The 144,179-nt window shown below is 42.0% G+C and overlaps 2 protein-coding genes across 4 annotated transcripts; both read left to right on the forward strand.

Moving 5' to 3' along the window:
* Window positions 1-24,156: 24,156 nt before the first annotated feature.
* Window positions 24,157-113,557, forward strand: LOC308116196 (uncharacterized protein). Of its 2 annotated transcripts, XM_080474230.1 has the most exons (5): window positions 24,157-24,765; window positions 62,686-63,004; window positions 95,026-95,099; window positions 109,272-109,357; window positions 112,774-113,557. In XM_080474230.1, exons 2-5 carry the CDS (start codon window positions 62,923-62,925, stop codon window positions 112,775-112,777), a joined length of 246 nt encoding a protein of 81 aa, XP_080330356.1. In that variant the 5' UTR covers window positions 24,157-24,765; window positions 62,686-62,922; the 3' UTR covers window positions 112,778-113,557. The 2 variants fall into 2 exon arrangements, with proteins under 2 accessions (XP_080330356.1, XP_080330355.1); XM_080474229.1 differs by lacking the exon at window positions 109,272-109,357 and having other exon boundaries at window positions 24,182-24,765.
* Window positions 66,342-68,682, forward strand: sox2 (SRY-box transcription factor 2; the record flags this gene model as incomplete). Of its 2 annotated transcripts, XM_080473801.1 has the most annotated exons (2): window positions 66,342-67,703; window positions 67,927-68,682. In XM_080473801.1, exons 1-2 carry the CDS (start codon window positions 66,745-66,747, stop codon window positions 67,934-67,936), a joined length of 969 nt encoding a protein of 322 aa, XP_080329927.1. In that variant the 5' UTR covers window positions 66,342-66,744. The 2 variants fall into 2 exon arrangements, with proteins under 2 accessions (XP_080329927.1, XP_080329926.1); XM_080473800.1 differs by lacking the exon at window positions 67,927-68,682 and having other exon boundaries at window positions 66,635-67,707.
* Window positions 113,558-144,179: the final 30,622 nt, after the last annotated feature.

Below are 144,179 nucleotides of genomic sequence, written 5' to 3' on the forward strand. Positions count from 1 at the left end.
CATCCCTCAGTTACGCACCATGCTAAGGCCCTGTTTACACAACGACGTTCCAAGTGACAACACCTCATCATGTGTTGTGTTTACATGACAGCAGCAGATGGGCGCTGTTGTTTGTTTTCGTGATGAAATCACACATGCATGCACACAGAGAGCAATACGGTATCAATGTCAACCCAATCGAGAGCACCCGACATTCGTATGGACAGATGACGCATTAGATGCCATTAGGGCTGAATCTCAACTAACAAACTACCAATACGGACTAAAAAACAAGAATACGCCCTGGGAGTCGCGTCACTCTAAAGCCTGCCATGTTTGTTACACGCGCATAAGCAAAAGAACTGTGCTGCGGAGATGTGCACGTGCAGTCGCAGCGCAGCGCTGCGTAGCCTCCGGCCGGCCCTGCGTGGAGGAAGGTTGTGTAAACGGACCCACAAATGCTACAAAAGCTTTGTGGTTTTCACGGTGGGATTTTAAACTATCCCATGCGTGCACAGTTGGTGACGCGGTAACTTCAGTATCTGGATAAGGGCTTCCCCACACGGCGTGATTCTCGGCCGTCGGAGATGAATGAAAATTTGGATCGTGGGAGAATTGGGAGTAAAATCTGTGGTCGCGCCGTGTGCACGGAATTGGTGCTCGTAAGCCTGCGATCAATTCTAGACAATGTGAGACATTTGGGACGATCGTAGCTGCTTTTGTTTGTTTGGTTTGCATGGAGTTGGTTTTTTGGGGGGAATGAAAGACCACGACAGTAGATGCTCACGTAAAATGATGCTATCAAGTACTTACTTTAAGCTCCCGTTGCAACAATACCATCCAGGTTGTCTCCTCTCCCTTATTTACATTCTTGTCATGTAGAGTGTGAGAGGCTGTGACTACTAAGATCGCACAGTGTGGGGAAGACTTAAGAAAAGGATGTGACATACAATCCATTATTTCAGTCCTGTGTGAAAATGTGGTGTTGCTTTAGTATTAAACTGTGTCATGTGACGTTTCAAATCACACCCCTGTCGCCCACTCGCTGATTTTAAAGGGCGTCATTTAAACCGATTCGATCCAGGTATCAGAGGTGCTTCGTCACATTTGTACCCTCTGGCAGAAAAGATTTCATCATCATGAATCATGAATGAGCGAAGCTGCCATCACATCGTTGTCGGTCGTCCTCACGGAGTGAAACCCTCTAAATCTATTAGAGGGTTTGACCTCGCTGACCTCACCAACCTCTGTCTCTTTATTCGCCTACCAGTAAATAAGAAATGTGTTGCCTCTTCCTTTATTTCTGTTTTGCTTTGGTTATCTCTGTTTCCTCACCACCCGCCTGTCTCCCTCCCTGTCTTCCCCTCTCCTTCCATCTCTGGTATATATCTCTCTATAAGTCCTCCTCTCGTTGCAACAGCTGCTTGATGTTTGTGACAGGCCCCGCGATAGCGCTGACAGGCTGCAGACGGTTATCAGGGATGCCGCCGCGAGACAATCCGTCTGGCTAAATTGAAAATTGCAAATGAAAATCCTGCTCAGCACGTTTTTAAATTCATCAGCCATTATGTCAGATGACCTTTTTGGGCGTCAGGCTCCGCTGATAAAACTCCGAATGACAACACTCGGCTCTGATCCAATTTTCTACACCCGTCCCCCCCGTCCTCCATTTCTCCTCGTCCTCCTCCTACTCTCCGTCACCGTTCGACCCAGTGCCAGTGAAAATGATAGGCTTTCACGAGAGCCTCCATTGTGCTGTAGATGAAGAGGTTTTGTTTGGAGGAGATGGCTCTGCAGTGTGTGTGTGTGTGTGTGTGTGTGTGTGTGTGTGTGTGTGTGTGTGTGTGTGTGTGTGTGTGTGTGTGTGTGTGTGTGTGTGTGTGTGTGTGTGTGTGTGTGTGTGTGTGTGTGTGTGTGTGTGTGTGTGTGTGTGTGTGTGTGTGTGTGTGTGTGTGTGTGTGTGTGTGTGTTGAAGGGAGTGTGAGGGCTGTGTGAGTTTGGGGGCACTAAGCATGGCCTGGCCTGGCCTTGTCTTGGTCTCGCTGTTGTTGTCCAATCACAGTGAGGATCAGAGGCCGGCAGCGGGCGGCACGAGGACAGAGGGAAAGGTCGAAGGCTATAATAGACACTAAGAGTAGATGTCACTCTAAATGGCTTTTCCGGGGAGGGTCAATGTGTGCCAATATTGACTCGTGTGTGTGTGTGTTTGTGTGTCTGCGTGCGTGTGTGTGTATCATCTTTGGGGGAAAAAAAGCAAAGAAAAGAAGGAACAGAGCTGATCCTCTCAGTCTATCAGAAGCTCCATCCATCTGTAATTGAATTCTCTCTCTCCCTCTCCCATTGTTGTTGTCTTTGTCTCTGGGGATCGGATGGTCAGGGATTTTTTTTCACCCCCTGTCTCATGTGGAGCTGTGTAGCAGCATCTTTGTCCTACCTGGCTGATTCTTCACACAAAATGGTTCTTACCATTTTGAAATTTTAAAGAGTTTTGGCATTTCCCAATAGTTTTTCCCCTCCGTAAAGGCTATGGATAAACTCTAATGCACTGCGATGCACTGACATGAATAGCATAGCCGCGTTGATTATGAGTTGTAGTATTTATTACCTCCCATAAATATGTGGTAGTTACACCCTGCTGTAACTACTGAATCCAGGAGTCAGATTTATAGACCTCTCTAGGGACTATAAGTGATTATGACAAACAATATAGAGGACATGAAGGCTCGTCAAGGGTCTTGTTAAGGAGCATACTGGAAACAAAGACTTACGAAGTGACGTGAAAGTCCAGATGAAACTTGGTAAAACACAGTAAAGCATTTTGTTGTGGTTTCAGGGATAGAGTGACAGTTGCTGTCACTGACCAGTAGATGACATGCAACGATATCCCACTCAGTCCAAACATCGACTCCCCCGTCATGCGTATTTAGTATTTAAGTTTTGCACAGATTAGCAGTTTGAATACTTTGAAATTTGGCAAGAAATCTCATAAGTTTTTCATTTTCAACTTTCCCAGAAGAATATCCATGTGTTTCTTTGTTGGACCACCACTTCATAATGGATGATTTTGATGCATGAACTCTAAAAGATTGCGTTTACCCTCTTGACTTATTTGTGTGATTATATCTCAAAAGACGAATAAGATGTTGCACGTTACACCGACACCATTTCATGACATAAATCTGGCTCTTTTAGATTTTTATTAAAGCATCACGTCAAAATGTGAGCCAATTGTTGTTGCAAATCTATCTACCAAAAAACAATCTGTGTCGACATTGATAATGAGTAGTTAAGGTTAACGATATATTGGGTAAATTAAATGGAGTGAAGTCATTTCTCTAGTGGGATTTAAAAAGTAATGCTTTATTTAAGGTAGCATACACACTGTTTGGAATCAAGCCTTGTACTTCCAAAATTACTGTCAGATTTTTTTGGACATAACTGAAGCTGTTTTCAGTGACACGTGTTCAGCAAATCATCTAAAATAGTTTCAAATAGTTTAATATGGTTCATTCATTTGGGGTTGGCCTTCAAGATAAGGATTACATGTAAATGGTTATGCATGTGAAATATAATAGTTTTGCCTTCTGTTGCATATTCAAAGGATGAATGTGCATGATTTTGATTGTGTGGGTGCATGCAAATTGCACTCATCAGCATGTGTGCGCATGCTTGCATATGCACGGAAATCATATGCGGTGGCTCTTTCTCTGTCTAGAAGTGTGTCTCAGCATCTGTGTGCGAGTGTGAGTGCGTGTGCAGCTGTCCCAGGTGTGCGTTATTAATCAGTTATCAGGGCAGTTTATTTGCTGGGTGACAAGTTGCAATTTTCCCCCCTGATTCAGGGCCTCTTTGTCAGGTGGGAATTACACTGAGAGCAAATGACAAAACACTTCACCTCTCAGCTTCATTCCCTCGCTTCTTCTCGCTCCCTCTGGATTTCGTTTGCTCTCTTTTTTTTTTTTCTTCTCCCCCCTCTCTCTTCTCTGACTCTCCTCCCTCCCGGTATTGGCATCCTTAAATGTTTCCTTCCCTCAACACTTTCCAAATGTTCACCTTCATCTCTTTTATCTCCCTCCTTCCTCTTTTTGACGTCCCCTCATCCATCCCCTCTTCTTTGGCTATATTTATTTTTCCTCCCATCAACAACATCATTCTTGGGCCTTGGAGTAAAAAAGGCGGACTGTATAATTAATCACACAGCTTGGTCTAATTAGAGATGAATACGCGCTGTCCCCCTAGACACACACACACACACACACACACACACACACACACACACACACACACACACACACACACACACACACACACACACACACACACACACACACACACACACACACACACACCTCTCTCAGCTTCCTGGTCCTAATAGCAGTATATGCTGTATTAACGGCAAATGGTGCAATCCCCGTGAGAGCCCCTCTTGCCTTGATGAATCTGATGAATGTGACAATAATTAGTGAAGACAGATGAGAGTTAAATTACCACTGACAATGTAATGTTATCCTGTCTGCAATGAGAGAGAGAGAGAGAGAGAGAGAGAGAGAGAGAGAGAGAGAGAGAGAGAGAGAGAGAGAGAGAGAGAGAGAGAGAGAGAGAGAGAGAGAGAGAGAGAGAGAGAGAGAGAGAGAGAGAGAGAGAGAGAGAGAGAGAGAGAGAGAGAGAGAGAGAGAGAGAGAGAGAGAGAGAGAGAGAGAGAGACACAGAACATAGTAAGTTTCATGCAAATTATTATTTTCATGCAAATTATGATGCATTGATTTGGTTTAATGGAAACTCCGGGGGAAGATTTAGTAATTTCCTTCAACAGCACGGGAAAGTTTTCGCTTGTGTTCTAAATAGCTGCTACACACTGACGCAATCAGACATGAGAAAGTGGCGCACCGACCTCTTTAGGCCCTCGTGTAAACATGCAGTCCGCTGGTGGATATCTCATCTGGATGAAACAGTGATGCATGCTGACTTCAGTGTGCATTATGAACCATTCACAGTCAAGTGTGAATGCAAACTGGATCGTTTGTGCAGTTTATTAAGGATAAATTATTGGTAGAGATTTTTTTTGAAGTTGAAAGTAAGGCCTATAGGGCCGTCTCTGCCTTGCCGGGTTGGGGGGGGCGGTGGGTGGGCCTGTTCCCGGGGGTGTGGTGGGACTCGCCACCGGGGTTGGGGGGGCTCTCGGCCCGCTCGGCCCGGGGGCCCTGCTCCGGCCTTTTCTCGGTTTGGCGGCTTGGGTCGGGGCCTGGGGCCCTGTGCCCTTTGTCCTTCTCTTGTGGGCCCCTCTTGCCTGGGGGGGATTCCTCTCTGCATTCTCCGTCGGGTGCTTTTTGGGCGGGGGCGGGGCTCTCTGGGGTGGTTCGCTGGGGTCTCCCCGGGCCTGGGGGGCTTCTGTCTGCCGGGGTGGCGGGGTCCGGGCGCGGTGGCCTCGGACCCCGGGGTGTCACCACGGGTCCCCCCACAACAGTTCCGGCCACACCCAGTGGACAAGCCACACGCACTCACACACACATACACGCACACACACACACACTTTCACTCCTCACGAAAGGTGCTTCTGAAGTTGCTTGTTGTCTGTCATCATTTGCTCAAACTTTAAAAATCATGTTCCTCTTTTGTTGTTGCCTCTTTGTTATTTCATGTTCCTGCTTCACGTTACTGTCTAGATAGAGCTGCTCAGGCTGGTTTAATCTAGGAAATCATCTTACTGTTTAGATAGAGCTGCTCAGGCTGGTTAATCTAGAAAATCATCTTACTGTCTAGATAGAGCTGCTCAGGCTGGTTCAATCTAATAACAGTTGGAAAGTATTTGGATGAGTGTGATTATTGCAAATAATATATGTAGCACAACAAGGACATTGTATGTTATCCCCTTCCCCCCTCCCCCCTCCCCCCTCCCCCCTCCCCCCTCCCCCCTCGACTTTCTTCTCTCTCTTCTCTCTCTCTTTGTGCGTTCCCCCCCGGTCGTGTACGGCAGCCATGCCAACTTCTGACGGAGAAGGCAACAGGAGGAGACTCCAGGTCTCTCCCTGTTGCAAGACCAAAAACTGTTCTGACTCCGAAGGCTCTCAATCACATCATATTGTTGGCCCAAGCTGCCGAACAGGACAAGGGCAAAAAAAAAAAAAGATAAAAAAAAAAAAAAAAGAAAGTAAGGCCTATAACTTGGACAACTGGCCTTTTTTTTTTCTTTCTTTTTTTACATTTAAGATGTTTTTGTTAATAGTATGAACGCTTACGTTTGCATTTATGCCCTAAAATGAAAAAAAAAAAAAATTCTTGTCTTTCATGCTTTGCAAATGAATTGCAAAATGTTCAAGGACTTGTCACTTTCAATTGAATGTAGAAAGACGTAATGCCGGATATTTTTCAGGCAAGTCAAGGTGTCATGTGACACACCTCCGCAGGCACGTCGGATGTGGTGTTTTCTGTTAGCCTCGCTTGCCAAGTTAGCCTCTCTGTTAGTTTTGAACTTGCACCTACACGGTTGGAGTGTGAGCGGCGAGGAGCCGGGCCGATTGCAGGTGTGTTCTGAAGGATCCAATCACACTCTGATTGCAGCGACTACTGCATGCATTTTGCACTTGCATGTGTTTTTCCTTGTCTGCAGATTGCATATTCATAACAAGTGCAAAAGGGCTGACTTGTGCTTTCTCATTGAAAATCAGTTGTATTTGCTATTTATTTACTATATGTTGTTTATATGCAATATACTTGACATAAACCAACACGGAGTGCAAATATATATGTGTATATGTATAAAATGAAGAAATATTTGGTTACTTTTACATATTATTTGAGATAATAGAGACAATGTATAGGCAAGTCTCTAAAAATGTGTAATTTTAATATTTTTATAGAAGGAACTGTGCTCCCAAACTGAAATGACCAATCAACTCTAGTCAACCAACTCAGTCAGTCACATCTTTTCCATGTTCGGTAGTTGCACCTCGAGCTCAACTGGCACCCGAAGTTAAGATAATAGTTCCCCACAAACTCTTAAGTTCTGTCACTGTCTGTAAATACTTACTGAAGAAGACAAGAGACAAGTCGTCCACAGAGCAAGTGCTATAGATATAAAATGTAGAAGTGGAAGCGGCAAGGCCTCAGGACTAATTAACACTCTGAGGAAGGGTCGTGTGATGGATATGAGGGAAATTGTTTTCGTCGGAGGCAGTGGGGAGCTATCGGGGTAATAAAGTTAATTAGCAGAACAAACAAGGGGATAGAGAGAGAGAGGGATGGAGAGGAGGAGAAAGACAGAGATAGATTTGATGATGATAAACGGAAGCAGATCTGACACCAGAGGGAAACAGTGAAATCAATTATTCTTATTTTCTCTCCTCGGTGGGGAGAAACACAGAGGCCACTGTAGAGCTCAACTGAATGGAACCAAAACTCCTCCTCCTCCTCCTCCTCCTCCTCTCCGCTTATCTTCACCTCATTTACGCTCCACGCTGCGTGTCCCCATGTGATCAGCTCTCTGTGTCGGATTTGTACATTTCACACTTTTATAATCAAAGTGATGAGCATTTTGTTCGTCTATGTGTTTGTTTGGCCAACCGGAGTTTAAATCGGAGGCTGTCGTACATCAGCTGGAACTTTCCCACTGTTATAATTATTAAATTCTGCTTTCATTAATGGCTTTCAAGATGAGCAGGAAGTCATGAGCTTGGCATCATTGTTGAAATCTCACATCACACAACTGTCATTCGGCTGATCCCTTCAGGCCTCCTTAAAACACATAGTGTGAACGGCATGTTTGACTTGGCACAAGCTTGATACACATATTGGATTTGGACCACGACCTTTCAGTCACTCGTCTTGTTGGATTTGCTTCATATTTTCAATGACTATTAATGGACTTGATAGTCGACACAATTTCCACTTCTTCTTTAGCTTCTTTAAAAAGAGAATCAGTAACCAGAAAAAATAAAGAAATGAATAAAATGAAAAATGATTGATTGTTCTACAATGCAGTGTTGTGTTTAGGACTATTTCCTCATAGAGAAAATATCATGTGTGATTTGGGGCTCGTGGGTCTTTCTTTGAGGAGTTTGCTTGTTCTCCTTGAGCGAGTTTGTGTGGGTTTTTTTAATCTTGGTTTTCTCCGGTGCACGAAAACCTGCAACCCTGGACATCTCGTCCACGACAAATCTTTTCAGCGTTATTGAGTTGAAGGATTTCAAAGTAAGATCTAACACTGATCTGATTTTACACATTATGTCAACATTTGTTTTGCGAATTTTGACTTCTGGGTGTTTCTATGCGGCTTCCGACTGAGAGTCTTATTGTATATGTTTAAAAACGGTATGTCATTCATTTGAGCCAAATATCATCACTCTGAATTCCATCATGTTTTAAAATCTTGATAGATCACGCAGTGGAAATGGTTTAGGACGAGTTGGACTCAGCAGTCAGCAGGTATTTTACGCCAATACGAACTGTCCTCATTTCAACATTTTACGAAACAAATCTCATCTTCCATGTCGAAGATGCTTTCACCGACCTAACACTAGCCTGAGTTGCACTGTGCCTGTTAGAGTCTTTGTGCCTTTGGTGGTTGTTGGATAGTTTCTGATGTTAGAGCAGCACTGTAATGTGGTTTACCATTAAATTGGTCATAATTTCATTCTTGCATGCACGGAATTGTGCAAGTGACTCTGCAACTTTGCAGGACCGCTTCAAAATTGCACAGTGCTAACATGCTCAATTAGACCTTTGGTTTTATGATGCGGTTTTCCAGCTGCATTGAAGCTTTTTGTCGCCTTGATTACAACTTCAGTCGCAGTGGATGTGTGTGTGTGTTTTTTAATCTATGAGAAAAGACGCAAATACTGTGCATGCGCCCACAATGCTGCATAATTTTCAGCGGCCAAACCATTCAAAGCTTTGCATCTTTGAATCGTTTGGATTTCAATGTCTCTTCCCATGGCAACCGAGCAGCGTCTGACGGGCCGTCACCACGGCGACGTGTGACAGGTCAGGTAATGGAACCTGTGTCACTGACATCACACGCACAGGAAACACTTCATTATGGGGTAGCTGTGCGCACGTGTGTGTGTGAGAGAGAGAGCAGAGGAAAAAGAAAACACTGTGAGCATGCTTCCTCTGTCATGTCTCATTTCCAAGATGCTGTAATTCAGTAATTGTACAAGGGTGTGTGTGTGTGTGTGTGTGTGTGTGTGTGTGTGTGTGTGTGTGTGTGTGTGTGTGTGTGTGTGTGTGTGTGTGTGTGTGTGTGTGTGTGTGTGTGTGTGTGTGTGTGTGTGTGTGTGTGTGTGTGTGTGTGTGTGTGTGTGTGTGTGTGTGTGTGTACAAGCCACGGCAGGTACCATTGATAAAGCCTCGGATATTCTGTATCTGTGTGGATGATTCTCCACAGCAGCTCGAGGATGAGACAGAGATGGTAGGTTCCTATGACCTTATTGTCCTTATTTTAAGCATTTAAACTTGTTTGCTGTACTTTACATATATCCAATACTTTTGAGCTATTTAAGAGAAAATTATCTTTGGCCCAGATCTCCCGAAATGCTTCTAACAAAAGTTAGTTTCTCCAGAACATTACAGTGAAGCTGAGCGCTGACAATTACCCCCCACTCTCACAAACATATAAAAGCAATAACCAATAATGTTGTTGCACCAAACTAAACTTGGTCTTACATTTAGGTTAAACGCTGCTCTACCAGGATCCAGATGAGCACATTCTAACAGCATAAAAAAGTGCTTCATCTTGTTATATGACAAACAATCACACTTCCCTTTGTCTGGAAAGGCAATAATGAACTCAAACATTATAAAACTGACTGATATTTGTTTCAGAATCCTGCCTTTGTTCTGCATTAAACTCTTTGAATGTGACAGAGCAGGGGTCATTGTGCGTGCAACATCATTTGAAACTCATTACATCAAGCCAAATGACATTACATTCGAGTGGAGCGCTCCTATCTGCAAAAAGGCTGTGAAAAGAAGTTCCTTTATGTTATTCACCAAAGTGGGTGGAAACTATTTTGCATTACGACGTCACTGTGCTGGAAGACAAACACGAGTCACGCCTGAACAGTCGCTTCTCCACAAAACAGACAAAAATGATCTCATTGTCCGTGCATGAACTGCAGCTATTGCCTGTATGGTGCGTCATGTTTATGCAGGTTACACGTTTTGTTTTCTTAAGCCATGCGCTCTGATTTTAGAGCTACTATTTTTTTAGTAATTTTGCAGTGGGAATGGAGTTGATGCTGTGAAGCCCGTTAAATCAATCCGAGGTGAACTGACACATTTGTTATTATTTTCATAAAATGCAGTGAGCTTATCACTATTAAAATAGAACACAGTCATAACATTCCTTGACTTACTTTTGTAAGGCAATAGGTTAAACAAAGCTAACTTTTTTTTTCTGGATTTATGTTTTTGGGGGATTTTCCTTTTTTGTGTGAAATATAGGTAAGACATGGGCAGTTGTCTGCAAAAATCACAAATTATTTTAACTATTTAATGGGGCAAAGATTTTTCTCTGCTGAGGCAACTCTTTACTACTGTGAATTTATCCACTTCTATTAGTACTTTTATGGACATTTTTATTAGACAAAATTTGCACAAATTCTGTGTGCAGCATTCATTCATACATTTTCCAGGAAACATCTTTGTGTTACATTTATGTGCAGACTATGGATACATTAAATGGAAATGTCATAAATTATAATTATATTATATGAAATTTAGTGGTGCGTCAGAAAGGAAAATGACTTTAACCTTTAACCACACTCATGCACTAAAACTACCAGGTTAGATTTGACTGTTCATCAAGTTTTATATCTTATATATACAACTTTTTTATCTAGCCGGCGACCATCAATCAAAATCCAGCTATATGTGCTGTCATTTTATTTCCTCTTTTGACGCTGTCATAATCATTTTGGCCACTAAGGGGCACCATCTACACTTGTGGGAGCTATAACATTCCAGGTAACAAATATTCAACACGTTGATGGTTTGAAGTTTTCATTGCTCATTTCATTGTTAAATGTGTCATTATTATTATAGACACAAGTTGAACAGAATGTATTCCATTATTCCGAGGGCAGCAAATATTCTTTCTGGGGCCAGGAATAGTTATACCTCCAATACGCCATAATTGTAGATCACACTAAAGATCTCAAAGCCTATATAACACACATAAAGACGTAGCAGTACGGAGACTCTCACAACCAAAACCAGAACAAATTTAGACACCCATTATCCTAATGGGCATCCTTTCTTTTCCCTCAGATTGCCTCTAACTAGAAGTTAAATGCAGGAGGACACACCCACTCTCACCAACATGCAAACAGAGTCACCTCCAAAATGAAAGAATTCCAGTTTCCCAAGTCTGCTAGAGTTTAGAAAGTAATATCCTAATATCCTTTTCTTTCACATGTGCAAATCTAATGTTAAAAGCCTGTAAGGATACAAACACTTCTCGAGTGTCGCAGACCCCAGGGTGGGCAATATTGATATCGGATATCAGTGGATTTATTTGTAATTCACTTCACCATTTTTCTCATTGTTTTCAGTTCAGACAGCTGCTCCAGAAACACTGAGAATATGATGCAAATGGCTCAATGGAAAGAAGCAAAATGGACATAGAAACATAATTTGAGTGACAGGTGTTCTTTGGGAACACACACAGCTGTGAAAGCTCGAGGTGCCTTCCTGTGCTAAAAGCCTCCTGGAGTGGCGCCGCGAACCATCCTGGTGAACCACTCTCAGGTCCTTTAAAAAATACACTTTCTTATCAGGGATGTTTTCTTTTTTTAAGAACCAGTCGTTTTTGAAAGGTCTTCCTTTTTTTCGGGTGTGTTTTAGGGAAATGTATGTATAATATATATTGTCAGTTTTGGGTTTGTTTGGTTTGGGTTGCCAGGTTGCCTGGTCTGGGTGCGTTTGATTCGGCTGTCAGGCAGTGCCTTTGGACTGATGTTCTGTTAGGGACCATCACCTGGGACCTGTGATAGCTTATCAAAGTCTGAGCAGCCCTTCTGCTGCAGTGACACACACACACACACACACACACACACACACACACACACACACACACACACACACACACACACACACACACACGCACACGTGCACACGTACGCATGCACACACACCTTTCACCTACGACTGGAGGAGGGTGTGTTTGGTGTGTATGCCCTGTGTGTCTTTGTGGGGCTGCATTTGTGTGTTTCTCCGGTCGTCAGGGGAGCCGCGGCTGGAAGGACAGTTTGAAGTCTCGCTTGGCATCATGGGATACGGCTGTCACCTGACGATGCTGCCACCACGGAGATAACCTTCAGGGTGACAGCCGAGACAAAGACGCACACGCACTCAGAAGAATGTATACAGGCAAACGTACTCACACATACACACACATGCGGTAGGCACATACATGGATGACTTAGCACACACACGCGCGCGCACACACACACACACACACACACACACACCACAGACTTCGCCTGCTGAGCTAAACACGGTGGGATTGACCCTAATTAGTGTGAATCAATATGTTGATTGATAGTTTTCACTTCAATGAAATTGTTCGACCTCCAACAAAAGCAGGTCGGAGCAACATCTCTGAATTCTTGACAGGAGAAAAGTAACACAACGACAAGAATATTTGCATCACCGTAAACTGTATTTGAGGACAATCCAAGAAAAAGAAACTGTTCCGTTGTGTCATGAGCTTCATTCATCATGTACTGGGAGGCCGTTTAAGAAAATCCCCTCATGTCCCTGTCTGCTGTCACATGTTCATTTCATGGACTTTATCAGGTTTTCTTCTGTCCGGTGGAACAGTGGTTTGCATAATCGCTGCACAAGAACGATGCTGCTGGTTGAAAACTACTGGCTGACAGGGGTTTAATTGTGGATGTCATCTCAAAGTTGAGAATGTTCATCTCCGAGTGCTCCAGCCTATGATCGATATGCTTTTTAGATTAATTGGTGAGTTCAAATTGTCCGTAATAGTAATAATGTACTCGCGTGATTGTCTATAAGTGCCCCGGATTTAATGGACTCGCGGATTTGTCGGGGGAATACCCAACGTTGTCTGAATGGTAAGCTGCTTTAGGATGCAGCTCCTTCCAACCAATCAAAGATGATCATGATACGCAATGACCAACAGCTGCTCTGTTGATCGATGGCTGCCAATGGATGAAAACTAATATAATAAACAAAAATAATGGCATATTCATGACTAGTCATATGCAACAGTGTACACAACAGAGGTATTATCAGAACGACAGAATCTGAGTGTTTCAGGGTTACATGACCTTCAAACTTGAAGTCACAATATAACAAATACAAGACTATTTAACTGGGGACAGCTTCAGGTGGTTATATCAATGAGATACCTATTACCTCCAAATTTCTGGAAATCATAAAAGATGTTGGTGTGTTTGCACAGAAACTAAATCATAAATGTGATAGCTGCTGAATTTAGAGTTGGACTCTCACCACATTTCAGATGAGTAAGTTAAACAAATAGATATGGAAGTTCTGTTTACAGTGTTACCGCTGCTACGAATCAGTTTAGTATATTTAGAAAATGTGAATGTTTTACCAGGTGTTAGTGTCGTGTGTGTTTTATTCGCCGCTCTATTTAACAGTGAAGGTAGTTCGAATTTTAAACGTGGTAATCTTTGACTAACACACACGACACCTACTCATAGTGCATTGTCCCGAGGGCAGCAAACTCCGGGGGTTTAGGAAGGCCTGTCGTTTGCCTGCGGAGCTGCACTGTTATGCAGACGCAACCCAACGATCATCTTCTCCGTCCAGCAGGCCACCTTTGTCTCAAGCCCCCGCCCCTAATATGCACATCCGTGTGTGTGTGTGTGTGTGTGTGTGTGTGTGTGTGTGTGTGTGTGTGTGTGTGTGTGTGTGTGTGTGTGTGTGTGTGTGTGTGTGTGTGTGTGTGTGTGTGTGTGTGTGTGTGTGTGTGTGTGTGTGTGTGTGTGTGTGTGTGTGTGTGTGTGTGTGTGTGTGTGTGTGAGAATCCCTCCCAGCATTTCCTGTCTTATAGGGCTCAGGCGGCGTTAGCTCGGGGTTCGCTGCTGCAGCTTTGGCACCTGCTGTCACTGCCACAGTCTCACTCACTGGTCCAGACACAATGCCTTCAGCTTAGAGATGAAGATTAGTGTTAGTAATGTGTGTTAAGAGCATTAGCTCGGGCCTGGGTGGTTAATAGATTGTTAGAAAGTAGGCGATAATAACCAGGAATGGACTTTAATTGAACAAAGTTGGTAGAACCAAACAAATCACCCACAATGACCAAATCAAACTCAGGTATTTGACAAAGTTTTGATAAGTTTATCTACGTAACACACGTGCAAAACACGTATTTTCAATGTAATGGTCTGAGCCAGTGAAACAGCAGAGGAAAGTGCACTTTATCGGCTTAATCTTAAATCCGGAAGCCGACATCCTCAACAGACTCAGCTGAGATTTTGATGACTGCTGTTTTCCTTTTCAATGTCTGGATGCGTATTTTCTCAAACGTGCTGCTTCATCAGATTGTTAAATGGTGTTTGTGTATGGATGTGACATCGTTCATTGGAAAAGACCCTTAAGTAGTTCACATTCATGATTGAATTCGAGGGATTTTAAACTACAGATAAATCGTCATATATTTACATTTCATATGACTACACGATAAGCCTGAGATGACTCATGTTAAGATTTATGTGGCGTATAAAAAGTGATTATTTTAGCGTCCTGATTTGGCTGTGGAAGAATGAAAATGTGCTGTTGGGTGGACAAATGGGATGACAGAGTTGAGCGGTGGGTAGCGCTTGATTCCAGGCTCGGAGTCTTAATATGTGGAGAGTGCATGTCCTTATTGAGTATGTGTAGATTTTCTTAGCATTTACCCACAATCAAAAGACACATTTTATGTCAAATGTGTTTCTAAATTTGATTTATTTTTTTTGAGTGTGTGTGTGAATGTCTAGTGTGTACACTGCAATTTAGCAGTAAGCTGGGACAGGCTCTGGCACCTTTGACCTGAACTCTGATGAATTGGTGAGATGGATAAATAAATGAATAAAATTTGACAGAACGAGAGAATCCTCAAACATGCATGATAAGATCGAATGGTTGAAAATGACTTTAATCCGGGCCGCCTTTGTTCCGGGTGTGTAGTGATTTGCAGTCTCACGTCTTAGCAGCTATTTACCTGATTGAAGTCTGGGTTGGCATGGGAGCCTTGGTGTGTGTGTTTGCATGTTCTCCTTGTGCGTGAGTGGATTTGAGCCTGCGACTTCAGCCACAAATGTGCATTTGAGGTTCGGTGGTGACACAAAAGTCACTTTTTCCACTACGTGAGCAGTCCCAAAAGCGCTATCACATATACACAGGTGGCTGCTATGTGAGATGCTAAATCCATCAAAAAGGAGCCATTTGGCATTCGGTGTCTTGCTCAAGGACACTTCGAGATGTGGAGTTTCACAAATAGTGTTAATAACCAAGGAATTACCAAACCTGTGTACTCCTATCTCCAAGCGAAAGCCTCTGGTGTTTTTCATAATTAGAATCAAATCCAGGATGCAACTTCCATAGGCGTCATTACCTCATTTGTTTTCATAGTGAGAGAATGTCTTGTCTTTGAGAGGATTATTTTATAAAAGTTTATATGCAATGCATTGTTCTGGGAATCAGTGGGAGCTGCTGCTGTAAGTTGTCTTTTATGTGCACAAGATGAGATTACAAACAAGCAGGTGAAATGTGCTTGTTCATGCCTTAACTTCAAAACAAATAACTGTACTGTGTATCTGAATGAATTCACATAATTCATACAAATTAATTTTAATTGGCAACTGCTTGGAAAGTTAAGTTGCTATATGATGTTAAAAGTCCAAAATGAATCACTCATTCTCCATCCGTCCGTCTCCTATACCCACAAACAGGTCACCAGTCCATCACAGGGTTAAGAGAGTAGAAATCGACAAACCTAAAACCCATTTAAGGCCTGTCCACACGAGGACGCCATTTCATGTACGCGCATTGTTATTTTAAAATGCCGGCTTGGCTTTGAGGTGAGGATGGGCAAAGACGCACATTGGTGGAAAACGAGGCCGTGACCCTGTCCATGATGTCACTAAATAAAGACAACAATGGCGGACCACATGCTCCAGGTCAAGCTGCAGAACCTACTGACGCTAGTAGGTTTAATAAGGCGACATGTTGGATTTCTCAAGTACTAGGAGGAGCAGGAGTCTTCTCCATGTCGTCTTCTGCATTTTTTGTGCATTTGTTGAGTCATGGCACCCCCTAAAGGCATGGCATATGTACTGCATCGTGCCTAGCTGTGTTCATAGCGACGTGTGGATGGAAAGAACGCCGGGCGGGAAAAAAGATTGTTTTGGCTCGTGTGGACAGGGACCAGGAGAAAACCTGCACAGAGGCTGGAGGAACATGCAGACTCCACAAAGAAATACACTCGTTAGAATCCACTGTTTCCTGTTCAGAAATGTGTAGCTTTAGATACAGAGTCCATATTATGACTTTGTTGTCAATGTAAGCTTGATTAACTGATGAGAAACAAACTTTATGGTGTGTTGAATCTAAAATCTTCACAACTGTTCTATTGACTATTTTTTTAACTATTGACAATCACTAACTATTTTTGTTGTATTTGAAAACACCAACGTAGACTGAAGCCTTCTGGTTTTACTCTGAATCCTCATCACATCGCTGCTGCACTGACTGGCAGCCATCCTTCTCCAATTAGAAACATTGTGATTGTTGGTGTTGGACTGCACACACGCACACACAGGCAACACGCACACCTCTCAGTAGGTGACAGCAGCAAGCCAGGTAATGATGGCTATTTCAGTTTCTCCACTCCTGATGTTCACTGGCAACTTCACACTGAGACAGATTATCTCCTCGACTCTCCCCCCGTCTCCTCTCCTCCCACTATGTCGCCTTGTTTGGGAGCGACGCAAATAGGAAGTGAGCCGGATACTCTCCTGTTGAGTGTCAGTGGCGTGCCACTCACACTCGCCCCGAGGATCGTCACATGTGGATCAGCAAGCACACCCACACATACGTGTATATAAACACACCTGTGCAGAGAGTCATATGTTGAGCGACAGAGGAAAAGACCGACTCAGGCGGTGGCGGAGCGGAGCACAGAGACAACTGCACCAGAAAATCTGGAAGAAAAGATTTGGTGAAAAATAAACAATTGAAGATGATTAAAGCACAATAAACCAGCCAGTTAATACAAAAGTGACGATTTCCAGCACAATAACAGGGAGAAACATATACAAATATTTTTCACTTCACAAAAAACACATAAGACGTCATTGTTTTAAAATGAAATATAAAGTTAGGAGAAATTAGAGAAGGAAAATTACCATGTATCGGGACATGTTTATTTGTTTCATAATAGTCTTTGGTGCTGATGTGAGTACTCTCATCGCTATATTAAAGTGACTGATTCTGCACACACAACAAATTGTATTTCCTCAAACGAAGGAAATGAAAGAGGGTTTCTGTGTGTCCTCCTGCACCACGAAGCATCTCGGTGTGTAAAAGACACAAGACTAATCACTCTCATTGTGGCCTATTTCCATGGTAACTCTGCAACGGGCGGTAATTTAGCCTCACTAGCTAACGACACAGAGCACGCCATTATCTTAGCGCCAGGCTAGGGCCCCCCTTTTTAAAGATTCACACCATGAATAAACAATTACAGAACAGATTGCTGGCCTAAGAGGGAGAGAGAGGGAGAGAGAGAGAGGCCAGTATGTGGTCACCACTGTTTGTCCGTCCATACATCTTTCCACTCTTTGCACAAAGGCAACATCAAGATAGACTAATGTAGCCATCTCCGAAGAGGAGAAAATGTACACTGCGTGGTTAATGTCGCAGATTGCTCAAACCTCACCATTCATTTGAATGTGTTGCTGCAAATTTCAACTTCGTACCTCACAATCCTGCATTTCATTGAGCCGCATTGAGCCGGCAGCACGTCTGCAGCGGCTCTCATTGAAATGAATGAGGCAGCCACAGTTATGCGGTGTTAAAGTGTGGTTATTTTCACGGTTTTACAAAGCACGTCACTTACACGGAAGGCATTTCTTCTTCTTTTTTATTTTTTTTTCTTGCATCCCATTTCAACATTTCATGCTGTTTTTTTGTGACAACGGCCCCGACCTTCCTCTAACCCTGACTGAGAAGTTTTTGTACCTAAAAAGCCGGAGTATGCTTGAAACAAACTTAACTGTGGAAACAGTTTTCTGACCACATCTGAGTGCAACAACAAATTATTCACAAATGTGGTGAATGGTGGAAAGTATTGAAAAGGGTCTCTTCAAAAGCTTTTTAGATGGAGGTAGATTATCTCACACGCCTGCCGAAATCGAATATCTTTCTTTTCACTTCATGTTTTTGAGTGAAATTGACTATCCAGGCTGAGTTTAGCTGGTAAACGAATCAAATCTCACAGATGCGTATTGGATTTCCTAGAAATAAACAGCTGCCTCAGTGCAATCGGGTGCAACTTTTACATAAAAAAATTACCAGTTAGACAGCAGATCACTCTGAATCATGTGATAGGATTTGGGCGATTTCACCTCCGAGAAAGGATAATTGTTCGAAAAGTACAATGCGAAACCCAAATGTTCTTGATTAATGTGCCTATTCAATTATTCATTCATGTATTTATTGAGTTAGTGAGCTATCAAGGATTCCATATAGAAATATTTAACTTTGGGAAACAATTGTCTCAAATTGTTACAAGACTAATTTGAGACCACCTCATGTTGGTCTTGTAACATCATCAAACTGTCAAATTCAGAATCCGTGCATACCTTTTGGGGGCATGAACAAACATTTACTCACAAGAATATTAACTGAGAAAAACACTTATGAGTCAGAGATGCAACTTACCTGAGTTACCTGCGTATATCTGTGCAGGCTGAAGGACAACTCGTCCACAAAACTGCAACCCCGGACAACTCGTCCACGACTATTTTAAATAATAAATGAATCAAATGAATGAATAAAATAAATCAAATAAAGAAATGATCATCATTCATTGGTTATAATCTTGTTTTGATATGAGAAAATGCTGAAGAACAAGATAAAGTAAATTTTGAAAGGTTAAAAAAGAAAGCTGGAGTTTTTTTTTTTTTTTTTGCCTCGAACGACTATTATTTCAAGATAGTTCAAGAGATCCTTGACACATTTAGAGTTGTTTGTGAAGTCCCAAAATGGGGTTGTAATAAAAAAAGCTATTGTTTGAAATTCCTATTATAATGGATATAGTCATAGCTTTGTGTATGGCGTTTGCATTTTGTCTGTAAGTGCTTATGAAAAATGCAGTTTTACCAAGTGTCTCAATTTGTAAATCAACCCTAACCAATTCATAAAAACAAGCCCATCACCACTCATTTCCGCTCATTTCCAAACCGCAGTTGCCTAAATCGATCACACCAAAGTCGATATGTTGACAAACAAACCGGAATTTGTAGCCTTCAAACTGCGTTTATGTTTTGCTAAACCAAGGGCTTCTGGGGTATCAAAGATGGTGCTGCGGCAGCTCAAGTAACCAGAGTTTCTCAAAGAAAGTGTATTCAAGCCACGAGAATAGTCGTAAATGTTGTGAAACTGATCGGTCATCATTTTTCCAGTGCAAATCGAGATCTCGCGAGCAAACGGGATCTTGAGACACAATGCCTCAGGAAATTTGGGGAGTTTCCATGATCACAAGATGTCAACAAACCTGGGGATGTTTCACGAGATTTAGGCCCAGTCCACATGATCCAAAAGGATCTTTTTTCTCCCCGGCGTTCTCCCCCCCAAAACATTCCTTCCACACGTCACTATGAACACGGCTCAACTCGAGGCTTAAAGACATGCAGTACATATGTCAGGCCTTTAGGGGCGCTGTGACTCACCAAATACACCACTCAGAAGACGACACAGAGCACATATAAATTTAGAAGTAGACTCCTCATAGACTTTTATATAGGTTATACAGGTCTATGCTCCTGTTCCTGCTTCGGCTCGCGTCGGGATGATTGGCCCAAAACAGTGCGTTTACGTGAGCCGGCATGCTCATGTGGACGGCCCCTTAAATGCTGAAAATACGTGTTTGGAGTGTAATGACAAATTTCCTTCAGGAATTGTTTTGACAACGTATTACAGATCTACATCAACATTAAAAACTGGGTCCTAAATTTTTCATTTTTCCCGTGTGGATTCTGGTGGAGTGACTTTAAAGGGCTTTTTGTCACTTTCTGTAAATCATAAGATGCTGGAGCTGATCTCAGATGAATGTACAAATGTGGAAAAGTTTGTCTCTTATCAAAAAGCTCTCCATGTCTCATCTCAGTTCTTCTGCAACATTATTCCCAAAATAAAAATATACAATACACACACCTTTGTTGCATTTTCAATAAGTGTGACTATAAATGATCAAGAGTCGAGGTAACATATCACAAATACTTTAAGTAATGTTTTAGACACTTAAACTAAGTTCTGTTATGTATTCATACTTATACTCTGGTAGGTAGCTACAGGTTAGTATTTTTACTGAATATCAATATGAGTATGTATTAAATGCCATAAAGCCTGTATCCAATATGTTTGTTCTTTAAACAGTCATTTCCTGCTTTTTTATCATCATTGGGTAACAAAAGGGCTTTAATGTAATTCATGTAAACGTTATTGTTTGTATGAGAAATGTGCTTTGATAACATAATAATATGTCTGCCCATGTAGTTTAACAGTACCTAATAATTTGGTTGGTTTTTAACAAAAGTGCATTTAACAACAGTATTTACACTATGAGTTGTGTATGATTTGATTAGTGTACCAGTAGTAGTAATCTGTCCACCTCTGCTTATGAGTCACTAACATGTGAATCAGCACTGACAAGAAATGAGCAGAGGTGCAACAACGTGAGGCGGCAGTCCTCCTGTGTCGTGCAGCTTAAGGGACGGAACTTTGGTCTTAAAGCATGAAAGTATGGCATTGTTTGTGTTTACAGTTCACACGCCGCCAGTTTCAGCTCAGAAACCCACCCTGAGATCACTGGTCCTGCACGCATTGTAGTGTGTGTGTGTGTGTGTGTGTGTGTGTGTGTGTGTGTGTGTGTGTGTGTGTGTGTGTGTGTGTGTGTGTGTGTGTGTGTGTGTGTGTGTGTGTGTGTGTGTGTGTGTGTGTGTGTGTGTGTGTGTGTGTGTGTGTGTGTGTGTGTGTGTGTGTGTGTGTGAGTGTGTTTCTCCCTCTCTCCCTCACTGTCAGGCCTTTTGTGTGTCTCCTTCTAAAGAAGCTGTCAAGCCACGCTGTTTAAGGGCTCACTGGAGGGACAAAAAGCATACTTTGTTTTGTTTTGTTTGCCTGCCGTAGTGTTCGACTGAATGAGGGAGTGGAGGGCGAGAGAGAGGGGAGAGAGAGGGAGAGGTAAAGAGAGGCGAGAGAGAGCGGGGGGGGGGGGGGGTAACATGTAATTTACTGTTTGCCCAACTCTACTGTACATTGCTTTAGTTATGCTAATGCTGCTCTTTGTCAGGCTGAGGAGATAGCCATCAATCACCTGTCAATTGGTAGAGAGAGAGAGAGAGAGAGAGAGAGAGAGAGAGAGAGAGAGAGAGAGAGAGAGAGAGAGAGAGAGAGAGAGAGAGAGCTCTCCACGTCCTCCTCTTCTTCTTCTCCTTTGCTACCTAGCAGAGACTTGGGGGGGGCCGTGGGAAAGCCCGGCAGCTGGATCTGGATCTGGAGTCCAGGTGGAGAGCAGCAGATTTGTTGCAAATGAAAGAAGAAAATAAAGATAAGAGTGACTTTTCTTTTTTCTTTTCTTTTCTTTTTTTTTTTTTTTTTAAAGTGCGGCTGTTTTGCTGTCTGCGTGACAAATTCCCTCCCGAGGGTCTTTTGTTTTCATGTTGTTGTCGGTGTCAAAAAGCTTTTTAAAAGAAGCATCTAATTGTAATATGACACCTCTGGAAAGTTGCTGTTGCCACTCAGAGTCGTCGGCCGCCGTCAGCGCCAGACAAACCCTTTATTACGCTAGCTAATGTTAGCGCTAAGATAAGCTAACAGGCCCATTAGTGCCAGTTCATTTAGCTCGTTAGCCGAAGCCTCGGGGCTGATGACATTCATTACATATCATTAGTGCACAATTAACATGTCTCACTCTGACACCGTTGCTCCCCAATGTTACACGACACTTTTAATCATGTTTTATGAAATGTTTCCGCAGGCTTGACGTGATTTATGAGTCCTACATGACATGGTATTCATCACATTAACCAGCTGTAATCAGGATTTGCTGCTGGAGTCTGAATCCTGCACCGTCCTTGTCACTGAAAATGTGGCCAGTAGTTAATTAAAAAATAAAAAAAAATGTTTTGCTTCTTATTTTATGAAATCCTTGCTAATATTATTTTTTTTAATCTTTTTTTATTACAAATGCACTTTACATTCTGTGTGACATTGCCATTGTGTCATATAGTTTCCAGAGCAAAATCCAGGTTACATATTTCATCGATTTCAGCTTCTACTTGAGACACCGGGTTTTTGTGGGGAGTGACACATTTTGAGATTAGTTAGAAACTTAGAGTTATTTTATGATTAGAATTTTGAATACAAACTCTGTTGAGTGTGTATTTGCAGTAGATTTCCAGGCACACACACATTTCCAGGCTTTATGATGTTGGTAATGGAAAGTTTGAAATGTTTTACTCTGCATCACAGCTTGTTTAGGATCCCGTGTTCACATGGTTGTTGTGGTTTGTTTTATTCGTGCTTTTAACCAATGAACTTAAATTCCCTTTCTTTAAACTATTTGTGTGCTTTTCCTCTCCTTTTCTCTGGATCTACATGTGGCATGATTTTACATTATCCCGTATGTATCGATTCAGATTCGGTTAATTTTATGAGTCATCGGTCTGTAAAGTGTTGACATAAATGAAGGAGTAAGGAGGTGTGGCATCAGGAATTAATGATCTGACTCTTGTTAAGTTCAATATAAAGACACGTATGCATCATTTTGATTTGGAGTGCATGTGAGCAAAATAAAAATTAATTAAAAAGCTTAGGGATGTAACTGCAGGATTCAAATATGTTTACTCGTGGATAAAAGACTTAATCGAAAGTAAAAGTAATATAGTGCAGATCATCCTGCTTGCTGTTTTTTTATGGTAATGTGAAAAAATGCCAAACCAAACACAAGAAAACAATTGGATCCTCCAATCATGGTGCTGTCACATGTCTCTAGTATTTGTACACTCAATATATTTTTTTACAATCATGCAATGCTTCCTTCTAAGCAGCTTTATCGGGACACCGGAGCCAGGCTGGATGCACCTTCTTACAGGTCGTCCACCGGTCAGTCACGGGCTGAACACAGAAAGACAATCACGCTCACATCAACAGTAAGAAATGCATTTTTCCTGTTGCTGGAGACAGAACTCACACATGCAAACTTCACACAGAACGGCCCCTCAGACTAAAGACTCGAACCAGGGACATGCTTGCCATGAGATTAGAGCGTTAACCACTACACCACCATGCAGCCAGTGATGATTGCCATGGTTACAATAGATCATTTTTTTTCTATTGCTTTCATTAGTTTGAAGCAGAAATACTGTTGTGTCGGCCCAAACCTTGAGAAATCCTTCATGTACAAAGATCTAACAAAGTTTCTGTCTCACACACACACACACACACACACACACACACACACACACACACACACACACACACACACACACACACACACACACACACACACACACACACACACACACACACACACACACACAGAGCACTATTCACCTCCCTATCACACACATCCACCCACTGATCCACAGACAGACAGAGACACAGCGAGCAGTATTGATTTTGCTGTCTCCAGGCTGTTGGGAGTGTGTATACTTGTGTGTATAAAAGGGATTAAGGCCTCGCTCAGCTGAGATACCATCAGCCATCAACCCTGAAAGTCCGCTTCGGGCTTTCCCGGCTGCCGCATTGTCTATTCTGCTCCGCTATGTGAAAAATGTTGAATATCAACAATGGCTTTCAGTGGTGTATTGTTGAGTTTTTGTATGAACTAATCTTGCCTCAGTGAAAGAGACCTAGGGCTTGGACAAAACGTCTAGAGCCACAGCATTCCTAGCTGGCTCTCCCCTTGAACACTGAGCAGAAGGCTGGGGCTGAGGGAGGCAGAGTAGAGGGAAAGGCAGGCTGGAGGAGAGGCAGGAAGAGGGGAGAGCCGAGGCCGCGGTGCAAGCTCCAAGGGCCCCGGGGTTAAGGGGATGATGGGGCTGGAGCCAGGGGAGAAAATGAGAAGGAAAATGAGATGGGTGGGAGAGGTGCAGAAGAAGGTGAAGAAAATGGAGGCATGAGACGAGGCCACGATGAAGATGCCACAGCTGGAAGAGGAAGGCTTAGGCTGGAGGAAGGGTGGAGATGAAGGAGGAGTGTGGAGGCAGGTAGGACAGAGGAAGAGGTAGTGGAGAAAATGTGGAGAGGAAAAGTCATGGATTTAGAAGAAGTGTGACAGGTGTTTTAATCTGAAGGAGAACGTCTTCAGGATGTACAGTAGGACCTAAGCCAAGGTTGGAAATATAATGAGACTCAAGACAGCAAGACCACCAGGCTTTACAGAATAAAAGGGAGGAAAAAAAAATAGAGTCCAGCTTTCCTTCTCCTGCCATGGATGTAATGGTTTCGGACAGCAGCTGACGTCCAATCAGACGAGATGACCGTGGCCCCGTGTCATAATGACAGCCATGACATCACGGTAAGGTAAGCTGGCTGACAGATTGTCTGCATGATTGACTCGCCAAGTAACGCAGAGAAGTTGTACAGCATGTCTGAATGTCTTCTTGCTCTCCATGTCTTCTTTATTCCAACACTCTTTAACGCCAGACTGAACTCAGAAACACTCCGGCCAGGTGTGGCTGCAGATGCAGGGTGTCTGAGTCCGTGCAGGCCTTACTGGCGGTGCTGGTCTTTATATGCAGGTGTATATAGCTGCAAAATGCCTGCATGCTTGTGCGTGTGCGTGTGCGTGTGTGTGTGTGTGTGTGTGTGTGGGTGTGTGTGCGTTGCCTTCTCTGTCGTCCCTCTCACTGCGCCTCCTTCTTGTCTTACTGTGTCTGATGGGACTCCTGTAGAGGGAGGAAGAGTCCCAGAGGTGCGATGCAGTCAATACGATCGGTCACACTCTGAAGTTGACGTGTTCCATACGTTCAGTTCGCAGTTATAGACAAACGGCTGGATTAACAGTTTGTGCAATGATAAGCTACGGAAAATAAAAGATTTGCATTGCATCTTAAGCTTCACTTTCACATGCAGCAGTAAAACCAGGGAGCAGGAATCCTCCAGGCAGTCAGCTGACTACTGTAGCAGCAGCCGCCTGGAGAGCCGATGGCGTTTTTAGTTGTACAATAACAGAAGTCATTTACTTTGTTCCAGATTCACTTCTCACCTGTACAGTGTTAATGCCACTATTATACAAAATTCTGCAAATTATAGCAGTTTTCTTGTTTGTTTTTTTGTCTTCCTTCATTTATTTTGTTTCATATGGGAGGATCACCTAAAATATCGGATAACCCAGCTGTAGTTTGAATGTCTTCATTATTTCTTTGATCAGACTTGTTTACATTGTGAAGTGACAGTTTGGATTGATTTCATCAACTTGTGTTTTAGATTTACTCAAGTTTCTAGAAATACCAACAAGCAAAAAGTACTATAATTAAGTACATAGTTCAGTATCAGGTAGTTATTTTCACAGGAGTCACTCATCTAATTATGTTTGAACATGCATCTGCGCAACACTTATAGTGTTTCATGTTTATATTATATTTATATTTTATACTGTTATTTTCACTTATCTTGCTGTAAGATATGATATTTATCTTTTATTCTTTATAGCCAGAGCTTTTTACTTAGTATTGTTTTGTCACTTCTAAACTGTTAACACTTAATGTATCATGAATTTTCTTTTTTTGTAGAATATGGCCTTATTTTTTTTTCACTCAGCTTTTACCAGCTGCTTAAAGATCAGTGACCTCTGGTCCTCCTACTCTGACCTGCAAAGACAGTGTTTGCCTGTACGGAGATTAATCAGAAATAATACTGAGATGTGAAGTTTCACCTTTTTATAGATGAATTTTAATGTTTTGGGGGATGATTTGGTTGGCCTTTCTGAATCCTTCATCTCTTTGATTCTCTGTCAAACAAACACGTCCAGAACGGTCATAGGCTTTGTCTGCCGTAGTGGGTGTAACACACCTGGAGATTGTTTGTGCACTGCGTTTGGCACGGCGGCGTCCAGAGTGGGTCAGCATGGTGAGTCTGTGTGTGGCAGTTTGGGGTCAGTGCCACGGAAACCTGGAACTGGGAAGTGGTTGGCTTAACCCCTCACCCCCAACACACACACACACACACACACACACACACACACACACACACACACACACACACACACACACACACACACACACACACACACACACACACACACACACACACACACGCACGCACACTTGTGCACATCAGTGCCGTCTAATCGGCAGCCCCTGGTGATTTGTCCTCTCAGCTTGAAGCCCTGTCATTCCTCTCTGCTCTCCTCACAATTACAGCCCTGAACTGAACTAGAAAATCTGCTCCAATCTAGCAATTAGTCCTGAGGCCACTGGCTGTGTGTGTGTGTGTGTGTGTGTGTGTGTGTGTGTGTGTGTGTGTGTGTGTGTGTGTGTGTGTGTGTGTGTGTGTGTGTGTGTGTGTGTGTGTGTGTGTGTGTGTGTGTGTGTGTGTGTGTGTGTGTGTGTGTGTGTGTGTGTGTGTGTACTATAGTCTTGTGAGGACCATAAAAGAAGACTGCAAACAGAGCAAGTTTTTGGGGGGTTTTTTTTGCTTTCATTTGTCTCTCTGACACCTCGGTGTGTCATTGGCAAATGATTCTACCTTTGTGTAATTATTGTAAACAAATTAGTGGTTGTCGCACACCGAGGTTGGGCTCCATCAAGAAGTTAAGACTGCATCTTTCTCATTTTTGTTGAGAAATTTCCAAACTTCAAAGACTCACATCGCATTCCAGTTTTGTGCTAAAATGTATGTCAGATGATTCTTTTGAAAGAGGTGAGGTTGAGATTATGTTTGTTTGTCTTGTGTCTATGTGTTTTATAACCACATCATTGTGTCAAGTTACTACTTTGTACTGGGTGTAATTATTGTAAATATTAGTTGTCCTTGTCCATTGAGGTACTTACTTTTGCCATCATAGAGCAGATATGGTGCAGTTTAAGTCTCATGTTCAGGAGGGTTTGGGAAGTTATTGATTCATTATTTTAAAAAAAACCATTTTTAACTGTTAACTGTTTTTGCACAGTGCAATAATACAAAAGCAATGCAGTTAAATAGTAAAAGGCTGAAATTAAAAACTAAGTTAAGATACTTCTCTGGCTGTAAATCCCTTGAAATTAATGTCTACGGGAGATTTTGTATTAAAAAATCTCAGTATTTTCATATTTTTAATGAAATAAAACATACAGAGTACCAGTTACCTGTCAAGTGACAAAATTCCCAAGGAGTCTGAACTCATAATAACAACATATAACTTTCCTGAATAATACATGTGGCTGCCAGGCCATACGCCTGTGAACACAAAGTGTTGTTTTTAATAGGTTTAAAGTAATTCTTGTGAAAGTCTTTATAAGAGTACAAAATCCAAATGGGGATGAGGGATGGGAGGACAAAGTGGGCCGCGGAGGAGAGGAGTCCGCTGTGGTCTGAGAGAGATGTGGTGCGGGGGAGGTTTTCATGGCCAGGGGGGGACGGCAGGCCTGACTGGGCAGCAACAGAGATGCTTAGTGCCGCCTGGCTTCCTCCTAAAGACTCGGCCTCCTTTTCCCCCTGTGCATCTCGCTCCTGCATCTCCTCTTTCTCCGCCGCCGCCACTCTCTGCATTACTTTCCTCTCTCCTCCTTTTGTCCCTTCCCTGCTTCACCCTCCAGTTCCTCCCGCTCCGTCTCTCTTTCTTGCTCCATTCCTCCATTCCTCTTACTTCCTCGTTTTTTTTTGCCCCCCTCCTCGTCTGGGCCATTACAGACACTCAGCAGCGGGCTGAGAGGCAAGGGGTGGGCGGTTGTGGTGGTAGGATGGGGAGATTGAGGGGGCACAAAAGGCCTGAGATGCAGCCATCCAACAAGAGTGGCCGGCTTTGAAAAGAAGCTGAACGGCTTCTTAATGCAGCGAGTGGACGGACAGACTCGGATTGACAGACAGAGCAGACTCAGCTCTTTATCCTCGTCCTTTAGCGGATGCCTGTTTTGGCCCAAAAAAAAAAAAAAAAAAAAAAAAAAAGCACATCATCCGCCGTGTGCCCTTCCCTCCACGCCTGATGTTTTATCAAACACATTAAGATGTGATGCAGGGATAGATGGAGGAAGGAGGAAAAGAGGGGGATATAGCTGAAGGCCAGACACTTAAGAGGCCGACAGAGAAAACTTTTCCACTTCCTAAGAGGACGGGAGGCGTACACGTGGATGGGATAAAAGAGTGTGTGCACTCTTTTCTTTGAGCGGTTTACTCCCTTTGTTGAACATTAAGACATTACACATTAGTGTTTCACCGTTTCCTCCCTACTTGGGTTTTTTTTTTTTCAAGGGTTAATGCTGAGGCAGAAAACACTGACAGTGAAGTTGGATGCTGCACATTAAGAGAACCGACAGGGCTGCTTGGGAAGACGCATCTCCGTTGATAAACCCGCTTCACTCAAATGCAAACATAATCAAACTCCTATCTTGTTAGAACAGTAGTGTTTCTTTTACTCTTGGACTTAAAGCTTTTCATTTGGACATCTTTTTTTTTTTTTCCCTCTCAAAGTTAAGAGATCAATAAAATGTAAACTAATTTTACAAATCCATAACTCTTTGTGACACTAATCTTTGTGACACACCATCAAACACAAACAAACACTTTTCTTAAAAAGCTTCAGTCAAAAACAGATGAGCTGAATGGATTTACTGTCCAGCTCTCTCTTTTTTTATCAACCTAATTCTTCAACCAATTATGGCGGTTTGTATTCAGCTGTATTATTACACTCGGATGGGAGGAGGAGGAGGAGTATTGGGGGGTGGAGGGGTCCTCAAATGATATTTTCTGCCTACGTTTATTTACTTGTGCTGGCTGTTTCTTTGTTGTGGGTGGTGTAGGAGTATTATTATGGATTTGGCTCTGAGGGCTTAGCTGGTCTGCGATTCCGATATCAGCTGGACTTTGATCAAATGCAACAAGCTTTAAATCCACTTTAATCAGCACTGTGTTAGTTCACCAGCGAGGAGACTTTGCAGCAGCTGCAGCTCAGCTTCGTTTCAGAGAGTAAATACGGACTTACTGACACTTTTGTTCGTGCTAATAAACTTCAATGGAACGAAAGTTGCACTAGAGACACTTTTGGCGATCAAGGTTGTAATCTGGACGCCAGAGTTTAAATGACAAGTGAAGTGAATAAGCTGCGCCCAGTGCTGAGTGTTACGGCTGGCTGTTTGTTTAATGGTACATTACAGGTCTTAAACTGTTTTGTTTTTGTTTTACGTACATTTTTAATTAAATCAAATTATAGACAACTTTGGTGGAGCTTTTCTCCAGTATGTAGGATAATCAAACAGTGTTTGACATAAGAAATACTGCTTTCCGGGATGTTATCTTACCATCTTCCTATATGTATCTACATATCTGTCTGTCCTTCTTCGTTTGCATATTGACCCACGTTATGGTCTCATATCCTCGTCAGCACTGCGTGAAGCACAGGACACACACTGGAAGTACATCACAGCGGTAACACAGGTCTATTCAGTTAACAATCAATTAAACAACTTGTCATTTGGAGCCAGAGTGCTTATAGAAAACCCCGGCTGGCACAGAAAGAACATGCAGACTCTGCACACGAATGCGCCGCCCTCGAATCAAACTGGGTTCTTCTTGCTGTGAGGCGGTACCACTATGCGTCCACTCAGTTTGGTTAAATATATGACCACATGACAACATGTCTGTCACTGCTGGAGTAATTCATTGTTGTCTTTTAATAAACTTTCTATACATAAAACTATGTTGAGAAATTCAACTAAGGACAGTGTGAGGTGACGGTGTTAACCACTGCATCACTGTAATGGCTTCGTTACACAGACTAATCAGGATATTAAACCAATAATTGATTTAAAAAAAAAATGTCTTCATGACAAGTTCCATATTCGCAAAGACGACTCAAAACCTTGATTTGATTTGATTTCTTCCTATGAGTATGTTCATATTTTATAAATGCTCTGGCTGATCTGTGACCGGTGTGGACAAGCATTTTCATCTTTCAAGGTTCTTTTGGAAGAATATCTAGACATACTTCCCTTCTTATAGCTCATTCCTTGAGTCCATAACATTCTTTATATAAGTCCCACGTCCATATACCTTCTTAAAAGTAGGTGATTTGGCTGTTATCAAGTTCTCCAGACACACAACTTTTACTGGACAACTGGCATCTCAGTAACAAGAAAGTTTTCTAGATTAAAGAATCGCTGCACTTCAATTTAACTATTGAACTTTCTTCATTAAACTCAATAAAATAATGTAATTTGGTGGGGGTTTAAAAAAACAAAATGCAATTTTCATAAAAGATTAACGTACAACTCTCTTATATCTTGAATTAATTGAATTTTTCCCTCCATACATTTGGTGCAGCTTTGTTTGTGGACCTAGAAAACCTTTACAAAGTTCACCTTCTTCCGTTTCTAATAAATGTGCTTGACAGTGGAATTAACGTTCAAATTTTTTCGTCTAGATTTATTGCTTGCGCAATCACTTTATACCGTGGTATATCACTTCAGATTGCACTCCGTGCTTGTCGACCTGTTACTATCCATCCATCTTCTATCTTCCATCTCTATCCTGTTCAGGGTTGCGGGGCGCTGGAGGAAATCCCAGCTGACTGTGGGCGAAGGCAGAGTCCACCCTGGACAGGTCGCCAGTCCATCACAAGGCAAACACAGAGAGACAATCACACATTAACACCTACGGGATTATTAACAGTCACCAATTCAACACGTCTTTGGACTGTGCGAGGAAACCGGAGTACTTGGATGACACCCACGCATGCACAAAAAGCCACAAGCCTGGAGTCGAACCAGGGATGATCTCACTGTGAGCCAGAGTGCTAAACACTACACCACAGTGTGGCCTCAGACTGCTACCAATGCTTGTGATCGTCTTTCAGCTGCTTTCCTCCAGGGTCACCAGCGGATAGGCACAACCTTTACACTTGTTTGACTTCGCTCACTGTTCAGAAATGAATCTGTTTTGTGACGTCAGACTGATTTTCCAGGTTTAGGTACAAAAGTGATGTTTGGGGGAAGTTTATGGTTTGGTTATGGTGACATTGTGAATGAGGACAAAGTACCTGTGTGATCGCTGATGTTTTAAAGTCTAATGTTTGGTGGCCCCTGACCTCCTCCATACACAGACATTTTCATTCTGCAATGTCGTCATGCTTCTACTGGAGACAAAGAGCTTTGATTTTGACAACTGACACTTGAACTTGACTTCAGTGTCAACATATGTCCCTTTGAGTGGTTCATTTCTAATTGTTTGTCGTGAATACAAACATTATTCTGGTGTATAAATAAGTGTCTTGCTCATAGTAATACAATCTATGCAAATGACCAAATACTGACAATTGTTTCATTACAGTTTGGGTCTCATCATCCTTTCTTCTGTAGATCTGTAAAATGTTTTTAGTTTTTTTTTAATTTTGTTCATTTGATATCACAAAATTTAATGTCAAACCTATAAAATGTCAGTATTATTTAGAAATATATGTATTTGGTATTTCAATATGGCTATTTTACTGCAGTTCTGCAGTATTCTCCAGCCTACGGTGATGCATTATAGAGTCAGGGTGAGTGCATATTAGCAGAAGCATGGATAGGCCATCAAACAAAGAGGTTATAAGAGATGAGAGAGAATGGGTTTATTGCACAACAATAGGTTTATAAGGCTTAAACTGATCTGCTGCATACCTACAACAACGGCCAAACACGTACATCCACACAAACACACAAGCACACGTGCACTCACACACATAGGCATATATATATACATACATACAACAACCCCCTGTCAACCTGACCATGTGCCAACAAGTTATACACACACACACACACACACACACACACACACACACACACACACACACACACACACACACACACACACACACACACACACACGCGCATGCAGACAGCCGGTACGGCTAAATCCAGCAAGCTCCCTCCAAGTCCGGCCAAGTCCGTCTCCTACAGCCACACATACACACTACTCCACAGCCAAAACCCAGTGACACCCAGGCCAATAGCCCATTTAGCAGGCACACACACACACACACACACACACACACACACACACACACACACACACACACACACACACACACACACACACACACACACACACACACACACACGTTAAATGTGACCACACAGCTTAGCCCCCCAGTATGATCCACAGAGCCGGCTGTAGCTGCCTATGTGTGTGTGTGTGTGTGTGTCTGTGTGTGTGTGTGTGTGTGTGTCGGTCAGTACTGAGGCCTCTCGCTGTGGTTTGGGGAGCGTGGATGGAGGGATGGAGTGACAGAGAGAGGGAGGGAAAGAGAGAAAGAGGATTAGAGTGATATGGAGACAAAGAACAACAATAGTTTGTCACATTTTGTCAGAGAGGATTTTATGGAAAAGCTGATTTGGAGTCTGCCACCAACAAACAACGATCGGAAGTATGGGATTTATTACCGGATCACTTTGGCGAATTTGCAGCAAGTTTGACAAGGTCTGAATGTGTGTGATACTTTGGAAATGCACGTGTGTTCATGCAAACTCATTTAATGTCTGATTGCTTGATGTTCTCAAGCTATGTAAATTAAGTTCTACCTAAAGAATAAAGGCCTTGGGCACCTTCAATTCATCTGAATGACTGTTAGGATTCAGAACATGCAGCCATAAGTGCAGCTGTGTTGTCTTCATGTCCTGCTGTGTGTCTGCACAGGCCGCAAACACACACACACACCTTCACACCGAGAGCAATTTCACAGATGCGTCAAAACATGTTTTTGGACAGTGGGAAAGAAACGCAGAGTACCCAGAGAAATACTACGCATGCTCAGGGACAACATGCAGACTCTGCAGAAAGAGATCCTCCAGCTCATCCTTGACTCCGACCAGGGAACTTCTCACTGTCAAGTTAACCGCTAGTGAAAGGAAATTCATTGGAACTCTGTGGGACTTTACAATTTCTTGAAAATTCTTGTAATTGTCTATGAAATCCCAATTTAACAGACAGAAGGCTATTGTGCTTGAACTATTGTTCATAACGTCATGGCATCACCCCAGACGGTGTTCGGATAAATGTTCTCATCAACCAAAACAAAAACAAGCCACACCATGAAAAACCAATAAAAACCTGTATTTTAAACATGTTTGTAAATTCAAAAAGAATGCAAATATAATTTTGAATAAATAATCTTATTTCTCCTACTGATGACTTGTGTTTTCTGTTTCTCACACTTTCCCCCAAAAAAGTCACATAAAATCTTACGTTACATAACAATGATCCATTAAGGTAAAAAAATAAATAATAGATATTATAAAGTAATAGATTTGCTGCAACAGAAATGACCCGAGAGCAGATTTGTGAAATACACAGCCTGCAGGACTAAACTGTTCTTCTGGAGGATCAAACTAGGTGGAGAAGAAGAAGTGTAAAGCCTAAATATTACAAAGAAAATGTTACTTCCAGGTTTCCAGATGAAACTAACTGCTGTTTGTCCTAATGGTCGTGTACAAGACACAATACGGAGACCGAGCGCTGGACACCAAATGGCAGCAAGATGGTCATGGACCACAGATCAGTTGAGGGCTGCTGGTGACCCCAGAGGAACTGTTGTCCCGTTTTATATTAAAAACTATTATTTCATGCTAAAAAGTAACTCAAAAAAACTGTTCAGTCCGGAGCAACGTCCAGACTAAACAGAGACTAAGTTGATGTTATTGTTCCCCACAAAAAAACATTTCACTGCACATTATCGTGTGTATAATTGTGTTTCTGACAAATAAAGGTCTTGATTGATTGGGGGGAAAAAAAAAAAAAAGTTTGGCTGAAGTTTTTTTTTTTTCTCTTCTTTTTTTTTCAAATTCGAATCAGCACAAATATCTGATTTTGTCCAAATGTGAAAATGACATTTTCTTGAAAAACATAAAACCTCTGCAAGTCGTTTTCAGTTTATAATGAGTTTTCTTTATTCTTGTGAAAATAAAACTTAACAAGTTTTCAGGTTCCAAGTTTACAGTATGTCTATATGGATTTACCAGTAGTGTAATTCTGAATTATTTAAATGGAATTAGATCGTTCATGCTTATGCTGTTAAGTTAACTTGTTATACATCTCAACGGCTCATTTCTTCCCTGCTGTTCTTCTGAATGAGGCAAATAAAACGCAGGAAGTTCATCCAATAACTGACGAGGAAACCGTTTGTTCTCCCTTTGTCTTGTTTGATCTTTACCTCTCTTGTCTGCTAAAAAAAAAAGAAAAAAAAAAAAGTGGCATTGTAGCCTCGGATATCCAAGCCGCTGAAAATGTCTCCAAAGCAGCAGGCAGCGGGCGACATCAGGGCTCAGGCAGCGTGAGCCGGGGGGAAACAGCAGGATCGGTTTGAAGTGAATGAAATGATTTAATGTTTCGGAGTCGGCCTCGCCCCCGGGGAATGGAACGATATGGGCTCCTAATTGACACCGGGTCAACTGCCTCCCTCTCTCTCTCACAGCCACACTCACACTGTTTCACACTGTTTCTGTTTCAGCTGTCTGCCTCTCGGGCTCTCGGTCTCTCTCACACACACACACACACACACACACACACACACACACACACACACACACACACACACACATATTTCAGTCTTTCCAGTAGCCAGACCAGTCCAGTCCAGGCCAGTGCTGGACAAACAAAGGCCTGCGCTGTCTGACCATAATGATGGATGAGCAGCAGGCTCATATTTTATAGGGATTTCACAGGAGTCAGTTCGTTCCCAGGCTGAGCTACAAGTCAATAGCCTTCTATCAGAACTCCTAAAGTCTCCAAAACCATGTTTCTAAACTCTTCAAAATGAGGAAATTTAAATGTTTTATGATTTTATTAGGCCTGAATCAGCCATTGACCGAGCGTCAGTTAATGACAGCTGAATGTGATTAGCAGGGAGTTGGAGGGTTTTTATTAGACTCGGTATCAGCTGATTGACACGAACCCCGGGGCTCATTATTGTTCACTTGTGGAATGTGTGGACATATTGTGCACAGCGTTCCTCTAATGAGAGCGTGTTTTGTGCTTTTAGACGGACCAAACTGCCCTGATACCTTTTTACACTGTAAATCTCTGTCTTAACAAGTCATTTAGTCTTTTATTGAGTCGTGCAATTGGGTGTTTTTTTTGGGTGTTTTTTTTTTTTTTAGATAAAAATATGGTTATAATGGGGTTTTGGTAAAGACTTATGTGTTAATCATCATTTTTGAAGCTTTTTTCAGATGTGAAAAGGTTTCTGCCACTACACTCCTTTTTGAATGATTCACACACCTTCAATAAATACACTATACTGTGTCTTAAAAGAATTTTAAATGAACCTTTTGAAGTTCACAAAACCAAATAAACTACTACTAGTATATTCTATCATCGTATTTCCAAAAATCTAAACTTTTCTTTGATTAAACTTATTTATGATAGTAGTTGATAGTAGTTTTAATAGAAGGGGAGCTACAACATTTTTGTCTGATCTACAAAAAGGGTAATAAAATACGCTGTTTGCCTAAAAAGGAAGGTCACATCATATTGAACACATATTCAGGACAAGAACTTCTTTCAAGGCCATGGTGTAACGTTTGCATGTTCTCCCTGAGCATGAGTAGTATTTCTCATGGGAACTGTGGTTTCCTCCAGCAATCAAACAATGTTCTTGTGGAATTAGTTGGAGACTCGATATCAGCCGTGTTGAAACCCGCTTAATGACCTTGCAAAGTGTAAAATGAATTGCCGTTGTGTGTGAGTTTTCTCTCCGTTTGCGCTCCAGTGGTTTGGTGACCTGTCCAGGTGTAGCCTGTCCTGGCCTGGTCAGTTGGAGGTCGGCTCTGGACCTCTACAAGTAGGATAACGTGGCATAGAAGAGGAATGAATACATTCAAAATTAGAATACTACTTGCATTAACCGGCATTTCTTTCTCATTCAGTTTTTCTTTTTTCTGTTTTCATGCTGGGATTTAACTGGTTTAGACCATTTGAGATCAAATTGGCTTGTATGTGACTCTGAACCTCAGATTGCATGCAAATACTTTTCTTTTTTTTAATAGCAGCTCTTCAGTTTCAGGAACTGCTGTTATTTTTCTAAATCAGCAATGAATAAGGAATAATTACAGTTAATCACCAAAACCACTTTTAACCGTTTTTTTTTTTTTATGACTGTAGTTATTAACAACAACCTCAATTGAATGTTTGCAATATGAAGACAATTCTGATCCCCTGCTTGAAGGAGCGAGCATGCTTGACCACGGCGACCTTCACATCCCTCACAGATGTGATTGTGGTCCTGTGACTCAACAACACGCTGATGAAATGGTGAAAACATAACATCCTGTCTGCAGCAGTAACATGAACATCTTAAAGACCCCAAAGGGGAGGTTTGTAGGAACAGAAACCAATAAATCAATTTACCTCCTGACCGGTGGCACATACATAAACGACATTGTCAATCTTGTGTATTGACGTGTGATGCACCAATCGTCACCTCCCATTCACTCAAACTGGATTTTGTGCCCGAATGTACGAGAGCGGCATTGTACAGTGCAGCGTGTAATCGAGTTAGCGAGGTGCACCATATGTTGGAGGAGTCATTACAGCCGGGTTAAAGGTTTCCTCTCAGTTCTATTTGATGAATCTGTGTCAGCAAATATATGTGGATCATTTGAGTGCAGTTTAATGAAAGAGAGAAAAACCATGACGGCCTCATTATCATCACATTTTCCAAAACTGCTTTCGACACACGTCTTCCTGCACCTTATCACCAGTTACTGTGTGTTTTACTAGACTGTCTTCTTACGTTGTAATACTAGTACTACAGGAGTCGGCTCCTCTCCACCTGAATCTGGCTGAATTATATTTATTCGAACTCGGTCAGACGGAGTCCCGTCCACACTGCTGCTGGTCTGAAAGGTGGATGTCAGAAATAATACCCGAGTAGATATAAGTGGTCCGGCTTTCAGCTCCGATCCTTCCACACATAATAATCATTACAGGAGAGAAATATGTGTTCTTGGACAGGACATGAAGTGTGTGAACAAGACAAAAAACTGAAATGCATCGCTTCTCTTTTTGACAGGAACATCCTGATAATTGGTAATCCTGCCGCTGTCGGTGCTCTGTGTGCGATTGTTCAGGCTGCTGTGATTCGACTGGCTCTAATTACTTCCCTATACAGAAGATGAACTGACCGTTGCAGAAAGCAGCCTCACCTGCAATTTTCTCTCTTTTCTTTTTTATTCTGCACTGATAAACCACACCAATATGACCACCGACAGGTGAAGTGAAGAATACACTGAATATGTCTTTAGGAGATGAGATATATGAGTGACAGAAGTATGAGAATGGACCAGCTGGAGGATATGAACAAGTTTCTTGCTGTCCTGTGGCCAGTATTTAAAAAATAAAATAAAAAAAGTGGTCCACTGAAGGAAAAACAGTGAACTGGAAACAAGAACATGGGCAGCAAAGTTTCTGTCGGGGAACGAAGTCTGACCTTTGTGTTCAGATCCAACAGACAAGCTGCAGCAACTAAAAGTGATGAGGAGGAGGGGCTGAGCCCCGTCGACCACCAAAAGAACAAACAAGCAGGCACATGAATGACAAGGGCTGAGGAATCGTGTTTTATTGAACTTATGTATACAGGTATGTGTGCCTGGCCTACCTGGGAAACATAACATAAGTTGGTAAGCCAGTCAGAACAGTGCGTTGGAGGGAAAATGTTCTTCTTGTGAACGTCAGATCCTACTTTTGCACGTTCTTCCTACCGAAGCACTGTTGCACACGGGTAATGAAAGCAATATTCGCCTGATGGCCTCTTTCTGCATGATTAATGGCCGCAGAGCCAAAGTCTGAATCCAAATGGACAAAGAAGTCTGAAACACGAAGACCCATCTCACAACCTTCAAGTCAATTCAAGAATTTCCCTCTCAGGTTAATCAAATGTTTCTATTTTGTTCTAAATGATATCAGGCATGTGCTCATGATGTTATAGCTGATCTTTCTATGTCATCAGATTTTTTTTCTTTTAAACTACGTTATACGTATCTGAACTCCTAATGTTTCGGCCAAGGCATCATCGACCTTGTAAACACATGCGAGAGTAAACCGTGTTTTGTATTCCCCTACAAAATAAAATCTGCTGAAGTTAAAGAGACTCGCAGATGGAAGCAGTGACGTGAAGAGAAAGGAGTGCAGGTGTCAGAGGCGATGCCAGCAGATGATCAGCCACCTCCATGACACTTTCAACCCCTCCGTTTTATAACACGGAGAAGAAGAGAAAAAACACGTCTCGCGCAACTGAACAGCACCACACTGACATCTAATCAGATGCCAGAGGAGACGATGGTGTCAGAGCTTAGAGAAAACACACTGATTCCCTACCGGCTGTATTGTCACTAAACGCTGCTTCTCTCTATGGACTGTAAATGATTTAATTTGAGCGCCAGATGTGGGGTTTAGATGCTGCTAGCACTCGTGGAGAGAGACAGAGTGAGGACGAGAGAGAGAGGGAGGGAGAGGGAGAGAGAGAGAGAGGGAGAGAGAGAATGAGGAAATGACAGGAAGGAGAGAAACAGCTTGGCAGACCGTCACCCAACAGCCCGGGCACTTGACAGAGCTCTCAAACACCATGATTGTGTGTGCGTGTGTGTGTGTGTGTGTGTGTGTGTGTGTGTGTGTGTGTGTGTGTGTGTGTGTGTGTGTGTGTGTGTGTGTGTGTGTGTGTGTGTGTGTGTGTGTGTGTGTGTGTGTGTTTGCGAGTGTTTTTTTTTTTTTGCCACTTGTGTATCATGACAGCTGAATGAAAATCAATCTGCTTCTACATCTGCCATCTTGAGTGTCGGGGAGCGCAGATGGGCCTTCCCTGTCACACTGAGCTCGCTGGCAGCCGACCAACTCAGGTCTTTCCACCTCTTCTTTCCTCTCGTTTTCTAATCTCGACCTCTTCTTCTCCTCCCTCCTTCTTCCTCCTCTCCTCTCCTCTCTCCTCTGTAATCAGATGCCAGACTCTGAAGAGCAGGTTTCTTTTTTTTTTTTTTTGGTGCGTTGACATCTCCAAGTCACTCTGACAGCAGCTGTTTGGGGCCTTTCGAAACAGCAATCTGGGCTCTAATCACCCTCATTGACGGCTCCGAGGGCCCCTGTTGCAGCTCTGAATGGCAAATTAAAGCATTTTTAGATAACGTTGGTAATTGGCTAAATCGTTTATAAGCCCGGAGATCACACTTTTAATCTTCAGCCCAACATGACGGATCACGAAACCGAGACAGATCTCGTCCGCGTGTACTTTGTGGCGCGCTTCCTTGCCCCGCCGTCCCATCATTTGGGCTCCTTTCCTGATGTGCTGCACCAGTTTGATACTTAATGATTTGCCCATCAGATTAAGAAATACTAATCGTCCTCTCTGCCGCAGTTTGTCTCTGCATCAGGCTTCTTGCTGTCCCCTCTCTTCTCTCATCTCCGCAGCCCATCTCATCTCTGGCATTAACTCCATTAGCCTGGTAATTGGCTCTTAAAGCAGCGGCCACAGACTCCGAAGGCCACTTAATGTCCATCTCCTTTCCTCCCTTCTCCCCTCTGCTCTCCAGTCGATCATCTACCTTCCTCAGTAAATAGCATTAACTAGTCCTGCATAGAAATCTGAGGCCATATTAGTGTTATCCTCTCCTCTCAGCCTATTGCCAGGCTTATGAGTCCCGATTGCTGGAGATGATATGGCTAAGTGGATATTTTCTTTTTTTTTCTCACATCACTCCCAAATGGGGCTCCAAATAACCCCCAACTGTCACAGATGAATATGTAAATTCTGCGTATGGAGATCTGCCTCCATTTTCTAACCGAGCCCAAGAAACTAAATCTGTATTTTAAAGATGTGGATGTGGAAACTCAGCTCATCATCGTGGTCTGTACCCCCCCCCCCCCCCCCCCCTGCCGCAACCCCCCCCGTCCTGCTGCCTCAACATGGGCCTTTGCTTTTCATTTCCACACAGAAGATAAAGTCAAATATGGCAGCATTTCTCTCTTTAATGTGAAAATTTTAACTATTAAAGGAGGAGTAAATATTTCTCTTTGGAATTTTTCTGTTTATTTACTTCAGTTTTCATTTAGGAGACTTGAAAACAAAAATCTGATGGAAGCTGCAGCTTTTACAGTTGACTTCTTTCACCTAATCGACATTGAAATTAGTGGTAAGTCAAGTTGTTGATTTATTGAGTCATTTAGGTCAATCCCTTCTCATATGTTCCTGTAAATGTTTGCTAAACTCGATAGTCCATCTCAGATCATTTGGATAGTTTTAAAAAAAATGTTATGGTGTTGGAAGTTTTTCAAGGTAATAAATGTGTTTTGTAACTTTTGAGTTTAAAAAAATCACAAACATTTTTTAAGACTTTTTAGAAAATCGTCACCATTCTAATGTTAGTGGTGGAAAAGTACAACAAGTACATAGCCAATCAGCTGCATAGTGTTGGTGTGTAGGTTTTACTGTCTGAGGTATTGATAACATCTATACCTCATCCATCATTTAATTCATTAGACTGTGATCGGTCTCTATCCAGTTGTTCTTAGATCTTAAAATGATGGATTTTGCTAGAATTTGATAGAAAATGTAAACTGCACTTTTATGCAGTAATTACCTCTGGCATGTAAAGTTTGTTTAGAATCTGTACATTCAGATAAGCACAACTTTAGTGTAAACCTTGTTGTATGAAGATAAGTTGTGTGTAAAAATGAGAAATCTACTTTATCATCAAATGAAATACTTTAAATCCATGGAGTCATTTATTAAGACTGATTTCCTTTGTGCTTTTTTTTTAGTTCCATGTCCTCTGTATAATTTCTAAGGAGCTTGAAATGAGAAAAGAGTGGTGAAACATAATCACTAAATGTTGTCATCACAGTTTTGTTTTTTTACATGAAGACAGATGAAAACAGTCATGTTCCAGTTGAGGCACATCACTCTTTAGTCTGGAGCTTCTCCATTTCTCTGTCAGACCATTTTCTCTCTGATGTGGAGACGTAACAGTCGGACTATCACTAATCGGCCTGCAGCTCCTCCAGGCCTCCGGGTGGTTATTGTTTCGATTAATGACATTCGAGCTGCTTCAGGATGCTTCTCCTCGCGGAGGTGACGGCAGCGTCAGGCCCCTGACAACAAACAACACTGTCGCTTACCGCGTGTCGGATACCAAAGCTAGCCGAGCGGCAGCGTTTCTCTTTTTGTTTACACTCTCTGATGATTCCCTTAATCCTTCAGATCTTTGCGTCTCCCTGTGGCTCCACATGTTTGCAAAAGCTCCCCTATCTGGCTGAGTGAAACCTCGGTGGCTCATCTGAGGGATTTTAGAAACGGAGTAATTAGTTTGCGATAGAGAAGCCGTTGGTGTGAAGTGATAGCTACCCCCCCCCCAAACACACACACACACACACACACACACACACACACACACACACACACACACACACACACACACACACACACACACACACACACACACACACACACACATACACTCACACACACCGGCAAACCCACCACCCCAAGAGAGAGACAAATCAATCAATAACCTGCTGATTTATTTCACGTCCTTATCGTCTAATTTAATTGCCGGGTCTTTTGTGTTGTCTGGGTCGTGTTGGGGTGAGGTGTGGCGTTGAAGGGGAGATAAATATAGCAAGAGTGGAGGGATGTTGCAAAGTTGAAGGAGGAAATGAAGACTTTCTTTGTGTGTGTGTGTGTGTGTGTGTTGTTGTTGTTGTTGTTGTTGTTGTTTGGTGGTGTGTTTTTCACCCATGCATGAAAACAAAATTTTTAAGACGCTCAGTGGCCTCTGCAGCACATTTACTGTTGCGACACAGCTTCTAAGAGATTCATAACTCTGGAAGAAGCAAACACACAGCCACAAATATACACACAGTTTGTAGGGGTGGGGGGGTGGGGGGGTACAGAGAGAGAGAGAGAGAGGGAAGAGCCATCCTTCAACAAATTATCAGAAAGAAAAAATTTAATTAGCAATATAAATGCCAGGCCGAGTACATTATGTGCAATTGTCTTGCTATCTTTCCAGAAATTAGTCTTTTAAAATGAATTTGCTGTATTAATCATCTCCTGAAATATTTTTGATCACTGAATTAATAGTTTTGCGTTGGGGGGCTGTGTTTTTTTTTTTTTAAGGTATTCATTGACATAGGTGATTGCCTCTTAATTATGACAGCGTCCTCCTCCTATCCGCGCCTATTAATTCCTGTGTTGTGGCGTCGCCGCAGCCCGCTGCCTGGCCCTGTATCTACTAATTACTTCTCTAATTGAATTTGCTCTCTGTTGCCAGGCTGTTTTTTAAGTGGCTGTTTGTTGCCGAGGCCCCATTGTGTCTTTGTGTGACAGCGAGCTGCTCGCTGCCATGCTGACGGGAACAGGATGCACTCTCTCACTCCCCCTCTTCCTCTAACTCTCTCGCTCTCTTTCTCTCTGTGCATCCATGTCTTTCCTTGTGTATCATTACCTATACCTCCCAGACCTATGTAGTGTTTCCAGTTTAAATGAAGGGAAATTAATTAATGAGAGCCAGTGAAACAATTACATGCCCCTCCCCACCTGCTGCTCCGCTGTCATTGGTTCGGGCCTCTGTAGGATTGTTCTGAGAGCCCGACGTTCTCCAACCTCCAATTCAAGGTGGCACACATTTAGCAGGATGATAAATAGCAGGCAGCCCAGTTCTTTAGCTCTTTTCCCACTGAAACAAGTGCATGTGCGGACTCTGCTCCATGTCTGCTTTATTCTGGTGCGACATAAAGTTGAATCTTCAGTGGAGAGCTGAATTTTTTTGATTCATATGTCGCCACCAATATTATGAATTTGTTGGACATATATAACTCAGAAATAGTGTCCAAAATCTTGTTTTTATTAAAAGAAAATCGGACTCTACTGTGAGGTTTTGCCATGTAAATTGGGTTCCTTAATTCAACCAGGCACATCCATTAAGAATAAAGGTGTTTAACTTAAATAAACATCTTATCATATCCTCCTCAAATCTTAATCTTGTGTCAATAAAAGCCCAAAACAATAAATAGTTTTTTTTTTAACATCAGATTAGTTGTTTAATCTCGTAATTCTTGGGGAATGAATAGCAGTAAAGTACATTTCACATCGTAGCTAACCCTGAGCATAGAGCAGGATACAACCTGGACAAGTACCGAGAGAGTGTTGGATTGTGGGATGTAAGTCATGCAGGCACAGGGAGAACGTGCAAACTCTGCACAATGAGACTGTCAGTTTGTCAGTGACAACTTGTCACCATTGTTGTGTGAATGTGCTTGAATGTGTGAATGTGACTTACTAGTGAAAGACATAGTGAGACAGCTGGAAAGTCAAAAAGATAATATGTAAGTTGCACTTATATGTGCAAAGCATACACACAGTACATCTGGTAGGTTTTATTGCATGTTATATAGCATGTTAAAATATTGAATGATGGGACTCAGTAGTGTAATTGATGTGACAACAGCCTGGTAAAAACTGTCTTTTTCTCATTTGGAAGTATTTTAACGCTATGAATAATGAAAATTGTATGGTTTTGGTCCATTTCCTCATTTTACCAGAGATTTAGAATTGCATTTGAGTGCTTCTATGTAGCCTTACATTCTTGTTTATATCATAATATGTTGGTTTTTTTTCAGTTTATAATGACTTCAGTGACATTTTTAGTGCGACATATTAAGCTTATGACATTTTTTTGTTGTTTTGTTGTTTATGAATGAACCTGAGAAAGCAGGCTGGCTTTCAAAGACTAATTATGTGTTTGATGGGACTCACAAAGGCCCTTTTTTGTGCTTATTGTCGCTCATCAATAAAAAAAAAAAATACCCTAAAAAAAGGCACAAACGTTTTGCTTCAGCTGGATGTAAAACAGCATTTCAGCAATCATTATCGACACCATCTCAGTCAGTCCCCGCTTCCTACCTATGTCCAAACTCTCAGCATCTACCCCTCCATCCTTCACTCCATTATCTTCCTCTCCCTTGCTGCCTCCGTCTCTTTCTGTCCTCACTCAACCTCACTCATCCAGGAGGCTTTGTGAAAACTTTCTCCTCATCCTGCTTCTCCTAATATTGATCTTCTCCCCCTCTCCCCCTTATTTCATCCATCTCACCCCTTCTATCTTCTTCTATTGATCCCTCCGTCCATCTCCCACCCTCTCCTCTCTCCATCTCTCTCTCTCTCTCCTCTCTCTGCTATCTGTCTTGGCCTTTGTCTTCTTATCGAGGTTTTAGGGTTTATTCTGACTGCTGTTATTGACAGGCCTCTCGCTCCACGGCCAACTAATGCATCACTAATCCCACCTTTGTTACTCTGGAATGTTCTGAAAACACACACACACACACACACACACACACACACACACACACACACACACACACACACACACACACACACACACACACACACACACACACACACACACACACACACACACAGATACATAACGTTATTCCGCTGCACGAGTGTTTGTAAGGTAAAAAAGGGGACAAGGATGTTGATCCTCGCTTTCTATTTGTTGGGAAATAGCCATCTATCAATCAAAAAGGGGTCCTGCTGTCTGTGGGCTTTCCTATCTGTTCTGTGTGTGTGTGTGTGTGTGTGTGTGTGCACGTGAGTCTTGAGTGACAGGCCGAATCGTGGCTGAGGACGTTTGATATGCTTGTATTGTCGGTTGCCCCCCCACCCCCCCCACCCCTCCACCCCCGCCACCACACACACACACACACACACACACACACACACACACACACACACACACACACACACACACTACCACCCTCCTCCTCCCCCTCCTCCTCCTCCCCACCTCCCTCCACACCTCCACCTCGATAAGAAATACATTCGACTGGAGCTGATAACGGTGTCAGGAGCAGTAAAGCCCCACTCCAAAGAGACACACATGCACCCACGCCACGGGAGAGGTGTCTTTCTTCGAACACCTTGGCTGTAAATGATACTCTCAACAAACAGCGATGACAACACCACTCAGAAAGAATGAAAAAAATATTCGGATATCGTTTGTCTGTCTGTGTGTGTGTGTGTGTGTTTGTGTTTGTGTTTGTGTTTTTGTGTGTGTGTGCAGGGAGGATGATGTGCGATATGGCTGGAGGCTATGCCGAGCTTATTGAATAAGGTCTTAGTGATAGCATCCACTTTCTGTGCGTGTGTGTGTATGTTTGTGTGAGTGTGTGTTGTGAACAGCAGAGAAAGAATACAGTAATAGGCTTAGAGTGGCTAAAGCAGAGTGTCAGACTCAACAAACAACCCACTGTTCTCAAAGACTGACTGGCAGCTGTCTGAGCGTGCATGTGTGTGCGGAAAAATGTTGCATTTGATCGAAGCGCCTCACATGCAGGCCGAAGTTCAACGTGTGTTGTTGGACATCCGTCCCGCAATGCAACATATTTTACAATCAGATCGAGACCTTTGCAAACATTGTCCCTGGTGTTTGAGAACATCGCTTCCTAAGGTGAAAAACCTCCTCGCCTTCCTTTAAACATCTAAAAACGACCACCTCCATTATTACCAGGCTTGTTGGACCACCAGCAAAACATACCTTAACCAAGTATTGTGTGATTACTGTGGAAACGTCACCTCCGGGTGAAGGAATGTCATCTTCTTGGCCAGATACATCATCAGCAAGTTTGGAAAGGTCATCGCTGCATGCAGGAGGAGCATCGCTGTGGCAAAAATGTCACCGCTGTGAGCAAAGACCTCGCCGGCCGTGACAAACATTGAAAATGCACTGATGAGATGAGGTCAGGCCCAGACAAAAATTGAAAATGACAAATTTGCCCTTGTTGTTCTGTAGTTAAAGTTTTAGTGCAGGCATGTTAAATCTGTTGAGACCCAACCAGTTTGTTTTCATCGAATCCATCGATGGTTCCCGCCTTGAGCCTATAGGAAGCTCTCGGGGAGGTGGAGGAGTCGGTGAGGGGAGATCAGAGGGACGACTCAGGGTTTACTTATCAAGATTAGAGAGGCACATGTCAAATAAAACAAAATAAAACAAAATATGACACTTGACAGAATCTGGAGCAGGCCTGGGGAACTGGCTATTGCTTTTATTGAGAAGGTTTTCCCACTCGGTGCGTTTATTAGTGTTTGGCGACACTGTAATGCGAGTTTCCTTTGAGGTAATATTGGCCATGCTTCAAGGAAAAAAATATTCAAAAGCCACCATATTAGATAAGAGAGGTACTTCTACATGTATACTTTGAAAGTGGTAAAATTGTAAAAATAATAGTTTAATTCTCCACCTTCGTCTGACCGCTGGCCAGGTGAGACGGCATCATTGGAGGCTTAATCTGTTTAAGGCAAGTTTGCGGTCTTCAGCGTTGACTCACCTGTTTTACCTTGAAATAGTAAAGTAAAGACCACCTTTGCGGTACGTGCTAAAGCATCCAGGCTAAGAAAGCATGTGAGTCATCGTGTACCTGGTCCAGCGTGCTCACACACACCTGAATGGAGCTTGACGGACCGTTTCCACGTGGAGCAATTGAGCCTCGGGCGCGACTGATGGCCTCCTTCTGGGAGAGGGCTTTTTTTGTTTTTATACAATGGTGAAGAGAAGCATAGAAACAATACTGATAATAATAATGATTTCAAAATGAAAATAAATGAATTGATAAATAAACAAATAACTAATAAGAATGATGGTAATAATTATAATAATACTTACAACAAACGTAGACATGGAGCATGGCGCACCACAGTGGCATGTGAAGTTCTTCATGTAGTCACAAAGGCACTCTGGATTTCTGTGTCACAAAGCACTGGTGGACAGCTTAACCGGATGAGCAGGGAGAAAATTCCTAACGCTACAACTAGAGAAATGGTCATTGAGCGGGCTCCCTTTTTCCACGAGGTACCGGAGATCCTTCAACCTGTGCAAGGGGCGAGCAAACTAACTCGACTTTAAGGTGGCACACTCCGCTCAGTGGTGGAGTTGAAGGTCTGAGTATATTTGGATGATGCCCGCCCTTTGATTGGCACTTCCTTCTGAGATGATAATAGAGCGTCTTGGTTTCCGTCTCTGTCCTTTTTGATACAGAAAACATTGTCTTAGCAGTTGCTCACCACTAACTCTACTTTCTTCTGTTGTATTGGACGTTAAAGCCACTGGATTAGATTATTGATCACATTTGGTCTAAAGACAAGTATTAGTTTAGTTATGAATCATTTCAGAAATCATCAACAATAACACTAAGTCAGATATTTACTGCAAAAGAATCATAAAGACGTGAAGAGAATTGAAAGAAGAAAGAAGAAAAAAACAGGTTGGACACACACAACATTTGCACAAGTTGTCCATTACTGCAGCGAGAGAACAGTGACCTGTGAAGAGATTTCAGAAATAGGGCCAGGGCACAAAGTGAGGGGAGGACCAGGGAGATAAAGGAGGAAGGAGAGAGAAAGTGAAAAAGATAATGAAAGAGTGAAATTACCAGAGGGCAGAAGAAAAGAGGGTTATTGTGCATGTGCATTAACAGGGTGTATGATGAAGTTAGTTGTTTTGTGTTGTGTGCGGTGACTAGAGGCTAAGGAATCGGGGGGGGGGGGGGAGAGGGAGCGCGAGGATGGGGGGTGAGAATCAATGGCAAATTACACGCGCTCGGCTGGCCCATTGTACAGTATGGCTGCTATATTCTAAAGAAGGCACTTCCAAGATGATGCAGCCAAATGGTGGATGGACTCCCAAGATCATTTTTATTGATTTTGAGGAGCCATCAATAGAGAGGAGGGGAGGCGAGGTAAGGAGGTGTGTGTGTGTGTGTGTGTGTGTGTGTGTGTGTGTGTGTGTGTGTGTGTGTGTGTGTGTGTGTGTGTGTGTGTGTGTGTGTGTGTGTGTGTGTGTGTGTGTGTGTGTGTGTGTGTGTGTGTGTGTGTGTGTGTGCGTGTGCGTGTGCGTGTGCGTGCGTGCGGAGGTTGGGATGTGTGTCACAGGACCAATACAATACCCCGGCTACACCCTGGCTTTTTGTCCCTGTCCACACATTAGCAGCACACCCTGTCCCACTGCTTTTCATTTACATTAGTGACTGGATGGGCGAGCGAAGGACACAGGCAGAAAGGGTTTTCCATTAAGGAGTCAGTCCAGCAGTGGATGCCGGCATTGTTTGGGTTCGGGAGCCCAGAAATATTTGGTATTGGGACTGATGATGTGAACGTCAGCGGAGTCATCTAGTTTTCCACATCACAGCTAATAGCTGTGGAGCTGTTATGAAGATTGAAGTTTATGGTTGTCTGTTTGAAAAGGGGTGCCTGAGTTTGAAATTATGGAAGTGTCCAGCTCAAAGTAGGAGTGAGTCCCGCCACGGTGCAGACTGGAGCCCTCAAATGGTCTAAAAAGAAAAGCCAGAGTCGTCCAAGAAAGCTATTTCACTGTTTGTAGAGCCTTGTTTGAATACATTTCACACAAAACAGTTAGTTTCAGAGTGAGCAACCTGAAATTACTGCAGGCACTTACAGTTTAACAACAGGTTTTACAGGTATAGAAACAAACCGTGTGTGTGCATTGAATGACAAAAAAAATTTTGATTCTTTAGACAGTATGTGCATCAGGGAGTGACATGCCAGCGCTAATCATGCCAGATGTTAACTGTAGGAGGACAGCTTGGATCTCTTTGGTAGACACACACACACACACACACACACACACACACACACACACACACACACACACACACACACACACACACACACAACTGACACATACATACATGATGATAATTAGTGGCATGCATTCGTGGAGCGATACTAGAAAACATACACGCGGTGACGAGAAGTGTGAGCATCTAGCACTTTCATGCACGTATACACACACATACACACACACTCACATACTCAAAAGCACGTGCTCATTTACATGGCAGAGACAGATGTTGACATCTGTTGCATCTAGCACAGCGTACATTTCTAGAAGCAAGTTGAGAAACACTCAAAACATTCAGAGTGAATGAATTAGCGCCACAGCAGCTCCACAAACTGAATGAAAACACCTTCATGAGGGACATCCTGCATTACGATTGGCTGTGCTTCATGTTGATGCTCTGACCTGTGAATATTTTGCATTGTTTCACATCAAACTTTCTGTTTGCACAGCTGCACAGATCCAGATTAAGTAAATCCAGTTGCCCGGTCATGCCTGCATGTAGCACGAGCCAGACGTTATGTTTGTGTGGACATGTTTCAACTGGACATTCCTGAACCGTTGTCTCAACAAAGCCACTCAAAGAAGCTTGGGCTTGTTTTCAATTTAGATCTTTATTCAACCGGAGCTGGTAAAAGTGCTCACACGCTTTACTTAAGCAGAAGTATTCATAATTGTGGTTTAAAAAAAAAAAAAAAAAAAAAAACCCTGTGGTAAAAGTGAAAATACTCAGTCAAATAAATGAACTAAAAGATAAAAATCGGGGTTCATTCTCAAAAAGGGCTGGAGCTAAGAACACAGTGAGAGATATACAAACTTAAATATTTAACATCAAATGCATGTTTTTGAACTGTAGGGAAACAAATGACGCCGTTGTACTAAATGAACAGCTGGAAACACTGCATGTCAAGCCATTAGTTCTAGGCTTTTTATTTTTTTTTGTAATGCAACCAAACGTGCACGTGTGCAGAGGACAGTATGATAAAAACATTTGAGCACCTTTGTGTTGTTAAGTGCCCTTAAGTAGGGAAATAAAATGGATTAATGGAAATATACTCTTCTAATATACCCCCTCACAGTCTTCAATGCTGACATTTGTAATGGACAGACGCTTGCTTCGACTTGATGACCGTTTTAATGGCGTCTATATTAAGAAGCAACATATATGGCCTCTTGTTATGCAGCCTTGACATCATGTTTTGAGTGGGCACGTTAATGAGGTCTCAGACGTATCAACCCCTTCTTTGCTTTTCACAGACTCATGCACACATGCCTGTACACACAGGCAGACACACACACACACACACACACACACACACACACACACACACACACACACACACACCCGCGGACCTCTGCAAACAGTCTTGATTTATTTTCCCGTGGTCCTGGACGCATTTCTGTGTCCTTTATGAGCTGGTTGTGAAATTCTACAGCCGCTGTTTAAATAGGATGGAGACAAGTGTGTGTGATCAGGGAGCGTTAAAGTCACGACTCACGCCGGCCGCAGTGTTTGAGTCTTTCCTGAAGCACACACACATTATCAGAGAGGTGCTAGGTTTCTCAGCCTGAGGATCAACACTGAGCGTTCATGACTTTTCAGCTTCGCAGGTTGTTGACTCTGTCGTTCTGACTTCAGCTCTCGGCGGAGCTGATAGAGACGTTGTGGTCAGACAGAGAGTCTGCAGCCACTTGTTGCAACAGTAATCAGCCGGTGACCCTGTGAATGTGAAATTTGGCTTCGGTGCCGTATATTTGGGATACAGAGATATTATAAAGTGTTTTCCACAGCCTTGTTTGTAAAGTGTTTTCTGTGTTTTTAGATGTTTCCAGCTGAATGAAAGAGATATTTTTGAAAATCCAACATATTGATCTTTTTTTTTTCTAGTTTACTGTGGCTCACGAGTTTCCAAAAGGGCCACATTATTGGTTTCAAAGGTAATGAGCAGAGGAAAGATATTTCAATGTGATAGGTTTACCTAAAGGTGTAAAAATAATCCAATCCAAACCAGCTTTATTTATGAAGCTAAAGTGCTGTACAAAAACTAAACAACACAACAAAATCCATAAAACACCAATGAAATTAAATACATGATTAAAAACAAGTACAATAGGAGAAGAGGTAAGTTTTAAGATTTGATTTAAAAAGGTGCCTGTCTGATATCCTATTGTTCCGTAGTCAAGGAACTGCAACTTAAAAAGCGTATAGAATAGTTCCAATACATTTTTGTGGTTAAAGTTAGACTGTGGTGAGTAATATCTGTCATCTGGTCCTTAAAACATCTATAAGTGAGATTTGTTGGTCAATTTAAGTAGGATTTCTCTTATTTCTACCGATAAACTCCTTTTTCCAACCAGATCTTAAATAGGCGTTCTGCTGTGAGTATAGTCAAATTGTTTACATATCTTATTTTAACCTTTTTTTTGTATTTTTGTTTTGTTTAGTATCATTTGTAAAACAAAGACTGAGACCTTTACTTTTGTTCGTCACTGCAGAATGTTAAATTCAGTGGATTGTTTGTTATTGTGAGCTGTGGATTTTCTTTTTGATTCTTGAAAGTTTTTCTCAACAAATGATAAAAAAATTTTTTGTCAAACCACACCAAAAGAAAATTATTTAAGATGACTACTTGCAGTTTATTACTTCTACTCAAAACTCCGATGCAACCCTTTATTTGTTTACTCGCACAGTTCTTCCTGTTGCTTACACATCACAATAATATATGACTTAATAATTGTGAATAAGATTAAGATGTGTATTGCATGTGCACAATTCTGTGAAATGATGAGAAGTCATGACACTTTTGGCTTCATGCTTCTCATGATAACATGAACACTCTTGTGTTTTGGCCTTTTGCTTTGGAAAAGCGTCTCAACCATAAATGCTCTTAGTTATTGCATCTTTTACTTGAGTAGATTATTTAGGAATAACCAGATTGTAGAGCATGCGTACTCAGTAGTATAGGGGAAAATTTATTTCGTTCTCAAAATCCATATGTTAAGCTACATGAGAGGGAAGATAGAATAACAGATTTCAGCCACATAATTAACTATTTTCCTCATCTCGTTGTTACCCTTTGTTTAACCTTGTGTGTGTGTGTGTGTGTGTGTGTGTGTGTGTGTGTGTGTGTGTGTGTGTGTGTGTGTGTGTGTGTGTGTGTGTGTGTGTGTGTGTGTGTGTGTGTGTGTGTGTGTGTGTGTGTGTGTGTGTGTGTGTGTCCTGTACACCACTATGTATGTAAAGGCCAGGGGAATGTCCTGGCATGTGACCAAACACGAGGCCATTCCCGTGCTGGACGTCCAAGTGCGTCACAGAGGTTTGATCCTGCTGTGCTCATCCACAAACCTGGATAAACATCAAAACTGTGCTCCTCACCTCTCCTCTCCTGTCCTCTCCTCTCTTCTTACGCTCCTCTCTCTTTGGTAATCAGATGCCAGGCTCAGGCACTTTGTCAGAAGACAGGCCAACATACTCTCAGTGTAGACGGCCGCTATCTCTGTGTGTTTGTGCCAAGCTTAAATCTTCCTGCTTCTCCTGTTGCCTCCCCCCCCCCCAGTGACCACAGCTTATGCTTTCCCCCACATGCACATGAACCTCTAAGCCTGAACAGAAAAATATGTGCATTTTGCATGTGTTTCACAGCATCAGATTCGTCGTGCATGTTTTGATTATTTCTTATTCTTTCTCGCGGAGTCTTGTCCTTCACTTCAAATTTGCATATTCTTTTATGGACCATTAGAACTGACGATGTCACACAGTCGTAACGTTTGGTTGGAGTTTAATCAGCGTGAAGCTGTTGTGAGACTCCAACAACTCCGTGTAGCAGTTTATGATCTATAAGCGGCGTCGTGAGCAGATGTTTTTTTCAGATGCGCTGCTAAAATTAACACAAACTCGGCGCGACAGCAAATAAAACACCGCCACAAATTGAACCAGATGAGGGTAAAGATCGCAGGATTTGGACGTACTTAGATATTGTCATTTACAATTGTGTGACAGCTCCAAATGTGTCATGTATGAAAGATTGTATCTCGATATCTGATCTCTTTGTCCTCGTGTTCTCACAGAACGTTCAGAAAACAGGCTACAGGAGAAGAGGCGGTTGATGTCTGTGAGCCTAATTTGTTGAGTTTTACAGCTTTTTGAAGCAGAGGAAGGTGCACGCTTTAACAGCCAGAATATGCTTGAAACTAGAAACAATTTTAGAAATATGTCAAATTAAAGTTGTTGTTTTTTTTCCATAAGGGTGACAAATGACCACATGCTTCGCTGTTGTATTGCAGCTCTTAAATTTCAACCCGCCATTATGGCTTTCCACGACTGTAAATCTGCAGTTGCATTTCTAGTTGAGTTCAGTGTAGTCCCATTACATCCGCTGGCCCCGTTAGGAAGGGGTCCAGATCAATGGTTCCCAACCTGGGGTGAGTCCATGAAATCAGAAAACCTGACAAATTTACTGTTTTTGAATGGCCGTGCTTCCATGTTACTGACAGTAAGTACCTCCACCAGCGGTCGGCCTCGCCGCATTGTTTTGGATTCTTAGAGGTCAGAAAGGGGGTCAGTAGCCTTTCTTAGAAACAAACAAAAAAAAGGTGAAGGAGCCACTGTTCTAGGTCTGGATTTCAATATGTCCTGTAACATTCTTTTAATCAAATCAACTCTCAATAGTTTTTGTCAGTTTTGTTAGAAGTATCGTCATAATTGTGAGCTTTTTTTTTTCTTTCTTTTTTTTAAACTTTGAAGCTTCTAAAGAGTAAATTTAAGGTCAACTCTCAAGGTTACGTGCTTCAGCGTGCAACTGTGAGGAATAAAACTCTTAAAAGTAAATGCCATCAGGCAAAGTCTGCAATATAGGAATAGAAACGTGTACATGTGTCTTTGTGCATGTGAGTGTGTGTGTGTGCGTGAGTGTGTGCGTGTGTGCGTGTATGTGTGAGTGTGTGCAGGCGTGTGTGAACGTATCATCCCAGCTCGGTAGCAGCTAGCTAGCGGCTAAATGACTCTCCACACTTCATTAGCGTCGATGAGGTGAGCTGCTCATCTCCTCATTGTTAGCTAGCGCTAAGCTGCAGTAATCCCAAACAAAGGGCCGGGGCCTCGCAGCAGCCGGCGTGGATTAGACCGCTTTCTAGAAACATCCGAGAGATTCATTCTCATTCAAATTGGCCTGTAAACAAAACCAGCGGTGGCGGCTGGGAGAGCGATGAGAGAGGAGTGAGAGAGAGAGAGAGAGATGAGTGTGGGATGGAGAGAGTGTGAGACATCTTATGCGTATACTTGTGTAATGTAGCTGCAGCTTGTGTGCGAAGGAATGTGTTCATTACTGAGTTTGTGTTTTTACTCCCAGTGAAAGCAACACAGAAATGGATGAGGAGTTTGAAATCAAGTGTGAGTTCACAAAGGTTATAAAACAGTTTTTTCCGACGTGCAACTCTTTAGATTTTCATGAGTAAACAGAAAGATAGAATAAATGTAATGAAAGTGAAGTTAAGAGTCTGATGCTTTGGGTTTGCCTTCGTCGTTTGTTGGGTTACTTTGATATAAATTCGTCATCACGTGTTCTGATCTTGATACCCGACAGACAAACACTGAGTTCCTCCTCTAATAACCTTCATGCTGGCGACGAGGAGGAATTTGTATTGAAGTTTAGCAGCGTTTCGGTCTGAGATGACTCATGACTTTGAATGCAACGCAATATAATAATGGCAACAACTGATTCAGACTAAATTTTCATTCATTTTACTGTAAGAGGAAAAAATAAGTACCCAAAGACATCAGACACACTCACAGGAAGAACATGCAAACTCCTCAAGAAAGCCCACTGAGCCCGTAATGTAACGTGTTTCCTAAACAAGTTTTACTCCCCAAACAGTCACGTTAAAAAAAACTATTACAGTAATATGACAACAAAAAAGCAGTACCTGTCATTTTTCAAATCATGCTGCTACATAGTTTTAGCACGATTTCTCCAAGGGGAAGTACCTAAAATGTACAAAATCTACTCTGAACATGCTTATTGAAATACTCAAGGTCGACACTGTCAGTTTTAAAGATACAGCCCTCAGTTCGAGATCAGTTTTTCCGGCGGCTTTGTGATTGTAATAAATGTTTTGTAGCTCTACTACATGATTTATCTGTCTCTATAAATATACGCCTTGCTTATCGTTGGTGATGGCTGATAGTTGATGACATAGAGACTCTGGGTTAGTTGTTATAACTCTATCCTGGGTTAGGGTTGCCTAACAAACTCCACGGCCTGTAACCACTGTAACCACAACTGTGTGAAACAAACAGTCATCTCAACTTTAACGGTTTCATGTGAAGATATCTCTGAGAAATGAATTCTGATAAGTTGTCAGCACCGGTCCCTGGTATCTCCTACAGGCCAGATTTTCTATTTAACTCCGTTGTCTCCAGAGGAGAAGAAGAATTTAAACAAACTGATGTTTTCCAGCCGATACACAAGCTTGTGCTGTGCCCGGTGTGCGTACTGCAGTGTGAGTGTGTTCGCTCATGACTGACAACGTATCACATCATTTGGGGCCTCTTCTCATGTGACAGATGTCTTCAGACGAGATTCAAATGATTTCGTTCTCGGCTCTTTTCAGCCCGCTGGATGCAGCTGCGGCTCCGCGGCACATTTTTAACTGTCACTCAAACCACGAGAGTCGTCCTTTCATCCGTCCTGCTAATCTGACTTGATCACTAATAACCATCAATCAGCCCGGTGATTAAGTTGTTTTAAAGTGGGCTTCTTCATCTGGCTGATCTCTGGATCGGATGTTTCGATTAGATTTTTTTTTCTTCTTCTTCTTCTTCTTCTTCTTTCTTGCTTAATTCTTCAGTGAAATGCCACCAGATGCTCTGGCTTATTAGCCACCAGACACATTTTCTGATGCATATCAGTTTTGCAAACACCAATTCCTATTGAGTCGGGAGCTGCCAGTCAGATGATCAGAGTTTGCTATTACATAAATCATCATTTTAGAATATTGTCAGGGAGTGTGATGTTTGATCAGTCTCCAGTATTTCATCAAATGTTTGATCAGTGCAGTGATGATAATTTACTGGCGTATAAAGTCAGTCGTGTCATCGCCCAGTTTAAAGTTCTGACTTGATCTTTAGTAACGGTCTGTCAGTGATTTTGATTTATTTGGCAGGAGGAAGCTGTTAAATTGTGTAACTTAGTAGTAGAGTATTTAAACAAGATGAATTAAAAAAAATAAAATAAAATTACTAAAATATCATTTTAATCATAATCCAGATAATCAGAGTCTGTCATGTTGACTGAATTTACTCATCCACCCTGCCTGGTGTCATGTGTCATCTCAAATCTCACTCTCTCACTGAGGAGTGACATTTAAAAGCTGCTGTTTTGTTCTCATCCTCAGATCATATCTGATCTCTGCGTGCTGAAGACGCAGGATGTCAATATCGTTCAGGTACTTCAAGGTGGTGCTTGTTTTCATTATGCAATGAACTCCTGTGTTCTGTTGAAATGCATATGGCTGTTTAGTGTGAGTCACTTCATCCCCGCTACATGCCCCGGGGCTCTGTTTTGTTGCCACGGCGGAGGACTCGCTTCACCTTTGTGCTGAAAGCCTGTTAGCCAAAACACAAATGTCAGGAAATCGTCAGATGATTGGAAGGTATTGTGCACCGTCACTTTTCACCTGCATGTCACTGTTAAGTTGATCTCTCAGTCTGTCTTCATTTATGTTTGGACCAAGATTATTACCCACAATAATTCACTTCAAAAGAAAGCCACTGATTTAGAAAAATAAAATAAAATAAACAAGGAATGAGAATGATTATTTTGCATAATGATGCATTAATTGTGTAAAGTCCACGATAGCGTAAGATTGAATACAAATGGGAGAAATCTCAGAAAAATGGGGCAGACATCGTTCAATATTGTGATGAAGGTTAAGTAATGTATTCCTGTGCACAAATAAGTCCTTTTTCATCTCATGTATGTAAAAACAAGCGGCACTGCTGGAGGCGGCCATGTTGCGTCTTTGTTATTGTGACGGTAACGATGTAAACTTGGAGATGGGACATTCCCACCTGCTGTACCAGTTCATAGCTGCATGAAGGAAATGCGACTGCAGCTTAGCGTTGCTAAATTCACATGACATCTGTTGACTTGCCTTCCTGCGCACAGCTGTATTTACTTCAGTTTTTTTAAGCGAAAGTTATGATAATACTGGAATACCAACCTGTGAAGATGTCCCTCTGACGTCCATGTGACCTCCTTTACTTTATACTGATAAATAAAACTGTGTGACGGTGTAAAATATTTTACCTGGATTTGGGGCTGAATTATTTTGGAAATTAAAATGTATTCTCAAGCACATGATGGCTACTCTAACATATTATTTTCCCATTCGTTGACACGACATTTGATATACATACTTCTGTTGGAGGGGTGGAAAAGATTTGCGATGCTTTAGAAGCTTTGACTGTGCTAACAAGTACAATACATGTGTGAAAACCCATGAAAATAAATATAAATATTTGCCTAAAATGTAAATGTAGGTTGTTTTTTTTTCTTCCATAGCTTGATAAGAAACGAACAACATTCAACAATATCCCTGAGATAATTAAATTAGCCAGAGACCCAAAGATATTTAACAATCTTTTGATTTAACTTTCACAGCTTGCCTGCACACAAACATTAAGCCCGAGTATTTTATGAGTATTTTATGCGTTTCCCGAACAAAAGCTCAGTCCTGAAGCATAAATAACACCCGGACAGACCGTTCACATTCAGAGAGTTTGAACCTGCGGAGGTACCCAGCCAGCGTGCACACACACACACACAGCAGTGGCATCCGAGAGGCAACCGGCGAAACTTTGTGCTCTGCATTCTTCATTAATGAGATGCCGGCGCTCGTGTGTTGATCAGCAAATATCAGGCAGCTGTGTCCGTGTGTCTTCCTGCCTGCCTCCTGAACAAACAGCTCCAGGACTGACCAGCCACCTCCCTCCACAGCGGCGGTCAGCATTTTAGTATCTTCAAAGCTATAATCCTCCACTTTACAGCTTCTGTCCTGCACTCCTCAGAGTCTGACCATGTCCATAGTGAGGCAGATAAATTTGAAAATGATGTTTATATATGGAAATTTATGTCCACACTTGCATTTTCAAGTCTTTTTTTTTTTTAAATAGAAAAGTTGTGCGTCCGCACAGAGGCTTAAAAGCAACATCATAGCTGGCCATCACGTCATAGTGCGGCGGGAAACCATGAATCCTTCAATGTTTTTACCAAATGACCCTAAAGCTTTTCTTTAAACTCCAATTTCAAGATTAATTGCAGACGAATTCAGTTTTGTTTCATGACTTAAGTTAATATTATTTTTTTTTCGACAGATCAACAAGTGTGAACCCGAGAAACTGATGTTTACTGAGATCAGTGCTGATCTTAACTTTTGTTGTTAAGAGCGATAAATCAATATAAAGAAGGGAAACTCATAATTTAACAGCCGAAACAAAGAACCCCAAGAGAAAATGGATTATTGTTTAAATCTGTAAAGTTGTTTGATATTTGATTTGAATAAACAGCAGGTTTTATCATCTGATTTGAGATTGTCGCCTCCGGTTCCTCTCGCTCCGTCTATGCACGGGTGCATTAATTCATCTCTGTTACAAGCAGATGTGTCGCCAGTATATTCACGATTTACTCACTGATGCGTTTGTTAGTAAGTTCTGTCACTGACAAAAGAATTACCTGCATTGAAAGGAAATGTTCCTTTTGTTTTGCTTTTAGGTACGATGTTGTGACATTTGAACTAAAATCCCAAATGTTCTGAGTGAGTAAACCGAGCAGGGCAGAACAATCCCAGAAAGCACAGACGCACACACACATTCATGTCTCTTGGGATTTCATTACTTCATTTGTTGATGATAATTTAACCCAAATGTGTTGAGTGACTGTCTAAGCACCACTCTTTAGTATATATTAGAATTAAGTTTAAATATTTAATTACCAAAATATTTTAGTTCAATGTGATTGTTACTTCCTAATTTAAAACCAAGTGGTTTTGATGTATTATTTTTTAATATACTTATTTTTAATACGTCTGGATCTGAAAGATTCCACTGTGTACTTTAACAAAGACTTGAACACCCTTTTGGCCTTTTTATGTAAGTCAGAAAAAGTATCAGTACAGCAGACTGGGTATACAAGACAAGATGCTTTTCATTACCGGAACTTCGTTTGAGGATCAGCAACACGTGCACATTTAGGACTAAAGTTTTCACAGCAGCTTCAATGGGCGAGATAAAGGAAGTTTAGCTCTAAACCCTTTGACTCATAGTACTGAGCGATACTTTGGGCGACCTCACGGACGACCCGGCATGATCCTCCAAACGGTCCTTCGGCAGGGCTGCTACTCCGGCTGAAGGACGAGTGTGTCGCTGTTAATGAATGGGTGTTTGCGCGGTTAATGTTTGCGTGTGCGACGTGATTGACAGTTTGCTGGCCACATCTCCTTCAACAACCCCCCCCCCCCCCACCACCACCACCTTCACTGATTACTGTGTCAGTGTGTGTCTGTATCTCACACACACACACACACACGCACGCACACACACATGCACACACACACACAAAACAATGCTCTGCAGACATACAAAGGCAGAAAAGCCCACTGCATGCGGTTCTCCCATCAGGCCGAGCTGCAGAAACGCCGCACAGCAAACCTGTCCACTCTCATGCATATGGAAACGCTTGCATGTATGTATAATATGCATTAGTGTGAATGTCTCTGAGAGCATAAGTATGGGTGTGGGTGGTCGTCTGCATGTGTGTTTGAGTGTGTGTGTGTGTGTGTGTGTGTGTGTGTGTGTGTGTGGACAGGTCCAATGTAAAATGCATTAGCATTCAGTGATGATGCTGGTTTTTCTAAAAGCTCTTGTGGAGTTTCTCTCTCTCTTTCTCTCTCTCTCTCTCTCTCTCTCTCTCTCTCTCTCTCTCTCTCAGTTTTTCCACCATGCTATCACATTCTCTAGTCCTCTGTGGATGGGTTTATAATTAAAACTGCTCCAGCTCTCTAATATGAGTGGTACGGCTGTGATTTAGACAGATCGATCAGATAAAGCCAGAGAGTTGTATCTCGTTACCGCTAAGCCTTTTCACACTCAGAGCACTGATCCTCCTTCTGTGTCTGTCTTTCTGTCGCCCTCATCCCTCGTTCTCATCTTTAGATATTCCTCTGTTGCTTTCTCTGGCCTCGTTTTCACTCAACTGTCTCCGTTCCCATCCTTGGTCGCGGCTGATTTTGCACCGTGGCGCTCACAGGGTTCACTAATTATCAGCTCTGCCTCCAGTTCAGCTTTTATGTAATTCTCTTATGAGTGCATCCATGAGTGGAATTTGCCTGTATTCTTTGTGCGTGCGTCGCCACTAATTCATCTCGTTTTTCTGTGGTGTGATTTTATGGAGTGGGAGTTATTTGGGACTTGCAGTGGAAACACATCAAGAAACAGCTGTGTTATGGTGGAAAACGTGACTCGTTCAATAAGAATAATACATACTTAATATCAGACAGTCACACCTCGAAAAGAAATGAGCAACCTTGGTTTCCATGGTTAAGAGAAACTTCAGACAGTGTTTGCAGTCCCATCAACATGGCTGTAATCCAGGCACTCGGGCAACAGTACACGTTTTTACTTCCATCTCATCGGAGCTGTAAAATTAAAGAGTAAAAGTACAGCACGTCTAGAAAAAGTCAGGGACTTTGATGGAATTAAAAAGGGTCAAATCTACCAAATCTGAGCAGAAATGATGCACAAAAAGAAAAAATCATTCACTACATAATGTGACCTGTAACCTATATATCTGGTTTCTACAAGATGATTTCCAGGAAGGAACAGGTTAAATACGTTGCTTAGTTTGCATGCAGGTGTATTTAAGCTGAGTGGCGAGGGTGTGGAACAAATGACAAAGATTTAAAAAAGAAAAACCAGCATTTCTTGAAGTCTGTTAGGAAATCTTGCAAATCTGCAAATAAAACCAGCTGTCACTGGCGACCAACAGTTCATATGCTGTGCATTGACATTTCTTTTACTCTTTCCAACGATGTCTGTGCTGGAAGGCAGCTTGAACATGTGCGCTGATGTTTACATAATCTTTAGGTCTGATGGATAATAGTAACAGAGGGAAATGATTGTACGCATGTCGCTGTGTGAGACATGAGTATGGGCTTCTTTGGTCTCTTTTCCTCACCTATTTCCTGTCCCCCAATGCGCATTTTGCATCCCCCCCGCCCTCCCCTCTGACCTCCCCTCTTCTCTGCTCCCCTCATCCCATCACATTCTACTGCTCCGGTCTTCTCCTGTTGCCCTCTCAGCCTCCAGCTCTGTGACGGACAGGCCGGGTGTCCTCACCTTGTAACGATCAGTGACATCCAATATGCTTGGCTTGGGATCATCCCCCGTGTGTCCATTGTGTGTTCTGTTAAGTGCTTTATTGATTAGCCATGAGTTAATTACAAATTACATCAACTGTGGGCAGACTGAGGTGGCTTGTAACATGGCTGCACAATCCATCCTGCAGGAGCTGAAACATGTTGACTGGACACGCACGCGTGCACACGCACACACACACACACACACACACACACACACACACACACACACACACACACACACACACACACACACACACACACACACACACACCTGCAGGCGTGCATCTGAACCTTAGCAGGTTACATTAGTCACCCTCATTTCCTCCCTATTAACATCCATGCATTTATGACATTTCACAGTGCCTTATCGACACTTTAAGGGCATGCAATATTTTCTGGGCAATTGTAGTGAGAAGGGTAGAATTAGAAACAGGAGGTTTCTGCAAAAGTCAGTGGATATGCACCCGGAATACTTAATTCTATGGAGCACAACTTGACACACCCTATGCAAAATTATGAGAGTGTGCTAAATCCACAGCAGACCTTTGCAGGCTAATGTATTCTGGATTTAAGCACCATTGTAAAATCCATAACATGCCTGTACCTGACCCCCCTGCAGCTCCCCCAAACACAACCCCACGCCATCTGACTTTTGCACAAAGTTAAGAAATGTAAATAATCCCCATAAAAAAAACAACAACAATCATAATAATCATTGCAATTTGCAGCAGCAAGCTCTTTTCCCTATAGCCTTTTTTCCCCCTCCCTTTTCATCCTGTGTCAGTTTCTCTTTGACATTGCCGTGTACTTTGCAAAAAGAAAAAGGAGCGAAAAAAATCTTTATCAAATCCCCATTCTGAGGCTTTCAATAAGGCAGGCCATTACCTCACTGGCGCTTTTGTTCGGCCTATACAAGAGAGAACAAAATGGTTATTCAGGAGGACGCTTTAGATTTTTATTGTGGGCTCGCTATTCACAAAGAGCACCGTTATTGTATTAAAAAGAACCATCTGTGGCAGAAACAATGGCTTCAAATTATCTGTGAATACCCAGTGAACAAAATATAAAGCTTTTTCCTGCTCATTATGTGGGCTAAGCTAGGGGGTGGAAGATAGGAGAGGAGAGGCATAGACTTTGCTATAACTGACTTTTGTTGTTCTTGCTTGCATTCTTCTCCTTTTTAAATCGGCCCCCTTTTCACATTGTGTGTCGCCATAAACGGCTTTTCTTGTTGCAGGGCTCGCGGAGAGAAGACAGCGGAGGCTCCAGACACAGAGCGGGGCTCCGCCGAGCCGCACGCCGAGCGAGGCGCGCCGGCGGACGGATCGGGACCGCGCGGACTACCGGGGAGCGCGTCTGTGTTTGGGGGAGTTTGTGGACACGCGGGGAGTACCGGGATGGATAAACCGGCGACTTGGAGCTGCGCCCCGGATAGACTGTGGCTTCCTCGTCGGGAAGGAAGCGAGAGAAATACATGGAGGAGGTTGAGCGAAAAAATGGCATCTGGTGTAATTTCTGCCAATCAAGACGAGAGGAAGACGACTCCCAAACTGGCAGTAAGTTGGAGTGCGGTGGAGAGGAGAAGCCCTGTGTGTGTTTGTGTGTGTGAGACGGTGTGTGTGTGTGCGTGTGTGTGTGTTTAAGGCGGAGTGTGTGTGTGAGTGTGTGTGTGCGAGTGTGTGTGGGAAAAAGCATGTAGTGTTGTGGAATGACACCGCATGGCATCATGCGCTTGACTGTCAGACTTCTTGTTGGCCGGTTTGATTTTCGGCGACAAACAAACAAACATTCACGCAGATAGAAAATATGTACAAACATTCAATGCATATAGTTTGATGTGACTTATCTTTTTTTTTAAAGGTATTTTGTGCATACATTATGAATAATATCAGGTCGGAGTAGGTAAAAATGAAAGTTGAAGGTCGCGTTTTACGCGCTTTATTTTATTACAATATCAAATTGTGCATTCATTAAAATTTTGATTTTGAGTGTTATTCCTGCTTTATACTTGATGAGCTTTGAGTAATTAAATTATCTTAAACATTTGTGCTGAACCCCGTTTCATAATTGTACTCCATTATCAAGCATATATTATTCATTATAGAATAATTATATTTCCAGCGTCGAAAACATATTTTGAAAAAGCAACCATAGTTGAACCACCAATTTCGAAGGAACAAAATTCATTTTCAAATAATAACGTAGACATTTGTCTATCACTTTGTTTGCATATGTTTTATCAAACAATGAGAAATATAACACTACTTAAAATTAAAAAAGAATGAAATGATCGTGTCTACTAAATATCAAGCGCTGATTCTTTCTGAATGTTTTAAATACGTATTTTAAATCGCCTCCGGTCCTGTATACGGCCCCTAGTGGTAAGAAAAACAAGTTTAATTCCAATTAATCATAAATCTGCTTCACTCACAATTATTATTTTAAGCGTTTGTATTTTTTATCTTATTTGCTATAATTCGCACAAAAACCACAACGATGCTCTCACAAATATATTTTTTATCATTAAAGTAGTTTCTATTGTGGATAAAAGGGTTGCCTGTATTATTTAAAAAAAAAAAAATCTGTTAGAACCTGTTGTAGTTTTTCCTCGCTTGTGTTTCACCTGAATTTGTCCTTCCACAAAACAGTATTTTGGTATCACAGCGTGCCCCTGGCTGTATTTGCTGTATCCTGCCCAACCTGATGTAGCGGGAGGGGGCTTACAAGTGGTCCGAGGGAGCCGCCCCACTAGTTTCTCCTGTTTTTTTGTCAAACAACGGCTTTAATTCAGGGTGATTGTGGATGCAGGGCCATTCCCGGCTGGCTGGGGCCTGCTTTCAGAGAGCTGCAGGGTCCCGCTGTTCCTTTATTATCATAAGCAGATTAGAGGTAGCGGGGAACACACTCAGATGCAGATAGCAGCCGAGCGGCCCATTTCAACCTTGCATTATAATGGACCGAGCTGCATGTGTCGCCTCTCGCAGCCTATTAAGCACAAGATGAATCTTATGTAAGGTTGCCGGGGCCGGCATAATGAGAGCACTGGGGCTCCGCTCCTCCATTTATTATCAAATGACTAAAACAAAATAATAAGGCTCGATCTATTCAATTTCAATTATGATTTAATCTGGGGACACGCATTTAAATTAAATTATTTCAGGTGTATGTACTTGATCTATCTTTAATTATTGGGGCTGTCTGGCTTTGCAGATGTGTGGCAGCGTTGTCTCTGTTTTCGGGTATTTCTGTTTATTATTTTATGTTGTTCAAGTATTGAATCATTATTATTTGTCTTTTTTATATATATATATATTTATATTTTATTTTTTTTCTCCTGTGGGATAAACTAAACTTCTCAAATCAGCCATGTCGATTGCTCCTCTCCAGTTTGAGGGCAAAAAAACAAATAAATCTCGGAGTTGGCTGCAGTTTCTTTTCCCTCCAGTAGGCGGCGCCGGTGTCACGCACAGCACGACCCATAGAGATTCAAGGCGGGGTGAAGCGCTGAAACAAGTGGGCAGCACCACTTCCATCCTCTGGAAACTTTAGTCGTTCCGGACAATAAAGCCATATGAGTGTGTGATGTTTAGATTTACAGTGTGTGATAACCGGTTTCAGTCCATAACAATGTCGGTGCGGTCCGGTGTGATCCACCCGGGGAGGCAGGTGGAGGCCACTTCTCGTTAATTGGCCTGACACGCTTGTTCGGGCTCATATGAATGAGCTGGGTCTTTTGTGGCAAACACACTTTATCTTAAAATATTCCTCACCTTTATTTCTCCTCGCGTCGTGTCTCCCCAACCCCCCCGGTGCGTACTAACCCCCCCCCCCTTCACCGTCCACAAAGCCCTAACAACAACAGCAGCACTGGCAGTGGAAGTGGAGTGGAGTTGGGTCTTTGTCCGGACAGATGTAGCGACAACATCCCAAACAAAACCCGCTTATTTGTGCTGAGATGAGCCCCGTCTGCCTTCTGTGTGTTGGCATTCAACTTCACTAAACAAAGGGGACTGGGGGAAACATCTTGGATTACCTTTCCTTCTTTTCAACGCTAAAAACCGGCCGCGCGCACGTTACGCGCACACACACACACACACACACACACACACACACACACACACACACACACACACACACACACACACACACACACACACACACACACACACACCGTGGCTATTCAATGCTTTGAGTTAACTAACAAAGTTTATTTAAGTGTTGTCGTGTTATTGCGGGTGTAAGTGGGGGGGAATTAGTGACTTTTTTCATCTGAACAACAGCAGTGTCACGGGCTGTGACTTATGACAGAATAATGCCTTTTTTTTTTTTTTCCACGACACGTGATAGTGACACATATGAAGTTTGATCTTTTTCGTGGCATTTCAGCGCCCCTTTTTATTTTTCTGGCCTTCAAAGTGACTCTGGATTTGTTGTCTCAATATTGCAAAATAATCCAGAGTCAATAAAATAAACTCGACAGTTAGAAATAATAGTGTTTTAATGATTTTCAAACTTTAAAAAAAAGAATGTTGTTTATGCATAAAGTTTTAAAGATAAAAAACACTTTTAAATTCATCCTATAAGGACATAAAGTATTTGCAACACTTCTTTTTAAAAAAAATTCTCCTTATGATGGTGGATTGAGAGAAATTGCACCCATGCCATAGGTGTTTGTAGATTAAAAAAAATCTTCCTGGGTCTGGAAATAGTAAATATGTACTTTGTATTGGCTCATGTGGGCAGCCTGAGAGCGAGTGTGTGCCTGTGCGTTTCGGGGCAGGCAGTCCCCGCCTCTTTATGCTAATTAGGACCTCCCATTGGCGTGTCAGAGGGGAAGACCGGTTCTCATTGGCCAGATGGAAACCATTTATTCGCTGACAGTCCGGGTCTCATGAATGGTTGTCTATTAACTTGTTCAAAAACTATCTGGAGTTGTCAAGGCTCAGGCGGACAGAGGCGAAAAAGTACAGTTTGTTGATGCTTTTTGGAAGAAGTGGCGGGGGAAGTTTTGTGGACACCACATAGTAAGGGGACTTACTGGAAGACGGCACACGCACACGTACTCTGACACGCACTGCGAGGGAGAGAGTGAGAGAGAGAGAGAGAGGGAGAGAGTGTGTGGAGACGCGGCTTGTTGCTTGTTGTTTTTGTTCGGAGGAGGAAAAAGTTGCAGAGCAAATCGACAGGTAACTTTTGAGCAGCGGCCCCGGCGCCTCTTTTCACTGTCCGCCTCTGACTTGTTGGGAGTTTTGTCTTTTGCGTCCTGCTCGGGAGCTCCGACTGAAAGCTGTTCCTGATGTATAACATGATGGAGACTGAACTGAAGCCCCCTGCTCCCCAGACCAACACGGGGGGCACGGGCAACACCAACTCGTCCGGCACCGGTGCCAACCAGAAAAACAGTCCGGAGCGCGTCAAGAGACCCATGAACGCGTTCATGGTGTGGTCCCGGGGCCAGAGGAGGAAGATGGCGCAAGAAAATCCCAAAATGCACAACTCAGAGATCAGCAAGAGACTGGGAGCTGAGTGGAAACTTCTGTCGGAGAGCGAGAAAAGACCCTTCATTGACGAAGCCAAGAGGCTACGGGCCCTGCACATGAAGGAGCACCCGGATTACAAATACCGGCCCCGTCGGAAAACCAAGACCCTCATGAAAAAGGACAAGTACACCCTGCCCGGCGGGCTCCTGGCGCCGGGAGGAAACGGCATGGGGACCGGGGTCGGGGTCGGGGGCGGACTCGGCGGCGGGGTGAACCAGCGCATGGACACCTACGCTGCGCACATGAACGGCTGGACCAACGGGGGCTACGGCATGATGCAGGACCAGCTGAGCTACCAGCACCCGGGACTGAACGCACACAACCCGAGCCAGATGCAGTCCATGCACCGCTACGACATGAGCGCCCTGCAGTACAACTCCATGACCAGCTCCCAGAGCTACATGAACGGCTCCCCGACATACTCCATGTCCTACTCCCAGCAAAGCACGCCGGGAATGACCGCCCTGGGCTCCATGGGGCCTTCCTCGGTGGTGAAGTCCGAGTCCAGCAGCTCCAGCCCCCCCGTCGTCACCTCGTCGTCCCACAGGGCCGCTCCGGGCTGCCAAAGCGGAGATCTGAGGGACATGATCAGCATGTACCTGCCCGGGGCGGAGGTGAGCGAGCAGAGCGCCCAGACCCGGCTGCACATGTCCGGCCACTACCAGAGCACCGTGCCCGGGACGACGATCAATGGCACGCTGCCGTTAACACACATGTAAGAGAGACACACAGCAGAGAGAAAAAGAGAGAGAGAGAAAGAGAGAGAGAGAGAAAGAGTGAGAGAGTGAGAAAGAGAAAAAAAATGAACTTTTATATGAGAAACTGTGGACTACTTAACGTTGGACTATTTTTGTACAGAAAAATTTCGGGGTGGGAAAAAGTTGTATAAAAGTCTCTCCAGGAAAAATGACACACGACTCTTTCATTTTTATTCTAAGGAAGCTCTAGAGGAACTGTAGGAGACCCCCCCCCCCACCCCCCCTTCACTGGTGGATGAAGTTTGGAAGACTAGAAAGTGGGAGTCGCAATCAAATGTTTTATTATTGCAATCACCTTTTGTACAGTATTTATCAAAGAAACATTACAATCAGATGAAATTGTTAAACTGCAAGAGGTTGCATTTTTCTTTTTTCTTTTACTTTTTTTTTATATATATAAAGCAACGCCAGTTCTGCAGAAAAATATTAAAAGTGAAAATTGATAGAACTGGAATAATATGGGAGCGGCCAGTAAACGGTCCTTAATTACTGCAACCATTGGAAAGAAAAGGGACATAAAACGAAGCAGGTAATACTGTTTTTTTTTTTTGCATTTAAGGTCAATGTTACTAAACATTTTATTTCTTAAAAAAAAATAAGACACTTTTTATTTCTCTCATACAGCTTAAAATATAGGTTGTTAATTTATATTTCCGTCTCCCACTTTTCATCTGTTAGAGGTATGACGCTTGTGCTTATTATTTTCTAATTGATTTGTACAATTTCTGTATATTTACTGTGATATTTCAAGTTTTTATTTCAAAATCCATTCCCGTAGTTGTATTTTAAAAAGTGTGGCCTGTACGCAGAAGCCAACCACTCCATGTATATATACCGAAACTAATACCATCCTTATAACAGTTACAATTTCAGCTGAGTATATTTTTTTTCAATATGCAGTTTGAAATGAATAAATTTTGGAAATTTGGATACTTGAAATTGTCTGAGTTTTGATTTTATTTCTGTCATTTCTCAAAGTGCAGGATTTAGTTGTCATTTGTCTGTGCAGCTTTTCTTGTCATTCGTGTACATTTGTATCTTGTTTTTTTTTTTGTTTTTTTCCCCATGCACATCTTTGTGAATTATTTTTAAATCATCTTGCAAAATTATTCATTTTTGAGGGGCTATTTGCCTCCTGATGAAAATAACGTTTCTATTTTCTAGTGCCTGCGGATGGCCCCAGCAAGCCAAAGTTTGTTTGCCAAAAGGGGGAAGATTTTTCCATCAAAATACCCAACATCCCCAGGTATAGACTGTCATTTCTCCTCTTCTTTAATCGGTCAATACTGCTGTCAAAGGCCCAATTTACATTTGAAGATGTGTATTTAAAAAAAAAAAAATAAATAGTATTCCAACAATGCAGCAGATATTGTTTTGGTATTTTGAAAAAATTATTTTGAAAGAGGAATAATCAGACAGCATTAATGACAATCTATTTGTGTGCAGGTGCGAATATAATTAATTTTTTACAGTTGTGCAACCTAATCAAATATTTAACGCTATTTGTGTATTTTCTATTTGGTGTTGACACAGCGGCTCTCAGCTCAGGCCCTTTGCTGGACCACTTTGCATTTGATCTAATATTATTATTATTTCTATGTGTTGGTTGTGAAAGCATTATCTGTCATTTCTAAAAAAAACAAAAAAACAAATCGCAGCGCTGGGCTTATCGGGATAAAATGTCCCCAATTCGTTGTAAATTGAAGGTGAGCCCTCTTGAAAGGGAACCAGGCAAGCGGGACTGGACGGGATGCATTTTTTTTCTTCTTCTTATTCTCTGCGTTGTAATAGCTCCACGCAGATACTCGAGTGTGGCCATTTTAATTTAATGTTTAATCAAACGGGGCCTGCTGTTCCCCGTTAACCCTGCTTCTCGTGGTTCAGGCTCTCAGGTGACTCCATGCACACATAAATAGCTCCTGACACCTTTATATATATATATATATATATAACACTGGACCACTTCCAAGAAAATCTTCCCATGCATCTCTCTGCCAGACAGGCTCATTCCCCCCTTCTCAAAATAATAATCCTTATGATGAGCTAACAGCTCGCCCTGAATTTAACTAACGGTTTTAAATCAGGGGGGTGTGTGTCTGTGTCTGCCAGTGTGTGTGTGCAGCGAGGTAGATTAGGGCCGTTGTGTCTTTGGAGGCTGGATCCCCGGGGAGCGGCAGATGAATATATGAAGAGGCCCCTTGGTATTTATCGTCCACTTCTCTCTCTCTCTCTCTCTCTCTCTCTCTCTCTCTCTCTCTCTCTCTCTCTCTCTCTCTCCTCCCTGTCGGACCTTCTCGAGGTCAAGGGATCATTGGTCATTAATTATTTATCCCAGAATTGGTTGTAATAACCGAGCACGCCGGTGATAAACAATTTGTTTTCTAAAAGGTCGGGGCTGGTTAGACACATTAAAGCCTCTCGTTTTATTCCCATGTACTCAGAGACCCTTGCAGGCCCCGGAACCCCCACCCTACCACCACCACCCCCCCACTCCCGTGAAATTATTATTTTTTTCCTCGGCTACACCTTTGATGTGATGGAGTGGGGGGGGGGGGGGGGGGGGGGGGGGGGGCTTTTTGAACGGAGAGAATATGTGATGTGTTTGATGATCTCCTTCTATTTTCTGTGCAGTATCATAATAAGACCTGTGCTTTATTGGTAACGCCTGTGAAGATAGCATGTTGACACAGTCAGGATCCTCACCCTGAGGCCCTGGCTGCTTTCAAATGGGAAAACAACCCCAAAACCGGAAAGGATCGCTTTTTGGTCCCATTTCTTTGCATGTTAGATGTATATTTTTATTTTAAGAGGGATTTTTAAAAAAAATATTTTTTGCTTGTCTTATCTGTATTTAATGTTTAATTTCCTTAAATAAATCGTTCCTCTAAATTACTTTGGGTGGCCAAATAGCCACAAACTAGGACGCCTGATGTTTCAACAGAAAACATGGATATCATGTTGTCGCAGTAGCCAAGAATAAAATATTAGCCGGCTTTTAGCCCCCCTGTGCTTTCCAAAATCTGATTTAATCTCAGAGCTGCTTTAAACTCGGTGGCACTCCTGTTCAAACGGTAAATAAAGGCGCTGCTGCTCGGCCCGGACAGGTGACACTGGGAATCAGGTGTCTCAAGATGTTCCACCGCAGGTCGTGTTAAGCCAAGATGGTGGACGGAATGGAGCCCTGCAATTGAAATGAGTGTTCACCACTGGCACGGTGGCCTAAAGAGAAATATTCTGCCTGGTAGCAGAGTGCCTGCTTTTCAATGTAACATTACTGACGCAACAAAATGTGTTTGGTGGATGCAAGTATAAACTTTTTTTTTGGGGGGGGGGGGGGGTTCTTATCCATCCATCCATCAATCCATCCATCCATCCATCCATATCCCCCCCCCTGTCCCTCGCGTGCAGAGTCTGGCTTTCGCAGATCGAGGATATTTGGCCTTCAACAGGTGGTAAGCGCGCGCCTCAGGTTTTTTTTTTCCCCCCTTTGGTCTTGGTTTAAAAAAAAAAAAAAAAAAAAAAAAAAACTCCCAGATGTTATCTATGATAACCTGGAGTGTGGCTGCCTCTTTATCACAACACTGACCTTTTTCAAATGTGTGTGCGTTTTATACTCTTTCCAAATTGTGGGGGAAAATGACCTTGAACCATAAGTGTTGCACGATGAACCATTTTAACAAACGACCTAAACGTTTGTAAAATAATGGAATTTGTTGAGGGGGGAAAAAAACTGGTTTAATCCACGATGTGAGAATAGACGTGTCAGCCCAGTGTTTAATATTGGCCTCTTTCCAAATCCTGTGTTTGTTGATGAGATTATATGATTTTCAAAATTAGGTCAAATGACCCACGTACGCGTGCGCGCGCACACACACACACACACGCACACCCACACACCCACACACACACACACACAAAACGACTTTAGTGGCCTGTAATCCCACGAGAGCCACTTTCCTTTTTCACCACGTCGCGGGGGGGGGGATGACGTCACACATACAAGACCCGGTCCAGTGGTCCACAGATATACAGCGATGTGATACTTAGTGCCCAAAAACACACATATACGATTATTTAATGATTAAACAATTCGTATTGAACATTGAAATACAGAAATTCTTTTCCTTTACTTTTGACTACTAACAATTTAAATATGATTCGTGTGGCTTTTCAATTAAACTTTAGTGGTTCACAGCATTGTGCTGTTAGAAAATCAAGGCAAAATGTGGAATTTTTGATCTTATCCAAAATGCAGGAACATAGACGTCATTATATGTTTGTGTCCCCTCCACTCTGGATAAATTAAACTCCTAAAAATAATCACCAGTGTTGTTTATGTTCTTCTCTTTCGCCTGCGCCATTATTCTCTCTGCAACCTTGGAGTGTTTTCCTTTTTTCTTTCTTTCTTTCTTTCTTTTTTTTTTTTTGTCGCTGCCCGGCATCCCTGCTGCCTTCATCACAGGGAAAGACGGCGAGAATGGTTGAATAGCAAAACTGTCAGAGATGTCGCGTGTGTGTGTGTGTGTGTGTGTGTGTGTGTGTGTGTGTGTGTGTGTGTGTGTGTGTGTGTGTGTGTGTGTGTGTGTGTGTGTGTGTGTGTCTTTGGAAAGTAGAGGGACTGAAAGGCAGCCAGTAGCCTGCTGATCTAGCGCAGGTGCAGGGAAGGGAAGCGGGCGGTGTGCGTGTGTGTGTGTGTGTGTGTGTGTGTGTGTGTGTGTGTGTTGGGGTCTCCCTCTCTCGCGTTTTCTCTCTGCTCTCCCCCTCTCACCCCCATTCAGACGCACGCACGCACGCGCGCGCGCGCACACACACACACACACACACACACACACACACACACACACACACACACACACACACACACACACACACACACACTTCCATTGAATAGGACCACACACTGACACAGACCAGCATGCCATCAGCCTCGCGCTGCTCCCGGCCTGCATTCTCAGAGGCTCTAGGCCTCGCCACCCCCCCCCCCCCTCCCCACACACACACACACCGTCACCGTCTCCACCTCCCTCTGCTGCTGCCCCTCACTCTCCCCCACCACGACACCAGCGGCTCCAACTCCGTTTATCATTTCTGCTCATTGATGCTGGCAGCTTTATACGGCGCCATTAAAGTAACGCAGTTTGCAGCACATCGAGACTCTGACACAATAATCACTAACTCCTTTCAGCTGCAACTAACTTATATCGGACACGTGCATTTTATAGATTTTTTTATTCTTGCCAGTAGATTAAGATTGGCTTTACATTGCAGTTGTTTGTTTTGTTTTTTTTAAAAAGCACAAGTCTGGTAAATCCAGCAAGTTACTTGTAAACGTAGTTACTTTCAGCCGAGTCTGTCACTAACTGAAAATCATTAAAAATATCTCGCACTTCTGCATATAATCTTTTTTTATTATACCCGCACTTTTCTTTATTGTGTTCCTATTGCACTCTCTGGTTCTATAAATATGTACACGATTGCAGTTTAACTAATAAAAGCCCGAAAGTGTTTAAATCCAGCGTTTTGTTGGCGTTTATTCATAAAGGTTGTGCTTTCACTCTTCTCATAACATATGCCTGTTTTGCTTATTAAAGAGATTAGCATAGGCCAGGAGAAAGAGGAGAGCCAGAGGGATGGAGGAAGAGGAGGAGGAGGAGGAGGAGGGGTAGGGGGTGATTCTTTTTTTTTTTTTTCTTTTTTCTCAGAGAGGAGCCGACAACTACAATACAGGGCCTGTTGTGTACTGTAGCCTGTCAGGGAAATCCTTTTACTGCGCTAAACTGATCTGAGAACAGAATCGTCTGCATGTATTCACTAAATAGCGCGTTTATTCCACACGATTTAAATTTCAGACTGATCCGTGCATTCTTTTTTTAATTACAAATTGTCCAATTTCCACTTTAAATATATGGGTTGGTTTTTTTTTTTTGTTGTTGTTGTTGTAATGATGAAGTTTTAATCTTTCAATCAGTTCACTTTCTATTAAATTCCCTTTAATCGTCGTTTACGTTCTATTGTGCCGAAGGCCGCACTGTTTGGTCTAATTATTGAGATGTTGCAATCACTCACATCCGCACGCTTCGCTTTCTAATGCACAGACTCAATTTCCCCCTATAGTCAAAACATGCAAAAAATGCAAGTGTCAATATGCACATTGTCTTATAACTAATTCGAGTTAATACAGCCATAATGACAGTATAACGGCGCGCTAATTGGCCTTTTCCCTTCACAACAATGCTACCAGATCAGCATCTCTTTATTATTTAATAACGTCAAACGCTTGGCTGGCTGTGCTGGCTGCTGAGCCGCACTGGCTGCTGTGGGGAAGAGGACAATGCAGCTTCCAATTCAAGAGTTTCACTCATCACGAGCTATATGGTCACTGAAAGGAGGAGGAACAAAAAAAAAAAGAGGAGAGAAATCCGAAAGAAGCTTTGGAGTGATTGCGCACAGTCTGGAGGGCTTCTGGGGTCACACAGCGTCTGCAGATGAAACTAAATACATACAAAATACGTTTTCTGATAAAAAAAAAAAACATACATAAGCTACGTTTTATTTATTCCTTTATTTTTCTGAATTGCGTCTTTTTTTTTTTTTTAAAGAGACCTGCTCCTCTCTTTAGGTCTTCCAGTTGGATGGAGGCAACAGGTGGAGCAGCTACAAGTGAAAGTGCTGCATGGTCTGATGGCCTTTTGTTGTCCGGAAATTTGGAGGCTGTGTTTACTGAGGGGCAACAAGGGTGGAAGGGGGGGGGGGGGGGGGGGGTAGTCTGCACCTCATTCAAGATTAAATCCAGCATCCTGGAAAAAAAAAAAAAAACACCGTGGATTTTATGTAGATGTTTTATTTTTTTTTAGGTAAAACATCGACCATGAACCTTAACTTAAAACAGTTGAATAATTTCTCTTAAAAAAACCAAAAAAAAAACCCCAGCAACTTTAGATTTAGAAAGAAAACGCCCGTTTTTTTTTGTTGTTTTTTTTGGTTTTTTTTTCAGCTGCTGATCGTTTGGACAACATCAGCGGGTGTTTTGCAACCTGAGGAAACCCGAAATGAAAGACGTGAGAGGGGTGGGGGCAGATAGAGAGAAAGGCGGGCCGGGACGGGGTGTCTGGTCCAGGAACTGAAAGTGACGATCACTGCAGCAGAAAAGTGTCTTTCTTCTCTTAAACACGCTCCGGAGCAGGTTTCAGTGCAGCTGGCAGGCTCCGCCATGCAGCCATCAGACCTGCAGCTTTGATTTTAAACACTTGTTGAATCAGGAGGAGGGGAGCCCCACCCCCCAACACCCCCACCCTCCACCCACACCCCCAGCCCCTCATTCCTGTGAGAAGTAACCATGCAGTTCTAAAGTGCATTCATAAGACGCCCTGCTCCCAGATATTAACGGAATGTATCACGCAGTGGATGTAAAGGTGGGAATTTCACATTAATTAAAAAATAATGAATATGATTTTTGGTAGCTTAATTTAGACTTTCTTTTCCCCAACTTTAATGCAGATGAAGGAAATCTGTCAGGCTTTCACTCGTGTCTCCTGACATATACAGAACAAGAATATGTGTATGTATTCTCATGGATTGATTTATTAGTATTCAGTGTCAACCTACAGGTGACATATCCACTTTTATTCATCTGATCATTTGACAGTTTCAGTTGTTTTTTCTGTTGAGCTGGGGTTTGGGTTTTATAGACAGATTGGAGATTATTTGATGGAGAAGGCTGTTGAGCTGATGGGACTGAATCATCATTAACAAGCCAACAGACACAAGCCCCCCCCCCCCCCCCCCTCCTCCTCTGGTCTCATTTCCCAGCATAGACACTAACCTCTTTCACTCTGTCATCAGCCTGACTCTCTCTCTCTCCTCTCTCTCCCTCCACCGACTCCAGCCTACAACAGCACAGTCCATTGTTCCCGGACCACCCCTCCCCTCCGCCTGGCCCCCGACCCAACTGTTGACCAACAACTCCACTCGCACATTAAACTGGGAGGAAAGGGGTGGGGGCGGTTGTCCTATTTTAGAATATGACACATGCTCAAATGTATGCTGAGAAAAAAAAAAAGTGGGTCTAAATGGCTGGAAAGGTGTGGTTTTCAGCCACATTGCTGGGGTGTAAGTAGGGCCTACGAACGCTATTGAATAAATGCAGCTGGTGAAATACATCCGACCCCTGTCAAATACTATAAACAAACAAAAATAATGAAAGTGTTAAATTATGAACATGATTGCTTTTTTTTTTTTTTACTTGTATTAGTTCAACTTGTCTCATAATAGCAGTTTGTTCCAGTATGTGTTTTACATTCTGCTGATAATAAACATGATATAATAACAATAATAATCATAATCATAATAATAGTCATAGCCTAAAGTCGAGACATTATGGTGACTTTATATTTATCTTGTAAAATGCACGATTGTGCTCAATCAATTTCTCTTCATACATTTCTAAAACATAAATAACAAGAGAAATCTTGTGTTTTTTAAAGATTAACAAAATAATGTTCTAAATGTTCTGTGAACGATGACATAAAGGGTCAGATAAGATGAGATACATGTTCAACCTAACTTGTTAAAGCTCTTTTTATCGACACACCTTCACCTTCGGCAAACTGCCTCTCTGCAAAACGCTGGAGCTCCGCTAATATGTCAAATAAACACATTCAAATTTGTCAGCATCTTTAGAGGTGATTACACTTCCTCCTGTCACTTTACTCGTCAGTGGCATTGGGTGTGTGTGTGTGTGTGTGTGTGTGTGTGTGTGTGTGTGTGTGTGTGTGTGTGTGTGTGTGTGTGTGTGTGTGTGTGTGTGTGTGTGTGTGTGTGTGTGTGTGTGTGTGTGTGTGTGTGTGAGAGAGCGTGCGTGTGTGTTTTCAAGCAAAACCTGAAGGACAAGGTGTTAATGTTTTTTTTTAAGGTGTAAGCTTACATTACAACATATCACAGCGACAGTGTACTTGCTGAAAGGCTGCGCTGACGTCTACATGACAGCTCCCGCAGATACACACACTTGCACATGCATAGGTTGTGCGCGCATTTAAGATAAAAAAAACAACAACCTCCAGGCGCTCCTGTTTTCCTTCACTCCCTCACTTTATTTTCTCTCGTCTTCATGAACGAGCACATCAGATAAAAGCATTCTTACCCAGTGGATGAAAGCCCCCTCTAAATGTCATTTGCCCAATGTTTTTTTATGCCACAGGCCTCAGTAACAGACACATGCTGACGTATTTAGACCCATCAGCGCAGGGATACCGAGCTGTTCTAACAAATCATGTCGACACCCTCGATTACATTCCTCCACATGAAAACACCATATCTGTTTCAGTGAGTGAATCATTCACCTGAGCCGTGACCCTCCGCTGGTTTACTTACATTTGAGTCCTCAACTTTCACACGTCTTTGACTGAGTGGATCACAAATTCTTCTAAACGTGATGCAGTCGCGATATCGTCCTCACTGAACTGCAAAAGTATCCACCTCAGAGACGTCAGGTTGAATCCAGTTTGCTGCCTTTTGTCTTTATTCACGCTGTCGGATCAGAATGAAGAAACCGAAGCCCCTTTCATGCATTATCCTTCTTATGAATTCCCCCATAAAAGTCTGCACCTGTTTCTCATACAAGGAGAATTAGTACAGAGATAGTGCAAATCATTTCTGATATTATAAAGTAGAAATACTTTAACGATTATGAAGGCTTGTAATGAATCAGAATCAGAAAGTGCCAAGTCTGCATACTTCTGGGACTGATGTCACGAACACACTTGAGACAAAGGTATTACTTTCTAACGACCATTAAATCATTTAAACGATGTGTTATGGGCATCATAGATCTTTCATAATGTCATAATAGAATCTCAATTATCTTGTAGAATCAGACATCTTGTCACATTACAGATAATACGTCATCTAATCTCTGTGAATATACAGTAAGTTTGTTTTCCTTGGTCCAGACTCTCTGGTGGCTGATATCTGTCTAACTGTCGTCTTTCACATGTTGAAGTCTTCCCTTTATAGCTCGCAGATATACAAGCCTCACCCACCGCCACTTATTTTGGGAGGCAGGGTGCATTTGGTCTTATCTGTATTTCTTTTGCAAAGAAAAACAGAAAACATGGGATTTGCAGTGTAGTCGACCCATGTGCGGTCCCTTTCCCTCTTTACATTTCTGCATTTGTTCGGCTCCTGCGAAGAGCAATTTTCTTTTATTATGCGTAAAATCTGGTTCCCAGTCGATCGTGTTGACTGTAGTGTAGATTTCGATTGATTGCATCAGTCACTATTGGGCCACTGCGGAGCTGGTGACTCTGAGGTCTCCCTCTCTCTCCCTCTCTCTCCCTCTCTCTCCCTCTCTCTCTCTCTCTCTCTCTGCGTCGCTCTGACAGAAGCTGTTGTTGAATGGAAGAGTGGCCTCTTTCAGTGTGGGTGTCCCCTCGGGGCCAACTGGGAGAGATAATCAGACAGGACAGTTACAGACAGGCAGGCAGGCAGATGTAGGAGACTGAAGCTGTTTCTCTGGGACTCTGAGGCACTTTATGAAGAATTTCAGATGCACATTTCTTATATTCTGCATGTTACGAACTGATATTGTACCGTTTATTACACTTGTGCATCTCCATTTAGGCTACTTATCCCTTAAAATAAGATATTCTACCCGTCGATTTTCTGTACCTGCTTTCTCCAACTTGGGATTGTGCAATCTGGAGCTGATATCAGCCGACAGCGGGCAAAAGGCAGGTCAACCAATCCATCACAAGGCAAACACACAGAGAGAGACAATAGAGGCAAACATTTATTCATAACTAAGGCAGATTTGGAGACACCACCTAATGCACATCACTGTCAGGGGAAACTGGAGTGTGAACCGAAAACCCACGACGCAAACTCCTCACTAGAAGAACCCTTATCCCAGATTTGAGGTGCGGGTGAGGAAAGAGAGCGAACCACGACGCCAGTGTGCGGCCATGGTAAAGGATATCACCAAGAAGCAGAGTACATCCTTTTAAATTGAAACGTTGGCGTGGTGCTCAGCATTAGTCCCAGTTTGAGTCTTGGTTTGCGGGACTTTTTTTGTTGGGAGTTTGCATGTTCTCCACGCTGGTTTTTAAAGTCGTGACCACTTTAAATTGTATACAGAAACATAGAAGATGACCGGTGTGAAGCAAAGTCTTCAGTGACAGCCCAAGACACCGTTTAGATTAGATTAGATTCGATTAGATTCGATTCGATTACTGTATAGTTTAACACATTAACTCCAACAGAACTGAGATTACAGTTAAAGTTTCTGATCTCAAACATTTGAAATTACCTCCAAACGTTGGATTTGGATTTTACATTTAAAAGCTCCAGACAAGCCAAACGAGCCATTGATCTCTTACAGCTGATTTGTGGCCCTCAAGGTCACCGCCCTTCGGAAGCCCAGAGTGCTACGAATATGGTTGCAAAGCAGTAAAATGAACATTTCTAAATGTCGAGTTACCGTATCAGCTGGCAGTCTGTATTGGGTTACTTGGAGATATTTTTTTATTCGTGGACTGAGTGCTTCCTCAACTTGCAGCTGTGAGTAGCCTTGGTTTGTTCTGGTTCATTTGGTAAAGTGAGTCCTTCTCCATGGGCGAGGTCAGAAGTTCGATCCGCAGCTTCTCCCGTGCTCCACACACTGAGCTCCAAGGTGATCCCAATGGAGGAATCTCACCTTTGGTATGTCAATCATTTATCCATTTATGTGTCGGTGTTCATGTATGGAGAAAAAAAAATACGCTATTATAATAATATGAATCAAACAAGTGAATAAAAGTGAAATTATGAAAATTTCTAATAGTATAAATGTACAAACAATTGTTAGGGGCACAACCGTAGAAACATAAAAGAGCGGCAAAATGTTAAACGTCAAACATGAAGCAATGCACTCTATTGAAGTCTTTAGTTTCATTGTATTTCCATTCAATTGTAACTGATGTTGAAGTGAGAGATGTTCGGAACGTTAACATATTAAATATTTTTCTTATGTGCCCCGCTCTGCAGGTGAAGAAAAGGAGACTTTACTTTGTAGCTTTAGGTTTTGTTGGTCTAAGGCAATGCAGCTAAGGAACATGTGAAGCAGTAGGTGATACATACTGTACATCTTTGAGTTTTACTCGGATTCTACTTTCTATATTGTTGCATTAAAGTTTAGTCGGCTCTTTTCTCGACCCTTGCATGAGTGAGGCCGTTGGATTCCTCCTGTAATGCCGGGCAACATAACTTCAAACGTTAATTAAAGGGCTGTGTAACGTTGATGAATTAGCAGTGAAACCACTTTGTATGTCGACTGTGTGACGAGTACAAATAAACGACTCTTAGCTGGAAGTTTCCGGCATGGCGACTTCCTGCATATACCTGAATGTGTGTGTGTGTGTGTGTGAGAGAGAGAGAGAGAGAGAGAGAGAGAGAGAGCGAGCGAGCTTGGCCTAGGCTGGGTTGGGCAGGTCAGTGTAGCAGCATTTGATTGTAAATAAGAGAGGAGTCAGTTCACACGCCGATCAGGTGACTGCCGGGAACAAGCGAGCCATTTGAATCAGGTGGCTATCTCCCTATCTGAGAGATCAGAGCCCTGTCACCCCCCCCACCGCCCTCCTCCCTTTGCTCTCGTCATTGTGTGTTGCGCAGCAAGGGACACACACACACACACACACACACACACACACACAGACACACACACACACACACACACACACACACACACACACACACACACACACACACACACACACACACACACACACACACACACACACACACACACACAAGTGAAGTGACATGTCCCTCCCTGCTGGCTATAAGGGCAGGCAGAGTGGCTGGATGAGATTTCACTGTCTCACGTTAGATGGGGGGGCGGGGGGGGGGGGGGGTGGGGGTGGGGGGGGGAAGAGAGGAGGATTGGGTAAAGGAGAGGAAGACCTCCTCACAGTATAACAGCATGAATCTTCTCCTGTCACTGCTTTTTATCAACTGGTAACGGAAAATATTGTATAATATAGCAGCATCAGATGTTTCGGGAAAATCTAGATTTATCTCATCTTGAAGTGAAATACACTGTAGGTTCAGTATTTGCTGAAGTTTTGCATTCAGAATGTAAAAATTATTTGTATCTCCAGAGTAATCTCGATGTTTTTTCCCTTGCCTATCAATTTATCGGAATGGTTAGAGTTTTGTTGTGACAAAGCTTTATGAAGTTGTGAAATATGAACATCACAGCATCATAAAACATGGGGCTTATCAAGTTTATTGTTATCCAATTAAGAATTCTGAATATTTATATATTGCATTTATATCGAGGTAAAACCAGCCACATTCTTCCTTTTTTTTTTTTTTTTTTTTTTACCATATCCTGAAATAAATGATTTCTTTAGTCTTAAAATGATGATAAATATATATCTGTTTATCAGGAATTTGCCTGATACAATATTTCAGGGTAATTCATTTATGCAGGTCTTTAAATATCTAACAAATTGCTCCTCTTCCTTCTACAATAACTAGAATAAAGCGGAGGATGCTCTTCAATTAGCCTGCATGTCACAATAAAGACCTATGAAAAATGGATCAGATAAAACATGAAAGGCGACAGGGCACACACACACACACACACACGCACGCACACACACACACACACACACACACACACACACACACACACACACGCCGTTTTCTAAGCAGCATCTTGACAACGACCCCCAGGGGACACAGTGATGTGTGACAGCTGCTGCCTGTTCATATTGATTAAATGACAGCCAGGATCATTTACCGATTTACCGACTGACGGAGCTCAAACGTGCCACGCTGCCCCGAGGGAGCTCTCAGGACTGTTAGCCCGGACAGCCTGCAGTTTATGTTCACAGCCGCGGCTTTAATGTGAGCATCATCCTCTATCCCGCTGTGATCCCGCGGCACACACGCTGGATTACGCCGCTCACCTCTCATGTTAAGACGAACTGGACAATGACTTGGGTCGGGCTGCAGATTAAGTCACGATAGCGCCCAGATCCAGAGGATGTGGTATTGAAAATAACAAAAATCAATTAAATGTTGGTGACTTTTGATTACAGCTTTGGCACTTAAATAAACAGCAAAACAAATTAGTGAATGAAAAGCTTATTATTTCTACTTCTTGCATTTTTTATTATAATTCTTCGCTTTCATGGGGCCATATTTGCTTTCATTGATAACAATTTCTGTATCGATACTCCATCCATCCTGCTCTATTGAACTAACTAATAATCTAAACTAAACTAATAAGAATCTCTACTTATTTCTTTCTCCGTTTTACATTTTCCATCTTGAGTAATGGTTTGACATTTATTGAATTGGGGGGTGTTGAGGATGAACCAAGAGGATCCCGTCATAGTTTTTTATTAATCAGCAACATTTCAGTAAACTTCATTAAGTGTATTTGCTGTCATATTATATCATCATATTCCTCTTTGGCAGCTTGTCAATAAAGAAACTGCAGATTATTTGCCAAAATAAAGAACAACAGAGACAAATATGACACCAAAACTAACAGCTTGGAAAAAAACCAGATACAGAAATAGAAAGCGTTCATTGTCCCATAGTGAAATTTGGTTTCACAGTATGTCACAACATGCAACATACAACATAAATCACACAATACCCAATTACATGAATCCACCAAATTATACACACATTATCACACACAAGAGGATTGCCAAAAGGTAACGATGGCAGAGGGGACGACGCTCCTGGTAAAATGGGGCTTGTTTGCACCTCAGAGCTCTGAACCTGCAGCTGAAGGCCGCAGTACCAAATATTGGTGGAGGGATGATCTGAGTCCATGGTTGTTGTCCGGGCAACGTGTGTGACAGCTCTGTGGTTCGGGTTTCGATCATCTCCAATGGGGTGGTTGATGGTTTTGAAGCAGTGCGTATGATTTCTTTCTGTTGGTGAAGGAAATTTTGTTTTTATAGAGCGGTGAAATGAGTGTATGCAGAACGTGTAGTGGCAGAAGATGTTGGGGAAACAGAGTTACATAGACCGCTTATATATATCAGCAAACATGGTGACGAAAATAAGATTTTAGTAGCGAGGAATCAGCAGAATAACGGAAAATATGATGTTTGTCTGAAACAAATTACACCTGTGAACATCAAAATAATCTTTGAACGGTAGAAGCAAAAGAAAAAAACCCACAATATACTGTATGCGTGGGGAAAATATACCAGTGTCACGTGTTTACAGAAACCTCACTGAAGATGCATTCACAAGAACATATATTTTATATGTGGAAATGTTTGAATATTACAACACACCTCCATGGGTTTCCATATTTTTAAACTGTTTGGATTATCCCCGCTTTCTGAGTGCATCCTTCATTTTAAAAGTGTGACTTTTCAGTTTTTCTGCTAATCGCAGAGTAAAAATACAAGAATATGTAACCAGTACATATTTGCGAGGCGGGGGATGACTGTGAGGATGGGCTGGACATGTAAGACAAGACAGCTTGTGGACATTTAGAAGGAGCGATACAGATAAGACGGGACATGAACAACCTGGGAACAACATTACACACACGAGAGGGCAAAACGGCAGAAGATGTGAAGGATGGTCCTCATAGCAGAGGACAACATAAAATATGACTTACCTTAAAAAGTTGGAATGGCCAGATAGAGATGTGTCCAGGAGAGATCATGACTAAATCAAACAAAGGATGTTGGAACTAGAGATGTTTGGCAGGAGAAGAGTAAGACCTCGCAGACGATTTGTGAATGTGGCGAAGGAGGACATGCAGACGTTTGGCGTGTCCGCGGAGGAGGCCGGGGACCGGGTGAGGAGGAGGCCAACCATCCACTGTGGGCGACGACGGAAGGGAACAGCTCAGAAGAAGTTGCACAAGTGTTGTGAGACATAAAGAATCACATCAGAAAGCAGTTTAGGATGTAAAGCGTCTCTTCAGGACGAAGAGACGATGAAAAGGGCTTTTCTGGACAGTGAAGAACATCACAACAACGGAGTAAGAACAACAGGAAAGGACGGGAGAGAAAATGACATGATAGAGTCATTCGACAATTCGAAAGTGGCTGCGATTAGAGGTGATCTTGCAGTCATGTTCATATGTCGAAGTGTCCCTCAGCAAGACACTGAACCCAGAATTGCTCCCAATTGCTCGCCCATGTTAAGTGAGTGTGTGTGTGAAGGACTGTTCAAGTGAAGTCAATTGTCCATTTCCCAGTATGGATACGAGATAGAAAGGACAGAGAGACATAAAAACAACTGAGACAGCTTGTAATATTTCATAAATTGTATGTGACGTGAATTGAAATAAACAAGATAAAGGACGAATAGAAGGAAAAAGCATAGAAAAGTAAGACAAGACAGAAAGTAGACTTTATCTAACATAACAGTCACAGAGAAAACTGACTGGAAACTCAGAACTTGGATGGGCTGATTATTGTAAGAGAGAACAACGAGGGGACGAGCAGGATGAGATGAGACATTGCGGAATGGGCAATACTATGGACAATGTGACACGAGACGCGTGGACAAAAACACAAGAAGGACGGCTGGGATGGGGAGGACAAGATGAAAGTGGGCTTACCTGCAAAAGAAAAACGAAGACAGAACAACACTGGTAAAATGTGACTCTGCAGACGCGAGAACACCAGACGCAGAAATGGAATAAGAAAGTCACAAGACATCGGAAATGAAATGGTTTCCATGCAGAAGAAGGACACGGCATGTTGCAGTCCCCTTTTTCATTAATCAGCCTCACGTCCCAGACGGGACGTTTGGCAGTACAAACCTCCGCCAAGTGTCCCAATAGTGTGTGTGTGTGTGTGTGTGTGTGTGTGTGTGTGTGTGTGTGTGTGTGTGTGTGTGTGTGTGTGTGTGTGTGTGTGTGTGTGTGTGTGTGTGTGTGTGTGACCTTGGGAACGAGCCAGGTGAGGCTGTTGAGCACAGATTAAAGCAGCGATGGATCAATCACTTCAGTCTCCGGCCCGGTGACTGACAGCCAGCCTGGGGACACAAGCATGGAGAATATTGATTTTGAGTCTCCTTCCATCAGCTCTATCTGAGTTGCTCTTCTCAAGGCGCGCTCGCCCGGAAGTTACGCAGAGTCGCACGCAGCCATGATAGGCCTTGTTTCATCAGCTCTTTCTGCTCACGTCGGACGCAGTCTGGCGGACGGGACTCTCGCTGTGTGTGAGTCTGTGTGAGCAGGAATGGCCCTCTGGCCATCCTCTCTAATGGGCCTACAGGTTATTTAGCAGCATGGAGGGAGGTCTCTATGGCACTTGAAAGAAGCCATAAGCCATAAAATGTTATGTACTGAGATGTTTACGGCCTGTGAAGAAGCATATAGCCTGAGAAAGTTCAAACATTTTTCTCAGTGCAAAAATGCGACGTTGTGAAATAACCGCCAATTGTCCAATATAAACACATAGAGTGGGACGTCTTCTTTTAACGACAGTCAGTTCACTCGAATCTCAAGCAGCTTTAATGAAAGAAACATTACAGAGTCCTAAAGAGCAGGACAGCGGTTTGGATTTCAATGTCCGCTACCGGAGTTAATTATTTGAATGTTGTCCCTGTAGGCCTGGTATGCTGGATTGTGTCTTAACCTTGGTCACGATTGTCCGAGATAAAATATCAACAAGAGGCGCAAATTAGAGCTTCAGTCAATTCAGACCAGCACAGCGGTAGTTTAATTATGAACAAAATGAATTAATCTCAAGGGACAGAGCGTTTTAAAGAGTCAATGCAGGAGGTCAGTGTGGTTAAAGGAATGGTTGAGAGAACTTAAACACATTACAAGACTAATTCCTTTCAATGCATCAATATACAGTCGATGTTTGTCAACAGTCTTTAACCAGTCACCAGACAAGCCCGCCTTTAAAAAAGTTTATTTAACAAATCACAACAGATGTGCTCCAGAATAACCTTGTTTTTACTTTTTTTTTTTTTATTGACCATGGATTTTGATGTTTTTGTAAGTAGAGAAATTAACATGGACTTCCTTTTGGAAACCAATCCTACCCAATCATTGCTCCACAAGGTCGCACAAGAGCCGTCATGTTAATGTCAGACTCATCAGACTTTGATGCAATCGGTTTTTTAGCCAATTATTAGATTTTTAAACTTTGAATATTTAAAATGTTGTTGTTTTGGGGTACAGTGGCTCATTTTCTTAGGCCATGATTCAAGCAGGACTCTTCATTTCTTTCCAAGTTATGGCAGTATTACCAAGTATGCAGACAGAGGAGATTCCAGCGGACCCTAAATTGTTTGCTGAACTTTTTTTAAAGGACAAAATGTGCATATATTAAAATTTGATGCATGGAGATAAGGACGGTGTGTGTGTGTGTGTGTGTGTGTGTGTGTGTGTGTGTGTGTGCTGTGTGTGTGTGTGTGTGTAGTGCTGTTTAATCCACAAACAAGCACTAAAAGGCTCCGGTGTGGTCAGAGATGATGGGAGGGGGAATCTGCATTGGGAGCAGTGGCCTAATAAGGCTAAATACCAGACTGTGAATAATCTCCCAGTAAACTGTCTACTCATGAAAAACACAGAGATGCAACACCAGCAACTCTCGCTTTCTGCCTGGCTGCCCCCTCCCCCTCCCCCTCCCCCTCCCCCTCCCCCTCCCCCTCCCCCCTCCCCCTCCCCTCCCTCACCCCTCTCTCTCCCTCCCTCCCACACTCCCTCCATCTATCCATCCGTCTATCCCACCCTGCCTCCTCTTTCCAAACTGCTCTCTCTCTCTCTCTCTTTCTCTCTCTCTCCTCCATCCTCACTCTCCTGACTCTTCCTCCTCTCTTCCTCCTCCTCCTCGTCCTCCTCCTCTTCTTCCTCGCTCCTCGTCTCGTCTCAGTAGTAGGATAAGGCTTGGAGAGCTCTGTCGTCGTGGTAACTGCCAGAAGTATTCAGTTTGAAGTTTGAGGAGGTCAGTTTGCGGGTCAGAGTAACCCCCACCCCCCACCCCCCCACCGCAGCACCCCCCCATCACACACACACACGCACACACAAGCACACACAAGCACACACACACAGGGCCTGGGTGGGATGAGGGTAGGGTGTTGAAGGGACCCCCATATGGGCCCGAGCCCTTATACATGAGGGGATCAGGAGGGGGAATTGATGTTTTTGGAGGGGCAAGGGCCAACGCAAAGCTCCGCTTCTAAAACAGTTGTGTGCCAGAACGTTTCAGACTTCTCGAGCTGAAATTAAGCTGATTACAAGCAATATTGGTCATTGTTGATGTGACTTTTTTTTTTTTTGTGGCTCCTCTGATGTTTTTCTTCCCTTTAATATGGTGATCAGCACGCTCACACCTCAGCGGCCGCCTATTAATGCAAATATATGTGTCATTATGTGTCTTGGAAGAACACCGGGGAGTCAATAACAAGCAGATGTAATATATATCAATGCCCTATTGCAGTTTTTTTTACTTTTTTTAATTCATCAGAAACTTCTTGCTTTTTAAAAAAGTAGTAATAAACAGGTTTTTTTTACTTGAGCTAAAGTTGCAGAAAGCAGTCGCAGTATTTACAAAACTATGTGTACGGTATATTTAATGCAGTTCTAACTCATTTTGAACTCTTCTGAATTCTTGGGTTGTTGTTATATTTACTGATGTTTAAATTTAATCAGCTGATTATTTAAGCTTGAAATATGACAACATCTTACTTGTTTGGCTTTAAAGTGGTAAAAAGTGCCAAAATGAGAATGTTTGCTCCTCAAATGTATTCTTAAGCAAAGTGCAGCTGGAAATCTTTTTGCTCTCAACAAAAACACACCTTATTATGTTTTCCCATAATGTCACATATGCGTGTTTAGAACACCTTGAAAACAAAATCTTTTTTTTTTTTTTTTTCTTTTTCCCCCCCATCTTGCATGCAACAAACACAAAACTTGTTATGCTCCTGTCAGTTAAACTGCGTTGTTGCCTCGGCTGAAGGCCAGACCATCTTGAAAAGCACATAAACAGCTCCGGCTGTGTGAAGACTCGCACCTTGAACGCTCCGGGTGTTGACGCTGTAGTTTGAGCCCATCAGGCCCAGACTACTGCTGCAGGCGGGGCGAACACAGAAGAGAAGTCCTCCACTGCCACCACACTGCTGCTGAAGGTGCAGCGCCCTCCCCCCACCCCCCCACCCCCCCCCCCCCCCCCCCCACCCCCCCACCCCCCACCCCCCCACCCCACCCCCACCCCCACCCCCGTCATTTAAACGCATTGTAAAACACAAGTGAGCAGGCAAGTTGTAAAACTACACTCAGGACTGTGAAACAACATGCTGGAGCCTTGTGCAGTTCTACACATGCAAAAACTTAGATAGATTTCTGGCAAGTGACGAAAGGTTTATGATTGGGAGAGAAGAGCATCGCGGGCAATACTGTGATTTAAATCAGTGCTGCTCCAAATTAAAGTCATCAGCTGTTCACACCGACACCGATTTCCTCAATAAGCTTTGTTAAGTGACAAACTCCCTTATTTTTCATTATTATCATTTCTTTTTCACTTCTTGCTCTCCTTTTCTGTCTTTATCCTGGGTGGTTTCTGATGTAAATGTTTTTAGTCAGTTGGCGGCTGAGGCTCAGCAGGTGGTCCACCAAATCCACAGTAACCCCCAGCAACCCCTGTCCAGCCAATCCAAATGCGACCCGGTCCGCCACTGCGCTTAGTTAGCCCTGACAGGACCCTCTGTGTGTGTGTGTGTGTGTGTGTGTGTGTGTGTGTGTGTGTGTGTGTGTGTGTGTGTGTGTGTGTGTGTGTGTGTGTGTGTGTGTGTGTGTGTGTGTGTGTGTGTGTGTGTGTGTGTGCGAGGGAGGGAGGGAGGGAGTGAGAGAGTGAGAGGAAGAGTCGGTTGGATGGGGTGTGTGCATGTGATGGGTATTAAAAGTTTATTTTAGAGCTTTAACTATAATATAAATTAGTTTGAGTGTCAGTGAACGCTGATATGTGCAACTGTCCTGACTCGCATGTGTGAATGCGCCAACAACAGTAACTGTCCTCCTGAGCACAGTCAGATTCTATCTTCCATCCGTGTTATTTTCTGAAACAAAGGATTTTATTGGTGTTTTCATGTAATCACTAAGATTTATTCAATGAGAAATACTGTAGGTCATGCTTTAAATCCAGTGTTTTTTCAGGTTATTAAGATGCATTCTGGGAAATGGAGTGCGTCAGTCACTGAGGGTGCTGGAAAAGGATGGTTATACCAGCTAACAAAGGACAACATGATTTAAGTTCAACTAAAAACGCTTTTATTTCTTCTTTGTCAAGGAAAATACGACGCAATACATGAACAATAATCTGAAAAAACAGACAATAATCTGAATGGGATCAAAATGAAAGTCATATGTAGTCACTCCTGGATTATGCGCATATTTACATTTGGCATTACCTGCATCTGTTTCTGTGATTTAAGACTTTGTAATTCACTCAAAATCCTCAGATTTTGTTGTCCCGCTTTTTAATTGCTTGTGAGATGTTTTACATTTGAAATATCTGGAAAGTCTTTGAACTGCGGTAACTTTTGGTTTACCATTAACACTTGGCTTGTGTGTCTGTTTTAATTAAGTATGCTTACAATAAAATCATTTCACATTGTGAAACTTTTTGAAAGTTGTGCTAAAAGACCAGAAGAATACGATATTCATTAACCTGCGATATCGAGCATTACAGTTGGATGCTGTGTCTGACACAACACTACTGATGGCTGTTTTTTTTAATCTCTTCAGAAAATAAAAATAAATCAATAGAATTTTCAAAATTTAAACAATGGATCTGTAACCTATGTGACCAAAGGAGCTGTACCACCTCCTACCAAAATAACATTTGTAGCTGCAAACATACTTTGAACTTACGATGACACAGCAAATTGAGTGTCTTGATGTTAATTTAAAGTCTCTGTGATTTCCTGCGAGACCTTTTTCTGTTTTGGGGAGGGTTGGGGAGGGTAATCTATGGTCAGTCTAACAAGGGCTGGGGTCCGAAACTCACTGTTAATAACCTGAAATAAGAAAGAAATAAGCTGCAAGCGGGTGACGGTTGATTGAGACACATATTTTAAACATTTTATTTAAGAACCGCTAGATGAGACCTAAAACAACGTAGATGAAAAAACCAAAAAGCAGTACTTGAGTAAATGTCAAATGAATTTTTCAGACTTGTGTTTTCCTTGAATGAGTTTCCTTGGTGCAGGTCATGTGTGTTATTGCACAAGGTGACAGGAAGATCCTCCGGTTTTCATCTCACACATTGACTCGCTGACATTTGACGGAATGAAGATTATGGTCCGATCGTTGGTTCATCTTTGTTTGCATTGTGAGTCTGTATCATCGCAATGAGTCGTGTTTGGCTTATTAGTGGAAGCATTATTCGATTGTGACTCTTGCGTGGACCCGAGTCATTTGGGAACACTCAAAGTCTGTCCTTCCCCATATGATACACATCGGGCATAGGGAAGGTGTTTTAAATATGTTGAGTAAGCATGTTGAGTAAGCATGAGGATGGACTCACTGCTTCCCAAATTGCTCTTGTGTGTGTGCCATCCTCACTCTGCTCTGTGGTCACATCGTCTCGATGTCCTCATGGCCAATACTCATATGTTCCTGTCCCTCCTCGCAAAGATGCTTTGGTGATAACACCGATCACCTGAAGGCATTTTATAAAAAAATGTTTGTGAGAGAGAGAGAGAGAGAGAGAGAGAGAGAGAGAGAGAGAGAGAGAGAGAGAGAGAGAGAGAGAGAGAGAGAGAGAGAGAGAGAGAGAGAGAGAGAGAGAGAGGGGCAGTGAATGGATGGATAGGGTAAGTGTCTGAGCTATCATCAGCTTTGATTGGCTTTGAGTGGCTCTGAGTGCTGGGTCCATCCCAAACGCTTTCCGGGGTCCTTAGGGAAGCATTAGGAGCAGTGTGTGTGTGTGTGTGTGTGTGTGTGTGTGTGTGTGTGTGTGTGTGTGTGTGTGTGTCTCTATGGCCATATTAAAGTCCCGTATGCCCTACAAAGTGCAAAACCATACAAGGGCATGAAGGAGGACGAGTGGTTTCACAGACTGCTATTCAACCAGAGGATGTAGGTTGAAACTGCATCGGCAAGCAGTGAGCTTCTCTACTGAAGTGTCCTTGAACCAGACAAAGTTCTCCTATATCCGAAACTGAATAGTTGAAAAATCCAAAGGACAATTTCCACCACACGACAATTTGAGTGTTGCTGTACCTGAAATGTGTGCAGACAAACAGAAACATATTGTGCAAATAACAAATAGAATATCTTTGTTCATGGTTGATTTGACTCTTCGAACTGAAACTTCATGCTGTCAGTCGAAGGCAACAGCTGAACTGAGCCAGTGTGTGTTCTCATTTACCACCTTGAAACTTTTTTTTCCCCATTTAAAGCTCTTGCTAACAGACTCAAGGTGCAACAATTATCCCGTGAAAACGCTCCCTCAAGACCTTGTTGCTCTGAACAAATAAAAGTCGCCAATAAACAATTTACTGATTGCAAAACAAGCACTCGTTATCCTCTAGGCTGACAGGAAGTGTTGTCAACTCTGCGCCCCCCCCCCCCCGGACTCCTCCCACACTTCTCCATTCTGCATGCATCTAAAAGACAGTATGCGAGTATACAGAAAGGCTCTCAGTTAATATTTGACCAAGCTATGTAAAGGGCAAGAGCAGATTGCTGTGCTTATAAGCCTCATGTCTGTGGGACAGCTGTTAATGACAAACCTAAATGAACAAAACCAAAAAAATAGAAGTGTGTGATAATAATTGATCAAAAAAAACTGAAACGTAATGTGGATTGTCTATAAGTGCAAAGTTGTTCAGGATGAAACAGGATCAGAAAACAGCTCAGCGAGGGCGAACATGAGAATACGACCGCGGATTGCAATTATGGTCAAAAGTACAAAAGAGAAAGGAAGCATACATTTTACTGCGTATGTTGAGGATAAAGTTGTTGATGATGAGGCTGAACGAATATCCAAATGTTTTCAATCATGTCCAGATGTCAAGGAAGAAGTCAAAATGCTGTAAAATAAGAAAAAATAAAATAATTGTTTTTGGAATTGAGCAAAAGAGTTCAAATGACGTTATTGTCAACATTTTATCTTTATACTGCTAATTTATACTTTATTTTGAATCTATATATGAAGTGTGTGTGTGTGTATATGTGTGTGTATATATATATATATATATATATACCCTCACTGCCTCCTCCGTTCTCAGATGTACATTCCTGGATGTCTGCATGTGTATTGAAAAGAGAAAGTCTTTTTTTTGGCCAAGTTGGCATTACTGCCTCGTGTGTGTGTGTGTGTGTGTGTGTGTGTGTGTGTGTGTGTGTGTGTGTGTGTGTGTGTGTGTGTGTGTGTGTGTGTGTGTGTGTGTGTGTGTGTGTTGATGTTTTGTATAGAAAGTGCTGTGTGCAGTAGAACAGGGATTTGGTGCCATCAGCACAGTGATGTCAGCACACAGAGACAAACAAAGGCAGAATCCAAAAACCCCTCTCTCAACTACCCACAATCCTGTTGGAAATCACAGTGGGCCCAGTCCCTGGGGGCCCACTGCCCCCCCACCACGCGCGCACACACACACACACACACACACACACACACACACACACACACACACACACACACACACACACACACACACACACACACACACACATGCACACACACAGATCCACAGGAATTTACATGCATGCACTTGCATTGACAGGTTATTCGACATGCCACTCACACCTGTACTTCCAATGGGTGGCATTACCTCAAAGTCACCGTCGTACCCAGTTACTCCTACATGACTAATCCACAGTATATTAAATACTTTGACACACACCTATGTTAATGAGGCCTGGAAGAACACCATTTACACCAAGCTAATCCTGATTGATAGAGCTCATGCACATTTAAAAAAAAAAAAAAACTCAATGTACTTTTCAACACAAACGTTGTAGTGAAACTGAATCTAACTATTTATAGATGTTTTTACAAACCTCACCTACTTACTAGCCACTTAGAGAGCATATTGGCAAGTTTTACAACGTTTTTCTCGATGAGTGAATGAAAAGTTACAGCAGCTTCGTAGTAAAGCCGTCAACACGTTTAGAACTACCTTTGAAAACAATACACCGATGCGGCACAGCTCTCTGTGAGTGTGTATGTCTGTATAAACTCTGCAACAGCAGTAAGTGAGCAGTCAAATCAGAAACACACCTCTGTTTGCTTTGGCCTGGCCCTTTGCCACGCTGCACCAACCTCAACCGTATGCTTTGCAAATGGGGAATCACGTTACTGTTTTTGTGGTGGAGTTCATATGAGTACATTGACTGTATTATGGCAGATATTACTATTGTTCATATGATAATGTGGTTAGATAAGTTATCATATGCTCTTGTGTCTTGCCAGGTACAGAATTATGGGTTTAACAGTCACTTTAACATAATAATTCATTAATAAAAAATAGCAATAATAAATTACAGACTGATGACATGAGTGACATTGTATTATTACTAGTCAAATTATGAATAAAAACCTGCTTTAACTGTTTTAATTCTTTTTATAAATATTCTTCTTCTTCTTCTTCTTCTTCCTTTTTTTCTTCTTCTTCTTCTTCTTCTTCTTCTTCTTCTTCTTCTTCTTCTTCTTCTTCTTCTTCGTGTTGTTATATGAAACTGATGAGATTAGTCACATTTATTTCATTTTATATTTTTTCCATTTAATTTAATTTTGTCCCCATGAATCCATCTACTATGCTGCCACAAAGATATTTGTTTAATAATAATGATTTAATAGCTGAATCAGTATAAAGCCAGATGCTCTAATTTAAGATAATGAGTGAAATACAAGTTTATAAAATATTATGAATATTGTGGATATCCAGCCACATCAAATGTTTTTACTTCAGTTTAGCAGGAGTTTAGTCAGACGTGAAGGTGAGTACTTGACTCCTGCATGCAATCATTTCATGTCATTTGTCCCATTTTGAGTTTTTCTTTGCATCGTCTGCCCCTCCCGGCAACATGTACAGCAATGAATAGTCACGTTTAAGTGTGTGTAGTTGCATCATGGTGCAGACCCAATGAGTGTTTGTTGAAGTGTTTAATCAATCGGAAGGCCCTCTTATCTCCATGTAATGATTAATTCAACAAAAGACAGTAGAGAAGAACTCACATTATTAGCTGGATGGTGCAGCGACGTAACAGAACTGTGAGGCTTTCAGTTTAAATGCTGCTATTTCCTTGTCAAAGTGTTACACAACAACTAGCAACTGTTGCTGTTTGTCTCTGCTCTTTAAATGCCCCTCTGTCCAAAACAGTAAGAGGCAGACTGAGGCTGGTAGTGTGTATATGTGTGTGCAGGTTGGTGTGCATGTTTGTTTGTGTGAGTTTTTTGTGGGAGGGGGGGGGGGGGGGAGCAGACTGTGATTGGGGTAACTGGGCCTACTGGACTCTAACAGGTCCTCTTTGTGCTGTCGTACTGCTGGCTTATTCAGTTGAAGTGTATGTGTGTGTGTGTGTGTGTGTGCGCGCGCGTGTGTGTGTGTGCCTGCCTGCCTGCGGGCGTGCGTGTGTGCATGTGCGTTACAAAAACTCCAAGAGCTCCAAGGCAGTTTGGTTTCACATATCAAAAGGTTTGTGTCGATAACCGTAGTTCAATTTTGGCTCCTATAATGAGTGGAGTTCTCCGTATTCAGATGTGAATGATCGCCGCTTTGCTGTACCATCAGTTGTGGCAAACTTTCACCTCAGATGATCAGGACATATGAAAAGTCACCTTTGGCTCCCTGTGACTATAACTTTATCGCAGTACACAAAGAAAAAGCATACAGAAAAAAAGAAGTCTGTAAGTTGCTATCCTTGAACAGGAGTTGTTGCCTGGTAACACGACCTTGTGGTCAGGAAACACTGGGAACTATTGTGGGTGTACAAGGATTCACTGTGAACTATGACCTTTAAGTCTCAGCAGCTTCTCACCAAGGCCAAACGTTTTATAAGTCTCCCTCCTATGAATTCACCCACATTCGGTATACTAAATACTCTGCACACACCATTTTATGGTGTCGATTGTCTGTGGAGACGTCGCTCCTATCACCTCTTTTTTTTTTTCCTCCTTTTTGCTCCTTCTGCAAAAATCATCAAATAAATTCCACAAACAGGACAGAATATTTGCATGATTCCACAACAAACGGCTTGTTTCACATTTCAGAGTGAAAGAGTTTCTTTGCAAAAATCCATAAAAGTTCTCAGATTTTTTTTAAATTTCTATTTCTTATTTGTCTTTCCAGGATTGCAACAGAAGAGCAATGATTTGACCAAGCGACCCGGACCAATGCATGTACCGGATGACAAGTGGAAACTGGTGGGTTTGACACACACACACACACACACACACACACACACACACACACACACACACACACACACACACACACACACACACACACACACACACACACACACACACACACACACACACACACACACACAAATACACTCACTGTGAGTCTCATATAGAGAGAGACAGAAATGCCTTGGAGGGTGCCAGTCATGCCCAGCTTCCGCTGCGCTCCAAATTGAGCGTGGCACAGAGTGTATGAAGTCAGCCGTCTGGAAGACAGCCAAGCATTGTTCCTCCAAGCAGCTGGATGGTAATTACTAGAGAGAGAGAGAGAGAGAGAGAGAGAGAGAGAGAGAGAGAGAGAGAGAGAGAGAGAGAGAGAGAGAGAGAGAGAGAGAGAGAGAGAGAGAGAGAGAGAGAGAGAGAGAGAGAGAGAGAGAGAGAGAGAGAGAGAGAGAGAGAGAGAGAGGTGAATCTGCCACTTCAAGACAGTGGCCTCTGTTTAGTGTCGGGGTTTGGATCATGTAGAAAAGATTTATATGATGTAGTGACTAAACTAGTGTACAAGCAGAAAAAAACAAACATTCATGAAGCCTTTACATGCGGCTAATGATAGAAACAATAACAATAACAGATGTTGACGATGCTCCTTCTGTGCATCAGTTAGCTGATTATATGACATACGGGGGTGGGGGGTGGAAACCCCCCAGAAGAATTTTGGAAATTTGACCACAGAGACGTGGGGATGTGACGTCTGCCAAGAATAAGGGTTTCATCAATTCTTTTCATAGAAGTATCTTGCATTAATACTGTGAAGCCGGGGAGAGCCTGAGCCACTAGATCCCTCGTGCTCGCTGACGACACGGCCTCCTGGATCGTTCTGGCATGGCTGCATCATTCCCATGACTGGATGCTGGATTTGTTGAAGCTTGCGGTGCCGTTTGGGTTGTGATGGCCAAACGGCATCTGGCTAGGGAAGTTAGCATCAGTGTTGTTCAATTGAGCAGTCTCAGTAGAGCTGTGTAGGAGTTTTGGGAGCTGTCATTATAGAGTGTGTCAGAGACCAGAGAACACTGTGTGACCGTCTGGAAGTCTTGAAACGAGATGAAACACGTGACAGAAGGTTCCTGCCTGATGACCAGAAGCACTTGTTTGCAATCAATCGGTTTAAAGTGAAACTTTAGTTCTTCACTATTTAACAATCTCTTTATCGAGCACAAGCTTTATATATTAAAGTTTCACCCAGATATAGATACATTTCATATATAATGTATAAACAGTCAGACCACATAAGACGGTTTATTTAGATACGGAACCTGTGGAGGTGGTGGGGTAAATATACCAGAGAGATTACTTTAAAGAGTTAAAACTATTAGCTGTAGCTCAGGTGGTGGAGCCCACCATTCTTCTGCTGAACCCCGGTTGCAGTCCAGTGTTCTTGGGCAAGTCACTGAACCGAACCGATAGAAATACCAGCTTGTACAGCCGCTGCCAGCACTGGTGTTTTTGTGCATGAATGTAGGAACGATTAAACATGGTTACCATCATAAAGCACCTCCAGACTGTGTGAAATCCATCCATCCACTCACTAATTCACCCGTCATCCATCCATTCAAGCATCCACTGTTTATTTGATCTCTAAAGCATTAAAATCATTAAATGACGCAGATAAGGTACCAGATGAGTGATATAGATTTAACTGAGCTTTTGTTGACGTTTATATTCTTTTATTTATTTAGCCAAAAGCAGGTCTGTCCTCTTTAGGACTGCCACAGTCAAAACTAGTCATTGGTAGCTGTTGGGCAAACTTCTAGAAACAAATGTTCTCTCTCTCACCGGCCGTGGGAGGAACAAACCTAAACAAATATAAATTATACATTTATAATGACTGTATTACTAATAGCATTTGACCTTCAATAAGAGGTCAAATGCATCCATGTTGATTCAACAAACTCCACTTGACAAACTTTCACTACAGTGAAATGGAGTCATACAATTTGATCCTCACAATGACAAAAGTGTCCCATCACTAGTAAAGTAAACAAAAACAAACACAAGAATAAAATGAAACATGACCGACTTAGATATGCAATTTTAAAGAAGCACTGATCTCCCGATGTGCAGGTGGAGACCACCTACGGTACCCGAGCTCAACCACAGTTTAATCCTCCACCTAATCTCTGCGTACATACATAGGTCTGTGTAACAGCTTTGAGCAAGTACGTTGTTGTGTACATCTATCGGATCTCAGAGAAGTCACAGGTATACGTAGACTGGGATGCTGGAGGAAGATGGAGGAGCGGATGATGACGGTGGGCGGGGTGGAGGTGGAGGTGGAGGTGGAGGTGGAGGTGGAGGTGGAGGTGGCTCTGCAAACCGAGGAATGTGTCAACTTGCTGTCAACTATGTGCTGCTTTGTCATGAGACCGCGGAGCGCTGGAAACACGTAAAGTTGCCTTTTTCACACCTTCAGCTCCTCCCGCTGTCCTTCCTCCCTCCCTCCCTCCCTCCCTCCCTCCCCCCCCTCCCTCCCTCCACACACACACACACACACACACACACACACACATGCGCACACACACAGTGGCAGCAGTAGCCAGGCCAGTACTGGTGCAGCTGTGACCAGAACAATAGCATTCCTCAGGTTTTAAACGCCTGGCACTTAGATTCCTAACAGTCAAATTCCTGGTGGGGAGAAGCTGGGGGTTGCTATAGGACGCTGGGAGCCGTAAGAAGCCTTGTAAGGAGACGCACAGCTGTAAAGCACTGTGTGACTTGGGTTTTTATGGAGAGGGAAGGATGGGTTCATAGGGGGAGGAGAAGCTCTGTTGTCCCACCTCATGCTCTCTCTCTCTCTCTCTCTCTCTCTCTCTCTCTCTCTCTCTCTCTCTCAACTCACATGTGACATTTTCAGCGCTGCAATTTTAGCAGCTTAGGTCGAGAGGCGTCCCGCTGCGTCTCCGAGGCATCATGTGTTGATGGAGGCACCTGTTAAGTCAACATTTGGGTCCTGTAATGCCTTTTTGGCACATGTGGTGCCGAAAACTACACAGACGTGTTGAAAGTGACACATTAGTTTTAAGAGTGTTAAATTAGGTGTTAACAGAGGAAACAAACAAGTGTTGGTTGTGTTTATGTTTTTGGCAAGTAGATGCTGTTGAGCTTGTACTTCTACCTGGGAAAAGACTGTCGGAAACAAACAAAAAAAGAGCATGTGTCCGATCAAAATGGCCTTTATTCCAGGTATTTAAATTTTTACACAAAAGACATTTAAGATCAAACTCAACAACAACCCCTTTTTTATTATTATTTGGATTGTAAAAGTAATATTGAAAATAATGTCTCTTGAAAACTCATAAAACCTCATCCTTAAAATGACAAATTATCCTTCTATTTTAATTAATAATTCTTCAAATAAAAGCTATTTTGTATGATTTTTAAAAAAAAATCTTCAATCATGAGAAAAAGAGAAGCCTGGATCCGACAGGCCTCACATCATGTGTGCCTCCTCTGGTGGTTTTAGTTCACACAGCAGCGAGCTGCCCAGCTATCCAGCCATCTGAAATAACCCCCCCAAAATAACGATTCTCTCATTAACCACGCCTGTTTCACAATTTAAATATAAATGAATCTAATTTAGAAAACCTCGGCCGCGATGAAGGAGACTCATTTAGAGCCAATCTAAAATTAATGAGGGCATCTGGAGAGAGAGGAGAGGAGGAGAGTGGAGAGGAGAGGGGCCCTGTGTGGCTTAACAGATACCAGAGTTAACAAGCTACTGTACTTTAAACACGGCAAAATACCCATTAATTCTTACGCTAACGTGGTACTGTACTTTGAAAATAGGCTTTAATGCCGGTTCAAAGGCATTTCAGTGACATTTTCCGGCTGACATCTTGGCCTCCCGATGTCCGACCTCCTTTATGTTGTCATGCATCAACATTTACCAGCCTCCTCGTGGTCATGCTGGATTACAGTTTTCATTCTTTTCTTCTTCTTTTTTTTTTTTTTTCGAAAATAAAGGAATGTGAATCCATCTGTGCAAATATGGAAGATTTAACTCTGACACCTCAGTCCTGTCAGATTTAAAAGAGAAGAATTATACGGATAATTAATTTGTTTGCATTAAACAGCCTGGTCAGTTACTGATCTGAACCTCGAGGGCATTAATAACTACGTCCTCGCCACCATTGGCCCAATTAAAACCGTATATTTCTCACCAATGTTTAATACATCAGCAGGAATGCATTGGCTGTTTTTGATTACAGTACTTCAAAATGAGCTTCCTCTTTTTATTTATTATCATTTCTGATTTTCTTATTTATGTAAATGGTCTTACATTTAAGAGTCACCAGTTGGTCACACATTTTTAGTCAGATGAAACATCCAATCTTTTGCAAACCCCTAAAGACTCGCTCTGTCTCCCGGATCCTTGACAGCACTAAAGGGTCACACACAGATCGAGCCAGGTTTTGGACTGTGTTCAGTTTCGTGACGTCCTCGCCCCACAGCAGCCGATCGAGTGGCTCCAGCAGATGCCGGCCAGCTCCCACAGTGACTGTTTGGTTTTGCAGGTTTAATTCCCGATGGGTTCGGGTCTAGAGTGATTAGACTGAGCCCTAAAGGCCAGTGGGCTTGTCAGGTGTCTCCACACATTAATGTTGTTCTGCTCACACCCTGAGCCGACAGCACAGTGAAGGAGGGAGGGAGGGAGGGGGGGGGGGGGGGGGGGGGGGGCTGCTCTGACATGGGAGGAGGCACAGGAGAAACTTTGTGATTGTGTCCTTGCTTCAATAAATGACTTTCAGAAACTTTTACTTTCAATATTATTAAGACTGGAGACACTTTATATGCAGGAGGTTACGTTTGTTTTCACTACAAAGAAAACTGCATTTTTTTATTAAATTCTTTTTAAATTATGGGAAGAATTCAAAGCTTGTGCTCTTCACACCATTTCGACACGTTAGCAAATTCGGTCAAGTCCGCTTTTGTATAGAAATGTTTCAAAATGTTTGAACAAGTTTTTGCTGGTTGCTGGTTTCAATTGTTGTTGTGTCACAACAAGACTAACTGCAGTAATGAAGGTCAAATAAAAAAATTTAACAGTATGAGGGTTGATTCTTAAGAACTGTCTCGAAAATGTTCCCAAGTTTGGATTAAAAACGTAACTTTTTAAAACTTTTTAAATGGCCTCTTTGTGACATGTGATGAAATAAAGCAGAGCAGTTTTTTTGGGGGGGGGTTTTCTGCCACTGGAAGCCCCACACCGGAGGATGCTCCCTCAACATTTCCTTTAGCCTTTAACCCTGAAACCAGCTGATTGACAACACTGCCGACTTTCCCCTGCTGCATTCAAATAAACTTGTATTGTGTCTGCGCACAAACAACTTCCTGCATGCAGACGTGCAGCCAGTTAATCGGTGGGGGGGGGGGCTGGGGCAGAAAAATCTCCTGCTTCCTGCTTCTGACCTCCAACCTCATCCTACCCCACCCACACCCACCACTGACCCAGCATGGTGCAGCTGTAGGAGGGGAGGAGGAGGTTTCAGTGAGGAGACGGCATTCGGCATGAAGGTTTTAGAGTCGGCGGTGGTTGGGGGGGGGGGGGGGGGGGGCTTGTGTCCTGTTCGTAAGGAGCAGAGGAATAAAGTGAGGGAGGTGGAAGAGGTGGAGCGAGGAGGAGGGAGATGAGGAGACCTGCTGAGAGGGCAGCCTATATATGCACTCCTCCTCCTTCCTGCTATACCTCGCCCCTCGCCCTTCGCCTCCTCCCTCCTCCCTCCGTCCCCAGCCGTGGGGGTAAAGTACATTACATGCTTGCTAATCAAACCTCCATTACAAGTTTGGAGGGACTGAAGCGAGAATTCTCTTCTCCCCTCCTTGGGCTTTCTTCAGCAGGACTTCTTCACCTTCCTGCATCTTCGCTCTTGAAACTCTGTCCCCTGTCCAGCAGTGCGTCATGGAGGAGTCATACCTGCACCGCAGCACAGCCGACGTAAAGTGAAATACATGACGTGAAATTACTTAAATTACAACCTTAGTCTGACTCATTTTCAACCATCCTCAGTTCGTTCAGTCAAGCTGTCTCTGTATGACGCATTAAATCTAAGTACTATTCAAAGTTCTCGAAACATGTGAGTGAGCAGACGTGAATCTAGAAGAGGACACTAGTATTTGCATGTATTTTAATGTACTAGCTAATAGTGACTTTTTGTGAATACTAGGGTCAACCTGAAAAAACAACTGAATGCTCTTTATTTGTCATAAAAAGTGTAAATCTGACCAAAATAAAACTGGAGTTCATGATTTATTAGTAAAAAAAAAAATCCACTAAAAAAGATATAATTCTCTCTGGATGCCTTCAAAAAACTTTCACAATCTCACCACATGGTAATGTCTGTTTAATTTAAAAGATAATGAACGCATTCAGTTAACTTAAAACAGTTTTAAAGAAAGAAGAATGAGCTGGAAGTGGCCATGTGTGGCTATTTAGAACATAGAAGGTTAAGTCGAATATATCCAGTCAGTTTTATTTATATAGACAACATAGAAGAAAAACAGAGAGCATCAGTGCTTGTATGGTGTATATTAAAGGTTATCCAACACAGAGTTATATCTAAATATGTTTTGCGGTTCATACTTGGCCAGGATGGGAACAGACGTGAATGGATGAGGAGTTTTATTATCATGAGCTTTACATAGTTTTCATACTGTGCTGACTGTGATGTGATGTATAAGCAGCACTTCAAATGTGTTTTTAAAAAAAAAAGCCTTTTACTTTTAGAAATTAATTTGGATTCAAATGATGATGGAATCGTTATTCACTGGTGGCTGAAGAGAGAATTTCGGGCTCCAATTCTGAAGATTCACTGTCGCAGGTAACATCAGACATCACGTTTTAGGGCTGCTGGCAATATTGGTACTGTGAAACACAAAACTAAATCACTGTGTGCCACAGCGCAGCATATGTGTGTCGTGAATGCTTGTGGATTATGCAAATGATTTTGCAAGTGCTGCAGAGATAGAGAGATATATGACCTCATATAAGGAAAAGTTATCAATGTTTCTGGTGCAGAAGTACTTTCTCACTTGAAATGATCATTTTAGAGTAACACACTAAGAGTTTTGCTCAGACAGACTCATCAACGTGTGAGAAGGATTCTGAAGAACAGCCTCTGTTTGTAATCTCGTCTACGTTCGGATCTTCATCTTTACAAGCAACCGTAAGCTAAACTAACAGCAGCTCTCATGGAGCACTGCGCTGATTTGAATAAGCTGCAAAAGCCCGTTCAGAGCTCTGTGGTCTGCTAACCATACAGGGGATCAGAGGATGAGGACTGCACAATACCACAGTGACACGTACTGGATCCACTGTACACAATATCTGGACTCACATATTAAAACCGACACACCGGGATACAAAAGACATATCAGAGGCGGCCTTACAGAGGCAATTATGCATGCATTGGACCAAAGCTCAATTGCCATGTCCAAGAGTCCACTCTCTTGGCATTAGTTGGGAGCTTTTGTAATACAATGTTGTGTTTTTGTTGTGCCCTGTAAACACAGGAACCGTCAAATGGATCCCCCATGCTTGAGCTACATGTCGGTCATGACCTTATTTTACTGGGTATAAAGTAGACCCTGTTTCACGCCGGGTATTTAGGTTGTAGTGACACTGCAGCCCCGAAGTCTGACCGAACATTTACTCAAATTTTGCTGCAGACAACTGTATTATTTACCGAACCAGTGAAGGATGAAGAAGATATTCGACTGTGATTCCTTTCTAATCATAATAATAATTTAGTCCCTTCCTCTCGTCGGCCTGCTCTCTCCTCCTGTTGGTAATTGGATTTACTGAACACCTGTATGAGTGTAGATTGTTCAGAGGATTATGGTAAGGGAAGCCTTGAGTCACCACTAATTATCATCTCCTTTTCTTTTTCTCACTTTCTCTCTCTCTCCCTCAAACACACACACACACACACACACACACACACACACACACACACACACACACACACACACACACACACACACACACACACACACACACACACACACACACACACACACACACACACAGAGAGTCCCTGTTTTTCCTCTGCGTGTTTTTCCTGTGGCGTTTTAATTGATATTTTCAGGTTCTACCAGCTTAAGTCGATCCTGTAGTTTCTCTTGGCACCGGGTTTGGGTTTCCAGCGCGGATGTTCATGTTAAAGCAAGTTTTGTTTTCATGCATCTACTGTGAACCTGTGATGGTTGTTGAGGAACTTAAAGCCGTATTTATTGCTTCAAATTCCCACAGTGTTTCGCCGTCTTCACACACCTGAGGAATGATAACAAACAGGCAGGAAATTTCTCTCTGAAACTTGTGAGATCTTCACTACAATTCTTTAAAGTTTTCCTCTGAGACATTAACTTTATTGACAGCCACTACCGTTGATGTTGTCATGTCCATCCTGGGGATGCAGTTCAGTTTCTCCCATTATGTGCGACAATGTTGGCATGAATGTCAGCACCTTGAATGCACCTCGCTGGGAAATATAGAGTTACGACACAGTCAAGGACCTTAAGATAGTGTGAGTCCCGTTGATGCTTTAAAGTCCCGCGGTGTCAAACCCAGGGTGCTTCACGAAGCCCATTTTAATCTGGAGTGGAGTCGACCGGTAAAACTTAAACCATCTCAACTTTGTTTTAGTGCAAGGAAATTCAATTCACTATCTCTCTGCAATATTTGGAAAGTTAAATCTATAAAAAAAATTCTTATATAGCAGTTGAACTCTTAAGTCTGAGAGTTTCCAAAATACCTTGAAACGTTTGTAATTTCCACATATGAGTCACACAACCTCACACACATGTCGCCTCCCATGTGTTTGTTTGGCACAGTTAAGTTACTGATTAACACTCGGAGGTTAAGGAGCCTTTCTGTGTGAACTTTGCATGTTATCCCTGAGCTCGCGTGGCTTTTCTCCGGTTTCTTCGCCCAGTCCAAAAATAATGAACTTAAACGTTGTGAGGACTCCAAACTAAAAATATTGCGTGACCGCTGTCTCTCCGCCCACACTTAAACATTAGTTTAAAATCAGACAAATCCTGTTTGGTTTGATTCACTCAAAAGCAGATTTTACTGTTGCTCTACTTTAAATGAGCTAATTTGTAATCATTTGACTGGTCAGACGTGACCCCCCCCCCCCCCCATCTCTGTCTTGACCCCCTCAAACTCTCCCACCCACATTTCACATTAAGGTGTGACATCCGCTTTTACTGCCACGGTTCACGTTAAGTGAGAATTTCCCATAACCGAATGAGTCGACGTAACATCACCACCGAATCCTGAAGACTGAATTTGAAGACGATCTTGAAGAAAGAAAGAAGCAGCCTCAGTCGTGCGAGCAACACATTACGACCCACCATTAAGTTTTATTGTTACCTGAACCCTGGCAGGCATGTGAGGCAGCCTCGGTTATTTATTCTTGGAAAGACACACATTGTCATTATTCACAATAAAACAAGCACATAATGGTGCAAAGGATGATTTCCATTATTGGTTTTATAGCTTATGAAAAGAGAAAAGTCATTTGAATCGCATTTCAATTGTAAACACTCAGTAAACACAGTAATCAATCATAATTAAATATTTTGTGTCTGTTACATCCTTTTGCTCGAGTGTTGGACACAATTTGGCCTTTTGGAAGTGAGAATTCTTTTTTCTTTGTTTTTCTAGAGGCCCACACAATGATGAAATTTGCCAATCCACACAGAATTAGGTAGATAGAAGGTTTGACAAATTACTGCCAGTAGATATATAGTAGAAGTAACACTTTGAAGGAGTTTTTCTAACGGTCCAGACTGACTCACAAGCGCACAGCCTCATTATGGGTGCAAGTCGGTGAAGTGGAGCAGATTTGTTGTGAATTAGGTGGAGGATTGATGATGGGTGAAGAGTCTGACAGGTGAGTGAAACAAGAGAGAGGAGAGAACCATGTTGTTGGTGACACTCTGGAATCTGTGGTGTGTGTGTGTGCCTGCGTACGTGTGTGTGTGTGTGTGTGTGTGTGTGTGTGTGTGTGTGTGTGTGTGTGTGTGTGTGTGTGTGTGTGTGTGTGTGTGTGTGTGTGTGTGTGTGTGTGTGTGTGTGTGTGTGTGTGTGTGTGTGTGTGTGTGTGTGTGTGTCTGCTTAACTATCTGTCTCGATGCTCGATGGACTTGGAGTTTAAGCTCTTTGACTTGAGGACAAGCACGGTCTGTTCATTGCTCATCTAAGCGCGCACACACACACACACACACACACACACACACACACACACACACACACACACACACACACACACACACACACACACACACACACACACACACACACACGGACAGGTGATACATCATTGCTGTGAGAAGGAGGAGGGGAAACAGAGAGAGAGAGAGAGAGTGAAAAGGAGAGATGGACAGATGAGAAGGAGGTGAAGTGGAGGAGGAGTGGAGGGGAACACGAGGGTAAAGGGGCACCCAGCGGGTGACGAGAGGGGAGTAATAAAGAGCAACGGACAGTTCACTTGGTTCAGCTTATTCATGTATTTAAGCAACAGTGAAATTGATTAAATTATTAAAAGAATAATCCCTCAGGTTTTTTTTTTTTCCCCCCACTTTCCTTTATGAGAACAAGCTTTAGATACTCTTGCATCTCTGTAGAGATGAATGTAAAAATCCACTATGCTAATGCTGAAGACAGAGAGAGAAAGCACCTGTATTCTCCCTGAAAGCTCTTTTGTTTTGCAATCTGTAAAGGATTACAAAACACAAATGCAGATTGTCACATAAACAATGTAAAAGCTTCAAAAACAAGGTGATGAGAGCAACAGCTTTGTTCTAACAATAAAGTTTGAAGTCACTTTTGGACAAATAGGACATTTTAGTATAAAATGTTTTTTAAGTAACTATTTTATCCCATCGGATGGCACGTTTACTTTACCATAAATTGGTTGCTTCAATTTTTGAACGCAATCCAAGTGTTCCTAATACTAAATCAGCATTAGAATAAAAATATCATGAATGTATTTGGTTTAAAAAAAAAAAAAAAAAAGTATTTACTTTGACTGACTTGAAGTTTTAGTTTCATTGCATCAGAAAAATACAATCATCCTTTAGTGCTTTCTGATAATTAAACCTGTAAAACATAAAAACTCTAGTTTACAGATTAATTTCGCACTTTGGAAATGCCAAGTTTGAGCAACACACAACAGGTTTTTCGTTTTTTCGTTTTGTTTCACTGCCATGAGATTTCAGCTGCACAGAAAAGAGCAAAATCAAAGAAATACACAAAAGGTAGTTTTGGTCCTGCCTCAAGGTTTTGACATCATGAAACTTCACTTCAAGGCCTGTGACATCTTAAATCACTTTGGAAAGTTTTTAACAAACATGGACGTATCAATATATAAATCTTATAAATCAATGTATAAATCGTTTAACACAGGGACAAAAACAAGCAATAAAAAACAAACAAAAAATAAAGCACAGAATCAAACAAAACAACAACAAAAAGACTCATACGTGTCTGGTTAAACAACTGGAAATTAGATGAGAGACGCAGTAGTACGGGTACAAGTGTTCACCGGGTCACAATGTCAAAGGAAATTTCAATCATCCTCCACTTCATCTAGAAAGGTGAGAAATGGCTCTGAGATTGCGAGAAACTTTATTATAGAACATTTCCTTTGTTTGTTTTTTCTAACTGGATTCTGTAAAACTGCACAAAGGGTCACTTCAAAGTGCTCAAATAGTTTCAACGTGAAAATGAGCGGTTACTCTAATCTGTGACCACGAGGATTCCATAATGGAGCGGTGACTGGAGCGGTTGGGTCTCCAGAGTTGCATCACTTTAAAAAATGTAGGCCGCAAAGTGGAGGAGTTCTAATGGGAAACTGTGCCTGTAACTTTCAGGATGATGAGATGAGAGGGGGAGGAAGTGAGTGATGGACAGCTAGAGGGAGGGAGGGGGGGGGGGGGGGAGAGAGAGAGAGAGAGAGAGAGAAAGAAAGGGGGGTGGAGGAGGTGGATGGTGGAGCAGAAACTTCCCATGCTGGCCTCCCAGTGTGGCTACGTAATGAGGGCAAGGGACACAGACACACACACACAGACACACACACACACACACACACACACACACACACACACACTGGCAGACACACACTCGGGGCTGAGCATGGCCCCACGGCTGATTAGCGGCACACAAAGGCCCCAAACAGAAGTAGCAGAGGACACACAATGGGAGCAGGGCCTCAAGGCGTGGTTTACTTCTGCCCCGCGGGAGGAGGGAGGCAAGAGAGAGAGAGAGAGAGAGAGAGAGAGAGAGAGAGAGAGAGAGAGAGAGGGTCCCACCGAGCTGGACCGACCAGCTAAAGCAGGAGGGGACAGGGGTGAGAGGAAGGGGTTAGAAAAGTGACGGAGGCGGAGATCAGTTTTGTTTTCGCCCTGATAAAGACACGCTGAGTTTCTATTCAGTTCTATTCGTGGCGACATCAGAAAACCAGATGAATGAGTCGGCGTTGCAGTCGTCTGGGTCCGAGCTGCAAATAGTCTCGTCATCCCTGTGTATTAAAGATATGTTGTGCGTATTAAAGCGGAAGTGGAGAATTATATATATATATATATATATATAAGTATTATGTAATCACTTTCTTGCTCAGTGTACTTCTAATATTTATCTATATTCTAATAATAACTTTTTTATTTAACTTCTTTACAAAAGATAAGTAATAAAGCGCACACCTTGAAACGTACTGAAACATGATTTTGTGATATATTTTTTTAAAAAACTAATCAATCTAACAAACATTTCTACCATTTAATTTTCTCCTTTAAGCTTTTAACTCCTAACATTTCTCTTAAATCAGTTGAAGTCTCATTTTGGTTTTTTTTCGTTCTCTCATCTTCCTTGCGTAGTTCGGTCTTTTATTTTGTAACGATACTTAAACAAACGGCCGAGAAGTCAACTTCCTTCAACCTTGTTTAATATCAGTTTAATCAATGACAAGTCATCCCGTTTTTACTCTTTATTCTCGTTTTTTTTCCCTTTTCTCTCTCCATCAAACACGATCACCACACGATGGAAGTGCAAGACAACAAAAAAAAAAACTTTTAGGAGAAAAATATCGAACTCCGCTTCATGTCATCACGTACACACGACTTCCATGTGGAGGATTATTTTGGACAAAGAGTAAACAAACGACCAAAATGAGCAATAGAATAGCCAAAATTCCGGAAAGTGCTTATTGGAAATATTTTGACTTTATTCCGGCCATAAAGCATCATATCATCTTTTAGCCATTCCAGAGAACAAACGAGGAGTTTGCTGAATTAAAGTTTTAGTGTTTCCCCCGCAGCTTCCGGGGCTGGGGGGTGTGTGTACGGTGAGTAATCATTGTGAGAGGGCTCAAACTACACATGTTAAGTACTCACATGAAGAAGATACTTTAAAACTTCAGTTCACTACTAATTTGTTTAATCAACCGCTGCAAGTCAGTACATCTGACGCATCCGCACAACATTTAAAGTGAACAAATGCACTAATGAGCGTGCATCATTCAGCTGCGGCGACCTGCAGAACGCGTATTTCAGTCCCTCATTTCCTTGGCCAGTTTCACTGTTTTCTCCCGACACTCCGACGAGTTTGTTTTAATCGACCGACTCGTCCTGCAGCCGCAGCTTGTCGAGTTCACGATGAGTCTTTTGTTCCATTAACGTTTCTGTGAAAAGCAAGAGCCGTTTAATTCAATGGCAAATGTACACAATCTGACATGTTATTAACAAACCAACAGGGTTTGAACAATAATGACAAGGCGTTTGTGCATGGTGAGTACGCAGTTTGTAGTTGACCTCCAGCCCTTTCTACTAATAAATACTTCACTGGGGTTCAAATTATGGGGGAAGGTTAAGGTTCTTTTATAAACCTTGAAATAAAAACAAAAAAACCCCAACATATATATGAGTAGAGTTTAGAGCTTTCATGAAAGCAGCTCAGAGCAGGACAGTAAAAAGGTCTGAACACTGTTTGAGTTCGTACGACCACAGAACACATTGAAAGCTTTAAAAAAAAAAACTCAGAGCCGCTCTTCTGCATAGATTACTATCTCCACATTTCTGCAGAGAATGAATATTATATGGCAATAACTAATGAACATGGCCCTCTTTTCACAGAGGAGCAGCGGCTGCTGTAATCTCCACTGTTCAATTAGCTGCGCTGACCGGGACGCCACCTACACTTCATTAGCAGGAAGGGGAAGGTATGGAATTAACCCCTCTCTCTCTCTCTCTCTCTCTCTCTCTCTCTCTCTCTCTCTCTCTCTCTCTCTCTCTCTCTCTCTCTCTCTCTCTCTCTCTCTCTCACACACACACACATGGAATGAAACAGAAAATTAGTCTTAATAGTTAAAACGGCACTTTTCCTTATATTCCTGATAAATAAAAATATGAGCATTTTCGATATTTTCAGAAGAGAATTAAGAAAAAGGAATTAAAACCTAAGACAAAGTGTGGAAATTATTTCAGAAATCCTCACAGATGATTTAGGGATTTTTTTTTTTTTTTCCGGCTTCTCTGCTTCCTGTTTTTTTTTTTTTTTTTTTTTTCCAATTACTTAATGCTATTTAAATACACTACAGCTGCAAAACACACACACACACACACACACACACACACACACACACACACACACACACACACACACACACACACACACACACACACACACACACACACACACACACACACACACACACACACACACACACGCACACATTAACAGTCCTCGGCTATGGAGAGGCTCCTGAAATAAGTCACGCAGTAATTGTATTTGATAAATCATAAAGGGAGCCCATCAGAGGAACACGAGCTGTAATAAAATGATAAACTAGACAATTATGAAAAAAAAAAAATCCCTGGCCTTTAATTTCCTAAACACACTCCGGAGAGAGGCCGTTTAAGCCCGAGCGATTTGACGAGATGCTCCACACATTATTTCTCCCTTCCCTCTGACACGTTGAATTACACCACAAAGCTGTGAAATGTCTGTAATATGAGGAGAAGGAAAGCCCCGCGCGCGCACACACACACACACACACACACACACACACACACACACACACACACACACACACACACACACACACTGCTGGGTCACATCTCGTCAGGTCCATTTTAATGGACAGTGTATTACCTAGTAACCCCCCTGGTGTTACACACGGTGTCAATACGCTTCAGAAACCTGTTGAGTTCTACCTTTCCTACAATAGCTTTTGTTTGTGGATTCAGATTCAGAACCGGACACACAAAGGTGTTTTTTTTTTCCCCCAGAGTCACTTAACCTACTCTAAATCCTTAGATATATATAAAAAAAATAAAAAATATTGCTAATTTAGATAAAAATTATCTGAGGCATTTGACGACAATGACATTATTTTGAATATTGCAAGTAAATACAGCGACGCCACGAGGACAAATATGAAATTTGCCTTTCGACAGCCGCTGTGGCAAGTGCAGATGTGCCCGTATAAAATTGTCATATTTCACTCAAAGTTACCGCGATTACCAGCACTATCGAAGTGATGGAAAAACTGAAAAAATGTATGAAAAGTGCTGCTACACACAAAATGATTTCAGAAATCTCTGCATTGAACACCACTAATTAAGTCAGTGCTGCCTGTCCTTGCTTGTAGACACTAACGTGAGTATTTACTCATTGTATGTTACTGTTTCATTAATTACTCTACATTTCACAACAACAACAAAAAACATCTTTTTCCAATCAGGTACACAATAAAACGAGGAAAGAAGTCAAAACAAAATGAAATTGCCAGGAAGGTTTGAAATTTCAAATGTGGACTTTTACTCTGTTTAGCTGATGTCAGAATTTGCGGTAATATCAATGTACATTTGACGTCTCAGCACAAGTGTCGTTACTTCAGTCACATTTTACCACCACATCTTTCTGACGTTTCATCTCTTAAAACAACAAAAAGCGTGACGACACTTCATAATCCAGACAAATCGTCCGCCGTGTTTACTCTGATCCCGACAACAGCAGCTTTCTAATGTTTACATCGAGGGGAATGTTTGAGACTGTAGATGATGTTCAATGGCAGTTCCAATGTTTGGTAATTTTACTATAGTTCACCATTAAAATTGTGTTATTTCAACATTTATTAATATGAATAATTTCTATTCAGCCCATCCTATTTTTACACACATAGTTTGTATCTGATGTTATTGAGGTAAAAGTTATGTTGAACTATTTTCAGCTGTGGATTAACAAGTTGTTTAGTATTCTTAGTTGCGATAACTGAAGTAAAGCAGTATTCACGGGACCGGCTCAAATCAAATCGTGCCTCTATTGGGATTAAAAAAAAACAAAAAAAAACACAATGTCACTCAGTGTAACGTTGAAGTTCACTGATGCGTTTTGGAAAATAAAAGCGCAAACTCCCTGATAAACACAAACGTTTAATGTGTTTCGACGTTTCAATTTGGTTGTAACATGAATTGTATTTGAATCAAGTGTGTAAAGTCGGCCTTCGGCCACGTCACCGAGCACAAATACACCAGAAACGGTCGGCAGGTCTAAAGGCCGAGCTCTGCTGGCTTTCACCCGTTCACTCCTATATACGTACAGACAATGAGTATTATTGAATGTTTACAACGCAGGGTCACACACACACACACACACACTACTATACAGCGTGTCATAAACCCTGATATAACACAGATTTTTTTTATTCGTCATCATCAAACTAAATGTCCAGACGCCCCGAAGAAGTGAATGGATCCGTTGAACCGACACGGTGACACGTCATTTTCTAAGACTGCCGGCAGTCAGGTCAGGTATCGTGTTGATACAAACCTCACAAAGCACGATTACAGCGCTAAACCTCCTATTGTCGTATCAGATCATATTAACTCTTTGAGCCTCAGATTTATTTTTTTCTCTCCTGTCACAGCTGTATAAAAGTCACATTCCTCGCCGACTCCTCTGCTTGAGACACGCATGACGGTGTGAGAGCCGCACCACAAAGAGTTAACAAAAAAAATATAAAAAAATCTGATCTCTCGCTTCCTAGTGCAAAGTGCAGTCAGATTGCGTGTGTGTGTGTGTGTGTGTGTGTGTGTGTGTGTGTGTGTGTGTGTGTGTGTGTGCACTCTAGGTGCTCCTGTGTAAAATGACATGGAAAAGGTGATTTTCCACCATAGTGAGGTTTCCACAGTGTTTTCCCTCCGGCGGCAGCAGAGACATGATTGAATTCTGTGTGTGAGTGTGAGGACATTGGACTTGACTAAGACGACTCATCCCTCAGCTGCTGCACCTCCACCTGTGTTTGATGGGATTTTTTATTTATTTATTTTTTCCTGTCATTGGTTAAATAAAAACATTTTTGCACGAGCAGTACGTAAATGACACTGGAAATTTACACAAATGTGTGTTTTTAACAGGAACGTTTACAGAAACGCTCTTATTTCTTTCTCCTCTTATTGTTCCTGAAAAGCTTGCTTTGTGGGCAATGCGAGGTTTTCATATTACATCAGTGTGATTACATGAGCTGAGAGGGAGGAAGAGTTTATTACTTTTACACAGACCAGAGTCGTATCTGATCCTCTGTCCCTCTCCACAACGCACACTAACCCCATTTCTCTCTCTGTTTCCCTGCAGGTGATGCTGACAGTGTAACATCAGACGAGGACAAGAGATGGAGAAGATGCTGACATTTCAGACACGCACGCACACGCACACGCACACGCACACACACACACACACACACACACACACACACACACACACACACACACACACACACACACACACACACACACACACACACACACACACACACACACACACACACGTCGGTAAATGAAAGTCTACTGACAGGAGTGAGAGCCATTTCCAGGTGAAGAAAAGTGAATTAAAGTGAATCGAGCTGAACCGATCTGAACTGGAATGACCTGAACTGAGCTGAAAGGAAGGTTTCAGCTCGGCGGCTCTCTGAGGTTTAGGTGGTAGTGGGGGGGGGGGGAATTCAAACAGAGATTTACCTTGAAATGACGCCGATGGAAACTTGTTGTCTGTGAGGCTTTCCTCTCCTCTCTCTTTTTAATGTTTGATGTTTATTCACGTCTACGCGACAATGATAAGTGCTCTAATCACAATCATGAGTCTCCACCCGGTTGTTTGACTTTGTTCTCTTTGCAGACGTCTTTCCAATGAATTACACATCATATGCGTCCGAATACAGTAAATGTGATCTAAAGTTTGTTTGCGTGTGTTTTAAGTCACTCATGTTAAACCTTTCATTAGAAGTTTAGATCAAAATGACTGAAACTGGGCTGCATGTTGGTGGTTTGACTATCTACAATCCCAGATCAAGATTTTACGTTTCTCTTTCTCTGGGTACCCTGGTATCGCTCCATTATTAAAAGACTTGCCCCCTCCTTTGATTGGTGAGTGTGTGTCTCCGTTTTTGTGATCAAACACAGCTTGAGTGGTTCCAGCCTATTTTGTATGAAGTGAGTGTTGGTTGATGGATTAACACTTGATTTACTTTTACTCATTGCTGTGTCCCGTTCATCAAAATATCCATGGGTCAGAAATTATTGGGAGAAAAATACAGTTAAAACAAAGACGATGAAAACTGTTCATCTAAAGCTCCAAATGATCCATCTTGAGAATTATTTGGATTATGTCTCCGTGTAGAATACGTGTTACGCTGTTGGTGGTTCATTCTTGGTTGAGGGTGTCGGTGGAGTGCCGGGGGTCTCCGTCTCTGTAACTTCCAGTCCTGCCCTCATGTTCGTGTGGACAGAAACTACTGGCGGCTCTGTCATAGTGGCAATAGTCACAATTGTTTTCCTTACATAGTTTTTTACAGGCAATTAAACAAATATTTTAGTTTGGTTTTTTTTTACACGTGAACTGAAACGTTACAACCTTTTTTCTCGTCATTATTTTTCTATCATTTTTAAATAAAATCTAATAATCAGAATCTCAAAATATTCAAATGTTGTATGGGATCAGGTGGATGTCTTTCTTTTAGTGTATTTCCCCCGATATGTTTGTATTTTATAACTAGCACAATTAAATTAGATTGTATCTGATGAGTGTAGAAATGAATAAAAACACTTTTATTTTTTGGGACAATCCTGTTAATAAACACACGAGAGCCGCTGGTTAGATATTTATGCAAAGTTTGTTCATTATAACAAATGTGATTTTTACTTTTGATACTGTAATATTATAATTGGAACACATTGTTGGCACTTAGAGCATTTCCCTCTGGAATTAATCAATTATTTCTATTCTATTCTATTCTAGTCTAGTTTAGTCTAGTCTATTCACCAGCAATGAAAATCTTATGTCTTCAAAATCATACTTTTTTTACACTTTTCCAGGTGTCATTCTTGACAAATTGTTGTATTAATATGGTTCATGATCAAAACTGAATATTTGCCTGCTACTGGCGGCGCATTGACCTTGAGAGTGTGTGTGTGTGTGTGTGTGTGGGGGGGGGGGGGGGGGGGGGCGCTCTTGTTTTCATTCACCGACAACTGTAAGTCTAGAACACATTCAACACGTATGTTTATTTCAATATTATACTCCAATGTTACATTTTGAGTGGAATAAGCTGTAAAAAAACAGAAAAAAAAAAAAAAAGCTCTTCTACTTCAGCCTTCAAATATTCAATCTTCACAGATGAGGGAGACAGCAGTGGCTTCTGGCAATCTGCAGCAGTCAGTGTAAAAGATCACATCGCTGTGGTCATAACTCACGGTGGTACAGGGCTGCTCATGGAAGCTGACACCCCGTGTGTGTGTGTGTGTGTGTGTGTGTGTGTGTGTGTGTGTGTGTGTGTGTGTGTGTGTGTGTGTGTGTGTGTGTGAGAGAGAGAGAGAGAGCGAGAGAGAGAGAGACATTTTAGACTCTTCATGTCGCTTCCTTTCCCGTCTGTCCCTTCTCACCTTCCTCCTCCTCCTCCTCATCCTCAGTGCCTCGGGTGATGAAACTGACTCTGTTACATCAGACCAAATCTCCCCCCCTGCTCAACCTCCCTCTTTCTTCCTCCTCCTCTTCCTCCACCTCCTCCAACACACACACACACACACACACACACACACACACACACACACACACACACACACACACACACACACACACACACACACACACACACACACACACACACACACACACACGTTTGTTTGAACACACTCCAAAGCCACATTAGTGTGTTTGACCTTATTGATTAGGTTTCGTCTGTTGATGCAAATCAGGACGATCCGTCACTGATGTCTCTGTTTACAGGGCGGAGATGAGCTGATAGAGATGGATGGCTGATTCACCAGTAAACACTGTCTGTTTATGAGCGCCGGCACCCACACGCACATATACGTAGTAACAGGGCGCTTAAGTTTCCCCTGTGGCCAAACTGACGAAACACAAACCAACATTTTTATCACACCTTTTCAAAAATGTCATGAGATGATAAAGTTGCAACATGGAAACCTTATAAACTTTATTTTAACGTTTTAATTCAGTCACTGAGTGTCGGAATGTGTGCGCACCAAAGGTATGGACGTCTTCTGTCACATTGCTCAAGTTCTACCGAATGACAGGTAAACACACTGCAAATAAAAAGCCCAAGTTAAAGTACACAGTACTCAGAGTATTTATTGCATCGTCGATAGCGAGCATCAGATTCAGTTTACCCGTATGAAATAGATTCTTTCAAACGCCATTTGTTTTGTAGACACGCAGATGAAAAGCTGGATTTTTTTTTTTGTGAAAGTGAAGTTATTGGTAGAAAAACGCAAATCAAAAGGTTTGGATGTGAATTAAAATCGTAGGTCTTCTCAGCAGAAAACGTGGTTTTAAAAGAAGCAAAGTTAATTTTGTATAAAAGAACTGAACTGAGTTGTATGAGAAAAATCATTAAAGTACTCACAGAGCTGTGTGTGCGTGTGTGTGTGTGTGTGTGTATAAATGAAAATAGATAATAAAATACCACCTCGATCTATATTTGCACAAAACTACTTGAGATTCACGTTTCATTGGTTCTTGTGTGGAAAATGTGAAAAAATAATTGCCTGTTAGTTTTGAACTTCATCTCACATGTAAAACACAAACAAACATATTCCGAGTAAATTCACAATATTTTTCCTCTTCCTCCACCAAGGAATAATTTTCCAGTTTATTTTGAAACGCTCCGGATAAATCTTTGAATGAATACGTAAAAATCAACCAGCGTCTTCTTGCGGTGGATGTGACGTTAACTTAAAATTGTTAAAACGACATTTTCTTCTTGTCAGCTGTGGAATCAATAATTTATGGATTTTTTTAGAAGTAGGTTTCGGGGCCACAAACAATGGGGGGGAGGGGGGGCTGCATGTGGCCCGCAGGCCACCATTCGCCCATGTCTGGTGGCCAATAATAAACTCTGGGTTTGGGGGGTCCTGGAGCTGATTATTATTACTGTGACGACCACAGTACATACAATGTCGCCAATTAACACAATGGGCCTGTTTACCTTCCCCAATTAATGTCGGGGCAAGGCGGTGTTTTTGTCTGAGTGTACTTATTTATTCATTGGTTCATATGCATGTATTTGACCAACCTTTCGCAAAAGACTGTTCACCCCAATTGCATGAAATCTTCAGGGATGATTTGTCATCATCCGAGGACCAATCGCTTAGATTTTGGGATGTTAACGGCTAACCGTTTACTTATTAGACCCCAAGGAACTGCGGGGGAAAAATATATCCCATAGAAAGCGGATGGGAGAGGCAACCTCATGGTCAAAGGAGATCAGCGTTTGTTGCCATGGAGACGCTCCCTGCTCAGGGTTTCTCACAGCGTTGTTGCTATCTGACAGGCTGGTTAGCATCGATATGACCTAATGGCTAACATGCTAGTCATGCTAACTCGGTTCCGCAAATAAATGTGGGGTTGGCGAAGGTCTGCGCTCTTAATGATGCCCGCTCTAGGAGAACACGCAACTCCATAGAGAACGGCTCCAACAAAGCCTAGTATTGAACCAGGTAGGTTCTTGGTGAGAGTGGGTTTGGTGACAACCACCGCTATGAACTCTATAATGTCATTTTTTGTTTTTACTTAATTCGTGTGCATTCCTAATTATGGGGCTTTTGAACATTTGTCAGAGACACATAGTTCTTTCTTTCCCAATGAAATAATATAAATAGCGTCATGTCCAGACAGAAACGTAATAGAGACATGCAATCTTATGATTTCTATTAACAGGACTGCACATATTGTTTAACTTCATCGTGAGAAGGTTGCGGGTTCAAATCTGGGCCAGGCCTTTCTGCATGGCGCTTGAATGATCTCTCCATGTGTTTTTTTTTTTCTTTGTGCACTCCCAGTTCCCTCCCACAGTCCAAAAAATATGCATTTGAAGTCCATGGTGACTCTAAATTGCCCAATACATGTGAATGTGTATGTGCGCACGTGTGTGAGTGTGTGTGTGTGTGTGTGTGTGTGTGTGTGTGTGTGTGTGTGTGTGTGTGTGTGTGTGTGTGTGTGTCAGCTTGTGCTGTTGACCAGGATTTCAGCCTACATTCAACTGGAGTTAGCTCCACTGGCCTTGAGCAGGTGAAAGCAGTATAGAAAATAAATGGATGGATTAATGAGTTTATTGAGTTGACTTTATTGTAACATTGCCTTGTTAATAAAAAAAGAGGATTATCTGAGGATTTAAACAACTGTAATCTTGGCTTTTGAGTCCGTCCTTGAATGGATCCTATCTACCGCTTCAGGAACAAATGACATCATTTGAGTGTTTCTCCTGTTTGATTGGATCCTGGAAATAAATAACTGCATCTCGACTTCATACAAGTTTTTTTTTCTTCTTCTGTCTTTGTCTTGATCTAATCAACCACGATCTGTCTGCTGAACTCTCAGCTGAAGCTGCCAGCGCAGAAGAAATATGAGCGTGAGCTTTCCACACCTGTGGACGATGAGAGTGAAGGTCGATGCTAATGAAAAGAAAAATGCAATCTAAAGTTCTTTCATCACAATGACGCAACGTCAATTGATTTAATTTATCTCTTTGGCGGCCACTAATCAATAACACATAATGCGCTGAGAGTTAAAACAATGAGGACTATGCACATCATTACTAGGATGATCAAAGGGCTCGGTAAACCTCAGAGAACTTCACAAGTACTTATGAAGACATCTGAAAGATCACATCAACTCTGAATGAGACAAAACAGAGTATGTTTCACATATTGGCATAATCCCTGCTCATCAGACTGACTCAGCCTCGCTCTAATCTGACTGGTCAATCCTTCCCAAACCTCCCAACATGCAACTCACACAGTGAGAGCGAGCTGCTAACTGTATATCTTCAATCAAATGTTAAAAAAAAACATGTTTATAGATATTCCCTGACTTCGCACAGTTTAGCTGATGTGTTTAATTTGTTTATGAAGTGCTCAGGAGGCAGACAGTTCTTCTGCGTTATGGTAGGGGGCGCTCGTGAGTCCAGAGGCTCTTATTACACACTTTCTTTCAGCAGAGGAAGAAACCTTAAATCCGTGTTTACAATCTACACGTTTTCCACAATGGAGGATTATAGATCCAAGATCAAACTATTTTCTAAACTTCACTTTCAAGCGCAGCAGGAGGGATTAAAGGGATCTTTGTCCAGGAGGACCTGCAGATGAACTCCGTTATAAGTGAAGGTAAGACCATACTGACATGTTTTAAACACGTAAATGAAAGCATGGCCTTCAATTTGGACATGCTGCATTTGGCTCTGGTTTTCATTCACTCTTCTTACAATCTTTAAACTTTGTTAATCATTACGGTTTGTTTCTTCCTGGTTTTTTTTTGGTGAGTTTTACTCTGTTCTGTTCAACATGCTGTATTTTTACTCAAGACTTGACAGTAAATGTACCACATTCAATCATCGTTAATAGTTTCTACTATCAAGCCCTTCAATTTGCATATCAACCAATTGCTTTGTAAATATTAATATTTTCTTGTACATATTAGTATTTACTTATTTGCCATTCTAATATTCTGACCAGGGTTGAACTACCTTCTGTGTGGTGGTTGCACGTTCTCCCTGTGTGTGCTGGTTTACTCACACAGGCCAAAGACATACATGTGAGGTTAACCCTCATTTATAAGGTGACTCTTAATTACCCTTTGGTGTGAATATGAGTGTGTGTTTGTCCTGTGATAGAACTGGTGATCACACACAGACACACACACATTAAAAATTTTCAAATTTACATGACACCAACTCTACTCTTCTAGTAACTTGTTACTCCTTCTTTGTTTCTCTTTTTCTCTGTCGTTTTTTTTTTTTTTTTTTTAAATCAGCCAGTCTTCTTAAGGATTTTCTGTCATACCAGGACCAGTGTTGTGTGAAAGACAGCCTCTTAGTAATTTTCTTTATTCCCGTATTTACTGTAATCACACTCATCTCTCAGACTTTTCAAATCTCATGTATCCCTTAAAAGAAAAACAAACAGTGCGGTTTATTTTCCTGTCAGTTCTGTTACTGAGTGTGGCAGAGAGAGGTGTCCACACACACACACACACACACACACACACACACACACACACACACACACACACACACACACACACACACACACACACACACACACACACACACACACACACACACAGTAATTGAAAACCTACCCCTTTACCATTGTGAGATGCCCTTAAGCCCTCTGGAATATACTCCTCATCTCATCCCCCACCCCTGTCTCTCTCTCTCTCTCTCTCTCTCTCTCTCTCTCTCTCTCCTCTCTCTCTCTCTCTCTCTCTCTCTCTCTCTCTCTCTCTCTCTCTCTCTCTCTCTCTCTCTCTCTCTCAGTCTCACACACAAGGAATGAAACAGAGACAAATATTTTAACATTACAGTTCCGCTATAAGGTCAGCAGAGAGGCATCTGTCTTTCTCTCTTCTCACTGCTCTCTCTTTCTGTGTCTTTCTTGCCCTTTCAACCCCCCCCCCCCCCCCCACCCAAAAAAAAAATCAATTCCAACCTTGCAGGAGACTGCTAATTATCTGTCAGGTGGTCAGAAAAAAACAGGAAGGATCCAATGATTCAGATAATCTCTTCTCTTCTCTTCAAGCGTAGCTTATATATCACACATGGCTATCCATCCTTATTTATATCTGAGTTTAACACTGACAAGTGTAACAACAGCAGATTTTTAAACATGTGAAACGTCCAAACATGTTTATGCTGTCTCTCTTCGTCAGTGTCTGATGTGTACCTATAAGAAATGTTTTTCCACATGTGTATCCATGTCATGTTGTAGTAAATGTTTACTTTGTTGGAGAAACACTGCTAAATTCAAACCATTGAGTAGCATAGTCTGGGATTCTCCATTAGAAACTAGAGGGTGGTGCATGTTCAAAAAATGTTGCCCTCAGGAAATCGCATTTCAAAAACTTTTGTTTTCAGTGACTCCCAAAGCTGTCGTGGTGTAAACAAACGGCAGAAACACAATTTCACTTGGAAAGGTTGTCGAGTAAAAGGGGCCAAAGACATGACTGCTGAGCCCGCTCTGATTTCTGTTCGCTAAAAAAAACAATATAGTGAAGCCAGGAGCTGGTGGACACACTGACTGACACAAACCTGTACAAGCAGGAGCCTTTAAAATACACGCAAAAGACAGATTTAAGTTTTTTTTTTTTATCACTGTGAGGGGAGACAAATGCATTACCAAGCAGCTCGAGGGGTGTTATTGAATGACTGTGGTTAATCATGCGTCACACTGTAATACAGCCGTCATCTTTTACACACAACAACTCAAACCTCAACACTCCAGCTGGTAATGTCAGGTAATAATCAGACCGATTGGATGGGGGAAAGGTTAGTCCACAGGGCACATGGCGTCCATCTTTACTGGACAGAAACACACAGAGGGAGGAGGAAGAGTTCAGGTCAAAGTTATGAGTGAGTTCATTTGTGCACTTATGTGCTTTTTAAAATGTTTTTTTTTTTTATGGACGTGCTGAAGATATAGATAACTTTTCATGAGACAGTTTTGTAGTTGATCCATTCACAATAAATCTTTTTCTGTTAACCACGAGCACTGGAAACTTTAATGTCTAACAAATTCTCTGAGGTGGATGTATTACTACTTACTGTGTGTTTTTGAACACATTGTTTGGTTTTGAAGACAGGATACTTGGTTTTGAGGGTTTCTTTCATTGAAATATCTTTAATTTAGTTAAAATAGTCTGAAATCTTACATTTGAGTTTAAGTTTTTGGATGAAAGGATTAGAAGTTTAAAAAAATCGTTTTAGTAATGTGGAGAAAAACCGATATTTGATTTGCACACATTTATTGAGGATCTAACTTTAGATTTAAAACTGCTGCACCCTACTTATTAGAAAATACAGATTTAATAATACTTTTAGTTTTCATATCTTCACCCATGATGTACATTCAACAGTACATCTCAATTCACAGAATCAGGTTCCGTCACTCACATGAATGTAGAAAACTTAAACCACAGAGGTCAGAACACAATTAAGTTTTCTGCACATTTTACAAGCCAAGGTATTCTGTATGGAAACCTTGTGTCTCATGTTCTCCTAATGAAGTGTGAACTCATGCAATCCCACATCCTCATGTCATGACACATCAGAATGTGTCCTTCCTCACTCAGCGCTGGTTGAGCAGTGTACAACAGAGTCCCAATGAAGTGCATGCAGGGACTGGCGTTATTGGTATTGATTGCCACAAACACGAGACACAATGAGGTCTTAGTGTGAGAGGCAACAGTAGACAAGACTCTTTTCTCCTCATCACAACAAGAAAGAACTCACGGCCCTGTCTGGCTTTTTTCAGTTTCTCCTCCCATCTCCCTCTATCGCCAACCTCTGGCCTTCTCTTGTTACAGTCATCAGCTTCCCTTTTGATCCAAGGACATACTGTATGTACGGATTGTTATTTTCAGTTTGTTTGTTTTCTTTTTAAACCTATGAGCAGTAAGTGTAAACAAACCTAAAAACATAATGTTGACATCACTTGTAGTGTTATTTTATTCCTACTATTTTCTTCCATCCATCTTTTATACTCGGGGTCGGCAGCCTTCAACTCTCGAAGTTCCATTTGGACCCATTTTCCCACTGAACAAAACACACTGGGAGCCTTCCCTGGGATTATTGAAAGTCCTCTCTGGACGCTGCTGTTTAGACTGAGAAAATTTTCCACTGTGTCACATAGAATGGAGGCTCACAGCTTTGCTCGGACTTCCGCGTTGGTCCCGTGACTACTGTTGCGTAATGGCACAGGTCTGCGCAACCAAAGTTGGGTCTGGATGTGCATCCCGTCTCGGCCCGGCCCGACCCGGCTCCCTCTACTGAGGCTCATGGAGCTGCACCAGAGGGACGAAGAGCTGCATGCGGCTCCAGAGCTGCAGGTGGCCGACCCCTGACCTACAGTATACTGCTTTAACCTGCGATTTACCTTCTCAACATGAGTAAATAGTAAATCCATCCATCCATCGGGAGCATCGGGGTTTGGTGTCTTTAATATGTGGATAGATAAAGAATCAAGCCTGCGTCCGTCCATCTTTCCATCCATCCATCCATCCATCCATCCATCCATCCATCCATCCATCCATCCATCCATCCATCCATCCATCCATCCATCCATCCATCCATCCATCTACCTATCTATCTATCTAATTCTGATTTATTTTGTTTTACTTATTTGCTGCTTTCCTTCTCAGCACTATGCCTGATGTTCACCGAAATGAAAGGTGTGTGTGTGTGCGTGCGTGTGTTGGTGTGTGTGTGTGTGTGTGTGTGTGTGTGTGTGTGTGAGACTCAACCACAGAGAAAAGGTCCTTATTAAATGTCAGGACTGTGATGAAGATGACTGGAAACCTCATGACAGCAGTGATTGAGCAGATTCACTGCAGCAGCAGCAGACTGCAGACTCAGGGCTTCATTTCAGAGAAACGTTTGGGGGAACCTTCTAACACGTACTTGAGTATATCTCTTAGTGTGTACTTTATTACTTTTACTTGAGTAAAGAACCTGTTCGACTACTTTCAACACTTGAATTTGTACCTCCAATTTGGTGAAGAAAGTATAATGTTTCCACCTTCAACAGGAAAGGGGTTTTATAATGAGAACTCAGACACAGTAACTATCTGTTTCTTTCAGAAAACCTGAGAAGGCTCCTGTAAAAATTCACGGAAGTATCAAACTCAACAATTAGAGGTATAAGGGTACCTGGTGATTGTGCAGTGTAGATTTGTATTTCACCAACAAATCTGAAATAAACACATACATAAAGTAGATTGGTCTTTTCTCTGGCACAAGCAAGGGACCCACTAGGGAGAAAAAAGGAGGGAAGAAGATGAAATTAGATTAGATGGCAGAGTGCCACCCATTCAGTTCTCACATCATACGGCCCCTTGCTTGCCTAACCCATGCAGGACCCGGGACAGCCCATACTGGGAGCATGGCCAAGTGCTCCAGTGTTATTACACACACACACACACACACACACACACACACACACACACACACACACACACACACACACACACACACACACACACACACACACACACACACACACACACACACACACACACACACACACACACACACACAAAAAAGAGGATTTTCTCAAATTTGTCTTGAATTTGTGCCAAGAGAGGTGAATTTATTGAAATTTAAAAGCACATTTGTCCATTAAAAAATATTGGGTGAAGTGTGAAAATGCTGTAATGGGCGTAATACTTGTAGTGAGTGCTGCTATCACATGACTACCTGCAATAGGAAGGTGTGCACGGTGGTGTCGCATCCCAGCGGGGGTGTGTGTGTGTGTGTGTGTCTGTGTGTGTCTGTGTGTGAACATTCAAAGTGCTTCACTGCAAAATATTTCCTGTGCACGTATGCTTTATTTAGTCCAAATGAAGGTTAGTGCAGCCCCCCCAAAAAATCCCAAACATCATTTTGGTTGGTGCTGTGTTACCTTGGTAACAGACACCGCATTAGCCACTTAGAAACGGTCGGAAAGGCATTTCACAGGAGAATGCTGTGTACCTTGGCAGCACTCAGAGCTAAGTGTTCTTGGCCCTAACTGCTTCGCCTATATCTGCAGCTCCCAACCTTCCATCCGGGACTCCTTGGGAGGGGAAAGGGGGTTCAAGGCTTTGTCTGCAGCGAGATTGCCCAAAATATAGATTTACGCATGTTAAAGAAAACCATAAGTTGCTTTTCAGAAGTGAAAGGAGACCTGGAAATGAACTTTTCATATCTCTGTTTGGCTTCACTGTATTGTTTTGGTAAATAAGAAGTCAGAGCAGTGGGTTAGAGGCCGTCGAGGAAGCACCAGGCTGGAAGCCATTGATGTCAGGCAAACACTTTTGACTTTAGGCCATTTATTTTAGCCTGTGGTCCACATATTAGTCACTGCAGTGGCAATGTGAAAGTGTGAATGTGCTGGAATTCAGTCCCATATAGGTCTTTCTGTGTGGAATTTGCATGTTCTCCTTGAGCATTAGTCGTTTTTTTCTCTGGGCACTCCAGTTTACCCTCTCAGTCGAAAAACATACATTTGTGGTTAATTGATGACTCTATAGTTGCCCATTGGGGTGAACGTGCTGTTGTGTGATCGTTTCTCTCTCTTTGAATTTTTTTGCGATGAGCCCTTGACCTGTCCATCCAGGCTGTAACCTGCCCTCACATATTGTTAGCTGGAATTAGGTGCCCCACAATCGTGAATTGGATAAAGTGGGATAGAAGATGAATGGATTCTTTGTAGCCTAAATAAATGGCCTGATGCAAAGTTTATTTGACCGTGTTTGAGCGCATTATGGAGGGTTGAAGACAACGCCTGACTGGTATTTTATTCCCACGTCTGCTTTTTAATTAAAAACATGCGTTCAGTGTTTTATTGACACTGCTGTATATATGTCTTACGAAATAAATGTTGATATGTCATCCAAAGGCGATACTTCTGTGGCTTCAGAGAAGAAACAGGTTGAGCTGTAGATGCGTTTCTATTGGGTGCAGAATTAGGGAACAAGTATGAGAGCAAGTCGATTACAGATCAGCTTGGATCAGTTGGTGGAGGGGGTCGTCTTCTAATTGCAAGACTGTGGATCTATTATATTTTGAAGTGTCCTGCATTGTTACCAACAGAGGCTGAACAGGTGTAGAGCACTATAAGTCTGCTGGACAGCGAAACAAAGCGCTATGTAGGTAAGTAAGTTGCCATTACAAGTTTTAAATGATTGATGGAACAAGCCAATGGACTCGATATAAATCAGGTTGTTTTGAATTAACAGGGATGCGATCACAGCCAAATAATCTTTCTATGGGTGTCTGCTGTGGCTTAATAAACAAGAAGACCTCTCCTCTCTACTTGTAAAAAAAACTCTGAAAAACACAACTTATTTAGTTAAAGATGCCACTTCGGGGTGTGGAAAGCCCATAAACTGATGGAAAATAAATATTTATGACCCTTCTATTCCAGGATCACCTCTTCATTCAAAGCATGGAGGTTAAACAGAAGCCGCAAAGATATTACCTTCAGTGTTTCGGATTATTCTTTTGTTGTCTCGAGGAGAGGGCTTAATCACCTTGAACAGGATCTCCTCTCGCATTGACCACTGAGCAGCTCAGGACCGTGTATGTACGCGGCTGTACGAGGGTATGTGTGTTGCCCAATCATTTGAAGCATGAAGAACAGAAAGAGTTTGCAGATTAAGGGAAGCTCAGAGGATTAAGGTCATTTCCTGTGTGTAAGCTGTAAATTAGCCCTGCAGTACCACAGGGGAAAAACATACCCGCCACCACAGTCTTGCTGAACTCAATGTAAAGGACTGTCTCGTCAAGTATCCCCCGTCAACACTCGGGAGTCTTTGCATGTCTGATGAAAATCTCATCGTCTCGATGGGTCGTCGCGATTGCACATTGCAAATGATCCGATCTGCCCTTTGGGTTTCAGGTCATTGTCTGTCTTCGCAAAGTGTGGCTGCCACAGTGAGAACATTAAACCCGGAAGCAAAGTAGATTACTGAGTTGAATTAAGATTGTAAAAAGTGATAGAAATAGAAAGTAGTCCAGTGGACTTGTTTATTTTTCTCACGTTATATTGGAGGGACAGAAATATATCTATTTTTTTAAGATCATCACCTCGTCTGTTTGACGAACAGGTTAAAGACGCTCACATATTGCAGGCAGAGAAGCAGTCTGCCGCACAAACCTTCGAGCACCGAGGGACTAATGAAGGTTGTGAAGCACCCGGAGCCCTCAGATCATTCCAGGTGTTTTAATGTAACACAGTCCTTGTACTGCACCTGAATAGTCCTATATGAATAAAACTCAGGTTGCTCTACCTGGTCATTTTCAATCAGCGGTGCTCTGCCACTTTCCGCTGTTTACTTCCACTATCTTTAAGTACAATCTTTCCTCACCGTGATGGTGTTTGCCTCACCGTATTTCCTTCTCTACCTGATTTGTAAGTGAATTAAAACACAGCTCACCACTGATGTATTCTGACGTGCCACTTTACTCTATGTTGACTTGATATTACAGATTCTTCTTATTTGATAGAATCAAGGCTCTATCAGCCTAATGTTGGGAGCACCAAATATTTACTGCAAAATACAGATGCATTATATTCATGCAAAATCCAAAGAAACATATTGGGAAAGGTAGCAGGAGGAAGAACACACTTAGGAAATCCCATCCCTTCTCCATCAGTTATTGGAAAACATTGTTTCCGTGTTGAGCACCACTGAAACAAGGACACTAAAAGTTAAACTGAAACTGTAATAGAAACCGTGTTGGAAACTTAGCCAACATCAACCAGGCACACCCAAAACACCACAGCTGCAACAAGAAGTGCAACAACTTAGTTCTTCTCTAGGAACCTAGAAAAGAGTTATTTTGGGCAAGTTTCAAAGTAAATCTAACAAGTAAATCTAAATCTCACAGTGTGATTCCCCACAGCCACGAATGCAGCAGAGAGCTATATTAGTTATGTTTCACTACAAGTGAAAAAGTCCTTGTGACTCGTCACGGTTTCACCTCCGCAGTCTTATGTGTTCATTCATCCTCCACCCTACTTTGCCCTCGCTCTCTCACATTTGCGATTCATCTCTTCTCATCACTCTCACACTTTCCTTTCTCCTCTCCCTTCCACGAGCTCTTTGTTGGATGATTAGAGGTCTCTTTCACTTGCATACAAACACACACTAGACAGACTAGGAGTAGTTTTACTGAGGCGCAGACTGGCAACATTGTGATGAGTATATTTTTGACAGCAGTGGTTTTATTTATCGCGTGTAAGTGAGACAGAGACTCGCCGAGTATCTACTGTCTGTGTGTTGAGGATCTCTATTCGCCACTGTTTGTCGACTCTGGAATAGTGAGCACTGTATTTCAATGGATTTCTTTCTGTGGTCTGTCAGTGACCATCACCACCACTCTGTAACCTCCTCCGAAATTAACACAAAACCCAGTGTTGGATGAATCCTGCACAACCCAGAAACATGAGTTTCTGCAAATGCAAATGCAAATGCAAATGCAAAAAAAAAAGGTATTTTCTGTTGAAAATTTAATAGCAAATACATTCCTGACTTGTAGTCGTTTGTCTATAAAACACAAAACTGGACTCTGTATCCTTCACATGACTCAACACATCCTTCACATTACTGGTGATGATGTAAGTCACATTTACTGGAGGGGCTCTGGAGTCTGTAACTAGCACAATAATTTCATGTTGGTGGAAGTTCATGCTACATCCTTTCTGTTTAATCTGGCGATGTTTTGAATTAGTCTTGACCTCGTGGGTTAATCCAGGTGTCCTACAGGCATAATTATAGATTGACCGCTGTGGGCAAGTGTTTTGGGGTACAAGCTGGAGGGGATTACACTAAATTATCTAGACAAGGTCTGGATTCTAAAAACAATTTTTTATTCTTTCATTACATTATAAACTGGAAAAGATCCAATAACCTCCAATATTAAATTATGCAACAAAAAAAAATACCTTGATAAGTTCTGTTCTTACAAAGAGGACTCACAATTTGAGACAGAGAGGTCAAAAAGTCAAGGTTGTTTAATATTTATAGGCCAATATGTGTTGTTGTCTGGAGTTTGTCACAATAAAATCTTCTTTTCTGAGATGTCAAGTCAAAATTTCATTTTAAAGATTTCATTGCGTCTCCATTGGTTTAGTTTACTCTTAATTGAGATTTGGTTGAGACGTTATAATGATTTAACAACCTGCAGAAAACCTATATATTGTACAAACACTATAATCAGGTAAAAAAGTGAAAACCGACACGTTTCTCAATCATTTGAGTTTGACCATCCCTGCTGAGTGTTGCAACATTTAGCATTATTTCCTTTTTCTAGACAAACAAACCACCATTTTCCATGTAAGTGAACTGGAACAAAGATTCATCTGTCATGATCTCTTATCACTCTGACAGGAAAGCTGCACTTCTACCAGAACGTACCATCTTTAATGGCTCATTAGAACCAACAAGAAAATAGTTTACTCACTTTTCTGACCTCCAGAGAATGTAGAATTGACTCATAGGCAGGTACTTTTGACAGTGCACCGATGTTAAGCTCATATTTTAAGTCAGCTTAGTGACATTTGTCATTTGCACGTTCCTCGTGTTCGGACCGAACTTGGAAAGCGAGCTTTTAGTTTCTCTGTCCCCACTGCCAGGAACAGACTCCGAATAGAAACCAAAATGTCCGAATTGTTTTCTTCCAATCAGTTCTGTTCTATTTATTGCTACTAAGAGCGAGCTTCAACCAATCACTGTGTTTTTATTATACTGTTTTGCAGTGAACTAATACACCTTGATATATGAAAATTGCATTTATTCCAACCGCTTTACATGATCTGCTTTTTTATCTTTTCAAATTGTCTGTAGAAATCTGCATTTTTCTCATTTTAAATGTTGTATATGGTCAAATCTGTTGGTTTGTAAATATGATGATGTGACGTGACCTCTTGGCCAGATCACCCTTGTGAAAGAAATCTTTTTGTGTTTCCTCCCGGATGAATAAAGGTTAAATAACAAACAAATGAATACAAATTGAGATTGTCAGTCTGGGTAGAAAAAGGGATTGTGTGTTACTCCAAACAAAGGAGAGCCCCAGTTTGAATACATCTCTTTAATTTAGAGATTGATCAAATCTGAAGAAAATAGCTAAACAGAGATTTACATGTATCAGAATCACACTACTTCAATAATCCTCGGGGATAATTACTTGTTATACGGCTCCACACAAACGACCATCAGTTAATAAGGATAAAAATAAACAAATATATCTATTATTTTAGTTAGTTATGTGTTTGAATATTTGTCTTGGCATACTACAAAATTGAAATGATTATTACCGACATGTTAGCGCTCAACTAAATACAAAGTTTGTCACCTCTATTCAACCTTTTCCAAGTGGGAGCATGACGGTAAACAGAGCACTAAATTATTTTTCGACCTTTCCCAGTGTTCCTCCAGTGATTTTTTTTGTCAAAGTGTGTGTCACCAGCACCAAATGGTCCCCAGATAACAAGAAGCACCAGGTTTTAATTGCCATAAATGTTTGTTCCATTTGTTCATTTTAATTGTCATTGATGAACAGATGTTTTTAAATGGCGCACGTGCAAATTGCTATTGATACTACTGATGCATTGTTGTGCTTTGTTTTGGCAGAAAATGCTGTAGTTTGATGCCAAAAAAATAAAAGAAAAAAAGCTCCTAAGTTGGTATTTTGAGAACTGGCAGTTGAGATGTAAAAGCTTTCATAATCAGGAAGAGCATTTGTTTATATGGAACTGGTGAAGATGTATTACAACACCGTGTCCCAGTTAAGGCCACCACCACGCTGGCTTTGTTGACTGTGTCGTGCTTTGTAGTTTTTCGTTAACCAGCCACGATCCGGAGATCTGATGTTGGCTTTTACTTATTTTATGTCACTCTGGAGAAGAGCCTTGGCTCAGGGCCTAAAATAGAAAGTGGGAATATAAGAGAACCCAGCATGGCACCACAAAGCTAACAGTAAAGCCAGTGACCTCTCTGTGCCACACACACACACACACACACACACACACACACACACACACACACACACACACACACACACACACACACACACACACACACACACACACACACACGGAAACACACAGAAGTGTTTTCAGTGTCCCTCTCCTCATCACAGGCATCTCTCTGTTCTCCTGGTGAAGCTCGGAGCCGGGCTGTTGGTTTAATTAAGACAAAAGTGGCTCTGAAAATCCTCCAAATGTGAGCGCTCTGAGCCCCCTGTGGAGCGGAGAGGAAGTAGAACGATGGAGAAATAGAAGGGGAGGGGGGGGGGGGGGGGATAATAAATGGCCAAATCCAGGATTAAACAGGAGATGGAGCCATCAAAATGAAACTAAAAGAGGGTGAGAGTGGGGAGTGGTCACCTCAAGGTGACACTGGTGTTTTATGTATGTCTAGATATGCATGGATGTGCTTGTCTACATATGGACGTGAAACAATATAGTGGCCGTATTTCAGATATATCTTTAGTGTGCATAGTCACAATCTGGCACTCTGGTAGTGAAGATGACATTGATGAGGCCCCGTTGTGGCGATGATCAAAGTTGTCCCTCCCTGCATGAGGCCTTTCATAGAAGTTGTCTGTGTCCACATCTGGAGACTCTTTGCTTACTTTGGTGTGCTTGGTGGTGATGTCTCGTCTTTGCCTTGCAGGAAATGCAAATTAAGTGTGGTTTGGATCTGTTTATAGCCGTTTGTGACAATGATTTTCATTAACAAGTTCTAAAAAATAAATTACACTTTATTTTGGAAAATAAATGTAAACTGCCAAAATACAATACTGGATAAATCATATTCAATCCAAAACCAGATCATTTTGAGATCCTATCCTCAACCTTATTTTTATCAAAGCTCATCATAAGCCACAAAAGACCGACTAAAACTGCATTCACAAGCTGAATGGAAGCCATAATGACAAGTAAAGGTTTGAAATTGGTGACGTGCCCGTCATGAAATCATCATCCAGGCATGGCAATAATGGGTAGACCTACAGCCATATTACAAGAGGAAGATTATACTATAATATATGATTCACTGGGGGAGTCATTAAGGAGTTATTTACAGAATAAAAACTAATAACTAAACTAAAAAAAACCCCATTATAATAGATATACAATTACAGAAAAATCTGCATTATGAAAACACCATTGAGGTCACTTTAAAGTTTTTATTGAGTAGCACCACACACACACTCACACAGACACACACAGAAAAACATGAAGAGTGAGGCGGCCGTGCATTTGAAGCGCAGCGGGTAGACACACCTGAGAGCCAGCATGCTCTGTTTGAGAAGGGAGACCTGTTGTTACCTGCCTAAAGGCTGGGTTCACACACATCCACGCAAACACACACTCCATCTGTGGCTAAACAAACCAACTAGCCCAGGTGTGTGTGTGTGTGTGTGTGTGTGTGTGTGTGTGTGTGTGTGTGTGTGTGTGTGTGTGTGTGTGTGTGTGTGTGTGTGTGTGTGTGTGTGTGTGTGTGTGTGTGTGTGGGCAGGCGGACCCTCCATCAGCATCCTGTCACACACAAGATGTTTATCCAATTTGTCAAGATAATCTTTCCTCAAACTGGCTGCCAAGGAGATTGCCTCAGCTTTTGCTCTGTCTCTCTCTCACACACACACACACACACACACACACACACACACACACACACACACACACACACCTGGGGGAAAGTTCACCGATACCCACTGCTTGGCCTCAAACTGAGGCCCATTCCTCCATCTTGCTGGTGGGTTCACTTGTGGCGCTTATTTTTGTCATTGCAACACACACACACACACACACACACACACACACACACACACACACACACACACACACACACACACACACACACACACACACACACACACACACACACACACACACACACAGCCCTTCCCCACATTCAATCTGGCAGTTTTATTTTCTTTCAAGTCATATCTACGTGCAGTAACTACGTTGACAACTTTGTCCCGTCTTTAAGTGAAAGTTTGTCTTCAACCTTTTGTTTGCTGCGTCGTCACATGATCTGTTGTGTTAATGTGCTCTTCTGATGCTGTTACTTCACTGTTGTGTTCAGAAAGTGGAAAAAACTAAATAAAACGACCAAATATGTGCAATGTTTGTGTTATCAAAGCATATAAACAATATGTTAACTCATCATGGTCACAATCTGTACAGCTCAAATGTGTGCAACTTGAAAAAAACAAAAAAATGGAGGAGACGTAAATTTGTAAACGTTAGTGAAATCATTTTCCGGATTTTTCCACATAGGATATATTTCAAGGACTGCTCGTTCTATCAAATGTCATCATGATGTGTTTTCTTGTTGTCGGGAATATATTCAATCATGGACACTTTTTCAACTCCACACTAAAACTATCTGATGCAAACTATTTACTCTATAAACTTGACTCCTGCTTTCTGACGGGTCAGACAGACTTGGGCATTAACGGCATAAAAGGATTGATCCATCGTGCCTTGAATCCACAACTGCTGCCTGTGTAGTTATTGAATCCCTTTTTTTGTGTGCATCCTTCTGAAAATGGCTGCTTTTAACAGGGTAACATGCCATGTCACAAAGCTCCTGTCGTCTCAGATTGGTTTCCCGAGAAAGATGACGAGTTCACCGGACTTAAATGGCCTATCGGTCACCAGAGCTCGGTTCAATTGAGCACCTTTGCGATTGCTCGGAGCTCGAGATTCACATCATGAAGGCGATGTCCACAACTCCGCAACAACTAAGTGATGCAATTATGCCCACAAAGACCAAAATAAGAAGGTTTTTATACTTTCCTCTTCAAAGTTAATTAGAAACCTTAACCCTGACATGACCACAGACCTCATTCCCCAAATCTTGAATCACGTACACAAAATGAAAATGGTTATTGGATTTTAAATTTTTAATAGTTTCTTGACCTTGAATCTTCCCTGGAATTTTTTTTTTTTTTTTAGAAGAAGAAGAAAATCTGCCAGGTAGCACTCCTGTGCATGGATTACTAATGTGCTAAAAGGAACAAGAACAATGTCTTGATATTTTCCTTTAAGGATTAGACATAATGTTGTCAGTTATACCTAAATAAAAAAAACACAAAAAAAAACGGCACAGCGATTTGCATAAATAGGCGGCGGAACTCACGCATGCACGCACACGCATGCGTTCTCGTGTGCGCTCGCACGCAAACGCACACACACACGACTGAAGTCACAAATCCTGGAAATGTTGCAAAGCTGATGATTTTCTAATGAATGGTTTCATTGGACATGGTGAGGATTAGCGTAAAGGGATTGGAGGCGAATATTTACATGGTTTTAATGATTCCTCAACTTTATATTTAGAGGTTCGCCTTATCACCTCTAATCATCTCCCAGCTCGGGGGAAAAACAAACCGCTGAGTGGAGCGACGGCACAATTACACGCCTCTGCCGCGCACACGTTTGGTCTGTCGCTCGCCGACAACATCTGTACTGTTAATGTGTAACATATTAAAATGTCTCTGGGAGGGAGAGATGAAAGACTTAAACACTTTAAAGTCTTTGGCCCATCCCTCATCAAACATTTTAACACTCTCACTTATAAGTTTAGCTTTCCTCCAAGAAAAGAATAGAGTTCATGGGGATATGTGAAATCCCACTCACACTTCACGAGGGGGTTATTCCTTGGCTGCAAATGTTCTGCCAACATATGAAAGTGTTGCAGATTTGCCCGTGATTGTTGATGGGCTGTTACGTGCCGTTGATGTTAATTTCGGTGTAAAGATGACGGGTTATGTGGTCGCGGAGACTGACTTAGAGTTAAAAATCCCGCTGAGGGACATTATCCAATTTGTTGTAAACTTCTCGGGTTGGTTCCAGTGTAACTAAAAGAGCAAGTAAGCAAGTCTGGTCGACCACTTCGAGCCTGAATCAGGACGTCTTCTGAGGGTTTAACATTCTGCAACTTGAGGAGCAAAAGCCTGAAGAGTCTGACAGAGAATCTGCCGAGACGCTGAAAGAGAAACGGTACATGTGATGTATTTACAACAGGGAAAAAATTAGACATGTATGTTAACGGTACTGTCTTATACAGTCATTTCCCGCCTTGAGTGATGTGCTCTGTTTGTTAACGGCCGGGTTGGTCTGCGTTAATCTCAGCGGCTTGGCGAGCTGATAGTTGAGGGAATGAATTGAGTAGCCATGTTTTGATTTCTAACAAAAAGACGATGCTTGGTGTCAAGATACTTAAATTAGGTCAGTTAAGTTTACATAAAGACGCCTTTATAAAGTCATTCTACACCCCTTGGAACTAAATGACAGAAATAATGCCTCTTCTGTCTAGACATTGAAATTACATCTAAATTATAATTCTCTTTTTTTAAGTCGTCCACAAGAAATAGAAAAAAAAAAAGGGAAATCATCAGGAAAACTCTTCCAGAAACTCCAACTTTAACAAAAAAAAAAGTATTTTCAATGAACTAATGTAGCTACTACAAGAGCATCACCACGATAGTTCATTTGAAATTTTGTTCAAAAAGTCGTCTGGGTCAGCCTCTAAGGCAAAAAAATTACAAGAGCTTGAAGCATACGCTGATATATCTCGCGGTTATCACACCACAATTAGCCATTTGAATTTATTAGAGAATGGATATACAGTAGAGCCTCTGGCGAGGGGACCCCATAAGAGCCGACGCCCTGCGCTGAGCGGACGAAATTTCAAGCCGAGTAGACACTGAACCGGTCAAAATACTACAAGTTTCAGTGCCACTATTCTAATTTCTGCAGAAAAATACAGTCGAGGAGACGGCTGTAGATTCTCGGCTGCAAGGCAACTATCAGCCCATATTGAATTATGAATACTGGGGCTCGACACTGTACCATCATAACTTTGTTTGATCATGAGCAAATCGCACCGTAAATGGGGTGACGGGGTGTTTTACTGCATTCAAGATCACTGGCCAGTAACTGACAATGGGAAAACCATCTGTTGTCAACAATGATTTTCTGTGTATGATCAATGCTGTGTCCATTTGATAGCTTAACAAATATCAGCTGGTCCTACAAATCGTCCTCCTGACCTGTCCCGCTGAAGACCTCGCCCTTGGTTTTTAGGGTGTCCGTACATCAGACATTTCCAGGGTGCCCGCACAGCCGCGGCGCACGTAAAGACGTGTTCTTTCAATGTTTGATTCAGATGTAATTCACAGTTGGTGTGTCTGAGCGGTGTAAGCAGAATAAGCTTCACGTGGTCATGCAAATGAACATGTAAGAAGAGGCTGAAAACTTTAATCTTAAATCGGTTCAAAAGTCACATATCAACCAGCCATTAATGATGAGTCCATGTGGGTTAGATTGAATGTAGTATTTTCTTCATGGCGGCGCGGTGCTGTAATTTTTCAAGATACTGATCGTCTACTTTGAAGTTGTTGTTTCTTTCCCTAAACCTTTGGCCTTATTCTGTTTGCTGGTGGTGTTTTTGCCCACCTGCACTGCTCTTAAAGGGTCATAGCAGCCTGTGATGTGTTTTATCGGACTTCAGTTGAAAATGAGGTGCAGTTTGAAGACCACGGACATACAACAACTGGCGCGGCTTTTCTTATCAGACCTGAAAGAGAAATCTAATCAAAGACAGATACTTGACTTGGTGGCAGCGTGTGGCTTTAAACTAGTTGCAGCCTGTTCTTTCTCTACGAGTCCTGTCCCCACACACACACACACACACACACACACACACACACACACACACACACACACACACACACACACACTCAGAAACAGACTTGTCGTACAAAAACAGAACAGTCTTATCTTCATCATCTGTGTTTTGCTGTTTTGCTGAATGTTCGGATGTTTTTCCAACAGCGAGCAGTGAGGTAAGTAGCCCACACACACACACACACACACACACACACACACACACACACACACACACACACACACACACACACACACACACACACACACACACACACACACACACACACACACACACACACACACACACACACACACACACACACACACACACACTTGTGCACACAGGCTGTAGCATTGCGACAGGAGTCAGGGGCAGGTTTGGCAGGTTTTTTTCCATTAGACTGGGACCAAACATGAGCTGCTTGCTCAGGACAGGCTTGCACCATCACCACCCAGTTCACACAGACCTGCTAGAAATCCTGACATCTCAGTGCACTTCTCATTGCCTACTTTTGTGCGTCCTTATCCACGAGCTGGAGTTGCTCAACAGGGTAAAGACGTTCGAGAGCACGAACGTATGTGGGATGTTGCAAGTAAAGTCATGGAAAGTGCTCGGGAGGAAGGTCTGAATTCAGGAATGAAGCTATTTATGGCTGCAGTTACACCCAGACGTGACACTGACAGTAATTGAAACCAAGTGCAAAGGCTATTAGATTACACATCATGTGGGTAATCTAATATCTCTGATTTTGCTTTGAAAATATCCTGATACAAGACCAGGTCAGGTCTTTTTGATCAAATTCAACTCGACAGTGCCAATATGATCACATTAATATCTTTCTGGTGCTTGCACATGTCAAGTCTTATGTATAATCTGGCAATGTGAGACGTTATTGAAGGACTTCTTATTTAGGTACATTTAGGTCTGGTTGAGTACAGGGATAATATGAATGCAACAAACACTGATGAGTGTGATGAGATAATCCAATTTACCCAAGAATCCCTGTTTCGGACATTGTTGTTATTGGTACAGATGTGATAAACATTAAAAATGGAATTAAATTAGAAGGCAGACTCCTCCAAACAACTGAACGTAACAGTTTGGCAAATAAAGAATGGTCAAGTAGCAGATTCACATGTCCACAGGTGGCATATGATCCCTTGGTCAGTATAGATATATGCGTGGTCCCATTAAAAACAGATAAACAGACAGACACAGACTGCTCTTGTTTCTGATTGTACTTTTTTTTTTTTTACTTTTTTTTTTATTTAAACTACATGTGTTTATACATATTTATATGCAGCTCAAAAATTAACAAATGAAAAGATACACACAATAAAACAAATGTACAATTTGGCAACGGCACTGACTCATGGATCATCTAAACCCTCATAAAAAGTAGAATTTTAAATTAAGTTTAAAGATAAAGCAGCAAGAGGTTATAAGACATGTAAACAGATGGAATCCACATACGAATACCGTTAAATCTCTACTTGAAATTGAAACAAAAACATCTCCACCAGCTTGTTACTCATTATTCATAATTCAAATATCGTAATCAATAACAGGAGGCCATAAATTCATAAAGAAACGCGCTTCAAATGGAGTTCTGATGTTATTTTTTTCCATTAAATTCTTTTCATACAGTTTTATACAGTGCTTATACCTCACGCTCAATAATCAATAATAACATTAATTTCCTGTTCCCACCTTTCTTCAATGTGAAAAGGCACCAGACCAATGACATTATTAGAATTCTGCATGTTTTTCTCTGCGAGTCCTGTAATGAACTGGTGATCTGACCAAGGAGTGAACTTCCCTTTGCTACAGAACCTTTGATAATCTAATTCTGGATAAATCACTTTAAAACCTCCGTTTTCATTGCTTTCAGGCTTGTCAAAACAGAACTGAGACACCAAAATAAAAGTCATAGTTTGGGACCAGAAAGAGAGTTTTGCTTTTAAAACATATTAACTGTATACAGATTTTGTTGCTGGTGGGAAGAACCAAGCTTTCATACATGCTGTCTCAGTGTTCTCCGTCGTTATGCTATTTATGAGTGTGAATGAATGAATGGATTAAAAAACAATTGCGCTGTTTATGTACGAGGCTTTAACTGATGGGTGCTGTCATCTCAGTGAATTCATGACTTCATCCCATAATTTGTCAGGGCAGATTAGGGACACTGCATTATAGGTGATACATGGTTTCACTGATAAACATCAGGATGGACAACAAAAAGAAGGCGGGCTCAAAGCCAAAGAGGACGTTTTTCAAGGAAGCCGCCATCAACGGTGCAAAAATCGTAGTCGGACCTGTTATTCTTGCAAAGAGTGTATTCCTTGTCAAGCCATGTACACACGTATAAAGTTTTGTGTGAGAGAAGCATTTCAGCCTGATGTCACAGAGGAGAAAATGTGGACAAACAAGGAAAATATTATAAAATAAGACATTTGTCAAAATTTCTGCAAAAAAAAAAAAAAAAAAGTCTTAATGTAAAGATTGTTTTTTTTTCCCCAAATGTTTTTATTTTAATTCCATGGCATCTTTTAATTTCAAACAGGCTATTCATTTTTGGTAACCTATCTGTTCTTCATTTTTTTTTACTTATTGATATAAATCAAATATTGTTTATGTGTCTTGTAACATTATATTAGACCATGTATTGGTGTTTTTTCTAGTCATCTGTGAATCAGATTTTCCTGATAAAGATGTGAAATCACACAGAAAAAGATGATAAAATAATTTTTGAACCAGCCTCTTTAGCAGTGTTCATCTTTTGATTGTAAAACTTGCTTCCAGTTTTGTTTTGTTTTTTGTCTTTTCTTTTCTCTAATAATACATTCAGTCACTCAACCAATGGATCATATCTGGGCTCAGCCAGACAGGATGGAAGATGAAAGACTGCCTCGCCGTGTGTTTTTACACACACACACACACACACACACACACACACACACACACACACACACACACACACACACACACACACACACACACACACACACACACACACACACACACACACACACACACACACACACACACACACACACACACACACACACACACACACACACACACACCTGTTGCCCGGGCTGACCGTGTTTTCCATCATCACGTGTGTCTCCCTGCGACATTAAGTCAACCAGCCTGTTGCAGTGATGAATAGACTGAGGACAGCTGAGAGCGCCTTCTGTCAGGGAAGCAGTCTGTACGTAGAAGGTGGAAAGTTGCCTCAGAATGGAAATGACAAACCCATTGCAACCTTTTCCAATCAACATTCTTCAGTGGTCATTTTCCAGGAACAATGAGGCTGAGCTTCCTGGTTTGGTGGGCTGTGATTTCATCAGCGGGGCAGTCGATGGGCTTCTGCGTGAAAAACAGACGGGAAGCTGGCCGCTCCGTCCAAGCAGCAGCTTCATCTCGTGTCACAGGTACGCGGACGGAGGATGGTGCAGCAGGTTTATTAGTGGGTCAAATCAATAAAGAATGAGAGGAATGTGGTGGGAGTCAAAACCGCTGTCAAAGCGTTCCTACACAACATAAACCCAATTAGAAATCCAAAATGCAATTTTCAATCACTCCTAAAACTAGAGAGTTTTCTGCTCGTCTATAATGACATTAATACAAGACTGATGAGAGGCAAGAATCTCTTTTTTTAATCAACTGTTTTCTATTCAGTGATAAACCCGATGAAGTTATACTCTACAGGTATGTGATAAAACATGGTACCACAAAATAAGAATTTGAAAAGCTCATCTGTTAAGCAATATACAATTCATTTATTTTTATTTTTTTTAAATGATTCTCCTAGTACTGGTCAGATGGAAAAGAAATGATATATTTGGTGACCATTGAGACAAGCACACTTCTGTTTTTAGCTGTAACCTTGCTGTAATGTTTTCCATGCAGTAAACATCTTTAATCTTCTCCCTCCGTTGTGGGGGTGCTGTGACCCAGGGTGTCTCTGAATTCCGTAGAAACAAGAGGCACCCTGAAGAATCTCGTCTCAACTTTCCATTTGAATTCCTTCCAAGTGGGGCTATTTATTACCTTGTTTTATTTATTGTTTTTTCATTTATAACTCCCACTTTTCCTCAACATCCAAACTACTGCCCATGGGATTGTCTTGTTGTATCTTATATATGTGTGACATCATCTAAGTTTTCATGGTTTCTCGAATTGTCAACATGAAGAAACGTTCTATATATGATAGTGCAGTGCATAGCTTGTTCCATTCTTGGTGTGTCTGTATATAATGTCTCAACTGTAGATACTTCAAAAATCAGGCGTTGAGAGGATGCGTTTACGTTGAAGTTGTTGGAAGGACATTAGAAGTCCTCTCTCAAACCACTGGCCCAACAGAACCAGACCTTGTTCTTGCCGTGATTTGAACCCGGCCGCTAGTTTGGATGGAAGAAAGTCGGTGTTGCAATCTTCACTGCTCTTGATCTTCAACCTCACTGTCACATTTGACAATATTTTCATGGTACTTTTAATCCACTGGTTATTACCTTGACACCATTGTTTTAAGTCTACAATCCTATGAATCACACGACTGGCCTGAGCTTTACGGGGTTGGAAAGCGAAGAAACGACGAGGATAATATGTCTCTTTTGAGAATCTCAAGGCTCCTCCCACTTCATATGAGGTTTATCAAGGGCCGTCGTAGTTTCTTTTAATACTAGTACTCGGTATTACGAGTGCCCGCATTTTTCTCTTCTCTGTCCGTTATATTTTCTAACTCAATCTGTTCTACCAGTCTTGTTTTCTTTAATCTTGATGCGACCTGGATCAGTTTACACCTTGACTCTGTCCCAAAGGATTGCTGGCGTAACCTCCCCATTGTCATTTGTCCTAAAATACTATTTGTTTTGATTCCTGCACTACTGCTGTATGTCAGTGATGAGCCGTTCAGTCTCCAGTAAACTCCTTAAGAAGTTTTCTTTACCTTAATCTGTATTAGATACGACAGGGATGTGTGCAGTTAATTTATTGTGACGATATAAATAGTTGAGAGATGCAGAAAAACAACTATTAAGAACATTAGAGAAGAAAGTGAAGTCCTTCCCATTAGGGTTTTTAGATCTCCAAGGCACAACAAGTCCAAATTCAGAAATGATATCATTAAATATCTTGTTTTTTTGTTGTTGTTTTTGTTTGTTTGTGGTCCTTTTTTTTGTTTGTGTTCTAACTAATTTAGCATTAGTTAGTTGTAATTTAGCATTGCAGTCCGTCCTGTCCGATCGTATTCATTTTGGACACATATATACATATATATATATATTTATATTTTCACATTAGACTGCTTCACACCAGCACTATATTGTTTTAATGTACATTTCCCTCTTAATGTTGTTTGGATTTCCATTTAAGACAAAACTCTTATTCATAATTGTTCCTTTCGCTATCATATTAATTTCAAGGAACTTTAAATCCATTTCTCAAAAATTGACACTCCTTGATTCGGACCCAAACCAATGTCAGAAACTTTAGAGAAAAAGTTACCCACCAAAAATGACAAAATCCAGGCCATGTCGGTGTGTGCACTCTCCTGGTGAGCATCATTAAAGCCTCTTCTAGGTTTCAATCTGTTAACAAACCTTCCAAATACAGTACATGCATTGATGTGTATGTGTGGGCTTGTCTGGTCATGCAGAACCTGTAAGTGTCCAGATGAGTGTAAAATGGGGCTGTTAAGTGGACTAAAAAAAAAAAAAAAGTTTTCAGTGTCCCTCAGTCTGGTTTTAGTTCTGTCCCAGAGCACAAGCTAATGGAGCATGACAGCTCCCTGGTTCCCCGATGACCTCTGACCCCAATCACGGTGGTGTGCGACCCTTCTCTCTCTCTCTCTCTCTCTCTCTCTCTCTCTCTCTCTCTCTCTCTCTCTCTCTCTCTCTCTCTCTCTCTCACACACACCTCAACACATTGTTTCAACAGATTAGAGGAGATTGCTGGAAAACTCTGTCAGACGTGCAGCTTGTGTGCACAGCAGAATCGGTCAGAGGCGAGTGGGAGGAAACTCTGGCTTCCCGTCTGCCTCACTGATCACTAACTCATATTTATATGCATTGTAAGTTCGTTATGAGAGGACACATAAACGGTAGAAATTCAGGGATGACAAGAGTTTGCAAGAATTTCACTACAGAAGAAGAAATACTGTGTAAAAAAAAAAAAAAAAAAAAAAAGGCTCCTACGGATCATGAATGTCTGTTTTTTGTTAAAGAGAGAAAAAACAAACAAATAACCTAAATACTTCACCTTTTTTTTCTTTGATTGGGCTGTTTATTTGTAGATAAGTGTTGAATGGAGAATGTATTTCCCGCCTGATTCTTCTTTATTACCTTGTTTTTGCATTTATGTGGCCTTCCTTGCTCTTCAGGTTGAGTGTAAATAGAGTCTCAGCACTTCAGTTTTCTCAAAGTGCTACACACGAGCCATTTGGAAGTTGCCCCGAGGGCACTTCACCATGTGGATGGGGCAACGTTGGGGATAGAACCATCTATAAAGTATTGATTCCCGTTATGATCTGGTGATACCACTCTATCTAACTTGCCGTTGTCGCTCAGCTGGATTTCTTCCCTCTGTCCCTGTTGGTGTTGTTTGGATTGATCAGTTGACGTCTGCTTCCTTCTTTTGTTTAAACCTGGATCCTGAAACCTGCTCAGGTTACACTGTAGACCGGTCACCAATCCATCACAGGGTAAATACATAGAGACGGGAACACTACGCTGTACTATGAGATGACCAAACAAAAAACGTGCTGCATATCAAACCACAATTTCAAGTTATTAAGTCTGCTTTATAGATTTTAAACAATGTAGAGTTTATCAATGATATTTATTCCCCCCCACCCCCATGTAAAGGTTTTTCATGTTGAAAATACAGAAGCCTGTAATCTCACAGATCTTTGCTCCATTTTGACTTTACTGAGTTTCATCAGATTAAAAAAAGACAAATCACATACATTAAAAATTTAAAGGCATTTTTTCTTTTTATTTCTACACTTCTGAACTTGTTCATTTGGGACGTGTTGAAATGTTGTGCCTGTTTTACTGCATCTTCATAGGATTTTCTTTAATATTTTTATTTTTACCTTTGGAAAAATGTAATATTACAGATTAACTGAGAATAATGGCCAGAAATGCTCATTTGTGCCTGGATTATGCGATGATTTTTTCCATGTTTACGTGGCGAACAAAACATTGATATTTAGGTGTCTCACACCACATGCAGGAAAATGACTTAAGAAATAAAAAATAATAGTTTTCTTTCGCTTGTATGTGTTTGCACGCATGTGTCTGCTAATAAGGGGTCACGGGCCGTGATTTCGGCGGCACTGTAGTAACACAACTCTTTTCTCTCATCATTAACATCAGCTCGGCACGCATGTACATCTGTCTGTCCGTCTCCTGCGGTTAGTGTCAGCGCTTGTCAGCATGTGTGTGGCTGCGAGACGCTTCGAATGCTTGTGACAGAATCCCAACCAAGCAGAAAAGGGGCCACCACACCCGCATGTACATGCACGGGGGCACACAAACCTGTGTGTGTGTGTGTGTGTGTGTGTGTGTGTGTGTGTGTGTGTGTGATGCAGATGTCCAGTGACAGCTCGCTGCTGGGGGTCATCTGGAAGCAGCTGCCTCAGGGACGGAGGGCAACACACACACACACACACACACACACACACACACACACACACACACACACACACACACACACACACACACACACAGACAGATATCATCACGTGCAGCTTCTATTAACACATTTTTAGTAAATGACTGGTGACATAAGACATAGTTATCCACTGTAAAAACACAGGAAAAAGGCCAAAGTTTTTTTTATTGTTTTCTTTTATCTAAGACATCCCAAATTCACTTTCCAAAACGTTTGACATAAACTTTTGAGAAGTGCCCCTCATAGTTCATGACTGCTATCAATACCTAAATCCCAATGTTTTTTTTAAATTTTTATTGCTATAGTCCTAATGTTTTTTACTTTATTCAATAAAATCACCTTATATTGCTGTTTACACAACTTCAGAGCACAACTATTACATCAAACTCCCCTGTCTGGAGGCTATTATATATTTTGGGAAAAAAAGGTGGATGGAAAACTCTCTACTTATTGTTCCAATAATGGACTTTTAGAGTACTCTCTACATGAATATCAGATGGTCACGAACACATATAAATAACATGGGGTTTTTCAGACACCTGCCCCACACTGCTTAAAGACTTCCGTCCTGATATGATGATTATGACAAAAGAGTATAGAGAAATACAGCAGGTGGGTTCATT

Source organism: Lipophrys pholis, assembly GCF_963383615.2.
Source record: "Lipophrys pholis genome assembly, chromosome: 10".
Lineage (NCBI taxonomy): Eukaryota > Metazoa > Chordata > Actinopteri > Blenniiformes > Blenniidae > Lipophrys > Lipophrys pholis.

Bases quoted from the DNA above. Each gene is read 5' to 3' on its own strand.
- LOC308116196 (XM_080474229.1), top strand. From the start codon at position 24,719: ATGACCGTGGCCCCGTGTCATAATGACAGCCATGACATCACGGTAAG. The intron at 24,766-62,685 runs GTAAGCTGGCTG...TTCTTGTTGCAG, and splicing joins AGCCATGACATCACGGTAAG to GGCTCGCGGAGAGAAGACAG. The intron at 63,005-95,025 runs GTAAGTTGGAGT...TTGTCTTTCCAG, and splicing joins AGACGACTCCCAAACTGGCA to GATTGCAACAGAAGAGCAAT.